The sequence below is a fragment of the Solanum dulcamara genome, chromosome 2, assembly GCF_947179165.1.
Source record: "Solanum dulcamara chromosome 2, daSolDulc1.2, whole genome shotgun sequence".
Lineage (NCBI taxonomy): Eukaryota > Viridiplantae > Streptophyta > Magnoliopsida > Solanales > Solanaceae > Solanum > Solanum dulcamara.
The window spans coordinates 22,669,068-22,813,246 of record NC_077238.1 but is presented as its reverse complement, the minus strand read 5'-3'; the positions used below and the strand labels follow the sequence as shown (position 1 = coordinate 22,813,246).

The 144,179-nt window shown below is 35.3% G+C and overlaps 4 protein-coding genes and 1 long non-coding RNA gene across 6 annotated transcripts; 2 read left to right on the top strand and 3 right to left on the bottom strand.

Moving 5' to 3' along the window:
• Positions 1-5,816: 5,816 nt before the first annotated feature.
• On the bottom strand, positions 5,817-50,038 carry LOC129880447 (DNA ligase 4). Its single transcript, XM_055954482.1, has 27 exons — positions 49,621-50,038; positions 36,754-36,845; positions 32,903-32,988; positions 32,671-32,807; positions 30,610-30,684; positions 30,395-30,486; positions 30,069-30,140; positions 29,094-29,173; positions 28,907-28,944; positions 28,817-28,823; positions 28,524-28,679; positions 27,511-27,586; positions 22,467-22,591; positions 22,352-22,386; positions 21,913-21,971; positions 17,404-17,487; positions 14,853-14,948; positions 14,716-14,764; positions 14,367-14,454; positions 14,039-14,242; positions 13,516-13,641; positions 13,266-13,365; positions 13,056-13,161; positions 12,781-12,911; positions 12,509-12,673; positions 7,766-7,921; positions 5,817-6,681 (listed from the first exon to the last, which is right to left on the bottom strand). Exons 1-27 carry the CDS (start codon positions 49,996-49,998, stop codon positions 5,973-5,975), a joined length of 3,522 nt encoding a protein of 1,173 aa, XP_055810457.1. The 5' UTR covers positions 49,999-50,038; the 3' UTR covers positions 5,817-5,972.
• An 18,130-nt stretch (positions 50,039-68,168) lies between these two features.
• LOC129880446 (protein Iojap-related, mitochondrial) lies at positions 68,169-73,376 on the bottom strand. The gene is made up of 4 exons (XM_055954481.1): positions 73,033-73,376; positions 69,638-69,725; positions 68,677-68,786; positions 68,169-68,567 (listed from the first exon to the last, which is right to left on the bottom strand). The coding sequence occupies exons 1-4, from the start codon at positions 73,339-73,341 to the stop codon at positions 68,490-68,492; spliced, it is 585 nt and encodes a 194-aa protein (XP_055810456.1). The 5' UTR covers positions 73,342-73,376; the 3' UTR covers positions 68,169-68,489.
• Positions 73,377-88,755: 15,379 nt separating this feature from the next.
• LOC129880445 (uncharacterized) lies at positions 88,756-94,900 on the top strand. The gene is made up of 2 exons (XR_008765392.1): positions 88,756-89,139; positions 94,498-94,900. It is a non-coding gene; the product is annotated as an uncharacterized LOC129880445 (long non-coding RNA).
• An 11,791-nt stretch (positions 94,901-106,691) lies between these two features.
• Positions 106,692-107,960, bottom strand: LOC129875878 (uncharacterized). The gene has a single exon (XM_055951103.1). The coding sequence runs from the start codon at positions 107,935-107,937 to the stop codon at positions 107,329-107,331; it is 609 nt and encodes a 202-aa protein (XP_055807078.1). The 5' UTR covers positions 107,938-107,960; the 3' UTR covers positions 106,692-107,328.
• Positions 107,961-111,042: 3,082 nt separating this feature from the next.
• Positions 111,043-120,117, top strand: LOC129880444 (uncharacterized). 2 transcript variants are annotated; one of them, XM_055954480.1, is made up of 6 exons: positions 111,043-112,299; positions 112,423-112,531; positions 112,925-113,054; positions 113,283-114,017; positions 117,448-119,248; positions 119,433-120,117. In XM_055954480.1, exons 1-6 carry the CDS (start codon positions 112,104-112,106, stop codon positions 119,861-119,863), a joined length of 3,402 nt encoding a protein of 1,133 aa, XP_055810455.1. In that variant the 5' UTR covers positions 111,043-112,103; the 3' UTR covers positions 119,864-120,117. The 2 variants fall into 2 exon arrangements, with proteins under 2 accessions (XP_055810455.1, XP_055810453.1); XM_055954478.1 differs by having other exon boundaries at positions 111,045-112,299; positions 119,430-120,117.
• The last annotated feature ends 24,062 nt before the right edge of the window (positions 120,118-144,179 follow it).

Here is a 144,179-nt window from a genome sequence, read left to right as displayed (position 1 = left end):
ACCTTCTATATAATAATTAATTAAAAGAATATAAATAAAGTGGTAAGTTAAACAGTTAATCTGAATGCACTATTGCTAGCGGTTTACACTCAATCGATCAAAAACAAAATTGACATTTTCTATCTTTAGCGCAGGAATTTTGAATATGTAAGCATAGTATAAGAGACAAGATTAGAAATAAAGATGAACATGGCATAGTGAGAGTAATCTCCATAGTGTACAAGATTAGGAGTGTGTGTTAGGTATTTGATTCAGTGTTTCTAAAATTTGATTTGGATAATTCAACAACCGGCAAGTGAAAATGGATACCAAATATTTAATTTTTAGAGTTTGGTCTGGTAAATCAAACTTTGATGCAATAATTCTGTAATTACGTATTGAAGGAAAACATTTTTTTACAAAATATGTTCATAATTGTCAAACATTCGACATGTTAGATTTTAGAGAAATCACGTATAGAGGTTAGATCTCCACTCTTAAGTCCTAATATTATGATTTTATCGACAAAGGTTAATTATGACATCCGAAGCACTTGTAAATATTAATTATATATACAATAACAAAAGAAATATACTCAATGTAATTCCACAAAGTGGGGTACAAGGAGGATGAAGTGCGGGAACATGATAAATACCGTATCTTGTTCGACATAAATTCTTTTCCAAATTGATAAATTTCAGAAGAATCTCTTATATAGGTATTCTTTTCATAGTGATTAAAGAGTTTGGTATGTCCTGTTCTTGATAATGTTTTTCTCAATTCTTGTCTTTATTTATGTTTGATTTGTAAATTAAATCCTAAAAGTTGTGTGGAGAAGTTTAATATCATGACTATAAAAAGGAAAACATCCCAAGAACCACAATCACAAACATATCACGTAACAAGAATCTTAAAGACGAATGTAATATAATTGAAGAATGCTAATAAATAAATTTATCTTTTTTGAGTTATACGGCTATGCTATACACAAAGGCCTGACTATGGAAGATAATATCTCATTAATTTATAAGCTCATTCTATGCACGGAGGCCCAAATACAACAAATAGTATTCCATATAATTTATATGTTTGTGTTATGCACGAAGGAATTAATACGACAGGAAGTATCCATACAGATTATATGTATGTGTTATGCACGAAGGACGTCCAAATATTGTAGATAGTATCTCATAGTATTTATACATTCGTGTTATGCATGAAGGTCCAAATACGACAGATAGTATTCCAAAGATTAAAGAAAAAGTTAAAAAGAGTAATGAATCCACAAGTTAATTCTTAAAGTTTATATGCTTCAGACATACCATGTTTCACATAATTTTTATACAAGCTTTATGTTTATCATGTTATCTCATTGACCTTATAATACGAGGCTTATCATATCCCTTAAGTTTTATATGGTTTTCCCAAGTGGGACTCATGTTTTAGGTTGACTCGTGTATTCATTATTGATTCAATCTTTCATATATTACTTGTGTCTTACATATTTGTACATTTCTGTCTTGATATTTATATTGCTTGGTATGAAGCATTCATGTTGCAGTTCTAGGTAGATGCTCAAATAGACCTCTTCCAGAGGAGAATGAGAGAGTTCTTTATTTGATTATACGATCTATTCTTTCTAGAGCTCCTAATTTTGAGGTTCCAATATGCTCTACGTGTATATAAGTGATGAGTAGGTCGTGGACCTTTCTGTCACGACTCTCATTCATCCTGAGTAGCTCCTACACTAATCCTCCGATAGGAGAATCATTTACTAACCCCATATTAACCCAACAACACACTTTTTAATAAATAAGTCATGCCATTAAATGAGTAAGAATAGTTTAAAACGATTTAAGGACTGAGTTTTCATAAACTCAATTAAGTCTAACAAAACATTGCGGAATTAAACTCTCTAAAACATAAAAGTCATTGTACCAAAACTCTCTAAAACGATTTAAGGACTGAGTTTTCATAAACTCAATTAAGTCTAACAAAACATTGCGGAATTAAACTCTCTAAAACATAAAAGTCATTGTACCAAAACTCTCTAAAACGATTTAAGGACTGAGTTTTCATAAACTCAATTAAGTCTAACAAAACATTGCAGAATTAAACTCTCTAAAACATAAAAGTCATTGTACCAAAACTCTAACAAAGTCTAGAATTGAGGGGATGCAATAACAAACAAGAAATAAATAACTACTGTCTATGAAATATCTGAGTCCGGAGATATGGACAAAGCAATAAAGAAAAATTCATGGCAGCTTAGAAGAACTAGCTCACCCTTGAATTCGAGTAGCAGAAATCTTACAGTTGAGGTCTCATAGCAGCCGTCTGAATATGTCATATACTCAACAAAATAGAGTAAGTGCAGAATTAGTACACAAACACAATGTATTGGTTGGATCACGTGGCTAGTTCTAGTAAATGTACTATGAACAAGAAACCACAACTTAGAAAAATAGATAACACACTATTACATCACAATTATAGCAACACCCGAACTCCCAGTCCTTACATTCAAATTATTATACACAATGAGAATGATCAATCACAACATAACAACCAATCTAGTTCTCTCATGGAACCTACACATGAACTATTAATGTACTAGCATGGTACTCAATCCCAATCATAGTTAGTGTACCGGCATGATATCCGATCAAAATCTATCAATGTGGTACCCAATCTAAATGTACCAATGTGGTACCCGATTCAATACCAGCGTGGTACCCAATCCAACATGAAATCACATGTCACAATCATAACCATAATGAATAGTAATCACACGTGTACAACCAAGTAACATATTCCTTGCATGCAATTTGATCACAATTATCATTTCAATTCATGCTCTTTCCTTTTTCCTAATCATATATCATGCATGCATACTAATAAAGAGGTTAACAAGCACATATAACATAAACAGGAAAAATACAATCATCACCTACCTCGAAACATGTCTGAATACTCCAAAGAACCTGAGCTTTCCCTTTTCGAAGTGTCTAGACTTGTTCTTAATCTAAAACAAATATAAAATACAACAATCAATGAACAATGGCCTAAAATACCCAGATTATACTAAAATTCTAATCCTTCGCCAATTATAGGATCATTCCACCCAACTAGAATTTTTTACCACCATTAATTCAGGTCAAAAATCCTCCGCTAAGATAATCACTACAGCTTCTAAGATCTAAGAATCAAAATACAAGGTAAGAGAGTAATTAACTTACTTTTATCACAAAAATTGATGGAAAACTGAAGAAAATACCCCGATGTCAAATCTTTCTTTCCCAGGAATGAATTGAAGTTGGAGAAATAAAAATAATTTTGAGACTGTTTTGAATTAATTTTGCGACTGGCCTGCTTTAGCAGACACCAACCCTCCATAGAGGGATTTTACCCACTATGGAAGCTTTTTCGGAGACATAAAATCGGATTTTCTCCCCCAAGCCCCCATTTTACAACAAAACTTCGAACCTTGACGTTCCAAAACAACCCATTCACGCCAAGTTCGAAATCGAGAGTTCTACTTACCCGATTTCAGTTCTGAAAAGTCCCACATACTCCTTAATGCTTAGCTATTAGAAATACAATCCATGCTAGGACATTAACCCTTATCCATTTTCGAATCTCCCTAGACCTTACCTTTCTCATATTTTATTTGAGACTAGCCTAGCCTGAAAATTTTAAGTTACTACACAAACATTTTCTGGATGTAGTCTTTTTCAAAGATTACTTTATTTAGAACCGATTGGTTTATCATACTCCATGCATATTATAGACTTTATTCTTCGGGGACATTTAATAGGAGCATTTCCCACCCTTGGTTGATTTTTATCTCCCCTTTATGTTAGAAAAACTGACATATATCCCAATCTATTTTGGAGAATCCATCTTTGTGAATCATGGTATATTTATTAATCATATACAACACATCAAAATTATTAGATGGAAATTATATGGTCCCTGAACAAAAACCAATTGAGAGGGAAATTGATCATAATTTATTGGTCTGATGGATACTTTTATATGCAATTTATTATATTTCATGAAGCTTTGTTCTCATATGCAATGATTGACTATTTATCCGAGGTATTTAATGTCACATCAACTTGAATATTTATCAATATTATCAAGATGAATTGTCTTGATTACATATTCTGAAAGTTGTTCTCTTAACTCAATTATTTTGCACAAATAATTTTGCGAATGTCATTATGGAGGTTGACAATAAACGCAAATGTGATTATCTTATAGATGCATCTATTTATCATATCATATCACAAGTGAACGGGCTCATATTCACCTTTTATACTTTCAAAATTTACGTAGATTCATCCAAACATTAGTTGATCCAATCAACTTATCATGAGAACAAGCAACTTAAAGAATTCTTAAAAAAATCTTCTAGTTCTTTTAATATGCTCATTTTCGGGATGACAAAATTATTCATATCAACTACTAAAATTATATGTACTAGTAAACTCCAAGTTTACTATGACATGTGCCTTTTATTTTAGTAAATTTCTAATTTATTATTATATGAATAAGTTTCAGATTTACTGCAGAATTTTTTTTCCTCAATTACTCTACCTCTTTTGGAAGTGAATCGTGATCCCATCACGATAAAGTCCACATTCGTATTGAGAAACTTTATTGAATACCATCACATTCACTCCAAGGAATGGATCTGTAGCATTTATCAAAAATGTTCTCATTCTCCATGAATGGACACAATCATCTTAGCATATCAATTTATGATAGCTTTGTACCTCATCCCATCTTCATGTGCATTATTCAACCACTTCTCTTTTTTCAGATATATTATGCACTGCTACCACATTCACTTTAAAGAATGGAGCAAATTCAGTGAGACAAATTTTTTGACTTTTCACCAAAAGCACATTTATTTTTATTTAGTTATCACTGTATCATCAAAATGGTGCATTGAGACTCAAATCCAACATCTTATTCATATAAAGGCGTTTTAGACCATAAACCAATGGGACTTGAACCAACATATTATTGATCATGGTGCATCAAGATTTTGATTCCATGTCTTACCATTTTTGATGCAATAGAAATTGAATTCATCGTCTTACCCTCAATTGAGACTCAACCCGAACCTTTAACATTTTACCACTTCTAATAATTATAAATATATAAATAAATTTAATCATACATATATGATCAAAACTAATGAAAAATATTTGTCTAGAGCCCCGCTAAATCATATGTAATAAATATTTGCCATGCATGTACATTGGATACGTTTCTTAATTACATGGTTCTGTTAAAATTTCCTATTGCAATAATATTGTTCCATAATATATTCATTCTAGTGGCAGTTCAGAAGGAGTCAACCTCAGAAGCATGATTCACCGTGATGTGAGGTGTTGATTAAATAAGCCAACAACTTTGAATAAATATTGCCACATAATATAACTCAAGATAATTCAATATACTTACCTGGATAGTAGTGCAGATGTCCATAGTCTATTGCAACATTTAATTCTATATTGATGATCAACCTGGACAATTCAAGTAGCAAAGATAAATGCTACCTTTGACATCTTGGATTTAGCTTTAGCTTTTGGTGACACATCCTCAATCTTTGCCTCTAGTTGAAGCCCCTTTTATTTATTTTTTCTTCTTTTGGCCTCCATGTTTCCCTCCACTGGATTAATTGTGCACTGGCAACAATGTATTGATTTCAATTTCGCTCCAATGTGCCCTTTGGGCCCTGGACTCTAAATTAGTCCATGAAATATACTATCATCTCGATATAACTAACAGGTGCGCCAGTAACCATAACTGATAAAACACCAAACAATAACAGAAAGATGCATAAACCGTTCGAATCATTTACACCAGAAATACAACACAAAAGAGACTATTACATTTACATGGTCGCGGAAGAAAAATACAGAAGGAAACAAAACAAAATTAGTAACCTTTTAAGGTGGTGGATGGTATAAAGGGTTTCACCAATCTTTGAGCAACTCACCAGCTACATCTTTATAGCTAACTTTCTTTTTCTTTTTAGGACTAGGATTAGTATCTGCCTCTGGCTTGTCGTCTTTTACAAGAGTGTCCACGCTTCTGGTTGGCTTACTTTCCAAGTGGGGTATCATATGCAGTAGCATAGCTTGGACTGGATCTACAGGGTCTTCCAGCTTTTCATCCACCTTGTCTTTGACTTTGTCTTTGCCCCTGGCAATATTTCCACTTCCATATGAAGTTTCGTGAGCTTCATCCAATCTTTTACCGATCACACTGCATTCAGCAGTCCCTGGTTTAAGTGTTTCACCATCTTGTACAGCATCCTCTTTCTGAATTCCTGAGCTATGCGCTGCAATAGTTTCATGGCTTCCACAAGTCCCAACAGTCGCTTCACTCTCATCATAATGACGATGCTCACCTGAAGTAGCACTTTCATCAGATTCATTATCTTGAATCTTAGCATGACTACTTGTGACCTTGCGTTTAACTCTCCGTGGCATGTTGATCCCCACTTTCCCTTTTTCTGTAGCACTAGCAGTAGGTCTTCCTCTATCTCGTTTCCTGTCCCTCTTTCCGAGCGTGATGGCTCGGCACTGGTCTAGAATTCCTTCTGCTTTGATTTTTACTCCATGTTTATCAGGGGAAGATGGTCTTTTGCACTTTTCAGAATGACCTTTTAGCTTATCATGTCTATGAAGTCAGAGAAGGCATGGACGCTGAGTAATTTAGTTAAACACATAATACAAAATCCAGCAAAAGAAAAGGCCATGCATGCTCGAATTTACTATGCATAACTTGCTTGTTGGGCAATCAAAGCTAGAAGTTCAAGTATGAGAAGATGGATATGTAGAAATTACAGGAAGAGATGAGTAATTTGGCTGCAGGAATCTCATTGTTAGGACTGTATTTATCAATTAATCGACTTTGTTGTGTTAATTTAAGGCATTTAAATTGACTCTTTGTTATGGACACTTATATCCTACATTTGATTTCATTTTTTGACGCATAATTTCCAGCATAAAATCTACCTACATTGACAAAAGAATCCTTCAGAAATTCCTTTGTTTAACAAAAATCTATTGCAGGGCTCTACCATCTACAACTCAATAGTTAGTTCTGTAAGCAGTCTTCCTACATCAGCAATAAAAATTGTAGTTATTTTTGGTCTTTCTCGCCCAAAACTTGTAACACATAGCATTGATTTTCCTTATAATAATACAATTACTTCTTCCTATTCGCAGATGCAGTTATCAACTGCAGTGTCCACTCAATATCATTTTCAGCAGCATGTATATTACTATCATTATTAAATTTCATCAGCATATCCTATTATCATCATTATTATTCTCTACTCTGAATACACTCAAACACTACTATAAAATGGAACTGGATGGAGAGAGCTTCTCTTTTACTCTTTTTACTGCAGGAAAATATGCCATAAATCACAATACTACTCACATGAAGACAAAAGAACATAATTTAATATGGGAGAAAATGACAAACATTTTAGAAAAAAGCATCTTCCTACATATTATACAGTAGGCAAAGGTAGTAAATTTGCATGGCAACCAAAAGAGCTCCCCAAAAATATGGCTGTTACATATCGTCCATGTAAGAGCAACACCACCCACCACCCTCAACACATCTTGTTGGAAATTTTAAAACATCACTTGGTATGCAAATTATGGAAGACAAAAATGAAGAAGAATAATTCCAATACTAATAATTACTACATTAATTCCTTATCTTGGTCCATAAGAAATACACGACTCACCTCTTCTCAGAGATTGACACTTGAAAATTGCTAGGCTTAAGGCAATAACTCTCCTCAAGCAACTTCTGGTCCTCTTTAAAGGAATCCTCCAACCACCGTGCTCCGACTACATGCAGCTTTGTATTGTACAAAACATGCTTCTCTGCCTCTGAGAAACTGAACTTTGAAGATTAGGATGTTATCGAGGATAAAGAACAAGAGCATATTCCGTAGCCTCATTCAGTAAACGAAAAGCATCATCCTGACATCAAAAAGTATGATGGCAGACAGAGAACTTACATGGTTCTGATTAAATTACACAGAACATTACCATACCATTTAGTTCAACGGTGTCAAATTTTCATAATTGAACATGACTTATTAGGCATTTGGACATGAAATTGAAACCATGTTTTGAAATCAATGATTTAGGTAGAGGTTTGTTTAAAGTTGAAATTGTGTTTGGACAAGCAATTTAGATTGCAAATGCTGTACTTCTTCTCATAAAGATAAAACCCCCGGAATTTGTGAAACTCTCAAAACATCCCAAAATTACGTCAAAGAGCTATGTCACAACCAATGATGCTGCCACAGATAAATCTTGCCGGTCGATAGAGACTGACACAACTTGGCTGGATTGAGCAGGTGTGGCTGTTTGGAGAAGGAGCTTGTTTTGTGGTAAAGTAGGTTCGAGTAATTACTTTTGCAAAAATTAAGGGTATTTATTTGCAAAATTTAAAATTATGAGTCAATTTTTAAATTTTTAAAAGATTGAAATCACAGATTTGGAATTGAAATTCTACCTTTTAACTGAATTTGGGATTTGAAATCAAAATTCAAGTTGAAGTAGGTTTTGTTCAAAATTTCATAAACAAACACATATTTAAAATCAATATTTCAAATTTGAAGTCAAAACTGCATATCCAAACACCTCCCTAGAGTAATTCATCTTTTGATATGAGATTTAGCCAATTTTCAACTATAAGAGAAAAATACTAAAGGTTACAGTTATTCACATTTTAAAATAAAAACTAAAAAAAAAATGGTGGCGAACAAAATTTGTAGCTAAGTCATTAACATCCGTCGCTAACTAGACTAACGAGGGTTTTCGATCCGTAAATAAACTCTCCATATCTAATAATTTAGCAATGGGTTTTGCATCCATCGTTGAAGAAGGAAAAACGTGATAGTCAAAAATAGAAGGAAAATCCGTAATAGACAAAAATAATGCGTAGCTAACTCTAGCCACGAACTTGTTCCATTGCTAAACTTAGTGGCTAATGCAAGTTCCATCACTAAAAGTGTTAGAAGCTAGGTGTTATCACTAAATAAGTAACTCCATGCGCTTTAGAAAGTGTGCGCTTAAAAGTAGTGACAACCAAAGTGTTCCAAAGGAAACACAGTCGGTTATTTAAAACTCAACTTAGAAATTTCAAGATTCAGTGATGAAAATTGCTAAAGCAATATCTTTAACGGAAAAAGAGCCTAAAATACTCTTAAACTATTGGAATTGGTACAAAAATACTCTCCGTTGACCTATTGAACAGAAAATACCCTTGGCGTCAACCTTTATGGCCCTTTATTACCCTTATCACAAACGGCCCCATTAGTTGGATTAATTAGCCTTCTCATTTAATACGTGGCACATTCTGATTCGTTAGAAAAATAATTAACCAAAACTAATTTGATTCAACCCAAACCCAGATTCTGACACAACTAAAAACCCCATTATTCTAAAGGGGGAAAACCCATTAAGAAGAAGAAGAGAGGAAGAAGAAGACTTAAACAACTCTTCCATGCTTTTACAAGAATAACATGATTCTTTCATTAATTCTCAAGTAATATTTCATTTTCAATATATAGTTGACTTGACCTTTTGGCTATCTCTCTCTCTCACTTTGTAACAATAAACAATCAAATTTCTATGTCCAAATTAGGTCAAGAAGCCAATTAACATGCATTAAATTGTATATTGTCCTTAATGAAGCTAAAGAGTCTTGCAATTCATCATTTTTCTTCTTTATAGATAATCAAAGAAGTGAAAAGATTGGTTGAGGAACATAAGCATTAAGAAGTCAGCATAACTTTGACCGGACATACCCTAGGTGCATCACTTGCAACTCTAAATGCAGTTGACATAACTTTCAATGGGGTATAAGAGAGGAAGAGAGGAAGAAGAAGACTGCAACTTCAAGAAGAAGAGTTGTTTTATTAACCTTGTTTATTGGTTATAAGAGAGGAAGAAGAAGACGCAGCTTCAAGAACGATTGGTTATAGATTAGGTTAATGGGTTTGCCCCCTTTAGAATAATGGGGTTTTTAGTTGGGTCAGGTGATTTAATGGGTGGATCCAGGTTTGGGTTGAATCAAAGTAGTTTTGGTTAATCAGTGTTCAAGCATCAGAAATCTCCGTGACTACTACTGACCAAGTATGTTTAAAGAAATGGGCATTAAATTCATCACACACTGGAGCTTTGAGTCAGTCAGTACCTTAAAGAGCTTTATGAATTTCCTCCACTGTAACAGATGACATAAGTTGTAATTGTTGTGTTCTGTTAAGTGTAGGTCCATGAGCCATGACACCAGGTAATTGTCGCAGATATTTTCACCAAGTCCCTCTGGTCTTCGTATTAATTATAGTTGTAGCAAGCTCGGTACATATGACTTGTATGCACCAGCTTGAGGGCTCTTAAGTTCACATGCGACATTTTTAATTTAAAAAGTAGACCATTTTACAAGCAGAAAATTAGTCCATTAATAGGTTCATGTAAAAAAAAACTGAATTAGAAAAACCGAACCGAACTAATTGGGTTTGGTATTCGGTGCACACATTTGAATAACCGAACACCCACCCCTAGCTAGAACTACCTGTATCTTCTGATTGATGGTACTGTCTTCCAAAGATTGGTATCCATTTGTGGTGTCAATAACTTCTCTCGGTGTAGTCACTGGCCTCTTCCCCACAGATTCGCCTGTGACTTGTGTCCACTTCTCCACATAACTAGGTTCAATCTCAGCTTGGTTGGCTTGCACATCCAACCCCTGCTGAATCTCAGGATCGGCCTGTTCCATATCATCCATACTATTGTCCTTGCTTACCCATGCTTGTTTGCCTTTCCCATGATCATTTTTTAGGCCCCCCTTGTTTGGTACAACAACTTTGGGATTCTCCTATTTCCCAGCCTCATGTTGAGGCTCCTTTGGTTCTTTCAGCTGTATGTCATACTCCTGACAATCATGTCCAATTTGACAGCAAGCAATACAATATTGTGGCCTCCAATCATACCACACTCCTGCTCATATACAACCCCATTAGGGTCCATTACTTTATTAGAGTCTGGGAGAGGCACTGTACATCCATCTCAAGTAACACTCTGGCATAAGAGATCCTCTCCATCCTGGAGGTACAATCATCAGTACATATGGGTGTACCAAGGCCACTAGCCAACCTACTCAGAGAGTTTGTGGCTTTGTGCCCAACAATTCAAGGGCAACTTGGGAAACTTAACCCACAATGAAATTGTCTTGGGGACCTCATCATAGAAATTAAACTCTGAACTCTAGGGCATCACAATCACTGGTTTATTATTAAGCATATGGGGGTCATTGTGTATGATTCGATCTCTCTCACCAATACTTTGGAATTTGATCATAAAATAACCATCATTATGGTAATAAAGATGGGCTTGCTCGGATATGTTCCCTGACTTACAATGAATCTAGCAATTGCATCTATGGTGGGAGACTCACCAACAACATACAAGATCATTGAAGCTTTTCACACCTGTCTCCTTTCCCAGGTCTGCTTCATCCAATTTCACCATCTTAATCCCATCTTTGATAGTAGGATTGATATACTGTAGTGTCTTACCTTTTGAAGCCAGCTTTGTACCCGTAAACAGTGTCGCACAATTCATGGCCCCATTTGTTGCTTCAGGCACTTGCATCGGGATGGGTTCAGCACGCCACAACTGTTTCATTGGGGGAGCCAGACCCAGATTCAGGTTGCCTTGCTGACTCTCCTGCCTCCTTACTGTACCCAACAACTGTTCCATTGGGATAGGGTTCTTTGGATCATCAGTTATTTCCTCGTACATGATTGAAGTTGTGCACTATTCAATTGCACAGCATTTGGAGGAGTCACCATTACTCCTTGCTTCATCGGATCTGCCATTTGGTCTATGGAAGAGGCGCCACTAGGGCTTTGTTGTGTCACTGTGTTCATCACTTCTGGGGCCTCAATCAATGGTTCATCTTTGTCCATCAATTGTCGATTCACCTTTGCTAGCTTAACATCCAATAGCTGGACGGCGTCCTTCGTCTTCTTTGGCCGGCCTCGGGCCATTCCGGTGGGGTGGACAAAGGATCACCACTAGCATACACCAGTGTTAACATGTGCCGAGAGAATAAGCTTAACGTGCGCCGAGAGAATTCTTTAATGCACTTAGTAATTGAGGATTATAATGGTGGGTAATATAGACTTATGGTCAAAATACATTGATGTAATCCAACATAATATATGGACCATATTTAACTAATGCTGCAGATGGTTTATAATCACTAACTGAAATCAACTCTCAAAGCATAATAGTCTGGATTTTCCAAGAAAAATACCGATATAAAATCTATTTTGCAACTTGGGACAATATTACCACTCACGAAAACTGCAAAAATGAAAGAAGGTGCTAAGCACCACAGGAAGCCGATTTTCAAGTTCCAATAGGTCATCTTACTTTCTGAAAAATAATCTAGATTTGTAACTTACCTATTTAACACTTCATTGAAGTTTATGGTAAACTCTGGTAGAGACATGACGACAACATGGGTAGCATGAAAAAGGTTGTCACCAACTTTCCCACCACCCACAGAAATTCCAACTTTCATCCTTCTCATAGCAAGTTCCACTAAAGCCTTGCAATCTGAATATTCCCTGAAACACATAGGAGAGCCATTAAACCTCTACGAAATAACAACAACATCGAAATATTAATGCCCAAGTAGAAAATCTAATTGGACAGAGAGGATAGGAATTCTCACAGACACTGGTTTGGAATGAAAAAATAAATGCAGCAACCATGAAATCGAGCCCATTTATCCTTGGGACAGTACTTTCTCTTGTAGAACTCAACAGTTTTGGAGTCTTCTGAGTGTTCAATATTTCTCAAAAGCTGCAATAAGGAAAGAAAGAGAACGGAAAGAATCAAAGAAGATTGGCAGTCAGCTGCTTGCTCAATGTTTTACAGTCATGCTCCTACTGTTAAAGCTAAAAACGCATATAAGCTTATTTAGCAGATAATTATACCAAATTATACCACATTAAGTTCTTCAATGCTGAGGTCAGAGTAGAAAGAATCAGAATATTCATCCACTTCTGCTTCCATCTTTTTCTTTGTTGAATCAGAAAGGAAAAGAAAATACCTTCAGCAAGAAACCAAGAAAGCAAAGTCAAAGAATCACAGAACACATGGAACTCTAACTCACTTTGGAGAGAACAAGATGAGGAAAATTGATGGGTAACTCACTTTGGCTGTAAAGGAAGGAGCTTCTTTTGCAGACAGCAGTCAAAGAGCCAAGAGCATTGAATAACATCTCCGTGAAGTTTTCCAGCTTGAAACTTGATACCTGTTATTAAGAAAATTCCTAGTGTTACCTCCAAGATAATATTATATTGCACCCCAACTTCTCATGGGTGTTCACATGAACTTTTCTAATACTGTGCACCTGGATGGGGGAGAGAGAGAGAGAGAGAGAGAGAGAGAGAGAGAGAGAGACCTCTACTTTCAGCCGCTATACAATGAGTAACTGACTTATTCAAATTCATGGAGAAAGCACCCCCATGTCCGACCACCATTTTGTGCAAGGATTCAAGTGTATGTGATGAAGGCACATTAGCAAAATCTGGTATCGTCAAGGATACCTCTTATACCCTTTTAGGTGACAAATATTTCATAAAATAATTCAAATACATGTTAGCAGGTAACACGACTAATAGATACATAATAAGCACATAGAGCTGAACGTAGAGCCAAAAAATTTAATTCTCCCAACGATTCTCAAGCCAGAATAAACTTAAGAAATAACTGACACAAAATTGTCTTTGTTCTGATAAAAATATCATGTATAGTATGAACCCCATTGACCAGAACAAATACAAAAAAAAGAGAACGAAAGGACCAAAACAACAAGGTAGATCTTTTTTTTATTGGTAAAATTACAGGGTGGGTCTTACAGTTAATACCAAAAACAGCTTAGAAACCAGAGTACATTTTTTCATTGACATGATAGTTGAGGATACAAAACACCATGGCAGAGAACATTGATGTGTCACCCTTGATTAGAGACACGTCAGTCTGAACAAAATGAGAAGGAACTGCAGAAACATTCTTCTTCTCTCGTTTTCTTGACGACCTAATGGTCTTTGATTCGTGATCCTGCCCAACCCCATAATCAGCCCCCCTCTGCGTGGTACCATTGGTTGAATGTACAAGATCAACAAATGCTGAGACATGAATAACAAAAAGTTCTGCTATAAGTAGAAAGTAAGAATAGAATCAAAGAACACAATGATACCAGACAAAGTTGCAAATATAGACATCAAACATCATTGTAACAAAACCACTAACATTGCACATCAAGACACTCATGCCAAGGCTTGTCATATCTGACTTTATCAATACGCGGAAATCTCAAGCTGTATGGAGCAGCAAACACCTGGAAGAACAGAAAATGAGTTCTGATGACTCCTCAAACTTTCATCACCTCATTGGTGAAATGGGTATATGGGATAGATAACATGAAGCAGATTTCAAGCATCTGATAAATTCATCAATTCACACACCTATTGAGTAAATGACAAAATAAATTACAGATATCAAATTCCCCAGGATGACTTCCAACTCTCATTGCTTTTTATATATACAAAATAAATTACAGATATCAAACAGAGAAGGAAGACTTCTAGTCAAGCTGCACCTCAGTTCTTATTGTTCTAATGTCACTTGTAATTGAAACAATGATGGATCTGCAATAATAAACGGGAGTCAGATAAATAAATGAATAATAAGGAACAAAAAAAAACTACTATCACAATTTTAGTCGAAGTTGCCTACTTCTCTGGACTTTCAACCCACACATCTGGTCGCTCTTTTGCATTATTTGTTACTTGATAAAAAGCTGGTGGTGCCTGCTTCGGGTACTCATACTTCCTGCCAAAAGAAATGCGCCAGTCTTAGCAAATTATGCACCAAATTGCAATATTCTGTCTAAACTAATATGCCTAATCAAAGATCCTTGCAAGCTTTGCACAGAATATGTTATATAGATATTGAAAGTTCTCTTTTATATTTTTCACATCTTCAAAGATTTTCCAGGAAAAAAATTCTTGCGGTGATTGTTAGAATAAGATTGTATAGACTCCTATATGGAAAAGGATTATATTATAGAGTTGGGGGTCAGTGTAATAATATAGTCAACACAATCCAACAATACTTTTCTCCTTTATTTCTCACATGATAACAAAGTCGGGCCTATCCCAATTCATTGTGCCCTATGTTGGTCCCCCGGATCTTATATTGTCCACACTCCAAATGTCAATTCTTGGAGTCCCACATCGGTGGGATATAGTCACTTGGTCTCCTTATATGGTCTTGGACAATCCTTGACTCAAGCACTAGCTTTTGGGATTGCGTTAAACCCAAGAACTATTTCTATAACATGGTATTAGAGCATTGGTGAGATAACATGGCAGAAGCCTTGTGATTCATATCCTATGGCAATCGTCCATCCCTAACAAGAGAATCATCAAGAAATATTATAGAACAATATAGAGCACGAGTCAAAGACGGACCGATGCAAGATTAAAAGGACAACCATTAACATAAATAACAGAATTTAGAGTGATGAAGGATAAATAATTAGCTTGTCAAACTACTTTTGCTTTTGTTTGGATCCCATTGACTAAAGTACAAGGGGAAGAGACTGCGAATAAATAACATTTGACAAAAGTAATTTATCACCAAAAATATGATCATAAGCATTGGACTCCACAACCCATGGTCCAAGTGTATTAGACTGTGCGACCGACGCTATTTTTGGAGATGTCTACTTACTTGCTCGATATTGAAGGAGCTCATTATATTTCTTTTCAGGTAAATCTAGTGTTGGTTATCATTGCATTTGTGTGGCCAAAATTGGTTCAGACAGCCAAGTTGACTGACTTAAGGCTCGCCTTATTGACAAGGGGTATACTCAGATATTAGGACTTGACTACAGTGATACTTTCTCCCGTGGCTAAGATAACATTTGTCTGTCTTTTTCTATGGTTGTTGTCCGCCATTGGCCACTTTATTAGTTGAACATTAAGAATGCTTTTCTCCATGGAGGCCTTGAGGAGGAAGTTCATATGGAGTAACCACTTGGATTTGTTGCTTAGGGAGAGTCTAGTAATCTGGTATGTCGATTGCCACAATTGGTCTGAAACAATTTGGTTTGATATATTCAGGAGCTTGGCATGGCTCGCAGTGAAGCTGATCACTCTGTGTTTTATCGACATTCTTATCCAAATATGTATATTTATTTGGTGTTTTATGTTGATGATATCGTTATCACCAGTAATGATAAGGATACTATCACTAATTTAAAAAAAGACCATCTCTTTCAGCATTTCTAGACTAAAGAACATGGCAAGCCAAAGTATTTTCTTGGTATTGAGGTTGCCCAGTCTAGATCATGCATTGTTATTTCACAAGGCAAGTATGCCTTAGACATTCTTGAGAAGGCAGGGATAATGGGATGCAGACCCATTGACATTTCAATGGATCCAAATGCTAAATTCCTGCCAAGACAGGGAAAGCCACTCGGTGATCCTAGAAGATATAGGCAGTTGGTTGGCAAGTTGAATTATCTCCCAGTGACTAGACCAAACATTTCTTTTCTTGTAAGTATTGTAAGTTAGTTTTATGGATTTTCCATGTGATAGTCATTGGGATGAAATTCTTCACATTCTACGATATATAAAGTCAACTCCATACAAAGAACTACTCTTCGAGGATCGAGGTCATGAGTAGATCATTGGATATATAGATGTTGATTGGGCAGGTGATCCTTTTGGTAGAATTTCTTCATCTGAATATTGTGTTTTACAAGGCAGTATTTTGGTGTCCTGGAAGACAAAGAAACATAAACTTAGTTGCTCGATCTAGTGCAGAAGCAGAATATCGAGCAATGGTCATAGCAACTTGTGAACTACCTTGGATCAACCAGCTGCTCGGTCTTTGTATTAGTTACATTTGTAACAAACACGGTACTTATGACTTATAAGCACCAACTTGAGGGAGAGTGTTAGAATGGAAATAGGATTGTATATGTAGTGTCTACAAATAGGGCTCAGTGTGATAATATCGTCAACACAATGCAATAATACTTTTCTCCTTTATCTCTCATAGAGATTAATGCAGTGGACAACCACAAGTTCACTGACTAGAAACACACCTATGCCTAAATCTGTATCCGTTGCAACTCAGACAGTCGCCAAAAGTGAAACACAGTACATTTGTCACAAGATATGGTGCAACACCCAAGAAAAGCATTTTAATAGTGCAAGAATAAAAGCTACAACAGAAAAAAGTGTCCCAACTCAAGCTACATCATCAGAAATATTACCTGAAATAGGGCTTTAATCGAGTTACTATGGTATTGCGTTCCTCATCAGAAACTCCAGTGCCTACTCTGCAAAAAGAAATGAACCTGCAAACATATGCTAAAATCAGAATTCGAGTCTGAAGTAATGGAAATACACATTAATCATCCTAAACCCGCATAATTTATGTTCTTTTTACACCATCTTATAAGGCATTGAAAACTTTTCAGAAAACTGAAAAAGCTCATGACCCTATTGAATAACTTCAGAGAACGAATTCAGATATACATATGACGCTTTCCATACTACGTTCAAAGACATCTCATAGAACTGCAGTACTCTACATAAATGAAAGCCCTTTTCTGCAATCTAAGCTAGCGTTTGGCCCCAAATTCCCAAATATTCTTGGCAAGTTATTTTTGGGTGAAGTTTTGGTGAAATTTCACCATGCGTTTGGCTACAAATTTTTCCAAGAACATTTGACTGTTTCAAAAAATATTATTATACCCGTAAGTTTTAAAAATTATTAAAAATACCCATAAGTTTGTATTATCATTTTATTAATGAACATGTTCCGTTAAAAAAAAACTTATTAAATAATTGATAACAATCAACAACAAAAAAATAACAATATGGGCAAGAGCAATACATTAATTGCATTAAAAACAAATTGTTCTTTTTTTCCAATCTTGTCACTCAAATTATTCTTTCTTCCCGGAGGAGGTAGTAACAAACTATTCTTTTATTAATAAATAGAAATGTTATTTAATGGTGTTGGTTGGCCACGTTAGTGGAGTAAGTTGGTAGATAAATATTAATTGAAATTAATAAATGATGGGTGTTTTTATAAAAAGTAAAAGTTTGGGTAATTTTTAAATTTTTAAAAATTCCCAAATATTAGAACTTGGCCCAGATACTAGTTTTTTTGTAGAACTTGGGAACTTGGGATGTTTGTCAAATATATTTGCCAAGTTATATGGCCAAACACTAGTTCCCAAGTATTTTTCAAGTTTTTCCCAAAAATATTTGGGGCCAAACGGCAAGAATAATTGAACTAGTTATTGCAGCAGGAAGATACAACACTTAGCAGGAAGAGCACAACACTTGTTACTCAAGACTGACTATGCATCAGTGGTGAAGTCAAGATCACTGCGGAACACAAAGATTCAACAACTTAATCAAGCTGGATACAAGGACTGTCCACCATTCTCCCTCACTTCACACAAGATTGACTTGAATACTCTTTTGAAATGAGCGGGTAAAACACTACATGGCAACGATAAAGCAGTCTATATTCATATGGACATGATCACTGATTCAAGGTTGACATGGAAAACGTGTAAAACTTTATCTAACAACCAAATAAGAGTGAAATTCACAATGTGTGAACTAGAGTGTCAAAATTGACAAGTAAAGAAAAAAAAAGATGAATTGAAAACTGGCATTAAACAAAGAAAATGAATAAATAAACCAGCGAACATGCTCCCAGACCTCGTCAAAGAAGGTAAGCATCCAACTAAAGAATTGTAACAACCCGACCCTTGATTTTGAGCGTTTATAGTTGAAATTGCATTTTGAAGCTTTGCATAAGTTTGTATAACCATTTGGGACTTGTTGGGATGGTTGGGGTTGAAAACCCGAGAGCTCGGGGGTGTTTCGACACTCATTCAATTGAGTGTTCATGAAAAATCTAGTACTGGTGCAGCCACAAATGTAGAAGACTGGCCTCAAATGCAGAGAGTCGACTGCAAATGCGAAGGAGGCTGTGCTGGTTGAGCACCGCAGATGCAAAGTATGGCTCGCAAATGCAATGATAGTCCAGCCCATTAAATTTCGCAATTTTGATGGACACCCAGTATAAAAACATACAGTGATGTCTCAGCTATCATTTTTGAAATAATTTAGGGAAAAAAGTGAGCTAGTAGGATTTGTTTTCGGATTGGTATCAACCCATATCATTGGCGTAACTAATCTAGAACACCGGTGAATGATTATATTCAATTTTGGTAGGATATTAACCATAGAATCATGAGAATCAAGTGTCTACATTGGAGTTTTTTTTACCTAGTTCCTAAAATAGTAAACTAGGAATTTGACCTAATAAAGGGGACAAAGATTGAAACTTAATCCCCAGAACCCATGAGGACCTCTTAGACTCTCAGCTTGATGGTTCGGGTAGCTCGGGCTTGGCTAGGAATTTACATGATGAACCTAGCCATGGACCCAATGACGTTGGTTAAGATCAAGTTTACTTGAGGCAAGACCTGGCAGTGGCATGGCTAAGGCATGCAAGGCAAGGTGTGGCTACGGCATGACAAGGGCTAGAAAGGCTAAGGCAAGACAAGGCTATGATTGTGGCATGATCGTGACTATGACAAGTTCATGGACTATAAGTTGGGCAAGGCAGACAGCCAAGGAGATTGGGCACCAATGGCAAGTTGTGCGAGGCAGAACCTGCCCACAAGGTAGGCATGTAGGCAGGGTGAGAAGCTGGGCGCCAGAGTGGACATTTGGCGCCAGATTTGAAGGCTACCTACGTGTGCCATGCACATGCGTCAGCAGTTGGACAGTTTCCTAGTTTCTAGCCTTTTGTGGCTTGTCAATTTAGCACTAATGTGTTTTGATAATGTTTCACTTTTGCAGGAAATCAAAGAAATATCCTTTCATAGATGAAGATGAGATTTTCCATAGAAGAAGGGATCCACGAGATACTCTCCATTACTGATTCAAGTATTAAAAGATTCTGATTGAAGATAGATTACGGACATCAATCAATTACCGGATTCTGATTGAAGAAAACAGCAAACCAAGAAAGGAAAGAAAGCTTACCTGTTGCTGATCGAAGATAGACACCGTTGCTGATTGAAGATTGACAGATTGAAGATCAAGACTAAGCCCTCTATACAAGGCCGAGAAGCTGATTGAAGATTGACACCGTTGTTGATTGAAGATCAAGACACCAATCAAGAAAGAAGACCTCTGTACAAGGCAGAGAATCATTCCAAGAAAGGAAGAAGACTTAGCATGAACATATCTGACATGGACATGCATCATCAATCAAGGGATCCTCACAAGTCCTTGATAGATAAGTAAATCCCTTGGGTTTTCCTTTTAGAGCAGATATGGCTATCTCACATTCAGCCATATAAAGTCATCCTCGCCTAGTTAGATAATCACGCACTTCACTTGAACTTGTACTATTGTTTTCTCTCATCTTTCAGAAAAGCTTTCTACTCAGTTGAGTTTACAATCGTAACAGAAAAGAGAAAGAACAATCTCTAGAATAGGTTATACGAGTAGAGGTGACGTCAAGTCAAAGAGATTTGATTTGCACATCAGACGTAGTTATTCATTCCTACAGTTGTACCCATTGAATCACTACAAGCTTTAAAGGAAAACCCAAGGGGACTGGACTAGGCACCACATCGGTGATCCGAACCAGTCTAAACTTCTCTCTTTTACATTTCTGCATTAGTTGAACTTGGAAAACCAATCTCAGAAGAGAAATCCAGATGAAAGGGAAAATTCCTGTGATTCTTGGTTAGCTGACTAAGAGAGGTGATTTGAATTCGGATTTGGCCTAGCTCATAAGGTGAGAATTGTCAACAACTATATAACGGGAATATAACTCATTCCCTAAACCAATGAGGAACACTCCAAACACTACACATCTAAGTGTGTTGACGATATAACATGAGGACTCGGCATTAGGTAAACCAATAATAGGGATGTTGAAAAAATGAATCTTACATGTAACTCAACCTCAAAAGCTAGTTCAGGATTGTCCGAGACCATATAAGAAGACACGCCTTTAACTCCACCCAATGTGGAACACTTAATAGGTCTAACTAAGCAAAAGGAAACGATCCTTTCATATATTTCTTTTTAGACACATTTTGTTCTTTAAAATGCAAATGACCCTCTATTAAAAATTAGCAGAAAAATGTGGTCAAGTTAACATTTGCTTAAGCCTGTGCAACTTTTCAGTTTATGACTTGCTATACTTGGGAATAGCAAACAACTAGAAAAATAGATTGAAAGAATAGATATCTTAGCTAGAGTACATATTGGTGCATAGACAAATTGACCGAAACATTACCTCCCGACCAAACATAGTTCCAATTTGGAACACCTGGCATTCATTCATGGAAATTGTTTTTCCAAAACTTGTGGGAAAAAATACCAAGTAGGTATTTGTTTAAGTTCTTTGAAACTTTATATGCAAACACTGTTTTTCGAAGTTGTAGTTTGCAGATGCTTTTCAAAGAGGTTCTCCAAAAACTCTTGTTCCATTCGCAGATCATCAAAAAACTACAAATACTCAAACAAATATTCAACTTCAATAGACTTGTTTTTCGAATAAGTCTGAAAATAAGCCCTTTGCATGTGTTGTCCAAAGGAGTAGCGTTCAACGAAATTCTAGAAATAGTAAAATTTAGAAGCATACATTACAGGAGGTACAAAGATAACTAAAAAATTGACATAATATGCTGATTCTTTCATTTACAAGACCATCAAAAACATATATATACCTTCTGGGATGTATATTTGGAGCCGAAGGCTCAGCAAGACCCACCAGAAATTGAGCTACCTAATATCCATTGGAAATTTAGAGTTAAACTCATAACAAATATAAGCAAATAAGGGAGCGAACAAATAGGCATTTGGATATAAAAAATGTGATATTTGAACAAAGAATTAGTATTTGAAGTAAGTTGAAAAAGTTTATTTGGAGTTGTGTTTCGACATGCATTTAACTTGATAAAGAGTTGAAAATTTGTGAGTGGAAAAGATTTTTCACTTGAAAAAATGGCCAATACCACTTTCTCAAACTTGAAACCCATCTTTAAAAGAAATAATCAAAAAATCAGTCCAATGCATAACCAAAAGCTTTTTTGAAAAAAGAATTGAGTAAAAGGAAAAAAATCCATGGACAAAAACAGCTCCTTAGTAGCAGGTGAAATCTTCCACCTCTCCTCCATGTCGCCCAGAACCATAGTAGCCTCCTGTTGACAATGTAAAGTTAGCCCAAGAGAATACTTGGCACAAAAGACAGAAACAGAAACATTAGGTAAGCAGTACAAACCGATAATAAGAACATCCAAATCAGAGCCAGGTCGAACATAATCAGGCTTCAACTTTAGCCATTTTCCACTCCGATCACTTGGTTCCCATTTTGAAGTTAAATCTTTTAAAACAATTCCTTCATCTCTGCAGAGTTCACCAATTATACCAATAATAATTAGCATAATTACGGGAATAACAGCTCACATTAAAACAAACAAGAAACCACATACACTAAATAATCACCCCAGAAACCTAGTCTTCAATCATTAAACAATATCCCCATTCCTGACATGCATATCTGTAGTTGAAACTTAATAATAGGAAACTCTTGACCCCAGATAAGCTTAATCCCTAAATATCCTATCACATAAGAGGGGGAGAGAGAGGGGAGGAAAGTTGAATCCTAAATCAAAAACACTTACAGGTTGAGGTTAAGACTCCCTTGCAAATCTCACATAGAAGCAAAGCACCACCAAAATATCTGGTGATCAAATCAAGAAAAATCGAAAAGAGATCCAGGATACTTGGAGCTGATTAAATTGCAGAACTCTTTGCTGGAATAAGCCAGACAGATAACCACTAAATTTTACTAGGTTTGAACAATGAAAAAGCATAAATATAGATAATTCCAATTTAGTGGCTTCCCTTACCCTCCTGTTTCATTTCCGCTTAAGCTTCCCCATTTTGTGTCCGTCCCTCGAAATCGAGAGGAAGAACCACTATCTATCTATCCATACAAGTATCAACAAATGTGGTTCCATGGATGGGTCAATTGCCCTTCACCAGCCGATGAGCTGGGCTTATACACTAGTAATATACATATACTATTCTATCTTGTTCCCCACACCTCATAATGTATATTTCAAGGTGTCCAGAAATTCACCTCGTGAGGAACTCAACTCAATGTTGGAGAAAGCGTATTAACTTCGATAATTAAAAGAAAAGGACAGCCAAGAACACAAAATACTCGTGTTCAAGCGTCCGGGGAAGGGCCGCACCCAAAGTGGTGTGATGTAGATAGTACAAATATAAAAGTTAAATACTGTTCCATGATGTTTAAAATTAAAGGAATACACAGCATGATATATAAATGTTCCAATGGATGATTATTAACTGACTGTCAACTATAGTTTCTAAGAGTTGGGTGGTTCACCCCCTCAATCCTTTTAGGCCACCTGCTTTACCAAAAACGACCCCAAGAAAATGGAAGAAAATGCTTTACCACTGAGATCCTATTTATAGACTCTATATTACAATCTTTTTGAAGGGGAGCCTTGGAGTAACTGGTAAAGTTGCTGCCATGTGACCAGGAGGTCACGGGTTCAAGCCTTGGAAACAGCCTCTGGCAAAAATGCAAGGTAAGGCTGCGTACAATAGACCCTTGTGGTCGGGCCCTTCCCCGGACCCTGCGCATAGCGGGAGCTTAAGTGCACCGGGCTGCCCTTTTTTATATTACAATCTTTTTCCAAGTAGGATTGTATATACTATTCCTATTCCATGTAGGATTCTATATACTATTCCTATTCGAAGTAGAATTCGATATACTATTTGTGTTCCTATTCCTATTCTAACACTCCCCTTCAAGCAGGTGCATACAAGTCATATGTAGCACGCTTGTTACATATGTAATTAATACAAGGACTAGTGAGGGACTCGATGAAGATATTTGCAAGCTAATCACTCGACTTCACAAATTTTGTAACAATATCTCCTAAGAGTATCTTTTCTTTAACAAAGTGACAGTCAATCTCAATGTTCTTAGTCCGCTCATGAAATACTAGATTTGATGCAGCTCCACTACGAGTCATGCCAAACTCGTGAATTATTGTACTAAATTTCCCCAACTTAACTCAAAAAGACTGTTTCAAACCATAGAGTGACCTACGTAATCGATATACAAGGCTACTAGACTCGCCCTGAGCAACAAAACCAGGTGGTTGTTCCATATAGACTTCTTCCTCGAAATCATTGTGGAGAAAAATATTTTTAATGTACAACTGATGAAGAGGCCAATGGCGAACGATAGAGATAGATAGCAAAAGGAGGGCAGATGCTATTTTAGCCACGAGATAGAAAGTATCATTGTAATCAAGTCTAAATATCTGAGTATACCTTTCGGCAAAAGTGAATGTGAAACAGCGTGAACACTATTGGAAAACTCAAATTTATCGGAAAAAGTGCAGTGATCGTTGAAAAGTGCTCAAAATCTAGTATAAAATATATGGATCGTTTTGGAATCAAGAGACGAGTCGATATTGAAAACGAAAGCCACCAAAAGACTAGCCGAAACATGCTTACCATCGGCGCGTTGTACTAACGTGGTCGGCGATGCTGGGTGGACTTTGGTCACTCTGGACTTTATGGTGGTGTTGGTTTTCACACACAACACTAACAAAAAGTGAAACTACATAAGTCACATCTGAGGAGTCACGGGAAAGACGCACAGAACTACGCAAATCAGATCTGAGGAGTCATCGGAAAGATACATGGTGCTATGAAACTCAGATATAAGTAGTCCAGAAAAATGCATGGTGCAACATAAATAAGATATGAGAAAGTAGTCACAAGAAAGAAGCACAGTGCTACACAAATCAAATATGAGAAAGCAGTCACCGGAACGGTGCTACACAAATTAGATATGAAAAAATAGTCACTGGAAAGATGCACGGTACTACTGAATTGAGATATGAGAAAGTAGTCACCGAAAAGATGCACAGTGCTACGCAAATCAGATATGAGAAAGTAGTCATCGAAAAAATGCACGGTGCTACGCAAATCATATATGAGAAAGTAGTCACCAAAAAGATGCATGGTGCTACGTAAACACTAACAGATACGGGGTTGACACAAAACAGCCCTAGAAAGTCTCAGGAAATTGACGCACGGTGACCTGTCTGAGAATTGATGCACGGTGACCTGTCTAACTGAGTTTTCTTCCCCTGAATATGGGGGTCATGCATATATCACAGGCCACATGTTACCGTCCCCTATTATGTGTTATGGATCCAATTATGGGACGTTGCAAGATAAAATCTGATGTTTTCTTCCTACGACCTATTGTGTTGGTTCGTTAAGAGAGATCTTGCAATCTTTTGAGTTTGAAGTGCTCAAAAACTTGAATAATTTTCTGCTTATCTTTCCATTAATTCAAATAACTCAACTACAACATTGGTGGATTAACCACCTACCTAATAACAAAGGAAATAACTTCCTACTACTACTGAAATGAGAAAGTAGAAGAATAACCTCTGTAATGCCAATAACTGCTACAGAGGAAACAACTGCTACAGGAAAACAATTGTTACAGAAAAAACCAGGAAAACATAATTAATAGTTGCTGAAGTAGTCTACACTCTGATTAAATTTTCCATGTGTAAAATTGTTGGTAGACTAAAAGGGTGCTAACACCACACTTTTGTTAACATAACCATTGGCCAGATGAGCGGCACATATGGGTCATAGCTGCCCGCCGGCAGCAGAAGCTATTTGATTCTCTACCAGAATCGTAAAAGCTCTGATACCATGTGAGAAATATTAGAGAAGAATATTATTGAATTGTCCATCTACATTATTACACTGAGATCCTATTCATAGACTCTATATTACAATCCTTTTCCAAGCAGGATTATATACTATTCCTATTCCAAGTAGGATTCTATATACTATTCCTATTCCAAGTAGAATTTGATATACTATTCTTGTTCCTATTCCTTTTCTTACAAGGTGTGTATAACTAATACATGGAAATCCATGATATTAGTAATGCATACGTGTTTTAATGCATGTATTAATATAATTAAAGACACAATTGCCCCTCAAAAAAATTCCACATCTTTTCAATCTTATTTGTGGAGGATATTTCTGTAAACAAATATATTTGTTAGAAATTATGCAATGCATGACATTTATAATACAACAAACCAAACACTACATAAGAAATAATCTCAGCATAACTAATACAAACATTACTAATACATCATATTCAGCACTATTCTTATATACTCTACCAAATGAAAATGTAGAGGAAGGAAGGAATTTTGAGAATTTGGTTGAAAGACGAAAATGGCCCTCCATTTAATGTGCTAGCCTTGTGTTGGTAAGGACATTTTAGAAAATTAAAAAATGGGAGGATGTTACCTTACTACATTTCTCTCTTAGTTAGGCCTCATCTCTCTTCACTCCCTATATATGTGTGTGCGGGGGGGGGGGGGTCCCCATATATTGTTTTCCTTAAATACCCCCTTCATTTTAATCACGACTTAATTGACAAGATTGGGCTTTACGTCTTTTTCCACAAACAAAAAAACAACTAAATCTGATGCTCTTCAGTTCTACTCCCTGTCTCTCTTGGTTATGCCTCATCTCTCCTCTCCCTATTCTGCCTTTCTTTTGTCACTTCTGGTAAGATTCAATATGTGATTTTTGATATGGCATCTCGTCTCTCGCTTTTTTCTTTCTCTCTTTGAAAGATCTAATTTGTGGTCTTTGAATCTGAGTGTCATTTCGTCTCTATCAATCTGTGTTTTAATGTAAAACTTTTAATTCAGACCATTCGTTTTCTTTTTTGTTTTTGCAAATGAAATAACTAATTTTTTATTGTTATGAGTACATTTAAATGTCAGTTTCAATGGGTTAATATGAATAATTTAAAAGGTATTTGTCCACGTTTTCATTTCCCTCTCGGAATTGGAATCAGATAATGGGATTAATATACTAAACAAGAAGATCATATGGATAAGAAAGGGGAAGAGAAAATCTGAATTGTATGGAATAGTAAAGAGGGTGGGAGAAGAGAGAGGGAATATACAGGAGTTTAATCATAAAGACAAAAAGGCCTTTTATACTAATGCGTTTGCATTTAAAATTAAGGGTATTAAAGGAAGGCAGCAGGCACAGACAATACTAACCTACTACCTGCATGTATATATATACGGAAAGCTAAACAAAGAACAAAACAGAATGCTCAAAATATCTAGTTCATCTCTTCTTTTTACCACTAAATGTAATATAAGAATCTTGTTGTGGGACTCGAGAGAGTTAGAACAGATTAACACGAAACAAACCTGTTCTCAACAGTTTCTGTGAAGAATTTATCAACATCGTCAACATTACGAGCAATGATCGACCAACATGGCTCCCCTGTTAAACAGACAACATATAAGTAAAAGAGAACTCAACTAAAGCAAGGAATATCCATGCAGCTTACTATTGCAATTGATTAGAAGTAACTGTGAGAAATATAGGAGAATATATTATTGAATTATATATCTTGAGGAGGAGGAGGGGGAGAAGGGAGAAGGAGAGGTAGAAGGAAAAGAAGAAGCCGAAGGAGAAGGGAGAGGGAGAGGGAGAAGGAGAAGGAGAAGGAGGAGGAAGAAGGAGAAGCCGAAGGAGAAGGGGGAGAAGGGAGAGAAGGGAGAAGGAGAAGGACAAGGAGAAGGAGAAGAAGAAACAGTCCAAAGTATGATAGGGAGAAATAACGTAAATGAAGACAGTCATGGTAAAATACTATAGACAACAGGACAAAACATCCTCAGCAATAGTCATAACAAGTTAAACTATAATCAAAGTCCCAAAAAAAACACAAATAGTGACCAAACCCAAAGGACAAAGGCATTTTATTAAAATTGGTGGGGGCATGAATTCGATAATTAGGAAACTCTTTAGGTCTTTTGAAGTTTTAGTTACACCCATTTTATCCAAATTATGTGTCCAACTTTCTTTTTAGACTCTATAAAGAAATTGATTTTGGGTTTAACTCAACCCCAAAAGCTAGCTCAAGAGGTGGGGATTGTGCAAGCCATAAATCATCCATCCATAAGAGCCGATGTGGGGCTCTTCAACACTCCCCTCACGTCCAAGGTTGGACATCTGGAACGTAAACAGTTTTTAATATGGGGCCCAAACATCAGGCAACAAGAATTGAAATGGATCTTGAACTTAACTCAACCACAAAAGCTAGCACAAGAGGTGAGGATTTCCCAAGACATATAAAGAGACCACCCTTCCCATAAGAGCCCAATGTGGGATTCTTCAACAGTCTCTTACAACCTGTGGAGTCAAAGGGCATCCTTACCAGAAAGACGATGAGCATTAAGACCACCATTAGGGACCAAAATTTCTAAACGGCCTTTTATGGGCTTCACAACTTTCTGGAGAATCTCTTGACGTTCCTTCAAGCTTCGATGAATAACACTGGTATCCCCAACATAAAGAATATCGAACGCAACATCTATTGGCATTCAATGTTAAGGGAGACAGAAGCCAACCCACTTAACGGAGATTTAAGGAGAAGCATTGCTGACATTAACACACTCATTTTCTGCTGAGCTGCCAAACTTGAATACATCGTAGAAAGAAAAAGGATACAACACAACTGCAGCACAACCAAAATATAACTCATTATCCCGATCTTTTATAGGAATTACACAATAAAATTGTAATTTTCTAAAGACAAACCTGCCTATCACTATCAAGACCCTCTCTTGCCACCTTTGCTATGATAAAAGGTAAGAAATTGACAACGAAAAGTCAGGCCATTTAGAAAAAAAGATAGGTTTACAAGCATACATTGAAAATGCATCAAAAAATGGCAGACAAGACAGATTTTTGTGGAGAAAAAATGTCAATTAAGGATCATAAGCACCTATTTCTTGATTGGAACCAAACTCTGCAAAGCGGTTTATTGATGCATCCCAAACTAACATTTCACCATCGAGTATGCATCTGATCAAAAAAGACAGGTAAGGCGAAACGCAGGCACAGCGGAAAAGATAAGTACCCCTCGTTACAAGGCCACATACAATAGAAACAGATATCCAAGCTCTGCATGGTTCAGAAAATAACAAAGTATATTTCGTTTTCCAGAAAATAACAAGTTGTCAGAGGTACTTGTTGCCATCAATTAAAGATAAACCAAAAACTTCAATTCATCTCACACCAATTCTGGGGATGTACCAACATCAAAAAGCTGAAAAGAAGGCTGCTATCACAAGATAGAGGATCACACTGCACATCCCTGTTGGGAGTTCCTCTATAAAGTAGGTTAATTCTTGTTCTCTTCTTTAAACTGAACTTATGCTACATAATCAATCTGGGTCAATTCCCCATAATTTCTCGATCCAGCAACCTTGCATCCCATCACCCACTAACCACTCCCCCACTAACCATCTCTAAGAAAAAAGGGATAGGAAATTAGAGGCCTGTCGTGATCATAAAACCCAGGCCCACGACATCATCACATAAAAATTGAAACTGAATTCAGACAGAGTCAAACAAAGTACCCTACTAGAGTCTTGGGTACAGTGATCGACAGGCATGTGTATAGAAGATTAGGTCTCATCCATTGAACACCGTGTCTTTTGCAAGGTTTTCTATTTTTGGGTATACTTCTTGTATACGGGCAAGCTTTGCCGCTTCTTTAGTTAAATTTATTACTTATATCAAAAAAGTAATTGACAGGCATCTGGTGGATTTGGTAGCAAATCTAGACATGAATAACAATTAACAAATCATAGGGTGATGTTGACTAATTACGGGGGAAAAGACGAAAATGGAAGCTTAGGGATTAATATTTCTTTTTCCTTTTTTACAATGGCTACAGAAGTATATATTTGCTTACTTGTCAGCAAGAATGTTCTGTGTAATAACATCGGACATTCCATGAGCATACTCTTGATGATCCAGAAAGTTTCTGCAAGCAAATTGAGTAAATATAGCACTTGAAGTACTGTAAGCCTATAACAATTCGTTATGAGAACCACAGTATTCGTATCACGCTTATTTGGCAAGAAATAAAATTAAATAAAAGTTCAGTAGAACACGAGGAAAAATGCATTCTCATTCAGATAAATTGAGCAAATATCTGTGATCCATAAAGAAAGGATTAATCACCCCAAGGAAATGCAATAAAAAGGAGGAATAAGATCGAAATTATGAAAATGGTACCTTGAGAAGAAGTGTAGCTCAGAATTATTTCTATGAATCTGGATGCGATCCCCATCAAATTTGCACTCAACCACTACTTCTTTCCCGTGAAGCTGTTCACGGTATAATCAATTTAATATGAGATAAAGTTAAGCAATAGAAAAACTACCATGGTTAAAAAGACTCGGTGAGAGGGGGGGCAAAACAAGGAGATAAAATAGCAAATCTCATAAAACCTTTTTCCACGCAGCAGATGCATTGCTGACCCTAAGAGCCAGCTGAGGGCGGACAGGTTTTCCAACTTCAATGTCCTGCGGAAAAAACACAGCTGCAATTACCCTGCTGGAGACAAATAGGATTATAAAACAAGAGGACAGGAGAAAACTTAAATGATATCATTGACATCCCACCTCAAAATCAAGGATCATACTAAATGTTGTAAGTTTTCCACATGCTGTGGAACAAGTTCCTTTCACAAAAAGATTTTGTCAACACTGCTACTTGATATTAAATATGTTTGTGTACTGTCACATTCAAACTCTCGCTACGTAAAATTTGCATACGCAGTCTCAACTTCAATATAGGGATGTTGCATTAAGTTGATGGTAACATAAAAATTAAATATTACTATTATTTTGGGGTTGCAGCATAGTTGGTTGGTTGATGTATTCTAGTCATAGTTTGACGATGATACTACTATCACAATCATTTGTGTCACTCTATTGACAGAAGTACTACACTAATTCTCAACTTTGGCACTCTTTTACTTCCTTCTCAAGTCTCTACATCTCTTTCCTGCATATGATACTAATTCTCTACTTTGGAACTCCTTTATAGCCTTCTCTACTTCATTTTCCTGTTCTGCCTTGTTCTGGGTTATAAACATTGCAATATTATGTGTAAAGAAAATGGGCCTAACCCCTAATTCAACCTCGTTAACTCACAAGGTAAGGATTGTCCAAGAACATGTAAGGCGATAACGCCCCATCAGTCCCTTAATCAATGTGAACATTCCAACACTCCATGTATAATTATTTAAAGAACTTAAACATATCCATCTAATTTTGTCATCCACCGTTAGCTTATTTATAAGATCAAATATTGTTGACTGTACTAATTAATTAGCTTAATTCTAGAAGACATTGGGAGAATAGAATATTTTCCTTTTAATGTAATTGATGTCTTTCCGGATTAATGGTATAAATACCTCATCCCATGGGCTATAAATGGTTATCAAAAATAAAAACTAACTTGATTTTACTATGCCAACACCATAAACTACCTTTCCCTAGTTGATCCTGATTCGATATTACAAGTATATTGATTTTCCCCATAATTCCATATCGGGCCCTTTTCCTATTTTAGGCCTAGTTAGGGACTTCTAAGTAATTTGAATGTAATAATCAAACCTAATATAAATACTATCTTTCTATGAATAGTTATGTTTACTACCTTGAAGATTGAAGACTTAAAGAGATTTTGGATGAATTTCCAATTCTTGCTTTTCGACTTGTGAAAGTGTGTTCATTAGTAGAATTTTTCTACTTGAGGGTATTCTTATAGATTAGATAATCTTAATTAAATGTTCTACTTTATACACAAAGTTGGGTCTTCTCTAAATTATTGTTATATGCTTTCTATTTTGTTGTTAATCCTATCCTTGCTCCTATCAACAATCTACATCACGAGTTGAAGGAACATGCTTCCAGTGTCAATCACGATTGAAAAATGTTAATTTGTAAACATTGAACTAAGGTAAAACATACAAAGATCACCTACTTCAGAAATTCAGAGGCCTTCAACCAAGTGTCAAGTTGCCAATGGTGAAATCTAAATCTTAATATGCACACAGGAAAATCAATTAATCACTGCTTCAGACATAGCGTCCAACACTTCACAAAACCTGTCATCTTATCTTTTCTTCCCAAAATGCCCAATCACATATCTGTGACTTTCTAAATCAAGCTGTAATAAAAGAGTAGACTGATCGACCAGTGAAGGAAACGAGAGACAAACTTAGGACAGCTGACCATCAATATATGCAATCTAGTTTAGACAATAAGCATTTGCTCATCTCTTGGACAAGAAGTTACTATAGAAACTGTCGCCAAGTGCAAGCAATGAACAAATATCTACCAAATTATAGGCCAAGATGTACACTTAGTCACCAAGGTGAAAAAGATGAGATTTTAAAAGTTACTATAAAATCAACTGGTGGAAGATACAATATCTACCAAAAGTATGAAGTCACGATAAGAAGTATGTCATAAGGTTCAATATGAGAACTGGAAGCAAACCTGACGTTTATGCCGTTGACTTCTGTCCCTCAACTTTTCACAAACTAGTTTTAAATCGCATGTGACATTGAATAAGTCCTCTGCATCTGGATGGAACTCGTGGAAGATGCTCTTTTCACTAATTCCCAACTTAAGATCTAAATGATGAAGACAAAGGCAGTAGCAAATTGACATCAATTGGCATAGAAGGAGATCCTAGAGTTTAAGCATTGACAAAAAAAAAACATCAAACCTTTCAGAATTATCATTATAATCCATTTCATTTCTTGAGCATTTGTATTCCTGATTAGATCAGACAAAATTGAAGTCTTCTCTGCTCTGATAAAACAATAAAATATATCTTCGTGAAGCATAAGGATAATAAGCTAAGTAAATTGTAACTGAAGCAACTGAAGTATAATGATAATTCCACAAGTATCCTGCAACAGGTCTAGGCTTTAAGCTAACAATGCAACAGATGACAGATCTAAGGTTTAACAATACAACAAGTCTAAATATAGATATGATGTAGCACGATGACTGAAACTTTGGCAACTGAAATGCTGATCTCTTAGGTATCAGAAGAACTCATTAAAACAAAGAAGTTTAGGATAGAATTTAATAAACCAGCTGGGTAACCATTAACCAAAGAGCAGAAAGATGGTCATGGCATTTCTTTCCGTCTCTGTACAGTAGGTGATGGAAAGTTTCACCTCTATCAGAACAGTTGTGATGCAAAGAGTAGCAATAGTTCACATTTTTTAAAGTTCCTGGAACATTATCACCTTGATAAACTCTGCTTCTTCCCCCTTTGTCCATAAAAGTATAGGATTCATTAATTATTTGGTACTCCTCACCCCTATAACTAACGTATTTTGATATAGAAAAGCAATTTGCTTGACCATTTTAAAAAATTGAATGCTAGAGATAGAACTGAATTTCTAACTGACCATCTCTCTCTATAATCAATTGCATTTCTACTTCAGATAACAAGACCGAGTTTCATGCTCTTCCATACAACAAGTTGGCCAATAGAGTTGACAAGTTCAGACTGTTCTAAGAATTGGTCGTTATTGAAAAAGAATTTGACTGATATGCAGTGATGGTAAAAACAATTGGCCAATACGGATGAATCAAAGAGAGAAGTCTCAAAGCATGGAAATTTTGCTTTTGTGGAGCTTGCCATAAACATCAAAAATAAACCTAGGAGGAAAAATATTGGAAGATTTAGAAATATAAAGGTTAGACAATTCAAAATGTCGAGGAAATGCATAACCACCATAACTCAGAATATGTACGAAACTAACCTCATCGGAGAAAAGTTGTCTCTAGATATCTATGATCTCTTGGAATCAATGTGGAATTTTGTAAAAACATCACACAATCGAAACAAAAGATTTGTGTATGTGACACCAACAAGTTGGTAGCGAGACTTTATTCTGTCACAACCCAGGTCCATGGCACGTAGTGTCCTTTTGAACCTAGGCCGGCATGAATTTTTTTTGGTTACACCACATTGAGCCCCAAAACGCGTGTACAAACTTAAAATATGTTGTAACACCTCGTACCTTCGGGTTTAAGGTTTGACCCGTGGAATATGAGTAATTATACCCAAACCAAGAAAATACGGTAGAACGTAAGAGTTAAGGTCCAATTTTGATGTGTTGTGGGGTTGCACATGTGCTAAGTTGATAAAGAAATGGATTGAAGTATGGTACAAGGTACGGCCATACAAGTGACAGACGGACCAGCCATAATCCCTTAACTAGGATATAATTTTCTTTTAATAATAGTAGCTTCAAGGTCAACTTGCATGCACATCGATTAGTCTACCGGGTACTTGCTACCTCCCAATAGCAAGTATCAGGTAACTCCACCCACCAAGTCTTAGATCGAGAAAAGAAATCACCTAGTGTTTTGTCTTTACTGGAATTCGGACCCCGGTTTCCAAGGTCTGCACACATTTACTGACCTCTAGGCCACTCTTAGGGGCCTTTCACTAGGAATATAATTTGCTCGTTAGTATAGTATCGCACTACAAAAATCCTACTTTATATCCTTCTTTCAACCAAAAGATCCAAAGGTTTACTCCTTATTTTACTGCACAACATAGAATAGAACAAATAGAGATTAAAAAAAAAAAGAGCAATGGCATTATGCCGTACATTTATAACTATAATATTTATTAAGGTTACTATTGAGATTTTAAAGTATCTAATTTATTTTGCTTTCCTACACCAAAAGGCTAGCAGGATATCAAAATCCAAAAGGAAAACAAGAAAAAGAATAAGGACATGTGCAACAATAACATGGGTGATATCTAACCAACAATAACATAGGTGAGATGTAACCAGATGGTTGCTTAACTTCAAAGAAACAGAGATTTCTAGGTTTTATACAATAATCAGTACGATAAAAGCTGAAATTTTATCAGAGTAACATCTATTGATCCTCCCCCATTTTTCCCTTCCCCGACAAGACAAATTGACATAGGAATGCATATTTTACAATACAACAACAACAACCCAGTGGAATCCCACAAGTGGAGTCTGGGGAGGGTAGGATGTACGCACACCTTACTACTACCTCATGGAGATAGAGAGACTGTTTCCGAAAGACCCTCGACTCGAAAGTCAGTTCCAAGTACGAGAGAAAAAAACAATATATATAGCATAAAGAAAAAAGAAAAAAAGAAAAAATAAATAAATAAATAAAAAGTAAAAATAAAATGCAATGCAAAATTTACAAGATAAGAACAATAATTATAGCAAAGCACTGCAATAATCAAAGGCAATAGCAACACAACTATAAAGGCACGCCTAGACCTACGACCACCCTAAACTGACACACGATAAGACACCATTCTATCCCTACTAGACCTTCCACCCTAATCCGCGACCTACACTCTTTTCTATCTAAGGTCATGTCCTCGGTGATATGGAGTACCGTCATATCTTGTCTAATCACTTATCTCCAATACTTTTTCAGTCTACCCCTACCCCTCCGCATAGCCCCCAAATCCAACCGCTCGCACCTCCTAACTGGGGCGTCGACACCCCTCATCTCCACATGCCCAAACCATCTTAGTCTCGCTTCTCTTATCTCGTCGACCACGGATGCCACTCTCACCTTCTCCCAAATAACCTCATTCCTAGTGTGTCCACACATCCATCTCAGCATCCTCGTCTCCGTAACATGCATCTTCTAAACATAAGAGTTCTTTACTAGCCAGCACTCCACTCCATATAACAACGCTGGTCTAACAACCATTCTGTAGAACTTACCTATAGAAAATTTTATACAAAGACAACTTACTCCGAACATGAAAATGGTATAACTACCATAAATTAGAAGGATAAAGACATAGGTCGGTTTTGTAAGAAGGAAAATAATTTCCACAAAATATGTTTTCTTGGAAAATCATTAGTTATTTTTACTTATTATCTAGTTTCAACGGCAAAAATGGCAGTTTTCGTTATTTGCGTTATTCATTATTTGCTTTCCCATATCGCTTTGAACTTCTTAGCCGTATCTGACCTCTTTTTATGCTTTTTTTGAGCTGAGGGTCCCTCAGAAACAGTCGTCCTACCTTGGTAGGAGTAAGGTCTGCGTACACTTTACCCTCACCAGACCCCACGTTGTGGGATTTCACTGGGTTGTTGTTGTTGTTGTTGTTATCTAGTGTTTGGTAAATAAGCTGAAAATATTATTACAAGAGCATTTATATATAACCTACGGAAACACTCTATGGGGTGGGGGGTAAGAGTAGGTGGTGCAAGTGCGAGTTGGGGTCATGGTCGAAGTAGGGGTAGTGTTGGGGGATGGAGAGGAAGGGGTGGGGAGGATACATCAGCGTGGGATGCCACTTATGGAACTTAATTTGCCTACTTCTAGGAAAGTTATTTTCCTGATTTTTAAGGAACTTGTTTCCCTAGAGAAAATCTTCTCCAAAAACATTAGACCAATCAAACATGAAAAAACTAGAAACCATTTTCTTCTGTGCCAAACATACTCATACAAAAAAAAATGGTAATCTATAACAATTGATCTATAACAATTGAAATCATAAAGATAACATATACAAAAATACGGAACCTTCATCACCTGTTTTCACTTGAGGCCAAGTGATCAAGGAAGTCATTTAGTTCCTTAATTGTTAGCCCAGCAGAAGCTATTCCCTGTCTGCGCTGGAGGACCTATTCACAAGCAATATTCCAATATAAGTGATTAATCCATATGTATATTACAATTTACAACACTCGGTTTTCTGAACAAGAGAAAAAGTACCAGAAACATTAGCAACATAACAATCTTAGAGGAGGAACACAACAAAGTTGTAACTTAGCTTGTCATTTGAAAGGAAATAATAGTGTAGTTATTAAGGTGCTGATTGTTGGACAAATTCAGCTCCAAAAATAAGAATATTTATGACTAATGGAGCTAACATCAAACCGCAGTTCCTCGCGTTTCCAGCAAAGATCTTACAGAGCATGAAATGGGGAAAACCGCAGTTCCTCAAATATTTTTGAACATTCCATTCATGTTCAGAATGTTATGAATTGAACTACGAGCATGATTAAATGCTGAGAAATAAAAATGGGGAAAATCTCTTATAGTTGTATGAATCTAAAGTCAAAAAGTATTTTTAACTGCGAAAAGGGCATTAAAGGGACAAGATCCTTGGAGATTAAAGGAGAAGTGAAGTGTGCACTTCATTCAAAATATAAAGTATCAATGTATATGAATTTAGTATAATAATCGAATTGCAATTAAACAACTAATTCCAACACCCATTATTCAATAATGCCGATATTACTTCAGCTCTTCAAATTTGAGATTTAAAGAATAAGTTTTCATCTTTTTCACTTTGCAAGTCATTGGTTGAATGGCACATTAACTAAAATGCATGGCTTCACCTATGAAGTGATAACCCATCGCATCATTTCTTTAGGCAACGAATGTCTTTCAATGACACATGCACGTGTGTGAGGTAAATTCACAAAGACAATTTACATGGGCACTCAATAGCAGGAACACCTTATAGATCATTTTGTTACAGAATAAACTTTGCCTTTCTTAAATTTTTTGTGGTACATGAATTATCTTAATTTATGTACTAGGAAATGAATATACGATAACTGCCTTTGTTCATGAACTAGGAAAGAGAATAAAGTTTAGAATAAAGGTACATGTACGATTCTCGAGGTTAGCCTATTCTAACCTAAAATCGAGTAACCAGTGATCTGGGGGCTTTCCTCTGGCAACCATGGCCGGAATTACATTACCAGGGGACAACAGCATTTATTACAATGCAGGGTTTAAATCATATGAAATCATCAAATGCAAAGAAGGAGCAGACTACTGGAACGAATGCACTGAGAGTAGCAGAAACTTAATGAGAAGAGTGAAGATTAGTATTACAGTCTTGCAGTGGTTGGTCTCAATATTTATTGAGGCATCCAAGGTACAAGGGAAAGTTATTAGGAGATGGAATCTGAAGGACCATTTTGCAGAGTTCTATTGCTCTCTTAAATACAATGAAAATGGCAGATATATCAGTTTTATTGCTATTCAAGGACAGAACAAATCTGTAGTTATTACACCGAAATCTTCATGCAAAGGGGGATGGAGCAATATTGCCCACAAAATAGCTAAGATCATCAACGAGTCTACAACGCAACTAGAACCTCAGGTAAACACTGGAAAGCAATCGAGTACATCCTATAGGGAGGCAGTCCACAGCAGCAGGTGGACGATGGAATCCACGAAGAAAGCGAAGATACATGCGAAGTGTAATTCATAAGATATTAGAATAACTTGTGTATTCCTCAAAGAGAACAATGATATAAATACATGAAGAGAATAATCTAACTATGGTAACTAATTATTGAAATCCCTAAAAATCAGCTAGTCTATCTATATACATTAATATTCAGATTCTGTAACACTTCTCCTCAAGCTGGAGCATAGATATTGATCACGCCCAGCTTGTTACAAAGGTAATCAATTCGAGTTCCATTCAACGCTTTTGTGAACACATATCAGCTAGTTGTCCTCCTGTCTTCACGTAGCCGGTGGAAATCAAGTTCTCTTGAATCTTCTCACGAATAAAATGACAATCAACCTTAATATGTTTAGTTCTTTCATGGTACACCGGATTTGAGGCAATATGAAAAGCAACTTGATTATCACACCAGAGTTTTGATGGTGTAGGATGCTTCAACTCAATTTCAGCTAAAAGATGATGTATCCACATAATCTCACACGTAGACTGTGACATAGCTCTATACTCGAATTCTGCAACGATCGAGATACAACACCTTGCTTCTTACTCCTCCATGACACTAGGTTCCCTCCACTTACCGCAAATGCAATATCTGGATGAGTCACGGTAAGGTAAAAAATTCCCTTCTTGCTTTTGTTTACTTCTACACCCAAAAAATATTTCAACTGACCCAAGTCTTTTGTATGAAACCTAGTATGCAGGAAAGACTTAAGAGAAGAGATACCCACACAATCACTTCCTGTGATGACAATGTCATCAACATATACAACAAGGAGGATACTACCAGTTGTTGATTGCCGGTAGAAGACTGAGTGATCACATTTGCTCATTGTCATCCCAAAATCATGTACTACCTCAATGAACTTGCCAAACCAAGCCCAAGGACTTTGTTTCAAGCCAAACAATGACTTCTTCAAATGACAAACTTTTCCATACTCACCCAGCAACTTTTAGGTGTGATCTATCTCTCTGCTTTTCATAGTCAAGATGTGCCCGTGGGATGAGACTTTAGGGCTTTAGGGAGAACTCTCTTTCTTTCACAGATTCAAATGCGGGATCGGTAGTAGGGGTCAACGTTTTTGCCGTGCTACGGAATGAATGTAGTCACCATCTGATTTAGCTCTTTCAGTATGGACATGGGTTAAGGAAGTGAATGACTCGAGTTCAATTAGTTCGGCTAAGCCTGAGCAACAAAACCGAGTGGTTGCTCCCTGTACACTTCTTCTTGAAGATCACCATGAAGGAATGCATTCTCAATATCCAACTAATGTAAAGGCCAATTATTAGAAGCAGCTAGAGAAATGAATAAGCGGACAGAAGTAAGTTTGGCAACCGAGGAGAATGTGTCTGAATAATCTACTCCATACGTCTGAGCATACCCTTTAGCCACAAGCCTGGCCTTGAGTCTTGCTACAGATCCATCAGAATTAACTTTAACTGTGAAGACCCACTTACATCCCACTGATTTCTTTCCCTTGGATAAGTCAACCAAATCCCACGTGTGATTTTCCTAGAAGGCATGTATTTCATCAAGCATTGCATTGGAATATCCAGAATGATTCAAAGCCTCCTTCACTGTTTTGGGTACAGAGATGGAGTCTAGAGAAGCAATCAAAGATCTAGATGTAGAGGATAAGTGGCCATAGGATACAAAATTAGCAATGGAATATATGGATGTGCAACTATGTGTACCTTTGCGAAGAGCAATAGGGAGGTCAAGATCTTCTGGAGGAGCAGAAGAATCTGATGACAAAGGGACTGATGTAGGACATTTATCATTGGACTCTCGCCTCCTTGAGTAAACTTGAACAATTTGTGGTCTTGCTACCACGGATAGAACAGGAGCTGACGGTACAATAGTCGATTGGTCTTCTATCAAAACACGAGTGACTTGATAACATAACCACTCATCTTCCTCCCCCTGACTTGAAGAAATAGGAGGTGCATAGAAGATTGGTGTAGTCTCTAAAAATACAACATCAGTTGACACCAAATATTTTTCAAGTTCAGTAGAATAACATCAATATCCCTTTTGAAGGCGAGAATAGCCTAGAAAAACATACTTTAATGCCTTGGGATCCAACTTGGTAACAAATGATCGAACATCTCGAACATAACATGTGCTTCCAAACACCTTCGGTTCCACCGAAAATAGACTTGTTTGGAAACAGAAAACTGTAAAGAACATTACCAGCAAGCACAGTGGATGGCATGCGATTAATAAGAAAACAAGCGTAGAGACCGCATCTGCCCAAAACTGTTTCGGAACCTTCATTTGAAACAAAAGTGCCCGAGCTATCTCAAGTAGATGTCTATTTTTTCTCTTAGCCACTCCATTTTGAAAGGGTGTATAAACACATGAAGACTGATGGAGGATACCGTGTTGTCTCATATACGACTGAAATAATTCTAACATATATTCTTTAGCATTGTCGCTCCTTAGAATACGTACTGAAGCATTGAATTGAGTTTTGACTTTAGCAGGGAAGGCACAAAAGTGAGTAAACACTTCTAAGCGATTCTTCATAAAATAAATCCAAGTCATCCAAGAGAAATCATCCACAAAAGTGACAAAATATTTATGCCCATTTTTGGAAAAGAGAGGACAAGGTCCCCAAACATCAAAATGAACTAACTCAAAAGTAGATTCAGCCCGCTTATTAACCCTTGGACTTAATGAGTTGCGATGATGTTTTGCAAATTGACACGACTCACATTCTAATGAAGAAATATTCTAGAATTGAGGACAGAGCTTTTTTAATGGAGGCAGAGGAGGATGTCCCAATCGACGATGTGCTTCAAATGGAGACACAACACTAGAGCAGGCAATAAACCGAGGCTCCCACTCATCAAGGATGTAGAGATCGTCAAATACATGTCCTTTACCAATAACCTGATTCATCTTAAGATCACGAAACAAACAATGATCGGGAAAGAACAAAATATAATAATTAAGGTCTCTAGTAACTTTGCTAACAGAAATCAAATTAAAGGCCAACTTTGGTAGACTTAATACAGATGACAGACAGAGTAATAGAAGATGTTGGTCTAACCACCCCATAACCAACACTATTACAAGTTGATCCATCAGCCACGGTAGCCGAAGAGGGTGCTCTGTGTGCTTGAAAGCTAGAAAAAATATTATGATTACCTGTCATGTGATTTGTGGCACCTGAATCAATCACCCATTTATTTGAAGAGGTGATAAGACATGCTCTATTTGATTCAACAAAGGAATTAACTGAAGTGGATTCCTTTGAGAATTTCTGGTATTGAGAGAATTTAGCAAACTCCTCTACCGAAATTAGGACCATTTTGTCAGATAATGGACTACAAGCACCAACAACCTCAGATCTTTGAATTCTCTGATTACAGTCGGTCATTTTCCCAACAAAAATACTCACTATACCAAAATGAATTGATGGAGAAACCAACAAGTCTAACCAGATTATATCCTAAAAACAGACAATACCCAAAACAGACAATAAACTATTTTGGATCAATAAACAAAGTAACAGTTCTTCCCCACACCAATTCCACTCAAGGCTAGGTATCCAACAAATCAGAGACCCAAAAAATAGATCTGGGTAAATCAGAAAATCAGCAAATATAGGCCAAGTAAAAGTTTTGATTGAAGAGCAAAACATGATGATGCTACACCAAAATTCCAATGCTGGTACTAATTGTAAGACACTAGTGAACTCGGAACGTCAAATACTAGCCGCAATCGCTAGAAAAAGGATGTTAAAATACTACCAGATGTTGTCCGACAAAGAGACCACCAGATTATTGGTCGGAAACAGGCATCTCTCTCAAATCGTGGTCTGCTGAACAACCAACCACCAGATCCTTGCTGAAAATGTCACTGCAACAACCGGAACAGCTAGTAGATCGAATTTCTGATGCAACACTCACAAATTTCTGATGCAGCACCACTACTGCAGTCTCGCCGGAAAGGGCGATGACGGAGCGTGAGCCTCACGCAAGTAACTTCCAGCTGCAGAGATCCAGGGGTTTAAGATCGTGGGAAGTAGCTTCTTCCTAAGTGGGTGGTGACAGAAATTTTAGCAATCTCAATCACTTCCAATGAAGCCACAGTAGATTCCGGTGAAGTCACTGTGACTTCTGGCAAAGACAAAATACCAACTCAGACATTGGCTCTAATACCACGTAATTCATAAGATATTAGAATAACTTGTGTATTCCTCAAAGAGAACAATGATATAAATACATGAAGAAAATAATCTAACTATGGTAACTAAATATTGAAATCCCTAAAAATCAGCTAGTCTATCTATATACATTAATATTCAGATTTTGTAACACGAAGGATGCGTGCATAGAAGTTATAAACAGAGCACCATTGGCGGAGACAGATTTTCTCAATAGATGCATTGTTGGCAGATTCCAGGGGACACTACTGGAGACCCCACCTTTGAATGATGTAAGAAGATGGGCCTGCAACACTTGGAAATCAGACATAGGAGTCAGCGTTTTTGCTATGAATGATGGTCAGTTTCTATTTGAATTTCCATCAAGAATAACGGCAGAACACGTCATGTCGGGGAAATGGGTCTGGAAGAAGATGAACTTAACCCTTGAGTGGTGGAAGCCGACCACCGGATGCTGACTGGTATGGATAAGAGTCATGGGACTACCTTTGAGTTTATAACCCCAGAAATTCTTCAAACAAGTCAGTTTCCAATGTGTTGGTTTCATCGAGACGGAGGAAGAAACAAACCTTAATAACCACCTTCACTGGGCACGTATCAAAGTGAAGGGTGACGGGGTAAAGGTTCCGAGGGAGGTAGAGATCTCCAGCGACAGCTAAGCCTACAAAATTCCGACCTGGTGCGAGGTACCGATGACCGTCAGAAAATTGAAAAAGAGGAGAGAGGAGGGAGACCTAGGACTGCTGGGTAATGTAGTCTCAGTCTCCAGAGCAGTGGAGAAACCAACAGTTTATACTCCACAACACGTGGGCACATCGACAGCTGGAAAATTTTTGAATTGGGAATCACGTGACCAGGCACGTGTGCGAAGATGGAAAGGCAAAGAGCCACTTTATACAATAGCGGGCCACATAAGTGAGAAAAACTGGGGCCCAACAAAAGACTTAGGCACAACAAAGCCTAAAAACAAAGACAAGAGTCACGAAGCCTAAAGACTGGACTTAGTAAGTATCGAGATACTAGCAAATCTCTCTCAAACCAACATTCAAAACAGAAAGCTGGACATTCTGGAGGTGGGGAGAGAAATTCTATACCTCGCGAGCAAGAGGAGGCGATACAGGAGGAGGGGGAGATTGCAGTTATCGTAGCGGAAGCAACACACATGGAGAAACAAATAACAGCCATAACACAACTGATTGATCAGAATGCCAGCAGCACGGAGATCACAGAGGATGCTGTCCCACTGATGGTTCAGCTACTAATAGAAGATCATGTTAAGTCAATAAGCCCTCCACTCTGGATCAAGCAACATATACTCAGATTAAGTACAGAATTTGGGTAGATTTAAGAGGTTGAGAGGAGAAAGCAGAGGAGCTCTTCATGAAATTTGATAATAACAAGCAAGGTAACAAGGGGGGAGGGGGAAGCCACAACGATTAAAAAGAAAGGGCAAACGAACTGAAAGGCCAAGAGTTGGATACAAAGTTCATGAGTTTTGGCACTAGAAGTAGACGGGGATACTTGGCCATAGAACAATGATGAAGCTAAATATAGTTTCATGGAACATAAGGGGGATGAATTGTGTTAGGAAGAGAGGAGTGATTAAAAATATTATGAATAGCTAGAAGGCAGATGTTGTCTGCTTTCGGGAAACAAAGGTGGAAGGGGAAATTACAAGTATTATTAAGGAGGTATGGGGAACAAATAGGTGAATTATGCTCAGTTAGAAGCCAGTGGAACCAGGGGAGGTATTGTTATTATGTGGGATAAAAGGGAGTGGGAAGGAGAAATTAGCAGTGTGGGGAAGTATTTTGTCACCTGTAGCTTCACAGGGAAATGTCAAGACTTTAGTTGGCATCTCACAGATGTCTATGCTCCAAATGATAGAGGAAAGGGAAGAAACTTGTTGGGAAATTGGTGCTGCTAGAGGGTTAATATCAGGACCTTGGGTCCTCTGTGGGGATTTCAACACTGTCAGAAAAGAAAAATTGCAACAGAATCAACCAAGGGATGATAGATTTCTCAGATTTCATAGAAGATATGGAGTTAGTTGATCTTGAATTATTTGGGGGAAATACACCTGGAAGAAAGGAGACAGACACACAACAGCAGCCAGACTGGACAGAATCTTGTTCTTTGAAGAGTAGGAAACAAATTTCAGAAGTATAAGGCAAAACATACTGCACAGAGTAACTTCTGATCATTCTCCCATAATCCTACAATGTGGTGATTGGGAAAATACAAATTCATACTCTAGGTTTGAGATTGGTGGCTGGACACAGAGGGCTTCAATGACAAAGTTAAAGGATGGTGGAATTCATTCAATTTCAGAGTGAAACCTGACTATGTGTTGGTTGCAAAGCTCAAAGCACTAAAAGGGAAGCTAAAGGAATGGAGCAAAACTGTACAAGGGAACTTGTCAGCACAGAAACAAAATGTTTTGCAATAGCTAGCTGAGTTAGAGGAGATACAGGAGCACGGAGCTCTAGGGACAGATGAGATCACCTCTAGAATGGCATTAAACATGGAATTCGAAGACATAGCTAAAAGGGAGGAAATAGCGTGGAGGCAAAGGTCTAGGGCAATGTGGTTAGAACAGGGGATAGAAACACTGCCTTCTTTCACAGAACTGCAAATTCTCACAGAAGAATGAATACAATTTCAAAGCTGGAAGTGAGAGGGGAAAGTTTGAATAAACAAGAAGAGATACTGAAAGAGATAGTGACCTATTATGAGGAACTATACTCTGAGCCAGAAGACTGGAGACCTCAACTGTAAATGAGAAACTGCCCTATGAGTCACGAAGAATAGAACAATATACTACTTGCACCTGTTGAGCAACAGGAAATACTAGAAGGCATAAGAGCATGCACAGGGGACAAAGCACCAGGGCCAGATGGCTACTCCATGGCTTTCTTCAGCCAGTGTTGGGATACCATCAGCCCTGATCTGGTGGCTACAGTGCAGAATTTTCACAAGACAAAAATGCTTGAGAAGAGTATTAACGCCACCTTTGTGGCTTTAATTCCTAATAAAGTGAGAGTTGTGGAACTGACAGACTTTAGGCCTACCAACCTAATAGGAGGGGTTTACAAGATCATAGCTAAATTCTTGGCAGAAAGGCTAAAGAAGGTGATACAAAACTTGTAGACAGACAACAAATGGTATTCATTAAAGGTAGACAAATAATGAATGCAGTGCTGATAGCCAATGAATGTGTAGAGCCCAGACAGAGAAGCAATTGCCCTGGAATTTTATGCAAGCTTGATATTCAGAAGGCCTATGACCACTTAAACTGGGATTTTTTATTACTTATGATGCAAAGGATAGGTTTTGGATCCAAATGGATCAGATGGGTGAAATTTTGCATAAGTACAGTCAAGTTTTCTATATTAGTCAACAGAACTCCCACTGGTTTCTTCTCATCTCAGAGGGGATTGAGACAGGGTGACCCTCTATCACCCTTTTTATTCATCTTAGCCATGGAAGACCTGAGTGATCGGATCCAGAAAGCAAAGGGGAAGGGATGGGTCAGGGGCTTCCAGGTGGACAACAGATCACTCAATAATTTGGAGATCACTCATCTGCAATATGCAGATGATACACTTATTTTCTGTGAAGCAAGGAAAGAGCAAATGTTGATGCTAAGGGTAATATTCATTATTCTTGAAGCAGTCTCTGGGTTACACATCAACTAGGGAAAGAGCTTTATTTATCTCATTAATGAAGTGGCAGCGGTGGATAGATTGGCAGAAGTCATGGGGGGTAGAGTAGGGGAGCTACCAACTATATACTTGGGTATGCCATTGGGGGCAAAGAGCAAATCAAAGGGGATTTGGAATAGGTAAATAGAAAAATGAGAGAAGAAGTTAACCAACTGGAAGAGTCAATATTTGTCCAGAGGAGGTAGACTAACAATGGTCAATAGTGTGCTTGATGCAATTCCTGCTTACATGATGGCAGTGTTCCCAACACCAGATAATGTGATAAAAAGGATAGATACTCTGAGAAGAATTTTTTTCTGGCAGGGAAATGAAGATAAAAAGAAGTTTCATTTAGTCAAGTGGAAAGAGGTCAAAAAAAATAAGAAGGAGGAGGGTCTGGGAATCAGGAACATGAAAAGGCAAAACAAAAGCCTAATGTTGAAATGGTTGTGGAAGTTTATGACAGGAGAGAACATGTTATGGAGAGAAGTGGTCAAGCAAAATATGAAATGGAAAACAGGTGGATGAAAAGATGGTGACTACACCATATGGATGAAGCATCTGGAGATCAATAAGAAATCTTTGGCCTCTGCTTCTCTGAAGAATCAGATTTGAGGTGGGCAATGGCATGAAGGTGACATTTTGGGAGGACAAATGGATAGCCCAAAGACCCCTGAAACACTTATACCTAGACTTGTATGCACTAAGCCTCCAACAAAATGCGACAGTGGCTAAAATGTGGACAGGACAGGGGTGGAACTTGCACCTTAGGAGGAACCTAAATGACTGAGAGATGGGAAACATAATGGCCTTCCATGACACAATGGCCCAATTTAGTAATCTAACTGGTGGGGAAGATAAGGTGGTTTGGAAGATTGGCAGCAAAGGTGTGTTCAGTGTCAATTTAGCTTACGAAGACATTAATTCAATAAAGAACAGGGTGGAGCACTGGTCATGGCAGATGATTTGTAGAACCAAGATTCCATACAAGATAAATTGCTACACATGGTTACTAGCAAATGAAGCAGTGTTGACACAAGAAAATATGAGGAAGAGAAAATTTCAATTGTGCTCTAGGTGCTACTTATGTGAGGAATAGGCATAGACAATCAACCACCTCTTTTTGAATTGCAAATGGACAGATCAATTATGGAGAATATTCAGCAGTCTTAGGGAGATCACTTGGGTGAAACCAAGAAGCATAGTACAACTTCTAAATTGTTGGATCAGTGTCGGCAATACTACAGCAAAAGAGGAGAGATGGATGATTGTCCCAGCTTGCATATGATGGACAGTGTGGAGAGAAAGAAATCAAAGGTGTTTTTAGGGCAAGAAGAACAATTTACAGATTTTTAAGATGAATTGTTTAGCTCTTTATTATTTTTGGTGTAAGCAGAAAGTATTACGACAGCCAGAAATTCTTTTTGATGTTTTAGACTATTTGTGACAAAAAGCACAGAGTCTGTTAGATTGTAATACTTTTGGAAGGGGGACTACATTGAGTTAGTATACCTATGGATATATAGAAGAAAAAGTTATCGTTCTCAAAAAAAAAAAGTCCTATAAATACCTAGGCACTTCGGTTGTTAAGCAAGTTGAGTGAAAGAAAGAAGAATCACCTCCTCACCACCCCACAACCCCCCGGACCCCAAATATTCAGCATTTTGTATCAAAGCCGATTGCCTTAAAGGACTAGTGAAAATTGAGAAACTAAGGCAATGAGATCTTGTTGAAGATTTTGAAAGAACTAAAAATCATGTCATAATCAAATTCCTGTTAGCAACTTGTTCTTGTATGTAGAGAGAACTACCAACCATGGGCAGTGAAAATCAAAGTTTTTTTCCGATAAATAAAGGTAATAGTGAAGATAAAAGCTTTTAGCTGAAGATTTATGGGAGCTAACGGAGACCGGGGAAGTCACTTGAGTTGTCTAAGGATCCGATAGTTTCTCACCTCCAAATTTTCAAAGCTAAGAAGAAGAAAAGAGACAAGGCTCTAAAACATCTACATGCTTCAGTATCAGAAGCAATTTTTGTAAAGACTATGTCTTGCTCTTCTCTTCATGAAATATAGAAAAATTGGTAGACAGAATATCAAAGGTCAGACAGGACCAGAGGATTCTACAGATATTGGAAAGATGACTTTTGCAGAATTTATTACTGCACTTGAGGCACAAGAACAAAAAAAAATATGAGGCATCGTGGAATCTCTCTTGAGCTAGCTTTATAAATCAAAGATATGATCAACCCAAGCGCTTCAAAAAAGGTCCATCTCACAACCATTGCAAAAAAGGAAAGACCCCATCAAACCACCTTTGAAATGTAGATATTGCAAAAAAAAAAAAACTGGATGGGGATGGAAAAGTTTTGTTTCAAGAAAAGCAAAAAGTTAAGATATATATACTAGACAAAGGGGAACAAGCTCCATAACATGAAAACTCTCTAGCCATTTTATGTAAGCAAGTTGAGCAAAAGAAAAATGAATCATATACTCCACTTGTCTTCAACATAATTTGACTGATTTTTGAAGATGTTCCTCCTTCACAAATTTCGAACGTATTTCACACTCGAGTACTCAAAGAATAACTCCTTCTTATGTGTTACTTTAGAATTAGTGCAAGCCTACATTTAAAATCATCAAGAATCAGTGGGTAAATTTACACCTCTCTTTTTCCTCATTTGATCTTTCTATTGTCTATTCCTCCCCAATCCTCTTACTTCAACCTTTTAGTTCATATTTCTTTTTATAGTGTAGTTCGACTATGGGAGATCGTCAATAAGCAGAGCTGTTTTCATAGATTCCCTTTAATTGTCCTATTTTATTGTATATCTCAATTTGATTGGGCTGATTGTGTAGTTGACGAATTGATTTGAACAAATACAACTCATTTCTATTCTCCATTTCTCTTCATTGAAATTGAGCACTGCCATACAAGAATAGGAAATAATGTACAAGGAAAAGAAGGATCAAAAAGTTTCAATTTAAGAAAAGGATAACTAACATAACAGACAGGGGCTAGGCGGGACAATGTGGAGCCAGTTGTTAGCCGGGAAGAATATTAAGTGTACAGGAGAGGGCAAGACTAGACGGTGGAAGTGGCTAAACTTAATTGAGTTTTAAAGATAAAAATTGTAACTAAGTGGGAAACTCTTTCGCACTCGCCCAATCACTCTATTGATTTGGAGGATTTTTCAATAATTTCTTCAATTAAGCAACCGACAAGAACAATAATTGCGAAATTTAGTGCCCCGAATAGCTATTATGTTGTTTCTACATGGTCAGAGAATTCCAATGGTGAAGAGGAATTTACCTCAGCGGCAACAAGAGAGAAGTTGCCGGCATTTGAGCCAGTTTTGGGGCCACCTTTCCGCCAGTTGAGGAGACGGCGGGCATCATCGGATTCGCGGGACATGGCAAGTGCGTCAATGAGGCAAGTGGCGAGCACGTGCTCCTTAAGTCCATAAGAGCCACGCTCACGGTCTAATCCAGGGAGAATGAGGCGCATGGCAGCGAAATTGTCCTGAGGCTTCCTGCAGAAGGTGTCTATAAACTTCCGGAACTTGGACCGCTTCTGCACTGATGATTTGCTCTTCTGTATCCAGCGGAAAAGGCTGACCATTACGCTAAATTTTATGTCTTCTCCACCAACACTGCTATTACCACCACCGTCTACAGCGGAACTCGCCATTTTTCTTTCGAACCGTTTGAATTGAGAGAAGCGTACTAGAGAAAATTGGCTGGGAATCAATTTATTTATTTATACTACTTATATAGTATTCCACAGTAGTATGAATTGCCTTTCAATGTATATTTTCTAAACAATCTATTTTACTCTCCAAATATAAAAAAAAAATAGAATTGGAAACAATCAACTCTAATTTAATTCTCTATTTTTGAAATATTTTTCTCTCTCTTCAATATTATATTATTATTTCTATTTCATTTTTATTTTATTATATCATAATATAAATCCTTTCTTACTTTTTTCCAAATAATCACCATATTTAATTTTCATGTAATACAAAATTAATTTTTTGAAAATTCTTAATATTTAATATAAAATTAATTTTTTATTTTAAATTTCTAAATAACATAAATTGCAAGCAAATACTAAATAATATACATATTAATGGACAATTCAAATAAAAGTGATATCATTAATGAAATACAATTACGTAAATATTACATAAATACTCAACTTTCAATTTTGAAAACATCAAGTTAGTAATTTTGATATTTATTTTTCACAATGTTACATCATGTTCGGCATAATTCAATCATATCGAATAATATATTTGAAATATTTGACGAAAATTAAATATAATTGTAAACAACAAATTTTCGAGCCGAGAAAAATAAATAATCAAGACCGGAAAATTGGAGTAACAAAGTGTAATATTTGATTTCAAAATGTAATGCGGGTTACAATCTCTATGATAATCCTCTGATTCTTCAAATAATATGAAACACGTTGAACTTGAATTTGAATTTGATTTAGAGTCAAGGGCTTGAATAGCTTGATCTTGAATCTTCGTCTTCGAATTTGGATTTGAATTATTCGTCACGAACACTTGTATGGTTATGACGAACAGTAAAGATGAACAAGTAACTTGATCTTGATCTTCTTGATATTCTTCTTGCTTGAACTTTGTAGCTTTGTAGAGAATTTGCGGTCTTTGATCCACGAGCTCTCTTCTTGCTTCTTGTTCTTCCAAAACCCTCTTCACAGAATAATGAGGACCCCTATTTATAGTTGTAGAGAGTGGTATGAGGGTGTGATTTGATTGGTTGGTTTGAACTGACCAATCAGATTTTTTTGTTGAAGAATTTTAATTTGATTGGTCAGAACATGTCACATAGACACGTGGCATTATTCTAGTGGCTCATTTAATTTGACTTAGATTGCCACATAACTTTGACATGTGGCATAATTTTAGTGGCTTATTTAATTTGACCTGGATTGCCACCTAACTTTGACATGTGGCATGATTTTAGTGGCTTATTTAATTTGACTTGAATTGCCACCTAACTTTGACATGTGGCATGATTTTAGTGGCTTATTTAATTTGACTTGAATTGCCACATAATTTTGACATGTGGCATGATTTTAGTGGCTTATTTAATTTGACTTGGATTGCCACCTAACTTTGACATGTGGCATGATTCTAATGGCTTATTTAATTTGACTTAGATTGCATATAAATTTGACACGTGGTGTGATTTTAGTGACTCATTTAATTCGACTTGGATTGCCACATTATTTGGACTATTTTCTTGAATTTAATATAGTCTAAATTAATTTACGGATTTAAATCCAATATAATTCTAATGTTTACAAATGCCCCTTACTTCAAATCTCGTCGAAGTATTTTATACAAAGACTAGGTTTGAAGTATCAATCAAACGATAATAGTATGTCGTACAATTTAATATGCATCATGAACATATTAAATTAATATGTTCCTCCGATTGGAGTAACATAGTTGGAATAAATGATGAGACTCCAATTGGAATATATATATATATATATTATTATTATTTGAGCCTCTCTTTTTTTTCATTTTTTTGGTTGTTTTTTTTCGTTTTTTTTTTCAAATGCCTACCCTTTATTCTGTCTTCCAAATTCAATTAGAATTCTGAAAGGACACACTCCTTTTAGAATATGGATAGCCCAAATTTTCACAATTTCACATCCAATTAGGATTTGGAGAGAATAAATTTGTATCATTTTACTAGAGTCCTACCCAAAAAATAATTATAATTACTTTGGAAGAAGGACTCCCTGTCACGCCCCGGGAGGGTACCCTAGACGTAACCGGCACTTAGAAACCATTTCTGGCTCCCAAGCGAACCACATAGCCTGATCACACATCCGTTTATTCATTCGATCAGCGGAAGACAAAAGAATAAAGAGAATATTCAGTGGGCAACTCAAACCTCAGTCTAACTCAAAGAATAAAGGCCATGGGCCAACAAATTCAACTCTAATATTTGTCATTATAAATAGTTTGACAAGAATAACTCGATCGACTCATCACTATCTAGTCTATGAAGCCTCTATCACTACTATCTAATTGGTGCCAATGACATGTTCATGGCTACCTCGAATCAAAATGAAAAGGGCTAACTCGATGCAAGAATACACAGACGGTGTCCTCCGAATGTAGGGGAGGACTCACCACCACGCTGAGTGCGAATAGATCCCCAATGATGCTCCTATTGACGATCTCTCAAACCTGTCTCTGCATCATGAAACGATGCAGGCCAAATGGCGTCAGTACGTGGAATGTACTGGTATGTAAAATGGCAGAATGAAACATACCTCAAGGAAGAATAGCAGCGGTCCAAATATCTCAAATTGAAAAGATAAGAGAGACTCAACAAGGCGTCATAAGTCTAAAGTAATAATACATTTTTAGACAAAGATCAATCATATACCATACAGTCCAATCCAATCATACACAATACCGTTCAATCGACTCATTTACAATTCGACCCCTTTCAGTCATGTACAATCCGATTATATACACTCAACTCAACAATTAACTCAATAATCAAATCCAATCTAGTCACATACCATTCCATTCATTCCAATCGCATATTCATCTACTCCAATCCAACCGTATACAATCTACTCGACATTCAACTAATACAATCAGCTCAAAGGACTCAACTCAGTAAATATGCAAATTAAATTATGCAACGTTTTACAATTCAACTCAAAGGACTCAACTCAATAAATATGTAACAACTCACTCAAGTGTCCTAAGTCTAACAAGAAATAGTGTAGACCGGACTAACTCATAAGCATATAACGACTCACTCAACTCAACTGACTCAGAGTACTATCAAGACCTAAATGGGAGTTTCTCTTAACCGACAACCAACACTTATGAGCCAGTGAAGGTACAACGAAACGACGTCGTTGCCACGCCCGTTCATACCTTGCCAGGGCATGAACGACGAACCTCATGGATCCAATCCAACCAAGTCCTATAATGTCAGGACAAATCTCTCGGGGAAGCATCCGACTTAACGGTTCAATCCCCCCTACGTTTGGCAACACAGGTATTGGGTTCGAGTATGGACTGTACTTTTGCTCAATTCGGTGCTCGATACTCCTCCCATGACTCCATGCTCATAAAACTCCTTCAATCATCTCAAACAAGCCCTCACGGCTAGTTTCATGTGGAACATTGCCACCTCATCAACTCTGTTCTCATTTCAACTCAATTAACTCATAATGACAAGTCTCATTGGACCTTCTTTCAAATCGACTCATCTCAAATCATCAAACTCTTCTCTTTAAAAATTTATACAATCTCGACTCAATGAATGTAGAAAATGTTATGTACATCAAAATATAATTTCAACTCCTCAACTCAAACTCAAAATAAATACTTTAATGTAAAGATACTCAACTCATTCAAAAGCTCTTCATACTCAACTCATACTTAAACTCCTTTCTAAATCAAAAATGAAATTAATAATTCTTTAGACTCAAAATAGTGTATAAATAGGTTATGCAAAAAGGTTCACAAATACTTTATCTAAAGCTCCTCCTCAAGAGATAATTTATTTTTAAAATATTCCTAAGACTCCAATCAACTCAAATTATGCACATCATACACCACAAAATTACATTAGACTCCAATCCACTTCATCACATAACATCCTCATATATTATCACTTACATCATCATCAAGCATTTACTCTAAAATCCTTATTTTTGTCATATGTTCATTTTATAGAAGCAAAAGGACATTCTTAACAAATCAATTCATTCTTTTCATTCCAATCAATACATATATATACACACAACTATACACCTCAACTCAAGACAAATTATGACCAAAGAAATCTCATCTTGGGTACATGTGAATGAAACATGAACCCATACTCTCAACAAAACTTCAACTCAAGAATATCGTCAATACCTATAAATCCATTACAAAGATACATTTGTAGTCAATAATATGAAAATTAACTATTTAGTAACTCAAGTCATTAAAAACATCAATCAACTAATAGTACTTAAAAACATTTCATAGTTTAGGAAAACTTTCAAGAAAACCTTCTTAGAAGGTTCAACTCTTTCATAACTTCTATCCAACACATATATGGGCATATGGAAGAACTCAATCCATATTTTAGGTTAGCCTTACATACCTTGGTAAAGACTTGAAGAAAACCTTGAGGTTGGGTCTTTAATGGAGGACTCTAATCTTGAAGCTTTTTGGACTCCTTTGTTGGAAATGGAGAAGAAGAGTAGAGAGAAGGGAGAGGAGCTCTTAGGGCTTTTTAGAGAGAGAGTGAGGGCTGCCAAATGAGTTCCCAAAAGGCCAAGGGCTACATATATATAATTGGGTAAGTTCCCAAATTGCCCCTCCTCAAAATGTTCTGAAAATAGGCTAAAATGCCCTTGGCGCGATAGTGGCGCGTCGCGCCCTTACAGCGCCAAGGACGATTACGCCTAAAACCTGCACGACTTTTAGTGGCGCGTCGCGCCAGGGACCAAACTACTGAGGCATGTTCCTGGCGCGATAGTGGCGCGTCGCGCCCTTACAGCGCCAAGCCTATTGTTCCAAATTCTGGGAATTTGGCCCCAAAAACCCTGCACACTTTTAGTGGCGCGTCGCGCCCTTACGGCGCCAGGGCCATTTCCCCAGCAGTGGTAACCCAGGCCAAAATGAAATCCCTGTCGTGCTAGTTCGTCTTCGGATCGTCATATCCTTTGGCCCCGAACTCCAAAATCTACGTTCTTGGTGGCGTTGGAAGGAAGACTCAAAGACCTTTAATTTGGTAGGTCGTGGTCCACCCAGTTCTTTATATCCTAGGAGATATGGTCGTTTGAAGTTGACCCTTATACTAACTCGTCCGAAAACTTAATCGATTGGAGTTCTTTGGACTCGACTTGGTGTTAGAGATCCCTTATGACCCCTAAACACCTCTAACACACTTCAAATACTTAGGAATTGATCCTAACTCATGTCTTAAATTACAAGTCCTCCGATCCGAGTCTACACTCACGTGAAGAAATGTTCAAATCTTAGCGAAATTTTTTGGGGGGTGTTACACTCCCTCACCATCATTACTTGTCTATAAATAGACTCTTTCCTTCTATTTATTTTCATCATTAGTATTGACAATTTTGATACTCCATTTTGCACATCCTCTTGAGTTCAACAATACACGAGGTACATTTTTTATTATTATTAAAAAAAATCGCATCGTTATACATATGTACCCGTAGTGATGTTGTAAACGACTTTTGGGAGGGTAAAACATAGGGTTTTTTTTCATTTTTTTTTTAATTTTTTTTTGCTTGCAAATGCCTACCCTTTATTCTGTCTTCCAAATCCAATTAGAATTCTGAAAGGACACACTTCTTTTAGAATATGAATAGCCCAAATTTTTACAATTTCACATACAATTAGGATTTGGAGAGAATAAATTTGTATCATTTTACTAGAGTTCTATCCAAAAAGTAATTACAATTACTTTGGAAGAAGGACTCTCTCACCATCACTACTTGTCTATAAATAGACTCTCTCCTTCTATTTATTTTCATCATTGGTATTGATAGTTTTGATACTCCTTTTTGCATATCCTCTTGAGTTCATCAACATATGAGGTACATTATATATATATATATATATATATATATATATACATTTGTTTGTTTTTTATTATTTCGTTTTTTTTTTTTTTTGCAAATGAAAATATTACTTCATATGCAATAAACTTTTATTCTATTGGTCCAAGTCAAAAACTTTACACCGTCTGAGACAAAGACTTTACATGATTTGTGGCAAAGACTTTACACCATCTGAATCAAAGGCATTCCACAGTCCAAGCTAAAGACTTTACACCGTCTGAGGCAAAGACTTTACATGATTTGTGGCAAGGAAAAGGCAATCCATAGTGTGAGCTAAAGACTTTACACCGTCTAAGACAAAGACTTTACATGATTTGTGGCAAAGACTTTACACCGTCTGAGTCAGAGGCATTCCATAGTCCAAGCTAAAGACTTTACACCGTCTGAGGCAAAGACTTTACATGATTTGTGGCAAAGAAAAGGCATTCCATAGTCCGAGCTAAAGACTTTACACCGTCTAAGGCGAAGACTTTACATGATTTGTGGCAAAGACTTTACACCGTCTGAGTCAAAGGCATTCCATAGTCCGAGCTAAAGACTTTACACCGTCTAAGGCAAAGACTTTACATGATTTGTGGCAAAAACATTACACCGTCTGAGTCAGACATAGGTTTTGCTCAAAGAATATAATCGTTCATTATTGAGATTCATTATCATGATTATTGAATTACTAATTTAAGTGCTAACATTTTTTTATATTTTTTATTTTTTACAGATTGAATCATGATTTACTTTAGAGATTTGACTTTCTCTTCTTCAGAGTTGCGATACCTTTTGTGTTTCGATAGTACAAGAGATATATCATTGTATGAGAGCACCAAGCCGGGATAGGCTCAATTTATCAGAAACCAAACTTCTTAACATATCCAAAATTTATAGTTCAAGTCCTGCAGGATAGTTCTAAGCAAACTTCGAAAATGAATTTCACATACAGAAAAGCTGACAGATTCACATTCGCATGATCTTATTAAAAGAAAATATTCGTATCTTAGCGTAGAGAATCCAAAAAAAACTACAACATGTACAATAATCATAGCTAATAGCTTTATGGATTTGTACTAATATTTTTTTGAAGTCAATTCAAATTCTGTCTTGATTGACCCTCTTTAATTCACACGTCATATATGACAATATACAAGAACATTGTGATGCTCAAATAATAGTGTGCCCCATTTCTTTTGAGCTTATGAGACTAAAATTAGGATGTAACTCACGTACTATGGTGGAGAGGGTCAAGAGAGACTATGGGTTCTTTGGATACTCATGCGACTGAACTCAGAATGTAATTCTAAGCGCCTACGTACCTCAGTGAAGAGGATCAAGTCATAATGTAGTTCTGAGAGAATGATTTTTTATTATATTTTTTTTTGTCCTAACTTTTGCCTAGGCCGCCTCTTTCGAGATTTTCAACCTAGCGGACATTTTTTTTTATTTTGGGTGCCGTGCATAGTTTATACTCTTGTGGGCCAGGAGTAACATGCAGTTTATACTCGTACCTTAAGGAGTGTGTTTCTTTTCTTTAAGGATAGTATCTCTTTATGAACTTTCCGTTAATGGGGCCAATGCGCAATCCTTCTGAGTCAACCAGTTTGTAAGCGCCACTTGAGTATACTTCTTGTACCACATATGGTCCATCCCATTTAGCGGAGAACTTGCTTCCAGACCAACGAGAAGTAATGATGGGCCTTCTTACAATAAGAACTTGATCACCTACTTGGAAGCATCTAAGACGAACCTTCTTATTAAAAGATCGAGCCAGACGAACTTGATAACATTGCAGACTTTGTTGGGCCTCTAGTATTTTTTCATCAAGAGCCTCCAATTCTTCAAGGCGCAACTGAGCATTTTCTTCATCAGTGAGCCCTTCTTGAATGGCAAGGCGCAATGATGGGATTTGACGTTCAAGTGGAAGAACTGCTTCAACTCCATAAACAACAGAATAGGGAGTCGCTTGTATTGGCGTGCGATACATAGTCCTATATGCCCAAAGAGCCTCTTCCATTCTGTCATGCCAATCTCTCTTAGACTTGGAAACAACTTTTTTCAACAAGTTGCAGAGTGTCTTATTAAATGCTTCAGCGAGACTATTAGCAGTCGCATAATACATAGAGGAATTGTGTTACTTGAAGCCAAAAAGATCACATATCTTCGTCATTAACTTGTTATCAAATGGCTTGCCATTATCTGTCAATATGTATCGAGGAATACCAAAACGGTAGATAATATTGACTCGAATGAAGTGGGCGACATTCTCTTTCTTTACTTCTCTAAGAGAAACAGCTTCTGCCCATTTTGAGAAGTAGTCAGTTGCAGCCAGGATGTACAAATGTCCACCAGAGGACTTAGGTAATGGTCCAACAACATCCAAACCCCAAGCTTCAAATGGCCATGAGGCGATAGTTGGGTGCAATACTTCTGGGGGTTGATGTATAAAATTCGCATGGAATTGGCAAGCTTTACATCTTCGAACGTAATCCAAGCAATCTTTCACCATGGTTTGCCAGTAATATCCCATTCTTTTTATGTGAAAATGAAGTTTTGGCCCAGATTGATGCGCTCCACATACTCCAGAATGCGCTTCTTGCATAGCTTGAGTAGATTCATCTGCCCCCAAACATCATAAGAGAACTCCATCGAACGACCGCCTGTAAAGTGTATTTTTATAATAAAGAAAATGAAGGGCTCGTCGTCGGATTTCTGTTCTTCTTCGAAGGTTTTCTGGCAATATTCCATAACACAAATAATCTATTATTGGTTGTCGCCAATCATCAATTTCAGCTTCCGAAGTGGCGATAACTTATCGAAATTCTTCTTCATGCTCATCTGGAGGCGGAGTTATCCATCTTTGGCAAACCACAACTTGCATTTTATCAGGAGATACTAATGCAGAAGCTAAAGCTGCCAATGCATCAGCCTTTTTATTTTCCTTTCTTGGGACATGTTGAATAGTCACCTCTCCAAGCCACCCTATCATCTTTTGAGCGTAATTGCAGTATGGGATTAACTCAGGCTTCTTTACTTCATAATTACCCAAGACTTGATTGATCACCAACTTGGAATCCCCAAAAACTTGTAGTTGCAATTGTTTTATATCAATGGCCATCTCAAGCCCAAGTAAGAGTGCTTGATATTCAGCAACATTATTGGAGCAGTGTTGTGTTAGAGTGAAGGAGTATGGCAAAACTTCTCCATGGGAAGTGACAAATACCACTCCAGCACCAGCTCCTTCACGGTGTGCAGCACCATCAAAATACATCTTCTAAGGTGGCTGAATTTCCACTAGCATTGCGTCTTCATCAGGTAATTCATCAGATAACTCCCAATCATTCAGAATTGGATGATTGCCCAAGAAATTCCGTTTTCTTAATTTCCCTAATGTATTATTAGTGCGGCAAAGCAATTCTGCTGAGAACCCAACAAAGAGATTCTCATGTTATCAGAAGCAGTAAAGTTGCTTATGTATCAGATTCTCATGTATCTGATACATAAGTAGTAAATAGGCTTGGACATGACAAACTTGATAGGATTCGCTTTAGAGATAAGTTGCACAATATGAGCTTGGAAGTAATGCTTCATCTTCTGAATCGAGAATACGAGTGCCAAACATAACTTCTCAATAGGTGAATACTTGATCTCGTTTTGTGTCATCATCCTACTCAAGTAATATAGGGCATTTTCTTTCCCTTCATCATTTTCTTGTGCGAGAAGTGCTCCTACTGACCTTTCTTGTGCTGCGATGTATAAAATCAATGGTTTTCCAGGTATAAGAGCTACAAGTACTGGAGGTTTCATCAGATAAGACTTTATGTTCTCAAAAGCATTGGTACAAGTTTGGTCCCATTCAAAAGGAACATCTTTCTTCATAAGGCGACTGAATGGTTGACATCTCCCAGCCAGATTTGAGATAAACCTCCTAAGATATGCTAATTTTCCTTGTAAGCTTTTTAACTCATGAATATTTTGTGGCTCAGGCATTTTCAAAATATCATCTATCTTATCTTGATCAATCTCAATTCCTTGTTGTCGAACAATAAAACCGAGAAACTTTCCTGAAGTAACTCCAAAGGCACATTTTAAAGGGTTCATTTTGAGTTGATATCTTCGAAGTCGTTCAAACACCATTCTCAAATCTTGCAAGTGGTCATAACTCTTTTTTGATTTCACCACTAAGTCATCGACATAACACTCAATATTTTTATGAAGCATGTCATCAAAAATATTCTGCATGGCTCGTTGATAAGTGGCTCCAGCATTTTTTAAACCAAAAGGCATTACTTTGTAGCAATATATACCTTTAGGAGAGCGAAATGCAGTAAGTTCTTCATCCCTTGGTGCCATGCAAATTTAATTGTATCCAGATGAACCATCCATGAAAGACATTGCCTCGTATCCAGTTGTAGCATCAATCATAAACTCAGGGATTGGAAGAGGAAATTCATCCTTAGGGCATGCATTATTAAGATCTCTAAAGTCAACACAAACTCGTATTTGGCCATTCTTCTTTCTTACTGGTACAATGCTTGAAATCCATGTAAGATATTTGACTTCACGAATGAAACCTGCTTTAATGAGCTTGTTAACTTCAGTTTCGATCAAAGGAATCAGTTCAGGTCTAAAGCGACGTTGCGCTTGTTTAACAGGACGAGTGCCTCATTTCACAGCAAGACGATGAACTACAACTTTAGGGTATAATCCTGACATTTCTTTGTAACTCCAAGCAAATACATCCCTAAATTCCATAAGCAACTCAATATATTTCTTCTCTTCATCATCATCCAGTGAAGCACTTACATATGTAGGCCTTATATCATCATCAACCCCAAGATTTACTTCCTTCAATGCATCAGCAGTATTCTTTATCCCTTCTTCGAGTTTAGGTGGCGCATTTTTAGCATCCTCATCTTCTTGAGGATCATCATCATTAAAAGATATGTGATTTGATGATTCCACACTTTCTTCATCTTCATCTCGCTCCTTAGTGTGAACTATGGTATGAGTTCTTGCTCTCAGGACATCTCCACATGAAACTACAAGTTTTGTCTCTCGCCTCATTCTAGAAGGGATCAAATTGGGCCAATTCTTGGGTGAATTATGCGCCCGAGCATGTACCCGTTCTTTCACTGTTCTATAATTTCCTTGGCGCTTGTATTTCTTCTTCATTGGTCCCAATCGATCAAACACTGAAGTTTTTGGAGTTGATTCTATTAGCCGATCAGATGTAGAAACGTTAGGAGTCATGCCACTAAGTCGATCAAACATAGAAGGCTTTTTGTTGAACATCATCGGTTCTTCCACAGGGGTAATGTAGTTGATGCTCATCCTTTTTATAGAGATTCGGACGGGTGATGGTTGTTTGTAAACCAAGCCTTTGCGCGATTGCTTGACATCATACCCTCTCTCTATCATCATCCTTTGAGTTGGATTTAGGCCATGATTTGCCCTTTCAATAACTTCATTTGGAAGCTTCCCTACTTTAGCAGCTTCATTGGGATTGTATCCCGCTTTCACCAATAACTTATATGCATTCGGGTCAAAACCCTTATTTGTACGCTTTTTAGGAAGTGATTTATGTGAATCATGATTCGATGGTCTGACAAATCCTTGCATTATTTTTGAAGGTGATTTGATTGTATCAATTTGCTTGATAGGGAATGTCAACTTGCTACTCTGCAACTCAAAAGGTGGGATCTTGACTTTGTTTGTCTTTGGGACATAGTGAGAAATAGGAATCATTCTCTTACCTGAAGATGCCTCACTTATCTTAAGTACTTTACTCATGTCTGAAAGCGTTTTACTCTTTTCAATCATGACCCTCGCATTATCAGGTGCTACATCAACCTTTTTTGTAATGTCACCAGGTATCGCATTATCAACTTTGACTTCTTTTGAAGCATGGTTCTTTATGTAGAATTTTGCATCAGCAAAGTGTGCTTCTGTCTCGGTGAAAGGTTCATCATCAGCAACTACCTTCTTTTGAACTCCATCTTCAAAGTATTTGAAACATTGATGGTAGGTGGACGGTACCACTTTGTTCTCATGTATCCATGGTCTTCCTAACAAGATATTATATGAGGTCTTTGAGTCAATAACATGCATCCATGCACTCGAACGCATATCTCCCATCGTTATATCTAATTTGACAGCACCAATGGCTCTCTGCCCCCCTTGGTTAAAACCTTGAATTATCAGACGGCTTTCAGACAATTCATTTATCGGTATTCCAAGTTCTTTCACAGTACGAATAGGGAGAATATTGACCCCAGATCCATCATCCACCATGATCCTATTTACTTTATGTCCACGCACAAAATCTACCATATATAAAAGACGATTATGCAATACTTCACCCAATAAAAGATCATCATTAGTGAATATAAACTTCGCATCACAAGTGACCACTTCTTCAGAGGGAGAAGAAGAATGAGAACAGTAAAACATGATAACCCCCTAGAGGGTGAGATATAGATCGGTTGGAGTCACATGGTCTTAATGCCGGTTATAGTCAACTTCTACAAATGAACGTTTCAAATGCTATTTTCATGATTACTCATAAATGTATATATCTACATATGTATGATTTAAATGATATCTATTTGATTACTCATGCATGCACTAATTTATGTACTTTACCTTATAAATATCCTAAATGTTTTACTTTGTAATGCATGCCTACATACTTAGCACATTCAAAATACTAACGCATATTCCTTTGCCTACATGATATCACCATGTATGGACCAATGCTCCTCCTCGTTCTCCTCCACGTGCCTAGTTGAGATTTCATTAAAGTCTACTTTTGGTGAGTTCTCATGTTCCAGGAACAATACTCATTTATCTTTTAGTTTATGATATGTTGAGATCTTTAGACACTTACTATAGCATTTCTTCTATTATGATTGAGGGTGAGTTAGGGACTTGTCTTTGCCCCGTTAAATCTAAAAGTTAGAGGTATTATTGGACATATGTAAGTTGAAGATTTACTATTATAATTTTCGCTTGTTTATTTATTGTCATTACCTATGAAAGGCTAAAAGAATGCTAAAAGACTTCTTTGAGGTACTTTCGTGTTTCTCATTTGTCGTGTCATGTCTGGACCCTAGGCTTGGTTCGTGACAACGTTGATAAAAGTTAGTCTTTAGATTAGTGAGAACTCATATAGTCAAACTTAATTTATGTTGTAGTTATTATATCTTTATCAACCTAACATGCAGAGAAGATTTCAATAAAATGAATGATGACTTAAAAAGTGCTATTTTCAAATTTTCATTTTTATCAACTTTATTGTTATCATTTTAAATTTTCATTCTATCATATAAAATCTCTCCACATGTATTTAAATCTAAGATAATAATTGGTATTATTGCTTTAAATTTTTTTTAATTAGAATTGATTTTAAATGACCATATATATTTTCATGTTATACTCATAATAGCACGTTGGTTGTCATGATCCGATTCATCAAGTGATGATGAAACCTATTATCAACTCACCAGTAGATAAGTCTAACCCCATAGTCTGGAACCATATGCAACGGACCATCACAAGCGAAAGAAAAGAAGTAAATAATAATAATATTAATAGAAGGGTCAGAAATGGTCTCATAGAGTATTATTTCAAGAGGGATATGTTGACTCCCATCGAGTAATTAATAAAATTGGATGTGGGTTATTTGATTTTGAGCTGGCATGTGTCGTTTTATCAAAATTAGGGGCAAATTTGTATTATAATGATAGGGTTGTAATTAAACACAGAACATATTTAAACTATTCCAAAGGATGTAAGTGGTTATTTTAGAATACTGGATATGTTGTCAAGTCTTGAATACTTAACACGTGTAGATGAAAAAGTGATCCAAACTTTACCATCATTAGAATTTTGTTATACAGTATACCTGGACAATCCTAGGTTGATGTTTAAGAATTTATTACACCATATATGTATTTAAGAACATATATTACATCACATGAAATCACTAATTAAAAATTTCTAATACAACTTAATTGCTACTGATAACATATTTGAATTAATTTAATAATTTAAATTTAATTAGTTATATATATTTTTTATTTAATGCAAGTAAGAGAAAATAAAAGGCATGCCTTAAATATCATATACCAAGGTAATTAAAACATTATAATTTTGGTCTTTTCAATTTGTACGTCTCCCTCGATGGTGGTAATTAGATCAAATTGATCTTGGAATACCAAAAAATTCTCAATATTCTTACGCAGTAAACACAACCCTCTTTTCAAACCCTTTGTTCATGTGCCTTTCTCTTTCTTCTTCTTCAACGAGAATTCTAAATTTTTGCTTTTAAATTTCTGAATCATGAACAAAAACTTCAAAACTAATGTCACCCCCGTAAGAGTCCCAGATTTGACTGCATGCATGAAGTTGCCGATATGTCAAATTTCAATATTCTCACTCAAACACCGAAAAAGGAGTTACAGAAAGTGACCGTATTGCTATTGATATCAGTTTCACAAAACAAACATCTAAAAGACAAAGAGTAACAATGTCGAATCTTCTCCATCTGTAGATTCGGACTCTAACTTTGTTTATGATTCACAATATAAAATGAGCAAAAATCAATTCAAGGGAGAGACTTCAACATCGAAAAAGCCTAAGAAAGATTTGAAGCATTCTAAGAACAAAAAAGAAAAAATTATTGTAAAGGTATGAAAAGTTCGATTTTTCATATTTTTTTTTAATTTTTATATTATGGAGTTTTAGTATGTTTTTAATATTTTTTTTAGGTTGTATATAAACATTTCACTTAAAAATCATGAAATTTGATAAAGCAATAAATAGGTATAAAAAAAATGAATAACTTTATGATTGTAAATAAATTTGTTTTTATACAATGCAGTACCAGACCCAATAGATGTTAAAATAGATATTCTTATTGTTTGTATGTAATTTTTGTATTTATGTATTAAATTAGATTTTTTATTCGTCTCGGTCAAGTCAAAAATGAATCTTGGGTTCTCATGATATATATAAAATCAGCTTCATTTGGTTAAATATAGTTCATCACATATAATCAATTTATATATCAAATTAATTCAACCAGTAAACAAATGATGATTGAATTAAAAAATTTATTTTAATATCGAATATATATTATACATTTTATTTAGGACATGTACTCAATTATTATATGAAATGTGTATTTGAGATTTTCAGTCTTTACTTCGATCTAAAATTTCATCGTCAGTATTATTGAGCACTACTTTGGGAGTATGCAAAAATAAAACAGAATGATGGAGCAATAAGTGAGAATAAGGTAACAGGCGGCGTTGCAAGCAGTTTTGGTGGTCCACGTCAAATGAGAGAACGTGTTGCTGATATTCAAAAGCTACCTAGGACGAAACAAAGACCAAGAAAATTAGCTTAGTTAATGGTGTGTTTTGTTGAATACATTTTATTTTATTTTTATAAAAGTCTACATTAAAATTTTGATTATTTTTTTTGCGGGTATAATTAAATTTGATTTGCCTTTGAAATTTAGTTTCTATCTGTATGGGTTTAAATTTGGTTTGAACAACTCAATTTATTATTAATGATGAAATAAGGTTTTCAATATATTCATTTTATTCCTTATCCTTGCAATCATATTTCATACCCTTATAATATATACGAGAGCAATTTTGAAATCAAGTCCATACCAATATTACATGACAAGTGCGCTCAATTATATAGTTCGTTTCGAAACCACAATTCATATCAATATTATAAGATATTTCCAGTTAATTATTAATTGCATACTTCATATCAATATCATACAATCAAAATAAATATTTATATGTGAACTTTACAAATCACATAGTTTAATTCATGTTTTATACCACAATCATATAATTCATATTTGTTATTAATGGTATGAAATAAGGTTTTCAATATATTCATTTCATTCCTTATCCTTCCAATCATATTTCATACCCTATAATATATTAGAGAGTGATTTCAAAATCACAGTTTATAAAAATATTACATGGCAAGTACACTCAATTATAAAATCATGATTCATACCAACATCATACAATTATGTATCTATTCCATTCGGATTAGTGCTCCTTTTGTTTTTTCTATTAAGTTTTTTATTTTATTTTTTCTAAAATTCTATATCACAAAATTGAATTCGTTGAGCTTTTTATGGGTATAAATTTGATTTAATTTTTGAAATTTAATTTCTATATCACTGGGTAGAAATATGGTTTGAATAACTCAGTTTATTTGAAATCCTAATACATATCATTATTACTAAAATCAATATAGTTAATTTTGAAATCACAATCCACACCAATATTATATGGTAAGTACACTTAATTATATAGTTCATTTTGAAATCACAATTCCTACCAATATTATAAGGCATTTCGAGTTAATTATTAAATTCATACTTCATATCAATATTATCCAATCAAAACAATTATTTATATGTGAACTATACAAATCACATAGTTTAATTCATATTTTATACCACAATCATATAGTTCGTATTATTTATTAATGGTATGAAATAAGGTTTTCAGTATATTCATTTTATTCATCGTATTGTGTGTCAGAATTATATATAACTCCTTCCAAATTGTAATCAACATATCTATCTGAAAATGAACAAAAACATTTAATGTCACAACTCTACAAAATGACGCCAACTAACCCGAACATAAAATAAATAAAAAACTTTATTGAAATAATTAAAATAAATCAGTTAATACACAAACTTTTTAACCATAATTAATATCATTTTCAATACAAACATCAAGCTCTTATATTTAGAAAAATAAATTCATTAAGAAGCATTTATTGTAAAAAAAACTTTATTTTAAAATTTGTAAGTGCATAACACAATTCATACTAATATCATACTAAAAAATGATTCAAAATCAACAAAAAGAGAATACCTATGATATAGGGAAAAAAGTAATCTGGCAATGGAAGACGGACCTACAATATTAGTTATAATCAAAATTAATACCTAAAAAAATAAAAAAAACAACCATCAAAAATAAAATATTTATACAAATTACTTTCAAACCAACAAAATTTCAGTAACCCGTAGAAAATACTATCAAACCAACAAAAGATCATATGATATAAAAAAACAAAAGAAACAACAACAAAAAAAAAAATGCAGCATCCCATCAACCTCCGTATTGAATTAATATTGAGCACAATTGTTACTTTCCATGATTAACTTAACAATAGAAGAAGAAAAAAGTTGGAGAAAGCAAAAAAAGAAACACAGAAAGAAGCGGAGAGAATTATAAGAATTAGGTAACAATAAATTAAATAGAATGAGAGCTAATTAAGGAATTTTATTACTATATCAGTTACACTAAATCTATATTTATGGAATGGATATATCCTACCTTAATTTCAACATTATTTATTTAATTAGCATTATTCATTTTTTTTCTACCCTAATAATCAATTTTAATATTTTGTTAGGTAGGTTTACAATTCTGCTGTTATGTATGGAAAGATAGAAACTCCTGTTAGAACTAGTAATATCTATTATTTGATATGTCATTTAGTCAATTTCCTCTTCAATAAATGTGCTTTGAGATTCTCTGCTTGCATTCCCAGGAATACGTTGGTGATGTATATTTCAAAGCTTGTAGACTCTGTCACATGATTGACTTGTTGACTTCAAATCTAAAAGTTGTTTTTTTTCCTTTTGGTCATGAAAGCTATGCTGGTGTGCTGGGCGGTGGCGTATACTCAACAGATTCCTTAACAAGAATGAGGGTTTTTCTTTTCTTCAGCAGTGAACAGTATCTCTATGTAAACGAGGACAGATCACATGGTTTTGTGCTGACCAATTTTGAGTTGCCGAGTGACGGTTGCAGTAAACCAGAATTACGTACATCTTGCATTCCTCTTTAGCATTGGCATTCTTGGTTTGCCAGTTTGAGGACGGAAATTAGTACACAAAACACTGACAACTTATTTTTTTTACATTATCACATCATAGCAGGTTATACCATTTTTAAGTAGTACTAACAGGTTACACACAAGCCGAGGGTCTTTCGGAAACAGCCGCCCTACCTTTTAAGGTGGGGGTTAGGCCTGCGTACACTCTACCCTCCCCAAACCCCACATGGTGGGATCACACTGGGTTCGTTGTTGTTGTTGTTGTTACTAACAGGTTACACACAACAAAAGAAAAACACTGCTTGATTATTGAACACTTTGCTTCCCGGTAGACCAAGCTGATATCATTCATCAACAAGAAAATAGTCATGGCTCTCGAGCCTAACACACATCATTAACTGGAACAACTATTACACACCAAAGGCTTCACTGTTGTTTGTGAGAATGTACGCCTCAATGGTTTCATGGGTACCATTATCAAAATCATATACTCACAATGAAAATGGAACTTCCAAGCTTTGATCTAATGACTATCTCCAAACTGTTAAGTAAAACCCCGGCTATTCCTGAAAGAAACCACTTCTATATAGAAGCTGAGTTTGCCAGCCAACATGACAGCTGATTTTCCATGCTGAAGCTCAGAGGTCAGGGACTTGTAGAGGACCGTTTTTAGAGTTATTCTTAGGGCGAACCTTCAAAAAGGCCTTGTCCAAATCCTTAACATAAAAAAATATTCTCCAATAAGGATATTCGAAATGTCATGTGACAATCAAGTTATTCAGCTGAAAGTAATTAACAATTGACAAAGAACTAAAAATAATTTACCTGACCCTGGCCAACACCATGGTCCTGGTTTGATGCATCCGTACTCCAAAGCCTCTCTAAGTTGTAGTATGCTCTCACTTTCTCATCAAGGGCATGAATTACTAATTTGCCTATTGTCGTTAACAAAAATCAGTAACTAAAAATAGAATACTAAGGAATTCAGCAGAATTTGAGAACTAGGGAGTTTACTTAATTGACGGCAAGTAAAACTACTTCCTGCACTCACACAATCACATGGATCAATGCAAAAATAGCTTTCTCAATAGACAAAAACTACAAGTTGTTGCAAACTTTTTACATGTACTGCAGTCTACGTACACACACAAGTCGTTTTCCACTTGATATAACATATAAGGGACATCACAAACAAATACAGAGCACTTTACTGCTGCATAACAACATCAGAGATGTAGAAGGTGATTGTAGGTCACAGTTGATCGTCCATTTAGCACCAAAATTAATATTACGGATAACTTTTACAAACTAGGTCTACAACGGATGAAAATCTATCGAATTACTTATAAACATCATGATTGTCATAACAGAAGGGTCAGAAGCTACTTAGGGTCATGACGCATGAAAAATTAAATTTGCTAGAAGTTTAAAACTCATATGATCAGATCAAGAACTCATATAAGCACATCATCCTTGATACACCACACCGATTGAAGCAACTTGGAAAAGTCTCTTTTTCAAACAGATAACCCTTAACAGTGCATCAGTAGCTTGTATGAGACAAGTAACAGATTTATGTCTCGGACATGCATTTTAATTGTGAATGCTCTCCAAAATTTCTATATATAGATCTTCCACAAAACAAGTTGATCACCTTCAGATTTCACCTGAATGACTCATTGGAAATAAATAACAACGCACAATGCTTTATCACATTTTGTGAAACCACATCCACAAAAATCTAAAAACCGCTTAGATAAGAGTGTTAAAATGAAGCGCTTGTTACCAGAGTCTATTACAATCCAGTTCCCCCCTTCTTGCCCTTCCACGCTAGGTAACAACATTCTCTTTGATCCTTTTTGCTTCTGCTTAACCTGCTCATCGAACAAAAACGTGAAATGCCCATAAGCAAATTCTTCAAGTAAAATCGTTAAGATATTTGTTTCCAGTAGTTAAGCACTGAATATGCAATGATATTCTTCTCACAGTTTATCTTGTACTAACTATTCTTCGACTCCAAAAGTTCTTCTAAGCTGTGAACCAAAAAGATGCACAAAATCAATTTCTAGATTCACTTCTCTTTAAATGAGATAACAAGTCAAAGCTGTACGCAATGCTTGGCCAAATGGCATGTGCAACAAGTAGTTTCAAGATGTCAACCACAGGTAGATAGTCCAAATGTACATTACTTCAAGAGCCCATAGTTGACAAGTTGAAGTTATCATATGCTTCACAATCCTGTACTTTCACAAAGATCCTACCTCTTCCTTGGTTGATTGCCAGCTCATACAGTCATACTTAAGATGACTGTTATAATTTTTTTTAAAACCAAAGATGACTGTTATAATTACCAGGCTTTATACTCTTTTCTTGGAAACAATCTTCATACCTGGGTTCCAGTACCCATTACTAATAACCTAACAGGTTCCTCAACTGACCTGAAGGGGCACCAAGAAGTTAATCCTCCTCCATCTGTCTTGGACACCCATGTACTACAGTGAGATAATTTCCTGTTACACCAATGAGAATTGTAGGCTCTCCATCCAGAAGTTACCAGGATAACATCCCTCTTTTGGAGAGTTGATAAAGCCATCAAGAAAGTCTGGAGGATGATTCCGGCAGTCATTTTTGGGTTATCTGGAATGAAAGTAATCACCGATGATTTGATGGAATTTCAACTCCTACTCACTCTCTCAAGACTCAATGTTTAGTTAATTTGTTCAGTTGGAATTTTCTTACACCTGTTAATAGAATTGACATGTTTCTGGACTTTGTTAGCTCCCTAGTTCTAGCGTAGACTACTTGTACTAGTGCTGAAATGTTTTTTTGCCCTTTTGTACTGGACTAACTGGTTATGTGCTGACTGGCGTCCTTTTTTCCCTTCTCCCTGATGCACAGGCCTGTTCTAGCCTGGATGACCAGCCCACATAGTGTCATGCGCCTCTTTCATTAAGTCTTTACGCAGTCCACCACCTCGAGGTACCACGATCCTCCCCCCTTTAAAATGAAGCAGATCGTCCTCGATCCAGTAGCATCTCAATGTCCCGTCTTGCACTTAATTTATCCACTTTACATACAATGGATCATTCAAGGCACATAATCTGATATCAAGAAAATCAGTCTCAAGTTTGGAAATAGAATACACTGCAACAAATACCTCTTTTCTGCTCAAGGCATCCGCAACTTGGTTGTGCTTTCCCGGCTTATGATCCCATACGAACTTGGTTGTGCTTTCCCGGCTTATGATCCCATACGAAGTCATATTTGGCCAGAAACTCTTGCCACCTTGCCTGCTTTGGACTTAACTTTTTCTGCGTCTTGAAGAAAGTATTATCCACATTATCAGTCCGCACCACAAAGCATGTACCAAGCAAATACACCCTCCAAGTCTGCAAGTAATGTACAACAACAACCATCTCTTTCTCATAAGTTGAATACGGCTGTTCCGCATCATTCAATTTCCTACTTTCAAAGGCCACAGGATGACCCTCTTTTACCAACGCACCCCCAACAGCTTTATCCGACACATCAGCGTATACGTCGAATGGCAATTCAAAGTCTGGCAGCTTTAGTATTGGCTCCGATGCAATGGCTTCTTTCAAGTTCTGAAAAGCTTCCTCGCATCTCACCGACCATACCCATTTGACATCCTTCTTAAGCAAATCAGTCAATGCAACTGCCCTTTTTGAATAACCAGCAATAAACTTTCGGTAATAGTTAGCCAATCCTAGGAACGATCTCAAATCCTTCACGCTGCACGGTGCTTGCCAATCAACAATAGCCTACACCTTCTTAGGATCCATTCAAACCTGATTCTCACTAACTAAGTGCCCAAAGAAACTTTATCTCTTTTTGAGCAAACTCACACTTTTCCATTTTGACATAAAGCGTGTATTGCCTTAAACGAGACAATACCATACTTTAATGTTTCACATGTTCATCCAACGTTTGACTATATCATCTAAGTAAACAACAACAAAGTCATCCAAGTAGTCAAACAACACATCATTCATTAGATTACAGAAAGTAGCCGGGGCATTGGTTAGCCCAAACGGCATTACAAGGAACTCATACAAACCATACCTAGTTACACACGTAGTCTTAGGTTCATCACCCTCAGCAATCCTAACCTACCAATAGCCTACCCTAAGATCTAGCTTGGTGAACCAGCATGCCTTGCTAAGTACACCACTGCACGGCAGTCTGCAACACTCACAAACTTCAGCCTCACAACCACACACGGATTTGGCTAAGTACAGAACTGTTTGCAATTCTTAGAAAGCGTACTTAATAAACAAACACACATAACATACGGGAACTCTCCCCAACCTTTATTAATATCAAAACTCAACAAAGGATAGGCTTCACGAATTTGACTAAGGCCCAGAACACTCTCTGATTGCCTTAGTTGAATTCGGACTTGCATTGCCGGCACTTAAATGAGACATGCAATGCAGCAGAATTGCCAATAGGGTTATGCCCTGGCCTTCAACTTTTCCTTTTTAGTGACCCACCCCAGCCTTTCATAAGCTTTAAAATGAAAATCTAAAAAGAATTAGGAACTGAGAATTGTCTATTGTTGGGAACTACATCTGGGACATTTTGTGTAAATAATACTGGTTCCCAAAACCCAAGAGCCTGGTTATGCTACTTTTGTAAGCTGCAAGAGTTTCCATTCTCTCCATTGCAACACAGTATACTATAATACATGATCCCTCAATTGCCTTCAGATCAGTGGCGAAGCCAGAAGACTAATAAACTAGCTGAATGGGGTTCGACATCTGCTATATGTACAAAAAAAAATTATTTTAACCATATATAAATAATATAATTTTTCGTCCAAGGAAGTTCGGATGACCCCTGACTAGAAAGGTGGCTCCGTCTCTGCTTGAGATATTCATGTCAATCAGTTGTGAAATGGTAGGTAGCATATACTTAATGTAGGTTCTTCCATATACACGCAAGGGTGCCTTAGCGCTCTATGAAAGTGGAATCCAAATCTCAGTAAAGGCGGAAAATGAACCTAAGTGAATTCTTTCCATCTGTCTAAATCTTGGTGGAAGTAACAGGTACCTAGTGCCCTAGCACATTATGTTAACTTAACCAAGTGTTGAAGAAATGAGAAACAAAAGTAAAAGTGATTGACACATTTGAAGTAGCAACGATAATAACGGAACCTGCCTTGTAAATTAGGGCTTGAGCAATGTTACGGACGTGCCAAGCGGATCGACCAGTAGCAACGACCATGAAATCTGCAAAATCACATTGTTTAGGAATGGGGATAACTTTGACGTTATCAGCTTTCACGTCTCTGAGGATTGTCTCCACTTCCTCCAGTTTCAGTAACTCTCCGCTGCGTATTCCTTCATCGGTGGCAGAGGAAGAAAAAGATAGAGTCCGATTGAGCATTGATAACCCTAGCTTCCATTGTTGAGTTGCAGGGGAACAAGACAAGCTTCGACATCTTGAAATCGACCACATGGGATTCATTACTGCCGCTCCGTCCAAACCCCAAACCCTTTAACATACTAGTATTATTTAACTTGAATTATAAATTATTATTATTATTATTATATCAAAAATGTCCTTTAACCTAAAGAGAAATGCCTAAAAATATCATTATTTTACCTATTGTATGAAATTTGTTTCTAACATTATTTTCATACATAAAATTTCTCCTTCATTAACGGTACAGTATATTATATCTAATTAAATATGTAGATTTTATTTATTTGATTCAATTTTTAAAAATTCAAATATAACTCATATAAATTCCATAGTGTAAGCATCAAGTTACATTCTATTTCTATCTTTTTCCTAATTACAAAAATGTCTTGATTTTTTGGGCATCCGGATACATCCCAGACTCGTGGATACATTAGTTCAAATTTCAACTATGATTAAAAAGGAAAGGAAAGGTAAAATTGAATGTGAGTTCCCCTAATCACGACAATCAGTTTGTTGTCAATCTCTACCGGATCGTATCAACTTCAAACAACAATTCAAAATTCAATTTTTCTTCTCTCAATTCTCTCTCAAATCGTAACAAATCAAAAAACTTTGAAATCTGTTTCAGATACATGATGAATATATCTATATTGTTGAGATATTCAGGACTCTAGAAAAATGAGGTGAGATATTGTCACTCCCCAAACTGGCGCAACCGGCACCCCGTACCATCTTTGACAGAGTAGCCACTAAAACATAAAAGAAAGAGAACATCGAAGGCTGACAAGGCCACCACAATAAACTGCTGAAACAAAATGACATGACCAACGAGGTCACAAGATTAGTAAAATAACGAAAGGACCGACAAGACCAACTTGGCTACATTTAAAACTTAGATACAATAAGCCGACAAGGCTATAAATGGAAGCTGAAAAGACCCAACACAGTATGTCCACAAGTCTATATGTCAAATCTACATACAACTAACAGCTCCAGAAAGAATGGAGCTTACCAATCCTCAGCTGAGACCAAACCCCTATTGCAAAGGCTGATCAGGATCTCTGTCTGAACCTGCAGCACGGATGTAGCATCCCCATGCAATGGGACGTCAGTAAGAATGAAAATGTGCTGGTATGAAAGGCAAAAAGTAGAATCATAAATAGTTGCAGTAAAAAGGTAATATAGATACCACCTGAAACTGAAACTCTGATAGCGTACATGGCCGACATCTGACCTCATGGTAGTGATATATGCATGGTATGCTCGTGTAATCGTATGTCGTGAATACGTCTATATAAATACAAATGCATGACATACCCGACCAAATGCTAGCAATGGCAGTCTTTTCCAGTAGCTAACCGGCATCATAATGCCAACTTGTGGCCATTTGTACAATATATATAGTCTTTTGGGCAAATAGGCCACTTACCTCCGATTATAGCTCGGAGTCCATGCATAACATGTCATGTATGATATGAACTTTGAATGCACATATTAGGTCATAACAAGAACTTAATCAACCTTGGCTCATTAGTAATCTTATTCTCATAATCACTTTCGTATAACATGCGAACGCCTTTTAGAACCTTATTTGATTTTTGAATAGATCTGGACACTTAACTCAACTTTAGGATGGTAACATAAACATGAGGATATTCATAAAGATCTTAAAGTGCTTAGGCGAAATCCATTGGTGGACCCTTAAAGTTGGCACCAACTTTCACTTAGACACCTCAAGTAAGGCTCTGATGTGTCATTTTGATATTTTTTTTGACAATCACAAAAATATATTAAGTGTGTGTAATGCACTCGCATGACGTGTCAAAAGCAGCGAATTAAATAAAGACATGTGGCATATATATATATATATATATATATATATCAAAAATAATTATCAAATAATGACTTTTGAATAGAAAAAAATGACCAATAATTTGATGACACGCGGCATTTTTTAATCCAAATAATTTTTTTAAAAAAAATAAAAATTAAAAACTATTAACCCCCCCCCCCCACACACACACAACCCCTATCTTCCAACACCACCCACCCCTACTTTGAAACTAGATTACTACTTTATCGACATTGTTTATTTTTGCTCTATACTGCCACATAAAATGCTAGCAGGCGTTCTCAAATTAACATGTTCTATCTCATGGTCCTGCTACTATGATTCCTCTATTTCATCACATCCTTTCTGAATTAGAAGCAGCCGGAAAGCTGCTGAATCAATAAAGTTCTGTTCTTGGTTTCTTCCTAACAAAAATGCAACCTCTCTGATGATCTATAAATATTCTAATCTCAAAACAATCTCTCAAATCTTCAAGATTTATGTATTGTTGTTTGACCATTCTTGAGAAATCACAACCAGTATCATTAATAAAAAAATATAAAGAATTGGGCCTCTATTTTTTTCGGCAAGACTAATACAAATCTAAAATTATTTTTTTTGAAATTGTTAAAGAATTCAAACCTTAAACAACCCACAATAAAATTCGAAGCCCAATTAAAAAATAAATAGGATATTCTCCAATTTCTCAGATTTCTAAGAACAACTTCAACAATACAAGTAGTAATCTTTGAACCCAACTCATCAAGTTCTTGGCTTTTTGATGAATCAAGAGGCTTAATGAATATGTGAACAAGTCTATCAACGATTCTTGAATCGTCTGGAGAGATTGGGGGAGGAGAATTTATGGATTTTTGGCAAATGGGTGTTGAAGAAAATGGAGAAAGATTGTGTTTTGTAAAAGGGATTTGTAAAAGAAGAACATGCAATGAAGAAGAAGAAGAAAAAGAAGAAGAAATGATGGCAGAAATGAAGAAGAAGAACAACAACAAAAAAATATTTTTAAAGAAAAAAATATTTTTCACGCGTTTAAAATGGGTGCAGCACACGCAATGTGTCAAGTCAGCATAAAGTGTCAAAATGACACATCGAAGCCTTACTTGAGGTGTCTAAAATGAACAAAGTCTAGTTGAGGTGTCTAAGTGAAAGTTGGTGCCAACTTTAGGGGCCACCGATGGATTTCGCCAAGTGCTTAAAGACTCTCCTCGTGACTTTGTTAAACTTTCATACAACCATTTAGGCCTATAAAATTCGTAATAGACTCAAAGCTCTTGACACGATTCCAACTTAGCAAATTAATCATTTAGGAATTCAAAAGGAGACTAACATGCTTAATTTGATTTATGAACGACTCTAATTTGGTAATAGCATGATCCTTTTTAGGAACAAGGTTACTTGACAAGTATACAACCAAAAAGAATGGAGTACAAGATTTAGTATGAATATTATTTTGAGATATCATTTTCGTAAATAGATTTTGATGAGAAAAAAATGAATTAACAACTCCCTTAGATATAACCTAATAATTTTCCAACATTCCAACCTCACTCTCAGGACAATAGCTCGCTAATAAATATAATGAATAAGAAATTCGACAGAAAATAGATTTAACCGTCAAACATACTTTACAATTTTACAAGCACGATAATGATACGATACAGTAAAAAAAAGGATCAGCTAACATCACAGTGCCCTTCATAGAGGGTCTTCCTAAGAATAGAATAGTAAAAATAATTTATTTGATAGATTTATAATTTTCAAAATTCGTGCGGTATGAAAAAAAGAAGTTTTGCCTTAACATACCTTAACACTTGAAGCTACCAAGACTCCCCTTCCAGAACCGGTGCAATAGCCATAAAAAAGCACAACTCAACTATGAAAGTGGATAATACTACAACCATGCTACAAATTAAATCAGCCCCCGATTCTCCTCTAAAATCTCATCAAAGCCATCACCTTACTCGCTGCAACTCGAGAATTTACGCAGTAAAAGAGCTACAAAACTAGTGAAATATTAAAAATATTTAGCTTGGGAAAAATACCCTTCTCCCATCGCTACTGAATATGCAAGTGTATAAATATATATATTTATAATTGGAGAAAGGCCCCTAGTACATTGGGATAATAACAAGATTATATGTAGATTAGAAATAATTAACTCAGAATATACCATAAAAACAGCTGCTATCGAAGCTAATAACGAAGATACAGAAGAATTTAGTAAACAGATTAAAGAATTACTAAAACTAGAAGTAATAAGGCGATCTACCTCTAAACATAGATCAGCTGTATTCATGGTTAGAAACCATAGCGAGCAGGTGAGAGGAAAAGCAAGAATGGTAATTAATTATAAAAGATTAAATGATAACACTAAAACAGATGCATACAAGTTACCAGACAAAAACGAATTAATAAATAGAATATAAGGTAAAAAGTTCTTTAGTAAATTTGACTGTAAATCAGGATATTGGCAGGTAAAAATGCACCTAGAAAGTATAGAATGGACGGCATTCACTTGTCCAGAAGGACATTTCGAATGGTTAGCCATGCCTTTTGGGTTAAAGACTGCACCACCAATTTTTCAACGAAAAATGGATACTATATTCGGAGAATATAAAAATTTTGTATTAGTTTACGTAGATGATGTATTAGTATTTAGTAAAGACATACAAAAATACTTAGGACACTTACAAACATTGTTCAGTTTATTGTTAAAAACAGGATCATAATTAGCAAAAAGAAAATGAAACTATGTAAAACTCATATTAATTTTTTAGGAGCAACAATAGGAGAAGGTAAAATAAAGTTACAACCACACATAGCCAAAAAGGTACTAGACATGCCAAATAAACTAGATACTACTAAAGATCTTCAAAAAAATTTAGGATTAGTAAATTATGCTAGAAATTTTATAAAAGATTTAGGAAAAATAGCAGGACCTTTATATGCCAAAACAGGTAGTAAAGGACAAAAACATTTTAATATAAAAGATATTAAATTAATTCAGCAAATCAAAAAAAGGGTCAAACATATACCAGATTTACAAATCCCCCTCGAAACAGATTATTTAATAGTAAAAACTGATGGAAGTCAGTTAGGATGGGGATCTGTTTTAAAAACTAGACCAAATAAATATAGTAGTAAGAATGAAGAAAAATATGTACCTATCAAAGCGGAAATATGAGTAGTATAGACGCGGAAGTTTTAGCAATAATATATGGACTGAACAGTTTTAAATTATACATATTAAATAAATCAGAAGTGTTAATAAGAACAGATTGTGAAGCAATAGTAAAGCTTCACTAGACAATCAATAATAAAGCAAGTAGTAAAAGAAGATGACTAAATTTTATGGACGTTATATCTATATACAATAATATAGTTTTTGAATATGTAAAGGGAAAGGATAATGATCTAGTTGATCAGTTGAGTAGATTGCAACTAAAAACTAATTAAACAATTGTATTTCAGCATAAGACCCACTGGCCAACAGCCAGCAGACAAAGGCAAGGGAATAGCCCCAGCAGACTCATATGCTCAGACATTGCTTGGTAAGCTTAATTTCAGACCTCAGGGAACCATTGAGATGATGGAACGAATTTACTTCGGTAAATTTAATTTAATTTCTTATCCTCAATGTAACCTATCTTTTAGAATACTCCCAAAATGTAATATAGATAAAACTCAAAAATGTTTAGTAGACAACTTATGGATAGCATATACTAAACAAGATACTAAACATTTTATTGCAGCCAATAACGCTTTATGTCAATATTTCTCAGACAAGAATAGAGAAAATAAATTTAAATACTATGTAGTCATACATGAAAAAACAAATGGCATTTTTTAGACTTGGTTAGAAGTAGTAGACTCTATAAATAGGATAAAAACCCCATTTTTTAAAGACTTTAATAATTTTACAGAAGCCTTAGACTATGCTAGAGGTATTCTGGGCCCAAACTATTACATCTCTCCAGCCCTTAGACAAAACCAAGCCCAAATACCCAATACAACATCCAGAAAGATACAAACAAAATTATATTCTGCGACCATTGTTCTACCATGACCGAAGTCTTCAAAAGACTAAATGCAAAAAATGAGGCTCTCAAACAAGAGAATATGAAACTTATGAAACAACTAGAGACTCTTCAAGGTAAGTTTGTTGCTAAATCAAATACAGGTACTCATAAAGAAGACTTGAGTTCTCCATCTCAACCAAAAATGGATGAGAAGGGTGTGCATTCCCCTCTGAATGCTCAGAAATCTACTATATCAGATCAAGGTATAGCTAGTCCGGCACAAACGATAGCCGGTAAAGACAAATCAAATCCGTTAATGGCTGTCACTTTGCCAAAAAGTGAAGAAAAGGAATCTTCTTCCTCACGAAGAAGGTTACCTAAAACTTTCTACCAAGACAGTTCTAAAACAAATATGGCTATAAAAAAGAAAAAAAACAATAAAATTAAAGCCATAATTAAGCAAACTTTAGAACAATTCTTTAAAGACCAGGGATGTGATAAGCATGTTATTATTAAAGACAGTCCAGATCCAGAAAATAAAAAGGTTCAATCAGACGAAGACACAAATACAAACCCAATAAGAACCCCCAGTTCGAAAGAAGGCTATGGAAATGATAATTACCAAAACGCCCAAGACCCGTATGAAGACGACGACTCAGGCATGAGTTTTGACTCTATTGCCCTTCGTAATCTTGATACTTAGAGCAAGAGCATCCAAGAAGATAAAGACAAAGAAGAGACAAAGACATAAAGACAGATGAAAAAGACATAAAGATAAGTGAATAAGTGTGTCATGTGGGTATGCCCACAGATATTATGTGAGTGCTGTCATTTTATCACTACCCTCCAAAAGAGGGAAAAACTATTGACAAAGCACGCGTCTGTAAAATAGTCGGTCAAAAAGAAAGTTTGATAGTGCATGTGACGATGGGGCCCAATGAGCATCCGACGCGCAATATTAAACCTTATCAACAAGTGTCGGACATCTAGAAGAAGGCCACGTAGTGATGTTTAAATCCTTTCATTCTACCATCTTCACCTCTATAAAAAGAAGAAGTATGTAAGTTAGAGGGATAGAATTCTAGAGAGAGAAAATCCTCCAACATATTTCCCTTCCCTTGTAAAAACACCAATCCCCTTCCAAAAAATCTTTCTTGAAGTTGTACTAAAGCAGTTTATATAATAAAACAAGTGTGTGGTTGTGTGAAGTTTTAAGTTCTATCTCAAAGACCTTCGGGGTTCCCGAAAGGGAAACCTCTCTCAGTCGAAGTCATATAAATTTCTTATAAGTTTTACAATTAATTTTCCCCAAAAAATATGTGTTTATATTTATGTTGTATTATGTAAATGATTGTACATATTTAATCTTGAAACCCTTAGTAAATGGTTAGCTTCTTAATTTTTAACAACGACTATGGATTAACCTGTAAATTCCTAGGAATTTAATTTGGCCTAGACAGTCCACCTGAACTAAGGACGTAATTGTGGCCAGATATATCCGGGGTGGGGTTAAAAATGAAGTTGTTAAAAATAAGTTAAGAAGAAGAGATAAAAGGGATAAATCAAAACTAAAGTATATCGGCTGGAAATCAGAACTATCAACCGAAAGAGTCCTTCGGAAGACTCGTAGATCTGGTGTAACAACGCCACATACTTAAGTAAAAAAAAAGTAAAAAATGGGGAAATTATGATAAAACTAAGAGATAAACATGACAAGACAAATAGAGAGAGGGCGTACTGAGTAGGATTTTACAACAGTCATTTAAAAAACTTGAACTTTTATCAACAATTATTTGATAACCTCAACTATCATATTGAAATATTATCTTATTGAAACATCTTTATAATTTATCTTATTGAAATATTGTTATAATTTGGTATCAGAGCGAGAAGTTTCTATGGACACTAAATGAAAAGACATCCTGCTCATAAAGACTACAGATCTAGATATTGGTTGTTATATAGGGAATATAAGCTAAAACATACAGCTATAAAATTGAAAAAAGCTTTAGAAGACTATATTCACATAGTAGAAACAATAGATGCTATCGATAAAACATATCAGATTAGAGAAAGACGATTAGTTAGAGGAGACCTTATTAGTGTCCTAAGGTGAGAAATCCAAAGCCAAGAGAGTGATTTAGAATATAGTAGTAATAGAATTGCTTGGTGTTACAGAAAAATTAGTGAAAAATTATATCAATTAGGATAAAATTTGTTATGCAAAATCAACCTTTGTTTTAAAGATATAAAAGAGTATCTGGTTGGCTACAAGAAGAATTAAGACACCAATCAGAAGTTAAGCAGTCAGAAAAAGAATTACTACTCGTTATAAATCAATACTCCTCATATCACCCAGACCAGCATACACCGTATCTACAGACTCAATTAAACAATCTAGAAACACAAATAGTATATTCTAAAATTAGAATAAGACAAAATAAAAAGATACTAAACTATATTCCACTAGGATAAATATTGATGACATTAGAATACATAAGAAGAGTTAGGCAAAAACAAAAATGGATATACGAAGAAAGAAAATATAGGACCGAACTCAAGAAAAACCTAGCCTGGTTAGAACAGCAACTAGACAACCCAGCTTTTAAAATAAAATCATATACAACAGAAGAGTTATATAAAGAACAAACTGAATTAAGAGCAGAACTGCTAAGACAAATTACCGAAATCAAAGAAGATATAATATTTAGCAAATATAGAATAGAATTATACAAAGTACTTTGGCAATTTACTTCTTTAGGATAGACAAAATAGATCCTTTAAAACACCTAGAATATTTAGACCTTAGAATACATCCAGAAAGGAAATACAAAATTATACACAAAACATTATCCCAATGTACTAGGGGCTTTCTCCAATTATTTCCATTTCATCTAGTATTAAAATTATTTTGTCTAAATCTCTGGGATTTTTTTTTCTAGTGCATTTATCCCTTTTTGGAAGTTATAAAATTTTGTTTCTATATTTATTAAGGTGTAATCTTTCTCTATGTCTTCTAAGTATGTATCTTCTAAGTAGTCTTCCTGTTCTTCGTACAGGTTTTTTGTGGTACATCTATTGCCACCTTTGCAATTTGTACAATAGGCAGCTGTCTCTTTGTTTGGTTGTACATTTGGTTGAGATTTTCCCTTTGTAAGACACTTTTCAGTTTGTACTGGAGTATAAGTGGTATTTTTAAATAGCATTATTCCGTCTCTGAAAAAAACAACTTCCATTATTTTGTATGAGAAAATATAATCCTATTACTAGGTCGGTTTTTATGTCTAAGTCTTTAGCTAGTATTTTATACATATTGTACGTAGGTTTATAAAATTCATTACAAGTATTAATAAAGCTTATTTGGGCTTTTTCTATGTAATGATTATAAAAATTGTAGGTTCCATCCATTTGTATTGCTGATATAGGTTCTTTAAATGTTTTTAATATTTTTTCGGGCAATATCCTTTTATTTATAAGACAACTTGTACATCCTGTGTCTACTAAGGCTAGAGTTTCGATTTCTATGTCTTTAATTTTAATTCTAGCTAATACTTTAACTGTTCCAAATTGTTTATCTTTATTACAGATAAGGCTAGTAGTATTTTCTTCTATATTCATCAATTCTGTTTCGATGTTATCTAAATGTATTGTTCCTAGTGTTTCTTCTTCTTCTTCTTCTTCTACCTTTCGTTTACCTTTTTCCAGATATATTAACCTTTATTCTATTTTATTTATTCTGATTTCTAGGGTTATTAGTCGTAAATATGTTACTGAGTCTTTTGTAGTGACCTTATCTTGTTGTGGTTCCTTTTGTTTTCCTACTTTTATTTCTAATTTAGTTTTTATACATGTTAGACATGCTTCCATATAACATTTATGAAATTTAGCTCTATTTGTTCTACTGGGGTACCATTTACATATGTTACATTGATTGTTGTCTATACCTTTATGTCTTTCAAAATTATGATGACATTCTACTCCTACGTTCATCATAGTACTTAATTGTAGGTCTTCTAAATTTATCATTCCTCTATCTAATCCTATTTCGTTTACTAAGTTATCTTCTTCTGAATCAGAGGATTCGGATTGGGTCTGTTCTGCTACTTCAACACTTACAATGGAGTATATACTTTTAGTATCTGACATACATTCATCTACATTTAAAAGTGTCTAGAAACTATAGAATCTATCATAAACAAACAAACAAAGATTTTAAATAAGCTAGAATAAAATTTTGATTTCCTTAAAACACAACAACTAGAAATAAATCGGAAAATACATTTCTTAAATACTAAGTTCAACCTTGAAAAATATACCTACTAAAACAGAAATAGAAAGACTAGTAAAAACAATTCTGGAAAAACCTAAAGAACTAGAGGTATAAAATAATCAAGTAATAACAAAAACAACAGAACAAATAGAGTATATAATTTCAGAAGTTAACAACTTAAAAGAAATAATAAAAAGACTAGAACAAATTTCTCTTTCATGAATGAAGAAGATATAAACTATAAAAAGGCATTAGAAATTTCAAACAAATACCATGATGACCCAATAGGTCTTACAAAATACGTCCCGGCTAGTGTATCAGATAAAATAGTTGTAAAACAAAACAACACAATTATAGCTTTGCTAATAGAATTGAATACTAAACTTGACAAACTACTTAAAGAAAAACAACAACTCGAAGTACAAATACCTCAACTTCCTAATAAAGAAATAGACGCTCTAGTAAATCAATTAAAAAGAATAGAAATAACCCCCCAAAAAGAAAAAATACAAGTTGTCAAAAAACCACAACCATGAAACTTTTTTCACACAAGTATAGATCAACAGACGAAGAAAATATCCAAAGAAACAGACCAGGCGTAATCTACTCAGACAATAGAATAGGAAATAATCTCATATCTAGGATACTATCTAGGAGAAGAAGCTCTAATGATGAACAGAACCAAGAATTAAATGAAGTAGTAGATGTAGATAAAGATTTACAAATTTTCCAACAAAATCAATTGAAACTATTAAACCCAAAGACTCTATACAAAGTAGGATGTTTCTCTAAAGATAACCAACTATACCGACACTATAGAGAAGAACAAATATCAGCACGAGGAGAAAATTGTTCGAGTTTAAACTTAGTAACTCTTAATTTCTTAAAGACAATAAAAGGCCATAGATTAATGATGATGCATATGGGATTAATTGTTATAGGAATTAAAGGTTTAACTAGAAAAATTTAGGTGCTAAGGTACTAATAGTAATATATGACGACAGATGGTCAGACCTGAAAAAATCAATAATAGGATTAACTGAAGTAGATATGACAAATAATGGAGAAATATTCTATGTAAGCCTAGACTTTTTAATGAATCTAAATGAATTTGGTGAACATATTAAAATAGGAATACAAACCAAAGGATATGAAGAAATGAATAAAGGTAATAACCTACTAATGTGTTTAGGATTTATAGGAAAAATGATGTTAAGTAGTAATACAAAATTTAAACTCCAAATTAACGATGTAGTAGAAGTAATGGGAAAGAAAGGAATAAAATTAATAAAATCAATTAAAATCAATCCAGAAGAATACGCAGGACTAGAATGAAACCTAGATAAATTAAATAAGCCTAAAGAGTTTACACCAACCAACCATCTAATGTACACTAGTTCCAAAGGAGAAACTTCAATAATGTTTACATATTATAATTATACCAATCAAAAGTTAGCAGATGACACAGATACAGAAAGTACAATAGCTACAGAACAAGAAGAATTTATGAATATAGAGTTAATACAAGAAGGGTGCGAAGTAGATAATGCTATAGAAATAGCAAAAGAATTATACAAAGGAAATAAATATAGTGTGTTCAAATGTAAAGGTTGCCAAAAAGGAAAAATGGATATTGTTGAAACTATAGAACATTTTAGAATCTGCTCAAAAAGAAATGTCAACCTAGCATATAGAATAGAAGATGTTAAAGAACCTGATGAAAGTAATAACGTAAACGACACAGAAGACTTAGAATCTTTAGATGACATTAAATCCTTAGTAAGCTACAAAGAACTAATGAATGAAGCAACAAGTGCCCACATTGCGAGCCCTTTTCAAAGAACTAGTCCAGCAGCAAATGTTACACATAATTCAGGCACTCTTCCAAGGAAAGCATGGCCTGTAACACAAGATATAGAAATAAGAGACAACATTAAACCAACAGGTAGACGAATGCCTTTAGAAGAACCCATTAAATTACAAGAAGGAGGAAATAAAGAAAAAATACTTAATATAGCAGCTCACGATCCGAAATTATGGAATACAGTAATAGACGTATGGAAAGGAATAATAGTAGCAGATTTCATAAAAAACTATCAAGAAACAAATGCAAAAACAATGTATAAATATTTAGAAACCTTTCTTGGAGAATCATGTAAAGCAGTTTGGGAAGCATATAAACAAACTTACCCTCAAGAATTTCAAGGTTTAATAGAGTTAGGACCAAATCCATACAATTTTGCTAATAAAATACATGTTTTGTTAACAGGAGAAGATCCAAATAGTGGATTACTAGCCTTACAAAGAAATGCAGTAATAAAATTAGAACAGTTAAGCATCACTAATTGGATGCATATTAAAGACTTTTTAAAGGATTATTTCTATTATTGCACAGTTAGTGGGAATACATTTGATGACGAACTAGGTAAAAAACTATTTCGTAAGTTACCTGGAGCTCTAGAAAGAGAAATAGAAGAAAGATGGTATAAGAGAGCAGGAGTAATACAAGACCCAAATGCTTTGTGGTCAATAGGACAAAAGATACAACATGTAATGGAAATACTACAAGAAAAATATACCAATATACAAATCCAAAAACAGCTTAAACAAAATGAAATGAACTTTTGTAAATCAGTTATTTATACAACTCAAAGTTATGACAAAAGACCACAAAAACCAAAGAAGCATAAACGGCAAACATACTATAACCCAAAACCATATAAACGTAAAAAATATTACCTAAAAAGATCATCAGCGAGAAAACCTTATCTAAATAGAGATAGACACGTCAGAAAATATAGAAGTGATAGGAATTATAAAAATAAATTAGAATATTATACATGTGGTAGTATAGACCACTTAGCTAACATATGCCCTAAAAGAAATAATATAAGAACTAGAAACTCCCAATTAATAGAAAAACTACAGGAGACACTTTTAAATGTATATATATAGCAACACACACTTTGTAAGGAGAATTAATGGATGGAAAAGAAAACTTTGGAGTGCATATGTATTTATGCACCCATATGTACCGTTATGAATAAAAAATGGTTGGATCCCTTTTCAATTATTTAATATCTATGTTAATACTGGATACAACCAACCATGCAAACACTAGCCCAATATATGTTATTTTATCCATCTCAATTTATGCGGCACAGAAGAAATTAGGTTTGTCAATCAAATTTTTATATAATTTTTAAATATTTTGAATTGTTAATTATTGTAATTTACAGTATTTTTATGTAAATTTCAAATAATATATGTTATTCTCTGTCCCAATTTATGTAAACACATGTAAAATTTTGAGAGTCAACTAAAATTTTAATTTATTTTTGAAATATTTTAAGTTGTTAATTATTGTGATTTATAATACTATTTTTTCATAATTTTTTAATATATAACATACTTAAAAGGAAAGTAAAACAAATAAATTGAAGCAGACAATGTACTAAATATAATTAATAGAGGAAATTGAAGTAGAAGGACAAATTTAAAATTTCTCTGACTAATCCTAAGCATTCAAATATGTGTTACTCCATTTGTCTTAATTTATATGTTACTCCATTTGTCTTAATTTCTGTGGCTATCTTCTAATTTTTATATAGTTTAAGTTATTAATTATTGTGATTTACAATATTTTTTTATGTAATTTACAAATAATATATGTTACTTCATGTGTCAACCAAAATTTTAATATGTTTTAAAAATATTTTAACTTGTTAATTATTATAATTTATAGTATAATTTTTTTGTAATTTGTGCACCAGATTGCCCTTTTTTTAAAATATATAACATACTAAAAATGAAAGTAAGACAAACAAATTAAAACAAAATTACTAAATATAGATAATGGAAATGATCAGATAGTTTATCATTAAAACACAAAATAAAACCTTTAACTATGTGAGGAGCTTGGGATGACTAAGCAGTTAGGTTGACCCTAAGCTCCTCACATTGAGGCTTTATAATATAGAGTAAAAAATATTTTAACTTGTTAATTATTGTAATTTATAACATAATTTTTTCATAATTTAAATATATAACATACTAAAAATAAAAGTAAGACAAATAAATTAAAACAAAATTACTAATTATAAATAATAAAAATAATCAAATAATTTATTATTAAAACACAAAAATATTTAACTATGTGAGAAGCTTGAGATGACTAAGCAGGTAGCTTTGACCCCAAGCTCCTCACATTCTCTCTTATATAAAAGAGTAAAATGCAAAGCTACAAACAAAATTGCCACCACTTAAGGATTGTTGTCCATTGCCTCAACCTCCCCGTGGAAGTGGAGGAGGCATGACCTAGTTTCTCGGGGGATAGAATTAAAAAAGACTTTTGAGTTATCTATTTGAGAATTTAGGACACAAGTTTTAAAAATTGGGTAAAAAGAACTCTAGTATAATTAGGTATTAATGGGTTATGCTAATTTAAAAAAGAATATTTTTATACACTTCAAAATTTTGCTATTTACAAATAAGCCCAACATATAAGAGGATTGTTTAGCCAAAAGGGCAAAATCTGCTCATTTTTTCAGCGGGAAGCAGCAACAGCAGCCCTTCACCACATTCATCTTCGTCTTCTTCCATAACTTTTTTTTTTCAATCTCAACACATTCCAGCCTTCCAAACGCCGATGTTTAAACATTTGTCTAAACAACTAACAAATATTTTCATATGTCGATCTCCAAAATAATTAGCAAATATTTTTATATTTCTCCAAACAACTAGCTGATAGTTAAAATATTCTCAATGTTTTAACTAAAGAATCATAAAAAACACCTAAATAATTTAAGGTTGTTTAAATATCTTCTGGTTGTTTGAACTAAACAACTTTTGATTGTTTAAACAATTTTTGATTGTTTAAACAGCTTTTGTTGTTTGAACTAAACAACTTAGAGTTGTTTAAACAACATCTCTTGATTGTTGAACAACTCCTGTTTATATAAACAATATATCCTCTCCTCTCCTCTCTTCTCTTTCATCAATTTTTTTTATAATTTTCAGAATCAAATCGGAGTGAAAGAATTGGGGAAAAAAAAAGAGAGAAAAGGAGAACAGAGAAAATCAAATAAAGGAGAAAGAATTGGAGAAAAAAAAAGAGAGAAGAGAGGAGAGGAGAAGAGAGGGTTAAAAAAAATGGAGAAAATGAATAGAATTTTATTAAAAATTTTGATATTTTAATTTTTTATCCTAAATTTACAAATATTTCAAATCAATCCCATTTTTTTTATAATTAACCCCTAATTAAATATTTATAACCAAAAAAAAATACAAATACCCTTTCCTTCATTTTTTCCAACCTTCAAAGACAGAAGGACCATCTTTAAGCTTCTCAACTCAATCACCATTGAAGGTAGGTAGAACTTTATCTTAGTGTATAGGATGATTTCTCACCAAATTAAAAGCTTCACGTAGGTGATAAGGTCGTTAGTTTCTAGGTAGATTTCATTTCAGTGGCCTCAAGCTCTCACACAGGCGTCGGAGTATCCTCCATCAACTAAGTACAACAAACCCGCCACATTGACCAATAACTGGTAAGAGCCTCACCCCTTTGTATCGAAGAACCTCCTATATACCTGGATCTGACCTTTCTTTTACTTTTTCTTATTTAATGGGTTGAACCCTTATCGGAGTTAATACCACCATCAAAACAAAATCCAGTAGCTGAAACGTCAGATTTAACAAAGGTAACTCATTCTCATCTCATTTTTGAATCTTAATTTCTTTGTCGTGTCTTCTCTGTTTTGTTGGACTCAATGATGCAATGAGTCATTTTATTGCTGATAATTCTAGTTCAATTTGGTTCTTTAGCTCGTAAAATCTTGAATCGAAGAATAGGAATTTGAGCTTTATCCATGTTAATTATTGCCTTAGCTTCTGCTGGTATCTCCTGGTGATGGTTATATTCCTCTGTACCTGCAAAATTAAAAACATGGTTAGTAAAATAATTTGTTGCTCTGTTGCTTTGTTGCCCTCCCTTAGTATATGATATAATAGTTGTTCCTTTCCTTCCCTCATATGATTGATCATAGTAACTTCTCCATGTATGCTCCACGGACAATCCCACTTCCCTTCTAACACCTTCACCATAGCAAGAGAGTCAGTCTGAATAACAAGAGGGAAAAGATTATGCTCTCTACAGTACCTCAATCCATCCTTGATAGCTATTGCTTATGCTTTATGTTATTTGTATCTCCTATCTGTCTTGCACTTGCATATAGAAAATTTTCTTGGTCATCCCTGATACAAAACGAGGAGGAGCTTGGTCCTGGTTTCCCTTAGATGTCCCATCCGTGTTACAAATAAATCATCTTGTAGGTGGCATTGTCCAGTAAACTCTAGTGGTGGCAATCTTTGGTCTATAATCATCAAAGAATCTCACAATATGAACCCAACAAATAGAAATATCTGGCAGCTAAGGATATCTCACTTTTGCCAAGAGATGAAAATTCCTATTAATCTCAGTAATGACCCTTCCTTTAGACATTGTACCTCCATATACAATTGTGTTTCTCCATCTCCAAATCTGCCATAAAATAATAGCAGGAGCAGCCTGGTAAAATGACTTTAATTTTTCACAACAATCAATCTCCCACCACCTTGCTACTGCTTGATTAACCTGATGAAAAGGACCAAGAACACCTGCTACAACACAAAAATAGTTTTAGATATCCTTACAAAAATATCCATGTAAGAATAGATGCGATATAGTTTCCTGATTAGGAGTATCACAACATCTGCACCTGGAAACCATAGCAACGCCACATTTTGCTACGATCTCATCTACTGGCAATTTCTTTTTCCATACCCTCCATTGGAAAAAAGAAATCTTAAATGGTAACCCCTTTGTCCAAAATTTGGAAAACATAGAGTTTTCCTTTTCTCATTGTCTAAGAACCTCCCATGCACTTTTGATCGAGAATTTACCAGTGCTAGTTTGAGTCCACCATGGAACATCCCACTGAGCACTAGAACTGACAATTTCTAAGTGATTAATTACAAAATCAGCAAGATCTTGAGGTAGATGTTGTTGTACTACATCTTGTTGCCATTTTCCCTCTTCCATGAAACAACAAAGATCATTCAGTCTTTCATCATAATTATAATCACTAGGCAGAACCTGATACAGAGGACCAAGCCTTGTCCAGTTCTCAAACCACAGGTTTGCAGAACCCGAGTGAGGTTCCCACCAAATATCCTTCTCAATTTCAACTCTAACTTCCAGCGTCTTCTTCCATAATTGGGACTCCTTTTCCATTCAACTAATGCTAGAATATATATTTTACAATACTTGTTCCACATGTAGTTTGTCCAGAGGGATCTAGTTGTCCTAAACTTCCACCAAAGTTTTGCAAAAAGGGCTTTAGACACATCAATAATGATCTAAAACCTAGACCCTCTTCTGACTTAGGATAGCAAACATTCTTCCAAAAATACTAATGTCTACTCTTGCCCTACTCCTTGTTACTCCGATTAAAAATTGCAAAAATCTTGTGTACATCTGAAATGGTATATTTGGTAGGGGCAAGAGCTGATAGCAGATAAATTGGCATGCTTTGTAGAACACTGTTGATCAATACTGCTTTTCCTCTGAATGAGAGCAACTTTCCCTTCCAGTTCTGTAGCTTCTCCTTCACCTTTTTAATCAACTCATTATAGTACTTTTTCTTCTTTTTTTTTGAGTGAAAAATTGGACATCCCAGGTATTTAAAAGGAAAATCTCCTTTTACAAAACCTATCATTTGTTCAACCTCCTGCATCAACCTGACTGCCACAGTTTTGAACATATAAAAGGCACTCTTATCTTTATTAATTAACTGTCCAGAAACTTTTTCATATTCCTAAAGAGTTTTCATAATCAAGCTGATAGAGACCTTATCTGTAGATATGAAAATAATAGTATCATCTGCATAAGACAAATGATTTAATCTAGCACTCCACCTTGGTAATTCATATCCCTTGTACAACCCATTATCATGTAGATAATTTAGAGCCCTCGAAAGCACTTCAGCTGAAATAATAAATAAGGCTGGTGAAAGTGGATCACCCTGCTTCACACCCCTAGTAGAGTTAAAAAAGCCATGACACTGACCGTTAAGCAAAATAGAATACCAGTTATTTACAAGTAGCCTCTAAATCAAATCAATGAAAACATCTTGAAACCCCATTTCCCTCAAAATCCTGGTATGAAAGAGCCAAGAGACTCTATCATAAGCCTTTGCCATATCTAATTTAATTACCACATTAGCTAGTTTTTCCCTCTTTCTGATGTTTGTAAATATCTCTTGAGTAAGAAGCACATTCTCAATTATACATTTGTCTTTCACAAAATCAGACTGATTTGAGGAAATAAGCTGAGGCAGTAAAGGATCTAGTCTTCCTTGCATCATCCTTGAGATTACCTTGTTTATAAAATTACTCAAACTGATTGGTCTCAAATATGAAAAATTCTGAACCACCTCTTATTTAGGAATTAGGACCAAGTTAGTTTGAGTAAAAAAATTTGGGAGAGTATCACCACCAAAAAATGCCCCTACTACCTTATGAACATCTATACCAACCACTTCCCAACAGGATTGAAAGAAAGCTCCTGATAAACCATCAAGTCCACTTGCACTAGCTCCATCTAGAGCAAAAACTGCTTTTCTGTCTTCTTCCAGGGCTGGTATAGAGCACAACTTTGCATTATCATCTTCAGACACCATTTCAGAGATATGATTTAGAATTTGAAAATCAGAAACCTCCTCTTCTTGCTGAAATTGATTTTTGTAGTGATTGATGACCTCTTCTGCAATTGCTAAATCTTCCTCTATTAGATTTCCATATGTATCATGGATCTTTTTCACCTGCAGTCTTTTCCTTCTGCCATTCACTAGATTATGGAAAAATCTTGTGTTTCTATCCCCTTCTACATACCACCTGATTCCTGCTTTTTCCTTCCAAAATTCTTCCTCATAGTGTAAATATTTCTTCATTTCAGCCTATGCATGGTGAAGAATCATTATATTGTCTAAACTAGGATCCTCCTCGAATAATTGCTCCTTGATTTTGACTAAATCTTCCCTTATAATCAACTGCTTGAAAATATCTCCATAGGTATCTCTGCTCTATTTAGACAGCCTATTTGACATTTTTTTATCGTGTTTAAACATCAAAAAGTGACATCCCTCAAAATCAGCAATCCAGTTATCACGAACTATGCTTTAAAAACTTGAAAGGTTTTACAATATGAACATTCTGACCCCCTATACTAATGAGGAGAGGGGAATGGTCCGACCCTGTTCTGGATAGATGCTCAACCTCTGTATTGCCTAAACCTTTCAGCAACAATTGATTTGTCAACACCCTATCTAACCTTTCAAAAATACATTTACCATCAGTTCTTCCATTCCACCATGTAAAAGGATTGTATTTGAATCCCACATCAAGTAATTCACATGAGTTTATGCAATGGGCACCTCCAATCTTCTCCTCTTGAGATAAAACCACTTTAAAATCTCCTCCTACTTACCAAGGAAGTGACATGTTAGAGGCAGTGAAATACATGTCATTCCACAAATCAATCCTATCAAGATCATTGCATTTAGCATATACTAAAGTGATAATGATAGACTGATTGTCCTCCAGAATTAATTTTAGTGTAATTTGTTGATCTGAATCCCCAATTACTTCCAACTCCACAGAGTCCTTCACAAAGAACCAAATCTTTCCATTAATATTAGCACCTGCTTTATTCATGTTTAATCTCCTTTTATAACTTTGAATTTGCCCAGCCTGTTGAAAAGTCTTCATCAAAGCATTCAAAACAAAATGATGATGCCTATTTAACATTTTTACACTGTTAAAAGCTTGATGTGTCCTTACTGATCTTATATTTCATATAAGACATTTAATCATATGGAGACATTAGATTTAGGCTACACTTCTTGTCACCCTACCAGTGGTATGACTAAAGTCACTGACTTGTTGCTTCTTCCCCTTTCTTCCTTTCCTAGGGGAAACATCTGCTTGCTTCATTACTTGATCATAGTTTTTATATATGTCCTCCTCTGAATCCATCAAACCTTCCCTAACGTCATCTTCTACTCCTTTCAACTGCTTTACCCCAGAATATGAGCAAATCTCTCATCTTCAAACCACGACTCCGATCACAGTTTCCAGGTGACTTTATCTCAGGGGACAGGGGCAGGAGAACACTTCACAAAGCGAGATTTTTGAAATTCAATCAGAACAACACTGACTAGGTAAGATATAGGATTCTTGTCTGAGTCGCGTGGATCACAAAATGGATCTATGATTTCAAATCCACTCGTTGATTTTGAGAAAACCGAATCAATTGGCTTTTTTCCCAGCGATGCCTCCAACTCGAGATTTTGATTCATAGAACTGAATGCAAAGCTTTGTTAAGAGGTGCTTGTGTATACAATGTAATCTCTGCTTGTGATTCACCTGGAACTTCCATGGTTCCACTTTGACTTATGATTGCAATAGGTTTTGGATTAGCTTCTACTATTGCAAGATTACTCTGAGGGCTATCCATCTCTACAACCTTATCATCTGTATTCTCATGTTTCTCCACCTGGCTTGGTTTGTTACTGCTACAACTTTGCTGGTCTTGAGGAAGATTATCAGACTCATTAGTCTGTTTAATTTCCTTCTCTTGTCTCTCTGTTATTTGTTGAATTTTGTCACCTGTCTGGTCTTGTAAAGTTTCCTGGTATTGTGAATTTACTATCTCACCTTCTTCCTCCTCCTCAACTCTGTCACCCCATTTTTCGGATGAAGCCTGCTTGTCTTGTCTTCCAAAAGCTTGAGTGATCCATTTCTTTGTATTGGTCGGATCTTGCTGCCCCCCACCACTGCCTACACTAGTATACCCCTCCTTATCTTCTTTTGTTTGCCCCTCCTCATTCACAGGCATGTGAAATTTATTAGTAGTAGTAATATCTACTATGTTGCTAACCCCTTCCTTTTGTTTGTTATTAGCATTCTCCTTAACTGTGCTAACTTTCTTCTTTTTGATGTTTTCTTTCCATGCTTGCAAGTCACCAACAATACGACCACTGGTAAGCATTTTGGGCTGATGGTGTGGCTGTCTCCCCCCTTTTGGAGACTTCTCTGGAGTTTGCCTCTCATCGTTGGAGTTGCTACTTCTGCTGACACATTGGGAAATGGCCTCAACTCAGGATGTAACACCCTACAAGAATACTCACTATGACCTTGGAGATTACACTCCCTACAATAATTTGGCAAATAGTCGTATTGAATTTTAACATTATCTATGCGAATTGTTCTTGTCTTTTCATTCATGATCTCCATACGCACAAACTTCGGCAACTTAGATGTCAAGTCCACCTGAACCTTGACCTTGCCACACCTAGGCCGAGTTTTATTAATTGTTGCCAAGTCTTAGTGCAAAGGCTTTCCTACTGCTGACGCTAACGAGAATAGAGCTTCCTTTACAAAATAGGTAGGCGGTAGATTGGGGAAGGATCTCCACGCCATAGCTTGTGTTGCTTCCTTGTCCACCCTAAAAGCAGAATCATATATTAAAGATCTCATCTGGAAAGCTATTCCATTTTTTTCCTTTAAATAATAAGCATTTCTGGACATTAGATTGACAAAATCTTCAATGAGTTCACATCTAACCTAAATGTGACGATTACGAAGGACTCTGATTCTGCTATAACCTTTTATTCTGCAATGAATCGACAGACCCTTCCTTAAATCCTCAATATCAGGCCAACCATAGGAAAATTTTCCTACTACAACATATTGTAGATCTTCTAGGGCATTCATGCGATCAACTTCTGCTTCTGTCCATTGAATTACTGGCACTCCAATATAATCTACCGTCTTTGTAGGAATGGGGTCAATAGTTTCTTTGGCAGGGACTTTCATACTATTAAGAGATTTAGTATCCATAATGTCCTTAAAATTCAAACAAGTTCGTTCCAGGGGTTCACTGGGATTTTGGGGGTTATGTAACACCCTGAAATTTTCTAAGCTAAGACCCGGACCATCTTTCTTATGCGTATGGAATCATACTAAGTGATTTTAACTTTGCATATAAGTGTTAAGGTCAATTCCTCAGCGTGATAATAGATTTGAGATGAATTAAGGTCACAAGAATTCCTTAGTACAAAATTGAGTTGAAACCTTAGTTACCGATTGGGTCTTGATATGAGATTTTATAGAGTTAGGTGATGCAATGACTTCTAAGTTGTGAATGTATGTTGAGGCCCTTTCCTAATGTATTTGAAGTGTATCAGAAGTAGGTCAGTAAGAGGCCTCCAAAGTTTTTATAACCTTGAAATTACCAAAATACCTCTAAACAAGAGATTTCTCACATGACGCATCATCCCAAACTTTTTTAGCAAATCCAAGGCTGAAATATTGATTAGCACAAAAAATTAAGTGGGGCAGTGGTCTCGGTCGAATTTTAGGTCAATCGGATCAAAAAAATGACTTTTCGGAGTGAAACAGCAAAAAACAGAAAAGTGCGCGATAGGGAGCTGCCCAAAAATAGGTCAAAATTTATTTTTTGATTTTCGACGGTCCTATATTGTTATCGAAAGGTTCGTAAAAAAATAAACTAAAATGAACCCTCGGCGCGACGCAGAGGTGTTCCACGACAATTCAAAATTCGCAATTTTAATGAGGGGCATTCCAGACTTTTCTCCAACCCTCCTATACTTAACCCACGACTGATATAGGTCGTTTTCAACCTTAAAAGAGTTTCTAAACTTTCCTAAGTACCTTCTATGTATTCTAACTAAAAGACCTAGGGCTAAGGAGTAGAGAAAATGCTAGGGTTCAAAAGATTCAAGCAATTTCTTGCCAGATTGATTGTTTTGTCTTCATCCCAGGTATGTAAGGCTAAACTAAAGCATGGATTTTGTTCTTCCATGTGCCCCATGATTGTGATAGGTTGATTTGTGAATGAATTGAGTCACCATGATTGTGTTTTCTTGAGATTTTCCTTAAAAATTAACGTATTTTATATATTATTACGTAATTGATGTCTTCTATAAACTTGCTTCTTGAACAAATGATTTAAAACTATTTACTTCATAAACCCTCATAATATTTTAACTAATATTGGATGTATATGCCTAAGGATTGATTCCAGAGCCTTGAACTTGTGAATGCATGATTGTGATTGAGATGTAAGCATGATGATAGTCTTGATGAAACTTGATAGTCTTTCATATCTTCATAATTGAACCCAATTGAATGGTCTCAACTGAATGTTGTCATAAATGATTGCTCCAATTACTCTTAAATGATTGGGAATGATTGGATGATTGAATGGATAGAGCTAATGGACCGATAAAAGTCCCTAGGAGACTTATTGATTGATTTGATTGGGATTGATTGTTTTATGAGCATGGAGTCTTGGGAGGAGTATGAGCACCGAATTGGGTGAGTAGGTCATAACTCGAACCCAATAACTACGTAGCCAGTGTAAGAGAGAAATTGAACCGTTAAAGTCAGATGTTTCCCCTTTTTATTGTCCTGAAAAGATAAGATTCGATTGATTGATTGGATTTATGATTGGATGAGCTGTCCTTTACCTTGGAAAAGTATTGGACGATTGTGGCAACAACAACGAGCTTGTTGTACGATCACTGGCTCATAAGTGATTATTGTCAGATAAGAGAAACTCCCAGATAAGTCTTGATAGTACTTTGATCGGATTGGATTGTATATGATTGCTCTCTGTCTAAACCTTACTCTTGCTTTAGACTTATGAGATCCTGATTGAGTTTCTTACTCTTGATTGAGTTACTTGAGTTGATGTCATTCTACTTTATGCATGTTTCATTCTGCCATATTACATACTCGTACATTCCACGTATTGATGTACATTTGAGTCTACATCGTTTAATGATGCAAAACAACTTCTAGAGATCATCAATATGCGCATCGTTGAGGATCTCTTCACATTCCAGGTGATTAGTGAGTTCTACCTGCTTTCGGAGGATACCATTCTTTTATCATCTAACTTTTGAGTTTAGACTTTTTTTTATATTTTGATTTAGGTACTCATGAACCTGTCATTGGCACCATCTAGATAGTTGAGATAGAGGTTTCATAGGCCAGATAGTGATGGATTTGTTTCGATGTCTTTACCTCTTGATTAGTTGTCTTTCAAACTATGTTTTTGATTTGTATGATTGAGATTGTTGATTGAGTTAGCCCACTAAGATTTATTTTTCTCTTAAACTAAGACTTCCGCTGAATGAATGAATGTGTGATCAGGCCAAGTGGTCCGCTTGGAAGCTAGCAATGCCTTCTGAGTGTCGGTCATGTCTAGGGTACCCTTCCATCTTTAGTAACTTCAAATCTATGAAGAATAGAAGGAGAATGCAGTTGAAATTCAAAAATGGAGGATTGATTGTAACCACTGATAAATGAGAGTGATTTCAAGCGTGAAAATAGAGATTTAGGTCGTGGTTTGAGTTATGTATCTGAAATAGAGAGAGAAAGCAAGGAAAAGAAGGATTTTAGTAATATTTTAAAATGGTAGGGACTTTTTAAGAAATAGGGTAAAAAGATTGTGTAATTAGGTAATTTTTTCAAAATTCAACCTTTCCATGATCCAATTCAACATAAACCAATAAAATTATGCTTCTTTTGTTCACTTTTACTTTTTCACTATTTCAAAAATAAATTTTTATTTTTACTTGTTACTTTTCACATATCAAAAAAAAATATAATTTTTTTCCCAATATTTTACCCTTAGCATTAATTACTAATAATGTAACATTCCTCAAAATGCTCACAAGCGCCTTAAGAATGCCTTGGGAATATGCCGCTCATGTAATGAGTTATCCTTAATCTTTCTGGCAAATTCGAGTCTGAAATATCGATCAGGGGGTCTAAACCTGCGAAAAAAGGGTCTCAGTGGATTTTTAGGACCCCTATATCGACAGATAGATTTTTTGAAGAAACTGCGCAAAACAATAAAGTGCGCGATGAGTACTTGCTCCGGTTCAGTGCAATTTTTTCCGAGTCAAAATCTAGCCAAAATCTCATTCGCTCAAAATTTGCTTATCAGGAAACATCTTCGCGTCGCGGACTTGGGCGATGAATTTTGTCCAAATTTAGTTTTTTAAGTAAGGACACTTTAGACTTTTTCCTAATTGTTAGTTAATGAACGTAGACGTTTTTAGGACCTAATTAAGCTCTATAAATTAACCTAAACATTTAATTCTATTCATTCTTCTACAATTCACCTACTCAAATATTTCTCTCTCTACAAATGACTATCAAGGACTCCATTGAAGACTTCAAGTAAATTCACTCAAAACTCTCAATTTCTTCCAAATTATTTGATTTTCTCACTTAAGGTATGTGAGTATTGATGCATGGATTCTTTCATTCATAAACCCAATCAATTTCTCAAGTTTTCTATTAAATTAAAGTATGGTATTTTATGAGTATTATGATCTATAGTCCAATTGTACGAGTTATGATTCAAATTATGATCATGAGTCTATTTTGATATAAATTGGTGGCTATTGCATTGAATTGAAGAGTTTTTCCATGAATTCTCCTATATTGATCTCTAGGGTTCATGATGTAAATTATGAGTATTTTCAATTATACTTCCCGATGATACGATCTTTATGAATTATGTATGGGTTGATAGAAAGTACAGGACCATGCACGTTTTCAAGTCAATTACAAGATTTTCAAGTCAATTGATTATGCATTTGAGTTTTACTCTAAGTTCAAGATATGAATTTCATGCAAGTTATGAAGTAAGGTGACTTAGGGCCCTAAGTGGTGACCTAGGACCTAACTATATGAATTATGCAAATATGATTGTAATGATGAAAGGACAATTCTCACACTAAAGTATGTTATGAAAATGAGCGCTACTCTATTATTTCAAACTTATGATCATGACTATGATATGTGTAATTATGATTTCTATGCTATGTATGTATTCCGTGGAATTTGACTTAGCACCGAGTGGACTTGAGGTTGGGGCCCTACCAAAAGCCCTGATAGCAACTTCATGTCTCTTAAACTACGTGTCATCATAGGTTGCTTTCATGGCCTAGCTATTAGATCCACATTTAGCGTATGTATGACCTGCCTAGCAGGGTAGAGTCTACCTTGGCAAGTAGATTTCCCTTTTTCTTCGTTGTATGGAGAGACAACGGGATTTCATGTTATAGATCGCATGGTCTTAGTGTCGGTTATGGTTCCTATCCCACATATGTATGATCTCTTATGTATGTCATGATTTAAATTATGCTTTTAAAATACTTGGGTCATTATGATTTTCTCATGAATTTACTTATCTCATCTTATCATGTGTTTTACTTGACCATTGCATCCCATGATTTACGTTGCATGTCATGCCCTCATACTTAGTACATTCCAACGTACTAATGCATACTTTTTGCCTACATTGTCTCATAATGTAGGGGTTGAGGTTGAAGATCATATTCGTCCACGTGGCTAGTTAAGCTTTTCGATCCGGCGGTGTTTGTGGTGAGTCCTCATTTATCGGGGACTACTCATCGAGTTGGTTATTGTTCTCAAAGACTTGTGTTATGTTTCATATTGAGGGTGAGCTAGGGACATGTCTTAGCCTCCGCCCATGTTCATGAGTAGAGGCATCTAGTTGGACAAATGTTTCTAGTCTATGTTGTCATGTAACGTTCTTCATTTATTATTCATGGTTTAGACTTTCTTATGATGTTTCCGCTTTTACTTTACCTTATGTATGCTTATGATATGTACAAGAGGCTTGGTTGGAGCACCTTCGGGGTTTCGATCGCCATGTTACAACTAGGCTCTAGGTCGGATCGTGACAAATAATTCAAATCATTTTTCAAGACTTAATAGTAAACATTAATTAATAGAGATAGTGTAGTGAAATAGTTGTGTCAATTATTATTTTCTTAATGAGCGTGTCAAATTTAAATATAACAAATAAAAATGAATAGAGAAAGTACTAATTAACTTATAGATTTGTAAGGATAGAAAAAATAGTAGGAAGCTTAAAGTTGATAGTTAGCAAGGATGCATAGGTTTTCTTGGATAGAAGAGTTTAAGAGTTTAAGGAGTAACAAAAATAAAAATTGTTACATTAATGATGTTTCTCTGCTAATAATATTTGAGCCATTTTTTTTAACGACTCGGGGGGAGTTAGGGGCTGAGCAACACCCCCAGACTTTAACATTAATAACAAAAATAACAAAAGTAAAAAAAGGGAGATATAAATCTTACCTCCGATCCTATGATGGTACATGAGTCGACTAGCTTACTAAGGCCGGTTAACCCATCTCCATAAACTAGAAATGAAACCTAGAAGTACTAAACACCTAAGAAGAGAGGACTCCTCTCAAATACATAGTATCTAGGAAATGCATAAATGATGAAAACAATTCAGGAAAATAAATCAGGAAAATCAATGTTGATTAAAAATTACTTAGAAATTTGTTGAAAATAGGAGTTAAAAAATAATAAATTATCGCCTAGTTGCAAATTTAAATGAATTTTGTATTAGGTAGTGTTACGGATTGGAATTTGAGGAAATAAGAATTTTTGCTGTTTAACAATTTAATTGGAAAAAAATGATTTTCTTTTCAAATATGTAAAAGTGAATTTTTTTTATAATAATAATATAAAATTAAAATAAAATATAAAGGGCGAAAAAATCATTTCTCCCAAATTTGAGGATGAACTAATAATTGAAGGCTATTTATTTAATTAAATATTATATAATTGCATCCATAATAAAAGGAAATCAATGTACTCTCGCAAAATTAAGGCATACATATAAACCACAAGTCTGGTATGTGAAAAGACACCTAACATGATGGGTATGAAGAAGGAAAAATGGATTTGTTTAAGCAAAAAATATGGAAGTTAAAAAATAGGTATAAAAATTGGGAGGAGCAACCTTCTCGGTCAGAGCTTATCGCACTGAATTTGATTAGTGTGGATCACATTTTTTTTAAGGACGGTTCAATACTATTGGTGGCCTAAAATATATTTCAAAATAAGACCTAATTTTAAAATTTATTTTTCTAATTTTTTGAAATACAAAGTGATGAATAATTATTTTATAATCGAATTCTCGTAATGATTCCTTTTCAATTGATGTAGTATACCTAGTCAATTCAATCTCTCTTGATACATAATTGATCTTGAGTAAGATTTGATCAATTTTAATTTTAAAAAAATTATTTCAGTCAAGACAATTATCAATCAAATAATTAAAAGCTCTTTTTTGTAAATTGTATTAGATTTTCAACTTTTCCCCTTTTTTTTTGAATAATCGATCTCATATTTTTCAATTGACATATTTAAATTTTAATAAGTAATTTTAAAAATTCCAATACAGTAAAAATAACAAATACAATATAAAAAATAAAACTAAAAAGTTGAGATGAAGAAACTTGATTCAAGAAATTTGTTGCTAGATTTCAGTATGTGTTGTTGTTTCTTTGGAATAATTTAATCTTTCTGCCAAAAATAACTATTCAATATTTTCTTGAATTTTTTTATAAAATCAATGCTTAAGTGATCAATAGTCTCTTAAAGTTGTAAGCATAATTCATTTAAACACTTTAATTAGGACTACTACTTATTAGACACTCTAATATTAACGAATATATATCTATTAAACACAAAATGACAATTAGCTATTAACATATTGTCCGTGTAATTGGCATGCATTATCTTAAAAAAATCACGAATAAAATTACGACACCTAGCACATGGGCCCAATCTAACTATAAAATATGAATTTGAAATGAAAAATATTGATAAATATTTCAAATTCTAAAGGACTCAAATAAATTATATTGATTTTTTTATATCATTTTTTATAAGTTTAATGAGTGGCGATGTTTGCTCGAGTCGGTCAATTATTTTAACTTCAATGTGCGATTTTTTTCTTTTTACAAATTCTTTTAAAAAAAGAAAAGAAAAGAAAAAAAGAAGAAGAACCAAAACAAAGTGCAGAAAGTTTAAAATGGAGTGAAGAAAAAGATGAATGGTATAAGGGTGTGCTGTGGGGTTGTTTTGTTTTTTGATTAAGAGATTATTGCTAAATTAAAAAGTTCTTTTTAATTAGTTATTTAGTTAATGCATGTCAAGTGTCAACAAAAAAGGGTACAAGTTTGTCTTATAAAATAAAAATAAAAATTTAAATCTATTCACGCGCTCAACAGTAATGAGGTACACTTATTTTATTATATCAATATTTTGTGTTTAATAGGCACATGTTTTGAACAATTTAGGTGTTTAATAGGTACAAGTCCTAATTAAGATGTCTAAGTAAATTATATGGACAATTTTAAGAGGTCGTCGATAACTTAAGCCTAAAATCAACGGACTAAAAAGTACGATTGCTATATAAATTGGGGGCATAAAGCATTGGCTTTAGATGCTTCACATTGAAGTTGGTCTTGTTTCTCATGTAGTGTTTGTGAGTTATTGCACATAAGTGATATATTTAATGTGCGCTCGAAGAGTAATGGCTGCAGTTTTCTTGTGGAGCTCCCCCAAAAAAAGGGATAATACATGAACAAACATTTACTTGACTTCAGTTAATAACTAAATACTCATTTTGAGAGTGAATATCTAGACATCTCAACCTGATCTCAATTAGTGGCAACTAAACACTCCAACTTGTTGTCATGGACATTTAACACTGACGTCAATCGTAAATTATAAATTTTAGAAATGTCTAGACGATTATTTTGATAAATTGTCTAGACGATTATTTTGATAAATTGGAGTGTTCAATTCATACAATGGAAATGAATTAATGTGTCTAAATGTGCACTCTCTAAATTAAAGTGTTTATTTGTCAACTGATGAAGGTCAAATTTAAATGTTTGTTTCTATATTATGCCTAAGAGATATATCACATTTCATATATTTTGTCAACTCATATTTTAATTATCCAAAATCACATTACTATTTGGCTAATTAACACGGACATTGGATGGAGAAAGATTACTAAACTTATTAATCTATTACTATGCTTTATGATATGAAAGACAAGCATCCCTCACCTCACCTACCAATTACAATGACATCAATTTTTAATATGTTGATGATCTTATTAGTTGTTACAATACCATGACTTTTTAATAGTTGGCTTGTCTATTAGGGGTCATATATTTTTTTACCTTGCCCACTGTGTATTTGATAGCTATTGCCCAAAGAGTAAACAATGAAAAAATTATAACAAAACAATTCAATGTCTCTTTTCATCTACTCTCAATAAACCATATGATAATCGTACTTATTTAAACAAAAAACCATATTGACATGAAAGTTTATAATTGCTGATTTATTCCTTAAACATGAGGAACATTAAATGGAACTTACTTCAACTTATATGAAAACAAAATCAGTACTATATGAATTATGAATATCATCTCGAACGTTCTTCCAATAAATTTGTCTAATATATAATGAGTGATTATATTAATTGATAAATTTAATTCATATACATATCAGACTTGCATAATAAATAGTATACGTACAGTAAAAAGTTAATTATCTTTATATATCATAAAGTATAAAGAGATTATCTTATTTTGGAAAGGTACACAAGAATTTATCCTTTCTTGTCATTTGTCAAGTAGTATTTCTTTCCTATCATAATCAAACATGGGCTCGATCGATCTTATTAAAAAAGGATTTGAAAAATTGGGGTCAAACGAATCGAGTCTTATCATATTTTTTTTAGTAATATTAGTAGTGGTTACCATTAATTTTTAACTTCAACCTGGTAGTTGGAACAAATGTGCACAAATTTAAGGAACTAAAAATACTCATAACTATACTTAAGGGACATCTCTCATAGATAAGGGACAACTTTAATTTGGCTAAAGACTCACCCCATAGTCAATAACGTATTACATCTCATTCTTGTTGCATGTAATGTTATACTGTTTGAAATATTTTTTTGACCAAAATTATATATTCTATTTCTGAAGCAAGACAATACAAGAAATTCCACAAAAATAAATAAATTTGATATACACATACATAATTTTACCAACTCTTCAAGGTAGAAAAAAAGAAAAGCAAATGTTTTTTAAATGTTATAAAGAAGCAAGTTAGCTAACAAATACCAATATGGGTTGTAGATCAAATAGTACTAGTTGGGTAGATAGAGGTGGTGAAATCTAACCTTTGTGGTGCAGTGGTGAGACTGCTTCACCCTTAATTAGAGGTTTCGGGTTCGAGTCCTGTGTATGAAAAAAATCATATTAGGAGCGTCATCTCCGAATGAGCCTGTAGTGCGCGATTTAGATTTAGTCGAGGCTCTACGGGCTTTCGACACCAAGTGAGAGAAAAAAGAAGTTAGCTAACAAATGATTATTGAAGTTGGAAATAACTTACAAGATTTATTACTCCACTAGTAGCATAATTCTATAAGGAATATCATTTTTTATATTTATTTTCTTTGTTCCTTTTTTGCTCATAAGAAGAAAAATAATAGCGCTATTTTAGTAACTAAAATAAAATGAAGGAATGGATTTTAATTATAAGTTTATATTATTAATTGTTTCAACCAAGTAAAAGACTTAAATGGTATGGTGAGAACTATATTAGGAAACATACATTAAATTGAAATGCTAATTGGCTACTCCGATCCCAGCGATATATTGGGAAAGTATGAAAGTTCAGTAGAAACTCTAAAGTAAAAGCCACTCAAACTAAACTTTTAAGTTTTATTAAATATTGTAATAATGTGCATTAGATCAACAATATTTCAATCTCAGTTGTAAGTAAAGCTAATTAGTTGAAGGATAAAGGGATAAGGGTGATTTCATAGGTAGCGAATAATAATTTCGGGATAAAATTTGTGATTTTTATCTCACGTTCAATTATGAGTTTGATTAGTCATGAGATCATTTTATCTCAAGATTTGTATTAAAATAGTAAAATTATTATCCCATATAAAAAGTGAAATAAAATAATTTCATAAAATATCTTTACGTATCCCATCCCGCATATCAAAGGAAAAGGGTTCAGTCAAAATAAAATTATATCTGTCCACTGTCTATTATATTTTTGGAGTGAAATGTTTTTTTCTCTGTTGATTATGAATTTTTTGTTTTATTTATATTTTTTTATGAAGTTACTTATAAATAATACGCAAATTTATTTTGAAAAAAGAACAAATATTGATATATAAATTCACTAATGGCAAAAACTCCATGCTTTGCAGTTTGCACATACCAATATTTATTCACAAAGTTATTTTAAGTCATGTCGATTAAATAAATTTAAACTTATCTAAAATAGGATATATATATATATATATATATATATATATATTTGTATGATAGTAAATCACATCATTAAGTGTAAATGAATATTTAAAAATATTATTAACATTATAAATTTTAAGTGATGTCGATTAAAATAATTTGAAAATTTTAATCCAAAATAAGTTATATATATTGGTAATAAATTATTTGTTGGTTGTAAATCATTAATCTAAAATAAGTTATATTTATGTATTGTATGATTGTAAATATCTCATTAAGTGTAAAGTAAATGCCTACAAATATTAGCAACATTGAAAATTTTAAGTTATATATATATATATATATATATATATATATATATATATATATATATATATATATATATTTGTGTGCCAGTAAATTATTTACCTAAAATAAGTTATATAGAAGTATTTATATGATAGTAAATCATCTCATTAAGTGTAAAATAAATACCTACAACTGTTATTAAAATTATAAATTTTAAGTAGTGTTGATTAAAATATTTTAAAATTATATATTTGTGGAATTTCACTGGATTGTTGTTGTATATTTGTGTGATAGTAAGACCCCATTTGGATTGACTTATAAGTTGTTTTCAGCCTTTTTGAGTGTTTGATTAGCCAACTTAATTGTGCTTAAAATAAGCCTAAAAAAATAATTAAATCTGTTTGATTTAGCTTTATCTAAAACAACTTATAAGCTAAGAAAAAATAAGTTGGACTTCAAATAAATCAACAGACACTAACCCATTTACATTTTTTTCTTCAAAAATTCGATATTGGTATGGGGCCAAAAAAACTCCTAATTTACTATTTCTTAGTACTACTAACTATTTTAAAGAGGAGGCCCTGAGAAGAGGAGTCTTAATTGCAGTCAAATATAATCTCTCTCTCTTTGAGATCAATACTGACTTTATTGACATACAACAACAACAACAACGAACCCAGTGTGATCCCACCATGTGGGGTCTGGGGAGGGTAGAGTGTACGCAGACCTAACCCCCACCTTAAAAGGTAGGGCGTCTGTTTCCGAAAGACCCTCGGCTTAAGAGAGAAGAAACAAGGGAGGAGAAACAAGGAAAAACAAGACATAGGTCAGTAAAGCCAGGCATATAACAGACAATATAAAGATATGAATAATGAGAGCGATAAAGCGATAAAGTCAGGGTAGGAAAGATCGGGGGTAAAGGAGCATTAACTACTATAGATAAAATAGGATACCCAAAGTAGACTGGCCAACTAATATAAGCAGTAATCCCATGCAAAATCATATGTTAAGACAGATGAGCGCGACTACGACAACTATGGAGAACCGATCGGCCACCTAGCCCACTATCTTAGTCCGAGTCCTCCATAGCCTCCTATCTAAGGTCATGTCCTCGGAGAGCTGCAACTGTGTCATATCATGTCTAATGACCTCTTCCCAATATTTCTTCGGCCTCCCTTTGCCCCTCCTGAAACCGTCCATAGCCAACCTCTCGCACCTCCGCACTGGAGCATCTGTGTCTCTCCTCTTCACATGTCCAAACCATCTCAGTCTCGCTTCCCGCATCTTGTCCTCCACCGATACCACTCCCACCTTGTCTCAGATATCTTCATTCCTAATTCTATCCATCCTAGTGTGCCCACACATCCACCGCAGCATTCGCATTTCCGCGACTCTCATCTTCTGGACATGAAGTTTCTTGATTGGCCAACACTCCACCCCGTACAATAGGGTCGGTCTAACCACCACTTTGTAGAACTTGCCTTTGAGTTTTGGTGGCACTTTCTTGTCACACAGCACTCCGGAGGCGAGCCTCCATTTCATCCACCCTGCATTGATGCGGTGTGAAACATCGTCGTCGATATCCCCATCTTCCTGTATAATAGACCCAAGGTATTTGAAGCTTCTTTTCTTTTGAATGGCCTGGGTACCAAGCCTCACTTCCCCGTCAGCCTCACGCGGCAGGCCACTGAAACTGCACTCCAAGTATTCTGTCTTGGTCCTACTCAATTTAAATCCTTTAGACTCCAACGTCTGTCTCCAGCCCTCCAGCTTGTCGTTAACTCCGTTGTGAGTCTCGTCAATCAGGACTATGTCATCCGCGAACAACATACACCAAGGCACCTCACCTTGTATTTGTCTAGTCAATTGATCCATCACCAGAGCGAATAGAAACGGGCTAAGAGTCGATCCCTGGTGCAACCCCATCGTAACAGAAAAGTGCTCCGAGTCCCCCCCAATCAAAATAATATGCTTTATGAAAATTTGCTCGTTAAGTGCAGGTACTAAATGATGAAGTTGGAAATCACCAAGCTGTCCCATGTATTTAAAGAGTAGAACAAAATAGCATATACTTTAACTAAAGAAGGAACGAATGAAGCTGTTTTTGATGTACCCATCATTTTGATAGTTGATACAGTGTTTGTTCGAGATGAAATGAAAGCAAACACTCTAGTAGGAACTAATAATGATAAAAAAATAAAAATTTATTTTGAAAATTCCAAGGTCGGAATGTGACCCAAACAGTCACTAACGAGCATCTTAATGTAATGGATGCATCAGCAGTTCAACTTTAACATATATATAAATCCCTTTGCTAAAAAAATCTATTTTAAAGAGGTAATCCTCTCTTTAGTTGCTTATTAATAAGTAGTGTAATGTAATATAGCAATTAGATATTGTACTTTAAAGTCAATGAGGATGGTTTGGTTGAAATACAAATCAACACATATAACAAAGTATTTCCACAAGAATTATAGTGGAGTGGTAATTTTTTTTTAATTATTAACTAGAGATTTCAAGTTCGAATACCCCTGGATACAAAGCCGTCTTTATTAGTAAGCACTTTATCTTCAATGTGAGACTTTGCAGCGTAAATTCGAATTTAATTGAGCCCCAATATAGATACTGAACACCAAATGAAAAATATAAAAAAATACTCCTTTTCGTCCATATTAAGTGAATTATTAACTTTCTCATAATTCAGAATAATTTTTTTAAAAAGTTAAAGAAAATTGTTAGCCCCCTCATATTTACCCTTTCTTTCAATGAGTTTCTTAACTATTTCCTCCGTGCATTTTTACTTGTTAAATTTGAACTTGGTGCAACCATTAGGAAAATATAATAATTGACATGACTATTTTAACACACTATTTTTATTAATTAATATTTAGTATTATGTCTTGAAAATAGATCTGGGGAATAGTGATAAGTGCTAAGGATAAAATATAAAAATAATAATTGTCTTTTCTTAATATATTAAAAGTGACAAGTAAAAACTAAAATCTATTTATGAAATAGTCCATAAGTAAAAGTGAATAGAGGAAGCAATTTACATTTTTTAGGAGAATATTTAAGAATAATCAAAAGGATAATAGTAAAAATTTACCTTTAATTTTTGTTCTTAAATAATTTTCTCAAGAGTATGTCATACCTCAATAATTTACTTAATATGAATTAGAGGGTGTATTAAATTAAGACATGTGAATGAAAAGCACAAAATTTATCACAAAAGAACATGGTGTAGTGAATGAATGTGCTCCTCCCTTAATTAGAGGAAGTATGAAAAAATTCTTGATAATTTTTTTTTTCTTAATGAAATCTTACGCAACACAAATTTAAACTGGTCGATATTTAATATGAGTATCAAGTAAAACTAAAAGAAAAAAGATGGAATGATTTCAGAGACTCCTATACTTGACTCTATTTGTCACTTAGACCCTTCTACTCACGATTTTGCCAAGTGAACACTTAAAGTTATTAAAACACATTATTTTAAACCCCTATGATCATGTGTGTCTCTCAATCGTGCTGATGTGGATAACACATCACTATCCACATCAAATATAAATTGGCACATCTTTTTTTATTACAAATAATATATTTTTTTAAAGAAATCTCAAACTCATCTCCAAACCCTTTTTTCTCGATTTCTTTCCAATTTTTCTTCTCTTTCCAAATCTTTCATCTATTTTGCTATTTAGATCTTATCTTATCTTCATTGTTTTTTTTCTTCCCTTGTAGATTTTTTGTGTTGAAGAGGAATTAGAGACAAGTAAAGCTTTGTTATGGTATTCTATTATAAATTTTGTTATTTAATGGTGGTGATAAAGTGACTAAAATGGAGGGTGAGAGAAAAAAAAGAAGAAGATGGTCACTATAGAAAATTCATCAAAAATGCTCTATATAAAATTGCGTTCAATTTTAAAAGCATCAAACATATGTATTTAAAAAACCCATCTAAAATTCGACTCTATTTCATAATCAAGAATTTCCCTTTTTTTGCCTTTTTTTTTTACCCAAATCTAAATAAATATCATTTTTCTCAATCATACCAGAACTCTCAAATGATAGAAAGAATATGAGAAAAAACAGAAAGGAAGAATTGTGTGTAGGAGTATGAGAAGAGATAGAGGAAGTGTGTGTTGGTGATGGGGGTTGGGCGGAAAATATGAGGAAGAAGAAGAAGAGTACACTAGATTGGGGGTGGAGAATTTTTTTTCTTTTTTAAAATTATTATATTTTTCCTTTTAACTTCAATATTTTTTTAAATTATAATAATTCTCTTTACTTGCTTTTTAATGCATGTAACCACGCTTTTTATCCGATTCAAAAAAAAAATGCTACATAAGCTTGGTCAATGGTCAAAGGGGTTTAAAATAATGTGTTTTAAGAACTTTAAGTATTCACTTGACAAAGTCGTAAGTAGAAAGATCTAGGTGACAAATAGAGCCAAGTACAAAGGCCTCCGAGGTCATTCCGCCGAGAAAAACAAACTTAAGTTTTAGAGCCCGTTTGGATGAGCTTAAAAAAATAACTTTTATGTATGAAGTGATTTTAGAACTTTGAAGTGCTGAAAGTTATTTTTATAGATAAGCAGTTGAGTGTTTGGATAAAAGTGCTTAAATGAGGAAAATGATGTGAATTTTAGGATTAAAAAAATAAAAAGGGTAGTTTGGGAATTTAGTTAAAATATAAGGGATATACAAGTAATTTCCATAGTCAAAGAAAATGACTTTAAACACTTAGAAAAAAAAAGTTAGGAATCCTAACTTTTCATTTTTGACTATTTTTAAGAACTTTATGAGTTAAAGTTAGCATTAAACAAACACGTCCAAAAACTAAAAAGGGGTTTAAGTTAGTTTTGACCAACTTTTGTTAGCAGTAGGATGTAAGGAATAGTGTGATCTAGCACCTAGGGAATTGTACTTGGTATAGTAGTAAAAACACATCCACAAACTCACGTGTGAATTGTGATGTTAGGCTTTTGATACCTTTTCCATGAACATTAAAACTTCTCCACCATAACCTCAAACATCACAATAATAAATCTCTGTTTAGCTGCTAATAGTATGGAATATTATCTAACTGTAATTATCCAACATTAACAAAAAAAATAAAATGAAAAAGGAAAAAGAAGGAAAGGGAACTATCAGATAGCAGAAAGAAAGAGAAAGAAAAGGGAAAGCTTGCTGTTGCTGAGAAGGAAAGAAGCAAATTACTATTCAACCCTAAAACCAAAAGCCTCTTTTACTGCTCATTCATCATCATCATCAGCATCAATTCCTTCTGCAAATTCACTGTTGCTGCTTTCTTTTTTAGGAAAAAATGGTTTCTTAGGGTTTACTCCTATTTTGATCCACAACAACTCATCTGCATTCTTAGAAAGAAAAAAAAAATGCTTTTTTGGGTTCACTTGTGTATTATTCCACAACCCATCTCTGCATTTTGCTGATCTGTACGAATATTTGCAGATCCAGCTTTGGGTTTCTACTCTTTCTTGATCTTCTCTTCTTTCAAGCTCAGATTTTTCTTCAAATTTCAAGCTTTCTGGTGTCATTGGAGTAGTGAGGTTTGGGTGTTGACGCCAATTTCAGTTTTGATGAGTCTGTAAGCTCAAAGGGACTGTTAGTTGACTTGCTTTTGTTTAATTCGTGATTGAGTTAGGGTTCTTGAGATACCTCCTTGTGGAATTTTGCATTTTTTTAAATTCTTTTTGTATGTGGAGTTCCTGCTTGATTTTTTAGTATCTCATTATAGTGATTGGGCATTTGGAGTTGAACTGTTGCCAAGATTCTGTATAGAGTTGACCGAGTGGCTAAACGTTCAGTTTTGGCCTTAGATTTTGGAATTCACATTATTTTGACAAGGACTATTGTTTTGTCTTTATGTTCCAGGGGTATGTAAAGGATGTAGTTTGAAGTAAATTGAATTCCCACTTTGAGATTTCTGTGTAAACTTGAGTTTAGGTGAGAAGGTCTAGCTGAAGTGGTTGAAATCTTGCTTAATTGTTCATGGGGGACACAGTATGCTGTTTTAGTTTGGGATTCCTGGGGGAATTTGACTGATTAGTATTGGTCGAAGTTGACACTGTGATGCCTCCTTTACCGGCTATGAGATGCTCTCCTGGAAGGGAACTCAGGGCAGAAAATCACAAGAGAGGACGCAGTCTTGAAAGTGGGATTCATTTGAGGGAGAAGGATGATGATCTTGCCCTGTTTAATGAGGTCCAAACCAGAGAAAGAGATAATTTCTTGCTTCAATCAAATGATGAAATCGAAGACTTATTTTGTAAGATAATGCATTAATTTATGTTTCACATTTTAGAGCTTTATTTTGTTGCCACGCACAGAAACATGCTCTTGCTTTTATTTTCCTGACTATATTGCTTCTGTTGTTCATTGTCGTTGGCAGCGACTAAATTGAGGTATTTTTCGGATTATAAGCTTGGAATATCAATTCCAGCTCGAGGAGAGAGTAGTGACCTTCTTAATGCGGAAGGCGATAAGAATGACTATGACTGGTTGGTTATGTTTATCTTTCAAGCATTTTACTCTTTACTCCCCTCATTTTGTCATTTTGTACATATATGTTGAAAATGAACTCAAATGCATAGTTTGCTTAATGGCTACATGCTTGTCCAAACTTTCTATTCATGTTTCTAATTTAGTTAAAAAACTTCCCTTTGTTTACGATTCGAAAGCTTTGGAGCCAGAAAGAATAGGCTTGTTCAATGTAAGTCTACAGTAAAATTTTAGAAAGAAGAAATGCATTTTTATTTTCTTCAGAGACATATTTATTTTTTATCACACATGTTAGGTGGTGTAAGTTCTTCAATATACCCCTCATGCCTAATATAGTAATATGCTGAGTTATTGATGAAATGTAATCTAATATGCTGTGTTATTGATGAAAGGTTATTGACCCCTCCGGACACTCCTCTTTTTCCTTCTTTGGATGACGAGAGTCATGAGACACGCCCGACAAATCATGAGCAGAGGGGCCGCCCTAGAAGCCAGCCGATTTCAATCTCTAGATCATCAACGGTGAGCATTTTAGTCAATCAACTGTTATTCGTTCTAATTCATTGAATTAATCCATTATAAAAATAGAAAAATATCAGAAAAAGAAGGGAACTTCCCTTTTTTGGGAACTGTATTGATGATTATAGTTGAACAACGTATCAAATGCAACCTAACCATATCAAATACATGGAACTTCTGTTTTAATCTAATACAATCAATTTAATAACTTTCATATGGATTGAATGGCAGATGGACAAGAGTTACAGAAGTAGTAGAGGTAGCGCCAGTCCGAATCGCCTTAGCCCATCTCCTAGGTCTAGCTATACTGCCGATCAATCAAGAGGAAGACCATCTTCAGCTCCTCATTCAAGTCCACCGCCTAATTTGCGGCATTCTACTCCGACAAGGAAACTTTCTCCCTCACCTAAGAAATTCTCAACACCTCCTCCAAGGTCCTCTACACCAACTCCTCGGAGGATGAGCACAGGCTCTAGTGGTACTGCTGCTCCATCGCAAGTGAGGGGCACCTCTCCTGTTAAGACTAGTAGAGGAAACTCTGCATCACCAAAGATTAGGGCGTGGCAGTCAAATATTCCAGGATTTTCCTTGGAGGCACCTCCCAATCTTCGTACTTCACTGGGTGATCGCTCTGCTTCCTATGTGAGAGGGTCTTCTCCTGCATCCAGAAATGGATCAAGGTCTGGAAGACAATCAATGTCCCCGACTGCTTCTCGAAGTGTCAGTTCATCACATAGTCATGATCGTGACCATTTTAGCTCTCACAGTAAAGGTTCAGTTGCATCGTCTGGTGATGACGACATGGATTCTCTACAATCCATTCCTGTGAGCCGTTCAGATTGTTCAGGTCCAAGAAGTATTGGGTTCCAAAATAAGAAAGCTCTTGGGCTTTCAAAGAAGCCAACAAGAGTAGTATCCTCTAGTTCTGCTCCAAAGAGATCCTTTGACATGGCAATCCGGCAAATGGTATATTACCTTCATTTACTCTTGCGTTGTTTCTAGAATTTGCGAAACACTAATATGAACCTGGCATTAATTCTCTATATTGTTTTCTCATAAAGATGTCACTAGGATGTTTCTAGAATTTGCGAAACACTAATATGAACCTGGCATTAATTCTCTATATTGTTTTCTCATAAAGATGTCACTAGGATGGACCGTTGATTGGAAATGGGACCATTATGCTCAAGTTGTGCTAAAAATGGGATTTGGGTTAAAAAAAGGGGTGGGGGGTGGGGTCAGCTGTCAGGTATACTTTAGGTTGTATCTTTTTAATGCTTGGGACTAGTTGTCAAAAATCCAAACAGAAAGTTTAAGGAAATATTGACATCTTAGGAAGTATGAAATGTTGCTGGAAGTTAAAAGTTTTGGTTTATTGATGCCTAATACTTCTTTGAACATCTTTAACATTTTCATTACACTTGAAACATTGATAAAGATCTTCCTTCATATGCCACATTTTACCAAGGAGCTGTCCTGGAAATTTTCTGAAATTACGATATAACGACACACATGCACACTAATATTTTCCAAATTATTTTTTAATCGCTATTTTCCAAATTCTTTTTAATCGGTATTTCCCATAGTCAAAAGCTTCCCCGTAGTATTCAATTTTTCTAAATACTGAGGAGTAATTTACTATTCAATGAATTACTGATAGCACAGTAGTACCAAGTCTTGGACTATAATTTAACATCCAGGATAATAACATCTTAGTCTTTTGTGGCCTAATGGTCATGAAGTGTGTTGAGAACCATGAGCTCAGGAGCAGATTTACCTTATGCCAAGGGGTGTCACATGACACTGCTTTGTCTGAAAAATTTATTACATATATATACATGATTGGAATCAAAATAAATGGTAAATAAAATAAAGTGACACTGCCTAACACAAAGAGCAACACAGCTCATTTGGTGCGGCGCCTTAATTTTCGGTTAGATGTCGTGACTTCGAAACTCAACACCTTCATTCGTTTTTTTAAATTTTTTGTTCACCTTCATACATAAAAATTCAGAAGGGCTTGTCCAGGGTAGAGCGGTGGACCTCTTATAAGTTAAGAAAACTGTGAACCAATAAATCCAAAAAATCATATTCTAATTCTTGCGACAAGATAATATTAGACTTCTTAAGGAAGGATGTTGCTGCTATCCTCGTTAATTTTTCATTTTTTTTTTTCGAATTTATATCGCTAAACAATGTGTCTAGCTGCTTTTTATTAATAATAAAAATAAAAATTCCGCAACATGGATAAGCACAAGTAAGGAGGGCCAAGCCTCACCTTACCAATCCTAATGAGATAACGAACATCTACTAACACACACTCTTGCTTTTCTAGTTAGTTGTGTTATATTTTTTTCTTCATCTTCTTTCTCATCAATAAAAATGATTAAGATCGATTGGCGAAATCAAATGAATGATGACTTTTTTAGTGATCCTTTGATGCCTTGTATAGAAAAAAAGTGTTTAGAAATGAAAATGCATCGAGGAGAGCTATATTAATGTGAATTGTGCTTTATTCATATGATGTTCTTTAATATAACGTTATAGTGTTTTATTTGTTTTCATTTTAAAATGCGATACCACTTACGAAAAATTCCGCATACGCCACTGCATGAGGTCTCAGATTCAAATCCCATGCAGGGACAAAAAAATAAGTCAATTTCTTAAGACAGAGTTACCTAATACCTGTTGCTGGTGCTAATTGGTAGGTATTACGTGGAATTAGACGGCCCGGATATCACAGTTATTAAAAATATCTTAGTCTTTTGTCTGTTTGGATAATTGGTTATTCTACCATGGAAACTTGGAACGTCCCTTAAACCCTATTACCTCAAATATTTTCCCAAATTTCATTTTGTTATCTTATGATTAGTCTGCAAAGCATAAAAAAATTGACGGCAATACACTGGCCTTTGGATTACAAGTAGGGAAAATTATGTTTTTTCCTTATTTCAATTAGTAAGGATCTTTTGTATATACATGAAATTGCATTTTTCTGGGGAAAGTACATGCAATTGCATTTTGCATGTGTCATTTGTTACAATAAAAGACTCTGTTTGAAGGGGAAATAGAAAGGTATATAAATCTTGGTTTCTTTTGAATTCGAATAAGTGAATTTCCTTGAGAAGAAGGTTGTCAGAAAACAAACTTATTTTCATTCTTTTATTATGTTGATAGGATGTTGAGAAACAAATTTATTCGTGTTATACCCTCATTTTATTCCCTTTTAGATTAAAATTCTGAAAACCTCATTGTTTAAAGTGAGTTATAAGTTGAAAACCTAGTTAATTGTTTGAAAATCAGAACAGCTACATACTGAAAACAGACTTATTTTTTTAATCCTCATTTATTGTAGTTGTTCAGTTTGATTATTGTTTATATTTGTTTATTTATTAGAACAATTAACTAGTCCGACTAACAATAGTTTCTTAAAGATATTTATCAACAAACTCTTTTCCCCTTAAAATTCTGCTAAAGATGAAGAACTGCTGGTATGTTACATTTATTATTGGTTATGTTTTCCCAATTGAGCTAGCAGATCTAACCTTGGTAAGAAAGATCGATGCATTACGTATTTATTTTCTAGGTTCAAACTCAGGTCTGGAGTCTTTACAGGGTTGGAAAATCATGCATAATCATATATAAAGGTTGTTGCTGTAATTTATTTGAAGGACTAGTTATATGTCATAGAATAGAAGAGTAACAGTTCAAAATAACCGTAATCTTGTTATACAGACCTTGCATGAGGATGTGGGGCATAGACTGTGTTTGGACTAATGTTTCGGCGTCTCTGCATCATTTTTGTTCCTTGATGCTTCTTTTGTAGTTAAAAGCATGTCTGTTTACATCGAGGCAGTAAATAAGTAACCCCAAACTAAATTGAGTTAGGTAGTCTCTGCTATTGGAGTGTTACCCAACCAAACAAAAGCGAGCACACCTCCTAAGAAAGAGACCAGAATATTTGACAAGGGTCATCACTAACCATTTGCGCTTGCTTTGTTCTTCCCTGTTGTCAAGTTACCTTCTTGTTACCTTCATCATCATTTTTGCTTCTTTTCGGAAAGTGGTCAAGTGAGTGGCATGGCAAACCAGTAAAAATCTTCAAACTTGCAAAACTTAAGATGTTATCCCATTGTATCACCCCCAGTGCAAGTAAAACTCCTCAGCAAACTAATTAAAGGTATCCTATACCAGCACTGTTTCCCTAACACCAAAGCATTGGACTTAATATAACAAATTATAGCTGGGAACTTGGCGCTTAGTTTTGCTGATTAAGGAAATACAAGCTCTCAATTGCAGCTAAATAATCACTGCATGGGAGAATGTATGGTTTTCTCATTCGATTTGTTGAGAAAATATGTTTCTGAAGTCCACCCCTACAACAACCCTATTGCAGGATCACAGGAAAGCTCCCCAGAATATGTTCAGGCCCCTCTTATCAAGTGTCCCCAGTTCAACCTTCTACGCTGGAAAAGCAAGCACCACACATCGTTCTATAATTTCCAGAAACTCCTCCATCACAAGTAGCAGTAATGCTAGCTCTGATCAAGCCACAATTGGACTACATGACAATGAAGGAAGTGAACAAAACCAGGAGGATATAGGTAATGATCAAGTAAAGACAACATATGCTGATTTACAGGATGAAGTTTTTGTCCTTGATAAGGCTGATTCTACAAATGAAGATCTCGGGAAACAAATCTATGATAGGGTCTCTTGCAGTCCACTTGGTGATCCTGATGGTGACCTGAGGGTTGATTCTCCACTTGTTGGCTCTAAAATTTGCAGTACACATGATAAAACTTTGGAAATGGTAGCAGATGTGGAAGTCTTGAACTCGAATGCAAGTGTGACCCACATGAATGCTCTAGAAGATGCCGTACTGTGTTCTAGATGTGGTCAATGGTACTATCACACTGAATCACTTGATGGAGATCTGAAGCTTTGTCTAGATTGTGTTCATTCAGAAGTACAATTGTGTGCTACTCCCCCATTAAGTTCGGTAGTTGGTGAGAATTCTCCTGAAATTTTGACAGCAATCCTAGAAAACAGATCAATTGATGGTTTTGAACCAGCTGGGAATTCACATTATTCCTCAGAAGCAACTAGTAAGAATAAATTAGGGGATTATCATCATAGATTGAGTCCTGATGAGGGTGAGAAGGCTTATATGAAGTCAAATGTAAATGAAGGTGTGCAAAGCCGCCAAGCAATGGCTCAATCACCGAATGCCTATATCAGCTCCAAGCCTGTTCTGAATGCTGAAAAAGCAGAAGGTGCAGGTATTTCAGTGCTGCTGAATAGATCAAGTAGTGAGAAGGGGAACATTGTTCAGAATAGGACACTTTCTGCCACTAATATAAATTATGATGATTTATCATATGTAAGAGATGCAGTGAACAGCTTGAGAAGCTCCACTGGATATGGTAGTGCATCTGCTTCATCATCCATTGATTTGGGCTCCACTGGTCACATAGAGACTCGGTTCCAGCGGCAATTAAGTGGAAGGAAACTCGACTTGGAAAATTATCGGAATCAGAATGATAGAAAGCTCCAAAGCTCCAACTCATCCTTGTCTGGAACTTCAAGTAATGCAGTACAAACTTTAAGCATTGTGACAAATTCCCTTGAAGAGTCCTTCGAAACATCTGCGTCTGCCCACTGGCAAAAGAATGTTGAGGTAGCATGTGTTGATCGAGAAGAACTGCTACATGAAGAAAATACAAAAGTGGACAACTTATGCACTGATGTTGAGAGTGATGATAATTGTAGAGTTGCTTCCAAGTCCGTGGATCACACAGGATCTGTGCCATCAGTTGCAAATTTTGAGGACTCCAGTTCATATATGAATTGTGAAAACTTGGCAAATAACTCAGACAATTCTGTGAATGTGGAACCTTGTGATTTGATTTCTGAAACTCGTCCTATTGAGGAAGATGTGTCAAATTCTTCGGTTGATAAAGTGGAGATTGTGACTTCTTTGAATCATAGCTCACTACATGAAATATCTGAACTGGAAATTGAGAATGGTCATGTGGGTTCTCTTGATTTACAATCTGATGTTTGCTCGTTGCACTCGGGGAGCAGCATAGATGAATTAAATGAGCAGTCCTTGCATGCGGCGTCTGGTGATGGCGATGAAATATTAGCATCTGTTGACAAAGCTGATTCCATGGATCACAAGGACATCGTTCTTGGTATGTATATTTCCTGCGTTGTAATTATACATTTTCTTGTTAAGGTTTTCCCTTTCGGGATGTGTAATAGCTGTTGAACTAAATGACATAGGAAATCAAGTCTACAATCCCGTTAAAAGTTTAAGGCGTGTACATCCACTAGTTTGCTCTTTTGTGTCTGAAGTTTCATCTCTTGTGACAGAAGAATCAACTGTTACACTGGAGGGGCAAGGAGGTAACAAGCCAAGAAGCTTGACACTAGAAGAAGCTACTGATACAATACTGTTTTGTAGCTCCATTGTACATGACCTTGCATATCGAGCTGCAAACATAGCTATTGAAAAAGAGGATTCAGTTCTGTTGAAAGATTCACGGCCAACAGTGACTATAGTGGGCAAAGCGAATTCTGATAGAAGGGATCCTCGTGGTAGAATCTCAGGTAGACGTAATTCTAAGTCCTCTCAAAAGGCTAGTCAGAAGATGGAGTTAGACGCAAAGCCTCCTCAAAGCAACACCAACACAGAAAGTGATGAGAAAACCGACAAATCCACAACTCGCATTGTTGGAGTTCCTATTAAAGATGGCAGCTTGAATCCTCCAAAGCTGGAATCCAAGTGCAACTGCAGCATAATGTGAGTACTCTCAAAGTCGATGCTTGGTGCACTTCTATTTGATGATCAGCAATTTTTTTGTTTGTTTGTTTGTTTTGCATTGTTTGTAAGAAGAAACATATATATTTCTAATAACATAATCGTTGTAAAGCTTAATTGATTGTTAGGGAGATAAATAGCAAAAGGCATTGGAGGTTGGTTCCAATAGCCATATTCTTGTTAGTCCATTTGTATGTGATTATAGTTTTTCCACTGGAGAGCAAGTGTGAATTCTTTTTTCCTTTCTGGTGCTAGAGGAGATTCTGAATTCAGAACCCTTCCATTTTGGGTTCGTTATTTTTTTGATGCAGATAAAATGGTTATTTAGCTATAAATTTATTTTATTATTTATTTATTTATTATACGTGCATATGAGGTTAGAGAAAAATTATTTTGTATTCCAAACTGTAAACGACAATTTTTCGAGGCGAGAAAGATAAACAATCAAGACAAAAAAATTGGAGTAACAAAGTGTAATATTTGATTTCAAAATGTAGTGCGTGTTACAATATCTATGATAATCCTCTGATTCTTCAAATAATATGGAATATGTTGAACTTGAATTTGATTTAGAGTCAAGGGCTTGAATAGCTTGATCTTGAATCTTCGTCTTCAAATGGATTTGAATTATTCGTCACGAACACTTGTATGGTTATGACGAATAATAATTATGAACAAGTAACTTGATCTTGAACTTCTTGATATTTATCTTCGTTCTTGATCTTGAACTTGATCTTGAACTTGAACTTGAACTTGAATTTGATTACTTGAACTCTGTAGCTTTGTAGAGAATTTGTGGCTTTGATCCACGAGTTCTCTTCTTGCTTCTTGTTCTTTCCAAATCCCTCATTCTGAGAATAATGAGGCCCCTTATTTATAGTTGTAGGGACTGATATGTCGGTGCGATTTGATTGGTCGATTTGAACTGACCAATCAAATTCCTTTGGTGAAGAACTTTAATTTGATTGGTTAGAACATGTCGCATATACACGCGACATTGTTCTAGTGACTCATTTAATTTGACTTAGATTGCCACATAACTTCAACACGTGGCATGATTTTAGTGGCTTATTTAATTTGTCTTGGATTGCCGTATAATTTTGGCACATGACATTATTCTAATGACTCATTTAATTGGACTTGAATTGTCATATAACTTTGACACGTGGTGTAATTTTAGCGGCTCATTTAATTTGACTTGAATTTTCATATAACTTTGACACGTGATGTAATTTTAGTGACTCATTTAATTTGATTTAGATTGCCACATAACTTCGACACGTGGCATGATTTTAGTGGCTTATTTAATTTGACTTGGATTACATTATAATTTTGGCACATGGCATGATTCTAATGGCTTATTTAATTTGACTTAGATTGTCATATAACTTTGACTCGTGGTATGATTTTAGTGGCTCATTTAATTTGACTTGGATTGCCATATAACTTTGACACATGATGTGCTTTTAGTGGCTCATTTGATTTGACTTGGATTGACACATCATTTGGATTATTTTCTTGAATTTAATATAATCCAAATTAATTTACGTATTTAAATCCAATAAAATTTTAATGCTTACAAATGCCCCTTACTTCAAGTCTTGTCGAGATTTATTTATTAAATTTAAAGACTAGGCTTGAAGTATAAACATTTTTCTTTCCTTTCTTTTTATGCATATATTGCTTCAAAGTAATTGTTCCCCAAATTTTGGGATAACATAACTTTGCACAAAAAGAATAATAAAGCAAGCAAAAAAATAATGATGATAATCCTTGATTTTTAACGGGCAATTTGCTGCTACCAAATAAGCATCTCTACTTTAATATGTGACCCATATGTTAGTTCCCTTATTTTACTTAAATCAAGTCTTTCATTTTCCATTTTATTCTCCTTTACTTGTAGTTTAGAGCCTTTTGATTGGATATAAGACTCTTAACACTTTCAATAACTGCTCCATATTTGATTAGGAGTTTTATTATTGCCTTAAATAATCCAAATCCTTTTAGGAGACGTGTTGTTGCAATTATCCCATATCGTTAATTACTTATCATGAACCGCCTTTACTCTCCTATATAATGCATGCTCTTTGATTTCAAAGCATCAATTTGCAGTGTCCCTCAGTTGTTCCTTGAAGGTAATCTTTTTTTTTCTTTCTTTCACGTATTTCTTTCCCCTTTTTTTTTCGTAGGGCAATGAACATTACTCAAAGAGGAAGTTGAACTTAATGTGATGTTAAGAGATAAATACTTTTCATTACTTACCATTTGTATCAACAATTTTATATTATTCTTGAGAAAGATTTTACATCGTCCGATTCAAAGGCATCACATAATCCAAGACAAAGACTTTACACTATCTAAGGCAAAGACTTTACACGATTTGTGGCAAAGACTTTAAATCGTTTGAGTCAAAGGCATCGCATAGTCCAACCAAAGACTTTACACCATCTAAGGCAAAGACTTTACATGATTTGTCGCAAAGACTTTACATGATTTGTCGCAAAGACTTTACACCGTTTGAATCAAAAGCATCACATAGTCCAAGCCAAAGACTTTACATTGTCTAAGGCAAATACTTTACATGATTTGAACTGAAGGTATCATGTCGTCCGAGTCAAAGACTTTACACCGTCTACGGCAAAGACCTTACATGATTTAAAACCTAAGGCATCACATCATTTGAGCTAAAGACTTTATACCATCTAAAACAAAGACTTTACCTAATCGATAAAGACTTTACATCGTCTAGATTAGGCATAGTTTGCGCTCAAAGAATATAATCATTCATTATTGAGATTCATAATCATGATTATTGAATTACTAATTTAAGTGCTAATAAAATACTTTTTTTTTCCAGATTGAATCATGATTTACTTTAGAGATTTGACGTCCTTTTTTTCAAATTGCGATACCTTGTAATATCAGATCATAAGGACAGTAAGGTGGAGATCAAATTTTTTGTAGGTGCGCCATTAGCTGGACAGTATGCTGCTCCATGGCCATCTTTGGGGGACCTTCCTGGTTTAGACGATTGGACTCTTGAATAACAGTTGTCCTCCTAAGATGTGAGTACTTTGTACTCCTAATTATCGTACAAAAAATATTGCAACTTCTTTATCATGTTTGGATCAACGAATCATAAATGGAGAGACTCGATGGGATGACACTTTCATATTTGATGGAGTGTTTCACTATATTCTAGGCTATTTGGAGTGTGCTGAAGATATCCTTAGTAAGAATCGACAGACTTTGAAGGATGCAAAAATATATGATGCTGTGTATGGCTCGCTTTTTACTTATGATCGTAACACTAACATCTTGCAAGCCTTCTGCGAAGCTTGGTGTCCTATTACAAATACACTACTTACCTCAGTTGGAGAACTATCTATATCACTGCGGAATTTACACGTGATTGGTGGTCTACCCATGACAGGAAGTCTTTATGAGTAAGTCATGCCAAATGTTGCAGAACTTTTAGGCATATTTGATAAGGGAAAAAAGTTTCTCCCTCACTCTTGTGAGCATTTATTTGATGCCTTTCATCAGATTTGAGTAGAGAATAATCATGCCCCGAATGTTTTTGTGGAAAGATGGGTAGAATTTTGGTGTAAGAAAGATACAAAATATGGACAACCCCCATCAAGAAGAGAAAAGAAGTCCGTCTGTCTCAAGTCATCGCATAACCCAACTGGCGTAATTGGTGAGTCTGTTAATTGGTCTCCCGTTGAAGAAGCTTTGTTTCACAAGTTAGAAGTTAAGAGTCACAAGAAAAATGAAACATACTTGACAGCCTTTTTATTTTGCTGGTTGTGTGTATTTGTGCTTTCTATGAAGAAGGATGGCTTTATTCATCCGGACATCTTCAGAATCACCTGTCATTTAGCATGTGGATGAAGAGTTAGCCTTGCAGCTCCAGTTTTAGCCAGCATTTACAAAGGTGTAAATACAATTTCAAGATGCTCACGACTTGATCTCGTTCAAACTTGTTTTCCAATTCATTATGTGTATGGTTGGTTGGCCTATTACTTTAAGACTCATTATCCATTAGCAGGTGGACCGGCTGATCCTCTTATAGCTTCCTTTTCTAGCGAATGTGGTGCCAGGAATTTTGAAAAAAAAGATGCAAGGAAGCGTATAAATGGAGGGGGAACCATTGCTTGGGATGCAACATTGATCAAAAGGCCTAATTCTCACCACTACTGGACGATGGCACCAAAAAAGAATTTGAATAGAATTTTTTGATGAGCCTTCGCTCAAACTATCTCACTTTAAGGGATAAAAATTTCTTTATTGTGGAGCCTTGTAGTCCCCATAGATTCAGTCATCAATTTGTATTTTTTCAAGATCCTCCTGGTCGATTAGATTGAGATTTTCGTGAAGTTTCATTAGTCGAGGGTTTAAGGCTTGCACGGATTTATGTGCTGACAAAATCTAGGGCAAGAGCAATATTTCCTCCTAGTGGGTCCAACTTGAAGAAATTCTTTTCGCTCAATTACAAGTCTTGGTGGAAAAAAGGGCATTAAGATTTTCTTGAAAATTATATACAGTCCTTGGTGGGTGCTGTTGGTCCGAATACTAGTGTACTTCAAAAGCAAGACGAGGAGGTCTTAATTCTGAGTTAACCTCCTATTTTGAAGTCTAAAGTTGTTGTTCTAGACAAGATCAATGAATCTTCCCATGAAGAAGTTCAAAAAGAAAAGTATTCAACTCAAATTCTACGGACCTTTGACAAGCGGTTATTTCAAGATGAAAGTAGTAGCACCCATAGTGATCGTTGTTGGAAGCAATTGAAACTACTTTCTGACACGCCAAATGATGCTAGTTCACATCTGGTTGAGATTTTCGACAACAATGTTAGTTCTTCAAGGACCTTGACAGCTATTAAAGAGGTAATAATTTTTTTTATTCAATGATACTACATGACTCCACTAACTATGATATTTATTAATATATATATATATATTTTAATTTTTTTTCTTTTTGAAGGCAAACGATGTTAGCATGTTGGAGACTTCTTACCAAAGCAAGCCACATGATAGTAATGAATCTGTAAATCAGAGCAGAGGCTACTTTCATCCCATATGAAAGAACTACATCAAATGTAGAATCTCCTCCTCATAAAAAACCGACAATGTCTATGTCTATTTTTGATGGAAAGCAAGTCATATCAGAACTTCGAATGAATTTTGTCAAGAGAGCTTGGAATAAGATTCATTCTAAACTTGCCGATCTTACTGTCGAACGTGTTTCTTTTCTTAAGGATGAGGTCCAAGTAATTCTTAAGGATGTAAATGAAATAGGGGTGGATATTTCTCCTTTGAAGAACTTATTGGAGTCTCCCTTTGAACTTGCCACCTCCTATGACCAAGCATGATCATCCCTTGCTGATAAAATCCTGAAAATTAAAGAATTTGAGCCATATCTAAATGCCAAGAAACACCTCGATCTTTTCTTGAATGAAAAGAATGAGAAATTCAAAGAATTTTCTGACATCTGTCTATCCCTTAAGGAGGCGAGAAAAAAGATGAAGGAGTTAAAAGCCCTCCGAGATGCTGCCAAAAAAGAAGTCGAAAATGTCGAATCTAAAGTCTCAATAGTTGAACAAGAGTAAAACAAATGTGCCAATGTTTTCCTAGCGACCGCGAATGCCTCGAATGATGTGGAAGAGAATAAGAGAGTTTTAGAGATTTCTCTTCAAGGCTTAGCTAATTATAAGCTACGTTTAGACTAGCTTATTATGAACTTATTTTTTTTCTGTTCTTTTTTTTAGCATTCTGATTGATTAGTTGTCACTCTTTTAGAAATCCTTTTGATTGCATTATATTGCACATTTCTTTAAGTATTTCTTTTATGTTTCAGCTTCAAAAGTTATTTACTCATATTGATGCATTGCCGTAATCGCATTAAGTTTGGACTTTCCTAAACATCGTTGTTTATCACCTTATGTGTTTTGATAATATGAGAGATATACCTTTGTATGAGAGCACCAAATCCATGAGAGACTTAATTTATCAAAAATCAAACTTCTTAACATATCCAAATTTTATAGTTCAATTCCCTCAGGATCATTCTAAACAAACTTTAAAAATGACTTTCACGTGCAGAAAAGCTGGAAATTTCATATTCACATGATCTTATTAAAAATACTCATATCTCAGCGTAGAGAAACTGAAATAATAATATTTTTTTTGATTCATTAAAAGGAAGATTCATAGAACTACAACATGTACAATAATCACAACTGATAGCTTTACGAATTTGTACGAATATTTCTTTGAAGTCAACTCAAATTCTGTCTTGATTGGCCCTCTCTAATTCACACTTTATTTGTGACAGTCTACAAGAATATTGAGATGCTCCAATAATAGCGTGCCCCATTTATTTTGAACTTATGAGACTAAACTTAGGATGTACTCTAAGCACCACGAACCTTGGTGAAAGGGTCAAGTGAGACTATGTGTTTTTTGGATACTTATGCGACTGAACTCAGAATGTAATTCCAAGCGCCTACGTACGTCAGTGAAGAGGATCAAGTCATAACGTAGTTCTGAAGTAATGATTTTTTTTGTCTCCTAACTTTTGCCTAGGCCGCCTCTTTCGAGATTTTTAACCTAGCGGATATTTATTTTTGAATGTTGTGTACAGTTTATACTCTTGTGGGCAATGAGTAACATGCAGTTTATGCTCGTACCTTAGGAGCGTGTTTATTTTCTTCAAGGATAGTATTTTTTATGAACTTTCCATTAATGGGGTCAACACGCAATCCTTCTGAGTCAACCAGTTTGTAAGCACCACTTGAGTATACTTCTTGGACCACATATGGTCCATTCCATTTAGCGGAGAACTTCCTTCCAGACCGACGAGAAGTATCAATGGGCCTTCTTACAACAAGAACTTGATCACCCACTTAGAAGCATCTAAGACGAACTTTCTTATTAAAAGATCGAGTTAGATGAGCTTGATAACATTCCAGACTTTGTTGAGCCTCTAGTCATTTTTCTCAAGATCCTCCGATTCTTCAAGGCATAACCGAACATTTTCTTCATCAATGAGTCTTTCTTGAATGGCAAGGCGTAATTATGGAATTTGACGCTCAAGTGGAAGGACTGCTTCAACTCCATAAACAAGAGAATATGTAGTCTCTTGTGTTGGCGTGTGATACGTAGTCCTTTATGCCCAAAGAGCTTCTTCCATTCCTTCATGCCAATCTCTCTTAGACTTGGAAATGACTTTCTTCAACAAGTTGCAGAGTGTCTTGTTAAATGCTTCAGCGAGACCATTAGCAGCAGCATAATACATAGAGGAATTGCGTTGCTTGAAGCCAAAAAGATCACATATTTTCGTCATTAACTTTTTATCAAATGGTTTGCCATTATTTGTCAATATGTATCGAAAAATACCAAAATGGTAGATAATATTGACTCGAATGAAGTTAGCGACATTCTCTTTCTTCACTTCTCTAAGAGAAACAACTTCTGCCCATTTTGAGAAATAGTCAGTTGCAGCTAGGATGTACAAATGTCCCCCAAAGGACTTAGGCAATAGTCCAACACATCCAAACCCTAAGCTTCAAATGGCCATGAGGCAATAGTTGGGTGCAATACTTCTGGGCATTGATGTATAAAATTCGCATGGAATTGACAAGCTTTACATATTCGGAAGTAATCCAGATAATATTTTACCATGATTTGTCAATAATATCCCATCTTTTTTATGTGAAAATGAAGTTTTGGCCCAGATTGATGCTCTCCACATACTCTAGAATGTGCTTTTTGCATAGCTTGAGTAGATTCATCTGCCCCCAAATATCGTAAGAGAACTCCATCGAACGATCGCCTATAGAGTGTATTTTGATAATATAGAAAACAAGGGTCTCGTCTCGGATGTCTGTCCTTCTTTGAAGATTTTCTGGCAATATTTCATAACACAAGTAATCAATTATTGGTTGTCGCCAATCTTTTATTTCAGCCTCCGAAGTGGCGATAACATGTTGAAATTCTTCTTCATGCTCATCTGGAGGCAGAGTTATCCATTTCTGGCAAACCACAACTTGCATTTGATCATGCGATACTAATGTAGAAGCAACAACTGCCAACACATTAACCTTCTTATTTTCCTTTCTAGGGACATGTTGAATAGTCACCTCTCCAAGACAACCTATCATCTTTTGAGCATAATTGCAGTATGGGAGTAACTCAAGCTTCTTTACTTCATAATTACCCAAGACTTGATTGATCACCAACTTGGAATCCCCAAAAACTTATAGTTGCAATTGTTTCATATCAACAACCATTTCAAGCCCAAGTAAGAGTGCTTGATATTCAACAACATTATTAGAGCAATGTTTTGTTAGAGTGAAGGAGTAAGGCAAAACTTCTCCATGAGAAGTGACAAACACCACTTCAGCACCGTCTCCTTCGCGATGTGCATCACCATCAAAATACATCTTCTAAGGTGGCTGAATTTCCTCTAGAATTGCGTCTCCATCAGGGAATTCATCTGATAACTCCCAATCTTTCATAATTGGATGATGACCAAGAAATTTGCTAACACTTTTCCTTTTACTTCCTTTTGAGATATATACACAATTTCAAATTGTTGAAATTGGAGGTACCATCTTCCTAGTCGATCATTTAAAACAGGCTTGGACATGATAAACTTGATAGAATTCGCTTTAGAGACAAGTCGTACAATATGAGCTTGGAAGTAATGCTTCATCTTCTTAATCGAGAATACGAGTGCCTTACATAACTTCTCAATAGGTGAATACTTGATCTCATTTTGTGTCATCATCTTACTCAAGTAATACATGCATTTTCTTTTTCTTATTATTTTCTTGTGCCAGAAGTGTTCCTACTGACCTTTATTGTGCTGCAATGTATAAAATCAATGGTTTTACCTAGGAGCTACAAGTACTGGAGGCTTCATCAGATAAGACTTTATGTTCTCAAAAGCATTGCTACAAGCTTGGTCCCATTCAAAAGGAATATCTTTCTTCATAAGGCGACTGAATGGTTGACATCTCCCAGCTAGATTTGAGAGAAACTTCCTAAGGTATGCTAAGTTTCCCTGCAAGCTTTGGCTCAGGTATCTTTAAAATAACATCTATCTTATCTTGATCAATCTCAATCCCTCGATGTCGAACAATAAAACCAAGAAACTTTTTTGAAGTAACTCCAAAGGCACATTTTAAAGGATCATTTTGAGTAGGTATCTTCGAAGTCGTTCGAACACCATTCTCAAATCTTGCAAGTGGTCATCACTCTTCCTTGATTTCACCACTAAGTCATCAACATAGCACTCAATATTTTTATGAAGCATGTCATCAAAAATATTCTACATGGCTCGTTGATAAGTATTCCCAACATTTTTTAAACCAAAAGGCATTACTTTGTAGCAATATATGCCTTTAGGAATGCGAAATGTAGTAAGTTCTTCATCCCTTGGTGCCATGCGAATTTGATTATGTCCAGATGAAGTTTCCTTGAAAGACATTGTCTCGTATCCAGTCATGGCATCAATCATAAGCTCAGGGATTTGAAGAGGAAATTCATCCTTAGGGAATGCATTATTAAGATCTCTAAAGTCAACACACACTTGGATTTGACCATTCTTCTTTCTTAAAGGTACAATGCTTGAAATCCATGTAGGATATTTGACTTCACTAATGAAATCTGCTTTAATGAGCTTGTTAACTTCAGTTTCGATTAAAGGAACCAGTTCAGGTCTAAAGCGACGTTGAGCTTGTTTAATAGGATGAGAGCCTCGTTTCACAACAAGACAATGAACCACAACTCTAGGGTCTAATCTTGACATTTATTTATAATTCCAAGCAAATACATCCCTAAACTCCATAAGAAGCTCAATATATTTCTTCTTTTCATCATCATTCAGTGAAGTACTTACATATGTAGGCCTTATATCATCATCAACCCCAAGATTTACTTCCTTCAATGCATCAACAATATTCTTTACCCCTTTCTCGATTTCAGGTGGTGCATCTTCAGCATTCTCATCTTCTTAAGGATCACCATCATTAAAAGATATGTGATGGCATGCATGAATATCTACAAACCCATCCTCAATTTTTGCATATAGTAAAGTACTTTCCTTGTCACAAATTGTGATGTAATTTGATGATCCCACACTTTATTCATCTTCATATTGCTCCCTAGTGTGAACTATAGTATGAGTTCTTGCTCTCATGATATCTCCACATGAAACTACAAGTTTAATTTCTTGCCTCATTCTAAAAAAAATCAAACTAGGGCAATTTTTGGGTGAATTATGCTCTTGAGCATGTACCCATTCTTCCATTGTTCTATAATTTCCTTGGCGCTTGTATTTCTTCTTCATTGGTCCCAACCAATCAAACACTAAAGTTTTTAGAGTTGAGTCGATAAGTCGATCAAATGCAGAAACATTAGGAGTCATGCCACTAAGTTGATCAAACACAAAAGGTTTCTTGTTGAACATCATAGGTTCTTCCACATGGGTAATGTAGTTGATGTTCATCCTTTTTATAGAGATTCGAATTAGTGACGGTTGTTTGTAACCCAAGACTTCGCGCGATTGCTTAACAACATACCCTCTCTCTATCATCATTCTTTGAGTAGGATTTAGGCCATGATTTACCTTTTCAATAACTTCATTTGGAAACTTCCCTAATTTAAAAGCTTCATTGGGATTTTACCCTACTTTCACCAACAACTTATAAGCATTTGGTTCAAAATCCTCGTTTGTACGCTTTTTAGGAAGTGATTCATATGAATCATGGTTTGATGGTTTTACAAATCCTTTTATCATTTTTGAAGGTTATTTGATTGGATCAATTTGCTTGATAGAAAATGTCAACTTGCTACTCTGCAACTCAGAGGGTGGAATCTTGACCTTGTTTGCCTTTGGGACATAGTGAAAAATAGGAATCACTCTCTTACTTGAAGAAGCCTCACTTGTCTTAGGTACTTTACTCATATCTGAAAGCACTTTATTCTTTTCAATCATAACCCCCGTATTATCAGGTGCTACATCAAGGTTCTTTGTGATATTAACTTTTTTGATTGGTATCACATTATCAACTTTGAACTCCATCTTCAAAGTATTTAAAATATTGATGGTAGGTGGACAGAGCCACTTTGTTCTCATGTATCCATGGACTTCCTAACAAGATATTATACGAGGTCTTTGAGTCAATAACATGCATCCATGCACTCGAACGCATATCTTCCATCGTTATATCTAATTTTGACAACACCAATGGCTCTCTTCCCCCTTGGTTAAATCCCTGAATCATTAGACAACTTTTCGACATTTCATTTAATGGGATTCCAAGTTCTTTCACAGTGCGAATAGGGAGAATATTGACCATATATCCATCATTCACCATGATCCTATTTACTTTATATCCACACACAAAACCTACCATATATAAAGGATGATTATGCAACACTTCACCCAACAAAAGATCATCATTAGTGAATGTAAACTTCGCATCATGAGTGTCCACTTTTTCAGAGTGAGACTTGATAAGGCCTTCATGTGATGGAAGTAATGATGGCGATGAGTCTTCTCCTGTTGTCTTTTCTTTATCAATGTTGCAACACGAGGCCTTAGTGTCACAATGAGAAATCTTTTAATGGAACTAATTTGGCAAGAATTCCTCTAATGTCACTAGAGAACTTTGCTTTTGACAGTAATTTCCCCTAATTCTTGACTTCTTCAAATTCTTCTTTACCCTTTGAGTTTTAGGTAGTTTCTTCATCTTTCCTCATGTCACTTGCTTACTTAGATCTCTTTACGGGCTCGTTTTACAATGTCTTCGTCGTTTCATCAAAATACATCCTTCATCATGATTATAAGCACCACAAGATTGATTTTCCTCTGGAGGTTTATGTTTTCCTATTACTTCATTCATCAAAGGAACTAGCAATTATGTGTTAAAATTTATCGGTTCGGAGTCATCAAATTTAATTATTTTTTGGTGATGTGGCTAGGACATCGCCACAATCATGTACTTCAATAAAGTTGCAAAGAACTATGGGATCGAGTGAACCAAAAGTGACAGAGACTTGATTTGAACTCTCCTTCTCGTCTTGAAGCAATATCTTTCCTTCACGGGCTAAGTCCATAATTGTTTCCTTAAAGATAAAATACTTTTCAATAGGATGGCCCATCAAATGATGATATTTGTAGTAATTTGGATCATTAGTCCTCCCAGCCTCATCTGTACGCTTTATTTTGGGTAGCTCAAAGAGTTTTAATGCCAGAAGTTCTTCAAAAATTGCTCGAACACCTGAGTCCAAGAATGGATACTCTTTTGCCTGCATTTCCTTCAAAGTCAGCTTTCTACCAGCGTTATAAAAAGTCGTGGTCTTCACCCTTTGATTCTTTCTTATATTTGTAGCCACTTTCAAAGGTACGACATTAATATTCATCGACTCCTTATTTCCAAACCTAGGTGCTGATTTCCCCCCTTTCTTTAATTCAATTTTGTCTTTTCCCTTGCAAGGCTCATAAGTAGGTGGTCCTTCAATTTCGCTTACGGCCATGCTCAACTCCATATCATGAGAACGTATGGCTAGTTCCTCAAATGATTTGGATTTAATACCTTGTAGGATATAACGAAGTCCCCAATGCATTCCTTGAATACACATTTCTATTTCGGAAGCTTCACTAAGCCTATTCTTACAATTGAGGCTTATATTTCTCCATCGGTTGATGAACTCGATGACATGTTCATCTTTCCATTGATTTGTATTTGTGAGTTCAACCATGCTCACAATATGTCTTGTGCTATAGAAACAATTGAGAAATTCATGCTCAAGTTGTTTCCAACTATTAATAGAGCTAGTCAAAGGTATTTACTTGTAAGGAGCGCATAAATTATTTAACCAGATAATCTCAATATGTTTCAGTATTATTGTAAGTTTTAATAAAATGGGCGATGTGTTGCTTTGAATTTCCCTTTTCATCAAATTGTTGAAATTTTGGAGGTTGATAACGTGCAGACATCTTTAAAATATTGATTCTTGAAGTGTATGTCTTTGTATATGTAAATGATGACTTTGAAGACACGTCATACTTTACTTTGATAGTTACCATAGTGAAGTCCTTCAGTTGATGGATGAGAATTCCTCCTTCAGTGGATACTTGCAGTTCATCACCCACATGTATTTGCTTTGTAATTGAATCTCCCTTTTCTTGTACCATGGGACGTTTTTTAGGTGCATGACTTGAGTCCCCCTCCATAACATTTTTAACTCTGTCCGTCAACTTGACAATTTGATTATCCTGATCTAGCACATATTTTGTTAGACCTTCAATTGCCTTTGTCAAACTCGCTAGTTGTTCTTCAACAGTTGAGGCGTTAGTCATCATCGTTTGGATGACCGTTATGGATGATTTAGTAAAGCTCAGATTTTCCCTCAAACTAAAATTTATTTGGAACAAGTTACGTGAAGTGACTGGAGCAGATCTAGTGATCAAGACATCATCTTCATCTTGAATAGTGCAATTCCTTGTGTTAAAAAGACTAAGTCGAGTCAACGTCTTTTCAACAATATCATCTATAGTCTATCCTTCTCTCAATTCTTTCGGAAAGAATCTTGCCCCCTTTGAAGATGGAAGATCAAAAATAGAAACGGATGCGGATGATACTTAAAGTGCTTGTTGTCCTAGCAAGTTTGCCCTGTTTCTAGTGATGGGTCCCAAACTTCCCATATTAGCATCTAGTATGTTCTCCACCTTAGAGGAAAACTTGGAATCAGTAGCCTTAGCAACAATAGTCCTAGAGTCAAACTTCTTAGATGCCATTTAAGTATTTTGAAATTTGATGATCGATGTAAAAAGATGAAAGGTAGAGATGGTCCCACTGGGCATGCCAAAATTTGTAAACGACAAATTTTCGAGCCGAGAAAGATAAATAATCAAGACAAAAAAATTGGAGTAACAAAGTGTAATATTTGATTTCAAAATATAGTGCGTGTTACAATATCTATGATAATCCTCTGATTCTTCAAATAATATGGAATATGTTGAACTTGAATTTGATTTAGAGTTAAGGGTTTGAATAGCTTGATCTTGAATCTTCGTCTTCAAATTTGGATTTGAATTATTCATCACTAACACTTATATGGTTATGACGAATAATAAATATGAACAAGTAACTTGATCTTGAACTTCTTGATATTTGTCTTCGTTCTTGATCTTGAACTTGAACTTGAATTTGATTACTTGAACTCTGTAGCTTTGTAGAGAATTTGTGGCTTTGATCCACGAGTTCTCTTCTTGCTTCTTGTTCTTTCCAAACCCCTCCTTCTGAGAATTATGAGGCCTCCTATTTATAGTTGTAGGGAGTGGTATGCCGATGTGATTTGATTGGCCGGTTTGAACTGATCAATCAGATTCCTTTGATGAATAGCTTTAATTTGATTGGTGAGAACATGTCGCATATACACGTGACATTGTTCTAGTGACTCATTTAATTTGACTTAGATTGCCACATAACTTCAACGCGTGGCATGATTTTAGATTTCCACATAAGTTATATATCCTATATACATGGTGGAATAACTTATCTCACGATAACTTATTCCAAAATAATTAATTTCAAAATAACTTATTCCCAGCCAAACGACTTTCGTAGAGTTTAAACTTAGGAAGAACTTGAATCTGTTTTGAACTAGGGGTCGGGGAGAGAGAGGACTAGGATAAAGGAGGGAGAGAGAGAACGTAAGGGAGGGAGCAATTAATGAAGTAGCATTCGAAAAATAAAAATAAAAATTGAAAATTAGGATGGTATTACCAGTAAATATTTAAAAACTAAACTTACACCGTCCATGAATATTAGTTAAACAAATATAATCATATCTGCATATCTATATATCTATATACTGTATTAAAATTTAAAAGCATGAAAGATCATTTTTAATGTTGATTGAATTTTTTGCTATTCATTAAAAGACTCTATTTTAAAAAAATCGTTTTTTCACCATTTTCTCCTTAATTATTATACAAGTACTAGTATTTTAATAATATTAAATGTTGACTTTAATAAAAATAATAAAATTAAATAAATTTTCTTTTATTGTGGTTAAATTCCTATACTTAGATCTAATTCCAATTAAAATAGATTTGATCCAAATTAATTTAAAAATTTGAAGTCAACTAGGTCACATAAATTAAAATAGAGGTAACTATTATTCCTTATTTCCCGTTGTTTATTACATATGAATATATGATGACAGTACATGAACGTTATTACTAAAAACATTATTTCAGGAAGTAAATTAACTGATGACTAGATAGATTACCATTTTCATAAAAATGATGATTAAAATGGAGTATATAGGGAGTAGGGGTGTTCAAAATCGAACCATAACCGATAAGCCAACCGTAAAATTGGCTTATTGATATTGAATTATGAAATAAACGGTTGGGGAACGAATTAAAATTTTATAATTAACGATTTATTAGTGTGGGGGCGGACTATTAAATTTTCTTATCAGATAAACCGTTAACCCGTTAAGAATTATCATATACTTACACTTCTTTTTCAGTCTTTAGCCAATTGACACGAGTCTTTTATTCTGATTGTGTGCAATTATGTAAAAATATGAGTCACCAAGTTGAAGCCAATGTTTTCTTGACTTTTGCTTGTATGGTATATCTTCTCTTCAATCAGCTCCACCATTTTAATGTCAACTTAAGTTCTTTCTCGTTGTCAAATAGTCTAGAACTTTTTATAGATTATTCGATACACCGCCCAATAACCGTGCGATAATTGGTAATCCATTACCGAACTAGCCGATATCTTATAGGTTGGCTAGCGGATTAGTAAATTTAAAAACCGATATTCGATAGACCAAACTGTTAAGTAAAATTATCCGCCCAATCCGTCCGATAAATAGCCCTAATAGGGAGCAATTATAGTACACTAAATAGTTATTAGTGCACGCATATTAGGATATGAAGGGAGTAATTTATTTTAAGGTTTATACTATTTTCTTTATTTAGGATGAAGTAATTATTACTGTTAATATTTTCTTTATTTAGGTCTAGGTTTAGGTTTAGGTTTAAGTTTAGATTTAATATTGCCTCTATATAAATAGTTTCATTATATTCACATCATTGCAATTATTGGTGGCAAATGAGCGGGTTGGGCCAACTTTGGACGAGTTGAAAATGGATCAACATAAAATAGATAATAATTCAACCCGTTCATATTTTATATGAGTAAAAATGAGTTGGGTAAAATACTAATTTACCCAATTTTCAATATTAAATGGCCTAATCCATCAACAACCCCCTAAAGTTGGCACCAAATTTGACTTAAACACCTTAATCAGGCTTTGTTCATTTTAAACACCTTATGTAGGGCCTCACTGTGTCATTTCGTCACTTTTTTTTTATATTCTCAGATCCAGTTAAGCGCGTATTGACAAACGCCTCTATGTAAAAAAATAAATCACTTTGTATGTGACACGTGAATTTTTAAAAAAGAAAAAGGAAAAGTTCATTTTTCATTCTTTTTTTTCTCCAATCTCTAATCCCATGGCCACACACCCCCTTTCTTCATCTTCTTCTTCTCAAACTCCAGCAAAAACACGAGAATCTCCAACAATTTCAGTCTCAGTTTTCGTTCTTCATCTTCTTCTTATTTTATTCTTTGAAATTATTATTTTTTTCTTCTAAGTAATTTCATTCCTGTTTTTTTAATTTTATTTTCTCTTCTTCTCCATTTTCTATGTATAATCTCCCCTTATCCCAACCCATTTCCTCCATCTTCTTCTTTCTTCTATTATTATATTTTTTGTCCTTTCTTTCCAGTTTTATGAGAAGTCATTATAATTGCAGCAGAAGATATTAGTATTGAATGATGGATAAAAAATCAAATTTTATTTTCAAGAAAGAAGAAAAAATTTAGTGTACAAACTCAATAAAATATTATAAGTTTTCTCAAAATTTGTGTGGTGATGAAGGGTGAGTCTATGATGGAAGAGAAAAAGAGTGAAGAGGAAGAAGAAGGAGAAAACAAATTGAATGGAGGGTGGTGTAAGGCTGGAGAGAGAGAGAGAGAGAGAGTGAGTGAGGAAGAAGAAGAAAGAGAAAATAATGTATACAAAAAATCTTCTCAAACGCGCTTAATATTTGTGTTGCACACATACTATGTTGAGTCAGCACAAAATGTCAAAATAACACATCGGGACCTTACTTAAGATGTCTAAAATGAATAAAGCTTAGTTAAAGTGTCTAAGTGAAAGTTGTTGCCAATTTTAGGGGTCCACCGATGGGTTCCACCATATTAAATAGTACTTTACTTTAAAAAAATTCAATATGGATAAAATATTTTTAGTCTTTTTTTGAATGAAAAATATTGAAAATATTTAATTTAATTTAATATTATCATAAAATTAAACCCGACACCTGATGCGGGATCCGACTTCTAAGTCAGAACCTAACTCCGAACCAGGCCCAGGACCAAGTCGTGATCCGACCCCTGACTTTTGACTCGAGATTCGACCCCAACCCTTGACTTGAAACCCGACATTCGAATTGAGATTCAATCTCGATACCTAAATTGGAACCCGACCTTGACACACAACCCAGGACCCAACTTTCAAAAATTAGAATTAGAATCCGACACCCGATATCGATGATTGGTCCAAAATTCCAATCTGACTTTTGAATCAGGATTCAGCATCGACACCCGACATGGAATCCGATCCCGACACCCGACTTTCAAATCGGGATTTGACCCTGACCACATATCTAAAACCCAATCTCGATACCTAATTTGGGACTCGATCCCGACTCCCGATCTGAAACTTGAATTCCGAACCGACTTCGATGGACAAAGACTTCACCTTTTTAAGCTTTAATTTTTTAATATATATATATATATATATATATATATATATATATAATATCTAGTTATAGAGAAGAATAATTAGTTTTAATGAAGAATATAAAGAGAAAGCTTGGGACAATTAATAGGTCGTCTCTTTTATTTTATACATATTGATGACAAATTTATTCATATTTTATATATGTGTTATTAGGTAAGATCATTGTTTGTTTCTTTGTGTGCATGTTTAATAGTAAAGATTGAAGACTAAAATTGGTGATCTTATTTGTATTTTTCAGGTACAATAGAAATTTCAATTTTGCATTAGCGGTATTATATTTATTTTTTAAAAATGTGTAGTGTATTTGAAATATATATAACAAACACCGCCAACGTTAGAATGAATAGTGAAAAGAAGCACCGTAGGGTAAGGAATAACCGTATGAAGAATAAGGAGATGACGTTCGAGCCTACACCAAGCGAGGCCCTAACATCCTACTCACCTTCAGCCACTGAGGTGAGTGAAGAAGAACGAGTGGAGTAGCCCATAGACTTCACGCCGGGAATTGATTGGATTGCGAGGGTGGATGCCGCTAGGCAGGCCGTGGATATCTTACGCAAAGACTTGAACAAGGTTGTTGGCAAGTTCAATACTCTTGAGGACTTCACCCTCGAGGAGAATGACAACATTCGAAAGGAGTTGGATGCGTGTAAAGCTGCAGAGTATGAAATGAAAGAGACTATTACTTTCCTGGAGTGTCGGTTCATAGACATAGTAAGCACAATCGAGACCATAAAGGCCAATATTAAAGCACTAAAGGAAGGCATGGAAGCTGGAAGATCCGTGACGTCCAATAGGGATAAGGAGGCCAAGATTGAGTCCTCGAAGCCACTGGTGTTCAAAGACACTCGTGATGGGCAAGAGGTAGAGAACTTCCTTTGGCACTTGGAGAATTACTTCAAGTGTAACAAAGTGAAGAGTGATTAGATGAGGATCAAAAATACATGCTATACCTCTCGGAGATGGCTATGCTTTGTGGGAGCGGAAAAAGTTGGAGATAGAGAAGGGACTATGCACCATCTCTACATGGGATCAATTCCGAGATGAGTTCAAGAAGGCCTTCTTCCCAAATAATGTCATCTATGAGGTGAAGCATAAATTCAGGGAGCTAAAGTAGACGGGTATCATAAGCGCATACATGAAGGAGTTTACTACTCTCACACTTCGGATTCCCAACCTCACGGATGAAGACATGCCGTTCCACTTATAGATAGGATGCAACATTGGCCAAGACAGAGCTGGAATGCCGATAATTTAGCACCATTGATGAATCCATCATGCAAGCTGAAGCCCTGATGAATTTTAAGCATGATAGAAGTAAGGGAAAAGAATCAAGGAATAGTCATGCTAAAGATGGGGGAGATCGCAGCAAGAGCAAGAAGAAACACCCACAACCTAAGAGTCATGATAAGGTCGATGGAAAAACATTCGGACGCCAGGGCTACGCCAAGAAAAAGGAGCAGCCCACAAAGGGATGCGACTTCTATATATGTGGAGGTCCTCACGTCTATGCAAGGTTTCCTAAAATAAAGAACCTTGGCGCCATATTGAGAGAACGAAAGGATAAGGAGGTGCAAGACCAAGGGCAAAGTTCAGCACAACACAGTTGGGCATGATCGGGCTATGTGATGTGTCGCGTATTTACTACACTTTCAACACTCAAAATGGTGGATTAGTATGCGTTTCAAGTATGTTTTTGTAGATATGATGTGTGTTTTACTCATTTTGCAGAAAAACTAAGTCTCACATGAGTTTGGGATGATTTTTGAGGATCTGAGGATTTTTTGTTGATAAATGTTGTAGGCCAGGGAATACGATTGCCACCATGGTCTCTGGTATGTTGTACGGGCCATGGTGGCTGGCGTGATGCTGATGTAATTGAAGCCTGAAGCTAATGGAATTTTGGCTAAGTGGAACTCTACTAGACCCTTCATGGGCTGTGGAGTCTACCATGGGTGGTGACCAAGGCTCTTGAAGGACCTACTGATGGAAGTTGAATTTGCCTAAGAAAAGTACCATGGACCCCAGTACGAGGCATATTAAGGACCACGAGACGTGATGATTTCCCTTTAAGAAGCAAAGGAACTCACTATGGTGGAGCGAAGTCAAACACCACGGGGCATGACCACAGGGTGTGAGACCAGTATGGACCGTGATGTCTTGTCCTGAACTCTGCCAACTTAAGTTTTCCTAGTTGGTTTAGGAGTAGGTTTTCTATACTATAAATCTCTGAATTTATTTTATTTCAAGGTTACACGTTCTGACTGATTTTTGGAGTATTATGAACATTGTGAGCACATAGTTTGACTTCTTTTCAAGGTTCAAATGTGCAATTTAATATTTTGTTCGTTCTTGATTCGTTCTTCATCTTGTGATTCATGGTTTAATTTTTCATAAAGGTGAGTATTGTTTTATGAATTCTATATTGATTTTTGATTCATTCATTGTGAATATGAGTAGTTTAAACCCATAACTAGGATTTTGGAACCATGACACAATAATGAAGTAGGCAAACGTATAGGTGATTGTCACTAAGTTTTTAATAATTCATTGTACTTTTCTTCATCTTTTTTTCCTTTTAACGAGTGCACGCGTTAGAACTTGCCTGTATCTATTACTTTCTAGAGAGAGGGGTAGTGATTAGGAAAATAAAACTACAACAGAGATTCAAAGTCAAAACCTTCATCTAAAAATTTAAGCCCGAGAGGGGATAGTTTCTCAGATCTAAAGCAAGAGTTAGTTGGTAATACACTTTGAGACCGGGAGGTGATGAGTGAAATACATTTAATAGGACCAGGAGATATTTAGATGTACATAACTTGCTAGATTTTGCATGCGACATATCATACCTAACAACTATTGAGTTACATGTCATGGGGAACAAAGTCCTAGTTACCATTTCCTATTGTTTACAACCTTAAGTCTGTTTCATTTTGCTACTAAGAACATTTACTTACTAAAACAACAAATCCTACCCATTTACTTTATGTATTTTTATTATTTTGAAATGTTGACTATAATTGAGTTTAAGTGCTAGTAGACTTATTTCCTCTGTATTCCCTGTGGGATCCACCCCAACCTAGTTGAGTGTTATATTTGATAGTGACCTCTTTATACTTCTTAGTTAAAGTATAAGTTTGGGTGTATCAAATTTTGGCGCCGTTCCCAAGGAATATGGCTTTGAAATATTCTATTAGTATCTATTTCAGTTTGTAGTCTTATTTCATTATTTACTTTTGTTTCTTGTTTTTGTTCATACAGGGTACAAATTCGTGCATAGCCTGTACCCAAAGTAAGGGTGAACGACTTCTCCTTTACGATCTTGAGCTACAGAAGTTGATTAGAAAAATAAATGCACAAGAGTGCAAGGTCCAAAGATTGAGAGAGCTTGCGGAAGCTCAAGCCGGAGGCAATCATGGTAATAATGAAATTCTTGGGGATGAGGAAGAATATGTGGAAGATGCACCCTAGCATAATCCACCAATACAACAAGGTAGAGCGCAACAAAGGCTCATTGATTTTTCTTTGGAGGATGATGATCTGGATATGGATGGAGTTGGAGCCACTAGGGTGATAATTCTTCCTCCACTACTATCAGACGTGAAGTTCACCATCATTAGAACCATGATTCAGCTCTTGAACTTCAAAGGATTGTTTAAAGGAGCTGCTGGAGATAAGGCACATCATTATTTAATAAACTTCATAGCTATATGCAAAACTTATGACATCCCTAGGTTAGCCAAATAGCAATTTGCCTATGACTATTTCCATTGTCTCTATTTGGAGAGGCAATCAAGTGGATAAATGAGCTCCCGCATGACTCATTCACAAATTGGAGAGAGCTAAAAGAAGCATTTCTGGAATGATTCTTTCCACCTTCTAGGAAGTTGTGGATCAAGGATGAGCTCAATGCACACAAGAAGCTCCCTCATGAATCTCTACATCAGTCAGATGCTGAAAATGTACCCAAATTATAATCTCACAGAGGAGCATCTGATGGGGCTATAGATCGTGCAACTTTGTGACTAAGCTGGTAGTTGATCAAGCCTGTGGTGGATCCTTCATATCCAAAACCTTCACAGAAGTGTCAACAATCTTGGATCAGGTTTTAAAGACTAGCAGGCTTGGTACACTAGAGATTATAAGGTTGGAGGCCTAGGCTATACATTTGAGATGTCGGCTGAGCAAAGAAGGAGAGAAGAGGAGCGACATCAGGATATGGCTCACATCAAAACCTAGATGGATTTACTAACAAAGCACTTACTATCCGGAGGTGCTGAGAAGGTAAATAAAGTTGGGGTGTAAACTTGTATGATGAGACAGAGATAGATTTTGAGGAGGAAGCAAATTATCTGAACAACCAGGGGTGTTTCCAGAATTAAAATTTTGTAAATCAAGGTCAGAATTTTCCGAAGGATGACAGAGCTGGTAACCATGATCAAGGAAACTAGAAAAGTAAATATACCTTCAACAATGACCATAGCGGTGTGCATATGCCTCCTGGGAACAGAGATCTAGCTGTAAAAACTCAAAAATAGAAGACATGCTAGCCAAGGTTCTGCAAAAGGTAGATTCAACTTATGCAGGTGTCAAAGACTTGAAGGGAGGTATATCCAATATGGGTCAGCTGGTAGATTCACACTTCACTGCTATCAAACATTTAGAGCACCAGATGGGTCAGTTATTAGCAACACTGAATCAACTAAAGAATGTCAATCTTCCTAGTGAAACTATTTAAAACCTAAAGAAAGATGGGCAATGTATTCCAATGACCACCAGAAGTGGTAAGATGATTCAGAAACCATCACTTGCAGGTATTAAGCATCATAAGGATGTAATATCAAATGTCGACGAGCAAGAAAATAATGGTATACACGATGCAGTCTAGTTAATAATGATGACGAGGTTGAGAAGATAGTGGTAGAGTCGAAGATGGTAGCAAAATCAAAAGGAAACCAACCAATAGAAGAAGAGATAGCACAACAGTTGCCACCAATTTGTAATCTTCGTTCCCATATAAATTGAAGAAGAAGGCCGAGGATGAGAAGTTTTTGAAAATCATCACCATACTAAAAGAGATGTCCGTGAATATTCCGTTGGTAGAAGCATTGGAGCAAATGCCAGATTATGCAAAGTTTATGAAAGACATGGTTACTAAGAAGAGGACAATGACCTTTGAGACCGCTGACAACCTACACCATTGTACTACTATTGCTACAAGGTCGTTGGTTGAAAAAAAGGTGGACCTAGGGGCATTCACTATTCCATGCACTATTGGTGCATTCAATTTTACCAGGGCTTTGTGTGACTTGGGAGCTAGTATCAACCTGATGCCACTTGCGATCTATATTCAGTTGGGCTTAGAATTCCCCAAACCGACTACAATGAGGTTGTATTATGTACGTTTTTGGGTTTGAGAATTAAACTTGAACTACTTTTGGGCTTTAATTCTTGAATTCCCGGTATTTGTTATCGACGTTTACGTTCAGATTTTATATGAAGATTTTAGATTCTCATATTCATTATTGTAAGTGCATGATTTCTTTTAAATCAAATATTTATTAATTATGATTACGTAGTTATGAGTACCTAATTTTTCTAACTAGACTTAATAAAAAGTAATTCTTGAATAGTGTGCATGCATGTATTTTTTTCTTCACTTTGATTGCTTTTTAAGAAGCGCCCACATTAGAACTCACCTTATTATTACTTGCTTGATCAAGGAGGTAACGAATGGAAAAAAGGATTTAATAACAAAATTCGGGGCTAATCATCCTCATCTATTTAGTTTGAACAAATTAAGGGATAACTAAATCTGGGATCATTGGTAAGGGTTAGTAAAGTATATACTCGTAGACGAATCAAGTTGCCTGGTGAAATTCACTTATTTACCGGATCAATGATTTAGGTGAACTTAACCTATAGATTTTGCATGTAACACACTAGAAAGGGATTACTAATAAAAAAAAGTTTACATAGTTAAGAATTTATGGGAAACTCGTACACCCTAGTTTTGTCTCATATTGAATTAAAACCATATTAAATTGTTACCTTGTTACTTGAATGCCTGTTATTTGTTTAGTTATTTTCCTTTATTTAAAACCCTTCCTCTCTTTATAGAAATAATCTGATTACCAAAACAGGTAACAAATGATTAACCTAAGTCTAAACTATATTCCTTGTGGTTTAGACTTATTTGATCAGTGACCACTTTGTACTTCTTTAGGGAGGTGTAATTTGGGTGTATCATTGACATGTTTATATTTCCTGCTGATTTTTTCATCCTGGATTGCGAGGTGGACTTTGAATCCTCCATAATTCTGGGAAAACCATTTTTGGCCATGGGCAGAGCATTGGTAGACATGGAAAGCGGCGAGCTTGACTTCAGGCTTAACA

Bases quoted from the DNA above. Each gene is read 5' to 3' on its own strand.
- LOC129880447 (XM_055954482.1), bottom strand. From the start codon at position 49,998: ATGGCGAGTTCCGCTGTAGACGGTGGTGGTAATAGCAGTGTTGGTGGA. The intron at 30,685-32,670 runs GTTTGCTTCCAG...TTTTTTCCGCAG, and splicing joins GTCAACGGCATAAACGTCAG to GACATTGAAGTTGGAAAACC. The intron at 22,592-27,510 runs GTTTGTTTCGTG...TGAACTCTGCAG, and splicing joins ACAGAAACTGTTGAGAACAG to AGATGAAGGAATTGTTTTAA.
- LOC129880446 (XM_055954481.1), bottom strand. From the start codon at position 73,341: ATGAATCCCATGTGGTCGATTTCAAGATGTCGAAGCTTGTCTTGTTCC. The intron at 68,787-69,637 runs GTAACAAGCGCT...TAACGACAATAG, and splicing joins CTGGATTGTAATAGACTCTG to GCAAATTAGTAATTCATGCC. The intron at 68,568-68,676 runs GTAAATTATTTT...TTTTATGTTAAG, and splicing joins ATGGTGTTGGCCAGGGTCAG to GATTTGGACAAGGCCTTTTT.
- LOC129875878 (XM_055951103.1), bottom strand. From the start codon at position 107,937: ATGGGGTTGCACCAGGGATCGACTCTTAGCCCGTTTCTATTCGCTCTG.
- LOC129880444 (XM_055954478.1), top strand. From the start codon at position 112,104: ATGCCTCCTTTACCGGCTATGAGATGCTCTCCTGGAAGGGAACTCAGG. The intron at 112,532-112,924 runs GTTGGTTATGTT...TATTGATGAAAG, and splicing joins GATAAGAATGACTATGACTG to GTTATTGACCCCTCCGGACA. The intron at 114,018-117,447 runs GTATATTACCTT...ACCCTATTGCAG, and splicing joins ACATGGCAATCCGGCAAATG to GATCACAGGAAAGCTCCCCA.